Here is a 118215-nt window from a genome sequence, read left to right as displayed (position 1 = left end):
TAAAATAATTTGATAACAAACACACAACTATAATAGTGAAATACAGTACAGCAGCTACTGTTGTGGCTGACAAAGTGCAACTCAAATTGTAGAGGTGAGGCCTCCAGTGTCCCAAGCCAGAACCTCACTGTGCTGGCTATTCTGCCTGCACTGAACAAAAATCACTTCCTCACCCAATAATAACATAGCAAAGATATATGTGAATAAAGACACATAAAACAAAAGTGAAGAGCAGAAGATAAACTTGGAAACAAAATGTGTCCTCTGTGTGTTTTGTGATTTTCCAAACTGGACTTACTATCTAACTAGCACTTGAAATTAACAGTTGGTTTTAAGAAAACTAAAATTTGGTGACTCCAGGCTAAAACAAACAAGCTTAAAGTTGATGCAATATTAATAATCCAATCAGACATTTGTACCTGGGGGAGGAACAGAGATCAAGGTCTTGCAAACTACAAACAAAGAGATGAGATAGTGCTGGAAAGATTTTTTTTTTTCTTTCTAAATACTGCATTTGTTCAAATTCTTAAACACAAAGAACTGTGTCATCACTTCCCAGAATACCTTTAACTTACATTTATGTTCCACACATCCCACAGCACAACCATCCCCCCATCTTCTCTCATTTGTGGTTCAGTAGAATGCAGCAGTATTTCTTTCACATGCTGATAATTTTTGACTGATAATTATTCCCCAAGTATGGAGAAAACGTTCTTTCACTTCTATTGCCCAAACACCCTGCTTTCATCAATCTAAATGGATCAATGCCAGCCGGAACTATAAACTTAGGAGACACGACATATCTTGAACACATTCCACAGTGTTGTCCCAAAGTAGACCTATCCTCTACTAATGCCTTGCAGGCACACATGGCAGGGTGCAGTGCTTTAGTATATAAAGTATATAATTCTTTAGGCTGTTTTTCCCCTCCTGAACACCCCAGTCCTGGTTAGCTGTCAGGTCCAGTGAAGCACAAACCTGGAACCATAAGCTACTCCCGTGCCTCCACGTGGCTCAGCCCGTGTTGCTGTTTACTCCACGGTACAGCTGTCTGGCAAGTGCAAAGGGCTGGTTTAGGACAAACGTTGACAAAAACGTGCTCATCTCATCCTGTTCGGCAATATCATTAACTGATGGGGTGATGGAATAGGTTGTGCTCTCTTAAACTGACAAATGAGAACAGACTGGAAAGTCTAATAGCATGCTGGCAGGTAGGAGCTGGAATTCAGAATTACCTTAACGCACTGAAATTAATAATGTGCAGCTTCTGTGATGCAAAGAGCAGTGCTTTTGAACTTCAGCCATGATAATCAAACTTACAAATAAGAAGTTCTTTAGGGAAAATCTTATACTGGAATTTTTAAATAGCAACTTTCTACACGGCATGGAACCCTTCATTTCTTTCCAGCATCAGAAAGACTTTATCTGTTATATTGTGTCTTGGGCACACTCTTCAAGACAGATGAAGACAATGTGAAAAGTGTTCAGAAGAGGATGGCAAGAACAAAGAATATTTGATGTAGAAAATATGGTCCCTTAAGAAAGATGGAAGGAATTGACCTGTGTAACAAGGAGAAGATTGTGGATGGAAAAGTGAGAAATAATTTCCTTTCAAATGAAAGGGCAATAAGCAACTTCCAGTACACCACAGGATGGGAAAAGGAGTAACCAGTTTAAATTACAACAGGATAACAAAGATATATGAAAAAAAACCCACCAGAAATTCTAGTATCTTTAAGCATTAGAAAACAATGATCAGAGCTCATGATTTATCCAGTCATAGCTGATTCCTCCTCAATGTAAAGAGACTCAATGAGTCCTCAAACTCTCCTTGAGCACCTCCTGCTGCACCCCGTTATGCCCCATTGCTCCTTTCAGCACAAGCTCAAAGGAAGGAGCAAGACAGATGCTTGCATATACTATTTGTTACCAGCACTCCATGAAATGGCGATGACAATACCTTATAACAATCCAGGTAGTGATCACTCCATTGTTTTTTTTTTCCTGTTTTGCCTTTTTCTGCTAATATTTTTGCATTAATTGAGTAAAAGTATTTGAAGTCTGCCAGTGATCACTCCATTGGGTTTTTTTCCTGTTTTGCCTTTTTCTGCTAATATTTTTGCATTAATTGAGTAAAAGTATTTGAAGTCTGCCATATTAGCAAATGCATTACTTCTGTCTTAAAAGTAGATAATATTTGAGATGCTTCTATTAAAAGAGAGAGCTAAGCAAAACATCAGAAGCCTTAATCTCAAAAAAGCACTAATAGAGGGTCATGCAATGTTACAGGCATTGGAAAGAAACACTAATATATTCTAAAAAACACAATATTGTCCAATGAAAGCTAAATATACACCAAATACATACTTGTGTACACATGCATTTTATCTCAGCAACCCATAAGAATTCTCAGAAGACATTTTGCTGTAACTAGGCTATAAAGAATTAACTTTATCAGAAACATGTTATCTATTTGTCTCAGGAAATAACTAAGTAGTTACGCTGGCTGCAGCATTACTTTTTAATTTAGCACCATAACATAAGAACTGAACACTTAAGATTGACTTCAAGTAATTTGATTACAAAATTTGCATTATGTGTGAATGCAAAAAACGGTGACTGCCTCTGTCAACAGTTGGTTTTCCTATCTTTACTGCATTAAGTATTAGGGAATGTGTGGTTTTAATAACCAGATACATATGCTAGGAGTGAGTGGCCAGAGCAAGCTGCCTGTGACCAATTTATAACCTGGAACCTGTTTGTCCAAGCCATTTGGGAAAGATGAACAAACATAAGATGGTTGGTCTTCGCCCCTTAGTGTTTGCTTAAGAATTAATATAAAACAACTATAAAGGAAAGAAATTTTTCAAAATCAATTTCTTATATAAAACACAAGGGGACAACATAAGCCTTGTTCATCTAAAGCATTGCATAAGCATAACAACTCTTTGTAAGGCAGCAACACAATAAAAAAAAAAAGTTGAATCACTTGCTGTATGTAGAGCCAAGTAACTTACAGTTTGTACTTCTTAATTCTACACACGTAACAGTACAAAGATTGACATAATTTGTTTTATGAACTCAAGCAACTCAGGCAAGAGGTGTTGTCTGGGTTCTGTGAATTACAATGGTTTGCATTATTAGGAGTCAATGGATCTGCAGGGCTCAGAACTGCTCAGCAAAGCACCAGCTGGGCTTGAGTTACAAACATCTTAAAAACTGCTTGTGTCAGCACAAGTGCTGTGCAAAACTTGCCCTGGCAGAAAGTCCCACCAGTGAGGCAACAGCGACAAATGGAGCTGGGAATTCCAAGCAGTAGAATACAGAATCTTTCAGCCAGGAATAATTAAATGGAGTTCAGTGCTTTACCTTGTTGCTTGTAGTGTTAACACAGCCAGAAAATAGCAAACAAGCAGGCAGTGAGGCACCAAGAACCCAAGCTGATGCACCCAAGAACTCTGTAGGTGACCAATGGGACAATTACTAACAGAGGGAAAGAAGTAAAGTGATCAGAAAGAGAATGTGAGGGGGCTCTTTTCTTACTTTTTCCTAAAACACCAATCAAGTACATCCCAGGTTTGAATCTTCTAATATTTCTATTCACTTTTATTAGATGTTCAACTCTTTTCTTGAAATAAATTTCCAACTAGATAATTTAGCAAAAAAGCAGCCCCTGCATAAGCCTCTTGCATAAGGCCCTGCATGTATACTCATCCTTGCCTACAGAGTTAAGTCTTAGGAGTAACAGCTCATTTTTGCTGAAATGTCCACAAGAACATGAAATCTGGAGCTGGTAATGAAGACAGCTATTCAAAGTGTGGATAAACTGCATCCTGTTCCTGCTAGGAACCTAGTGAGAAACATTTACTGCTCTCCAGACCAGGAAGGGGCTCCTTATTTATTTAAAGAGAAGCTATTCAGTTCTGAACAGCACAGTGTTTTAGCAAAGATCATAGGCCTTTCTCAAACAAAAGGAAAATATATGAAAGAAATTTGTAAGGTGATGCAATACACAATGCACTTGTACTACTATTAGCATAATAAGTGATTAAAATGTATGTAAATGTGTACATCTGATCCTGTAATCAAAATTATCTCCTTCACTTTGCAGACCATGTTAATAAAAGGCAAAACATAGCAACCCCAGCAGGTAAATTACCCAGTCCCAGGTGATTGAGAATCACCTCCCATTTAGTGTTCTATAAAAGCCATTACCTAGCAGTGATCACAGTGGTAAGGCAGCTTCTTATCCATCCCTTCCCTACTGAAATAAGCACAGCCTCATGGACCAGCTCAGGAGATTCATTCAACTGGATGCCAAAGGTATGTAACTAGGTATATTACTTTACCCAGAGCTTTGTTATTTGTCATCTCATCCAAAAGTAGCAATAATGTACCTTTTCAAGATAGAGCAAAGAAGGGAGAGCTCAAAAAGCTTGTAGAAAAATAATGTGTAGGCTAACTTAAGAAATTTTAAAATCCTTCAGCTATTGACCCTCTCTGTATTCAGAATAAAGCAATACAGTTTTAACTAGGGAATTGCTAAATAGCATTTTCTAAAGAAATCTGGAAGTAGAGTAAGGATTCTTTAAGATATTCACAAAGTAGTGCTAATGAAAACAGCAGCATGCTATTATTAGATAATCTTATACATTAAAACCAAAACTTTTAATGTTTTTCTCAGGTGAAACATCATTTTTACTTACTAGTATTTACTAGCTATGCACAAGAGCTGAAATACAGCTTAGCTTCCTGTTTGCTTAGATACAAAGTTACATCTCTGCTGATTAAAGTAACTAGTGTTTTTTGATGGCACTGGACTTCATTGTAGGGACATGCTATCATTCTCATACCTAGCACAGTGCATACAGGAGAAATGAACACCCACAGCACTATCTTGGAGAAAAGGATCTGACTTGCCTGTGATCTCTTGTTGGAGTCTACAGGCAGCAGATGCAGAGGAACATCTCCCTCTGCTCTTTTTCGGGGAACATGCAAATCCCATTGCCCACATGCTAGTGAGAGAGAAGCCTACAGCAAAACCAGAAATCTTCTCCATTCCAGCACGATGTACAAAACCACACATGGCTGAACAGATTTGCAGTGGGCTCCAACAGTGACTAGAGCTAGGAGAGACACTTTTGAACAGTTTTGTAGCGGAAAATTCTCCGATGATAAAACGAGGTCATAGTAAATTACATAACACTGATCAAAGTACTTACACAGACCTTAAAAGGGCAGCATAAAATAAATTTTTCCCTTCAGAAACATTTTGAAATCCAGCACCATCTGGGATTTTGTTATCACGGTCCAGAGACTGTGGACCAAAGAAATGCCCCAGAGTAGTGATGTGGTCACGATGTGGCTGATGTGGCTCTGGCAGATGACTCTCACATCCCTTTGTTCTTTTGCCCACCTGTAATAGCCTCAAACCCAGTCTTTAAAAGGCTATATTCTCTTCCTACCACATATGCAAACAATTAAACATAATTTTTGGATAAAAACAGAAGGGAAGCATTTAATTGCTGTTAAACGCTTAGCTAAATAATACATTTTCAGATATTAAAAACTGTTTTACAAACTTTCTTTGATTCACTGTTTTTCATGGACTTAATGCCAAAACAAAGTAGTGGATGGCAATCCACAAAAGAACTTTGCAAAAAGCGTGATCCAATTCTGAGAAGATACAAAAAAGGTCTCATGAAGTTTCCCTTATTTGGATATTTTGGGAGAGAAAATAATGTTTAAATCCATGCCCAAAAGATTATTCAGCATTAAGCATAGGAAAGTTACTGCAGTTCGAGGTATTGACTACATTCATTATTGGTATAGCCCTCAAACTTAGCTTTAAAAATTGTTTGGTTTGCTTTATTTTATTATCAGTTTATAGAAAACATGATGCAAATGAAAGCTAAACCCATCCCATTTCAAAGTTATGGAATGAGACAAGTGTGAACCTAAGAAAATGAGATTAGATATTCTTTTGAACCTGCAACCTTCCAATTCTTATCTTGAAAATTTTAATAGTGAAAGAGTGAATTTTCCTTTCATATCATTCCATATCATTAATTTTAAACCTAATTTGTCAGAGCAGGTGTGAAGAACCAGTTCTTTATGGAGTAGTTACTGTAAAAATGAGATGCTTAACTTTTCACATAAGCTCACAGCAATGTATGGTTTTAGAGCCCTGAGGTATGTCAAAATCCAATCTTTCTCCCAGAAGTGGAACTATTCTTTTAAATTAAAGTGCTTGAACACTTGTGGGCTTGAAATACTGCAAGATATACTTTATACTCAGGGCAACATTGAGCCCACCTCTTAGCACACAACTCTTCCATCCTCAGAAGCAAGTTCATTACTTAAAGAGAGAATTTACAATTCAAGGGAAAATTTACAGCAGAATTATATGGATTCCTTTTCTTAAGTCATGGCTAAACACTAATTTTTTTTTTTTTTTAATTTTAACTTTGTTCCACATTCAGGAATATTAGGAAAGATACGATTGTGTTTAATAAAGAAACTGCTGCCAGATTTGGAAGACAGAAGGAAATATCATGAGGAGTTTGCCTCGTCCACTTCATTTCATGGCGTGCATAACATTGTCCACAGGCAGAGCAAGGCCCGCAGGGCACTGTGGCTGCTGATAGTCACAGGCTGCCTTGCCATTGTTGTCTGGCAGATCTGCAGTCGCTTCATCTACTACTTCAGCTGGCCAACCACAACTACAGTGGTGGTTCAGTATGTGGAAAAAGTCAAATTCCCCGCTGTGACCTTCTGCAACTTGAACAGGTAAAAATTACATTTGTTGTTTGCTCTTGAGACACAACACATCTTTATCTGAAAGCAGTCAGGTTCCACAACTCGACTGGACAAATCACATAAACCAAGGAAAATATGGCTATGAGGGGCATGTCTTCCACACCATCACATGATACTTAAAAGAAGATGAAAATATGAGAATCAAGAAAAGAAAGTTGCTTTTATAATCTTCCCCTTCCTTCAGATGACATGGTTTTTAAGTTTCACAACACAAGTTGGAATTGAAAAACTCTGGTAGTAAATGTTCTACATATGAGTGTTGCTTTTCAGTGTAACTAAGGGACAGCCATCAGCCACATTGAAGCTAAAATAAAAGACAAGATTAACAAATTATTTTAAATAGAAGCTTCATGCAAAGGTAAAAATCTTAGGTAAAACAGATTTTTTTACGTGAAACACCTCAGGTAAAATACCTTTTTTCAGAGGTGCTTGGCTTTTACAACTCCAGCTGAAGTCTGGAAGAAAGTGTTTGGTTTGTTTAGAAATCACGTGCCTAAACAAGAACTTCATTATAGATTTTTACATTTGAAGACAGTGGCTAATATTCAGTGCAGCCACTTCAAAAATAATTTAATGAATTTTTGGACTGATTTTTAGAGCAAAAACATAATTTAGGAACAGTTTTCTAAACACAGAAAGTGTATCCGCATTTTTTTCCTCAAAAATTAGTAAGTTTTCTCATTTTCCACCTTTTGCTGGCAGAATCAGCCAGAAGTCCAAGTCTCAAAGACCTAGAGTCATTCTGCCTCCCTCTGCCACCTCCCCATTTCCTGCATAAAGCTACCCTGGGTTATACCACACAACAAGCACTGCAGACAGAAGTCCCTCTGGCTGTTATGAACATGCCTCACCTCTTGTATCTATAGCAGCAGCACCCTGTAAGGAGTCAGCTACTGAGCACGGCATTTTTCCATCTAAGTAACAGTTTGCTGCCATATCCATCTGCCAGTCACGCTGTGCTTATCCTCCCCTCCTGTTTTTATTAACTGGGCTTTTTTCATCAGCAGGATAAAGAGGCACAGCACTTCCTTTGTCTTTATTTTTTGACTCAAATTTAGTGGTGAAGAGCTGTTCCTACTAACCTTCCTTAAACTGGGGCATTAAGATCTATTACACAAATATGTTACATTAATACATTTTTTAAAATAACTTTATAACTTCTGTTACTTTACTTCAATAAAGAACTTCAGTGCTTTACATAAGGAAAGCACCAACATAGTCTCATCAGGTTTTTGAGACTTTTCAAGTAGATTCAAAGAGTAAAGATCACCTTTGATTTTAACTACTGCGCCACCAGCTCATGGAATGTACTCTGTGTACAGTGGGGTGTAGTGCCTTAGTAAAGCAGGTACATGAGACTACTGCAAATGTGCTTAGAAATCAATTTTCTAATTTAAGAAAAACAGCTTGTTTTGTTTTGTTTTCCTGAATGGGCAGATCCTCTCAGATAGTTTCCCACATGTAAATTCAATTGTTCAGTTTGTCATCAGTTCTACTAATCTGGTTGTTGGCTTATGTGAATGGTTCATCTACTCAGGGGATTTAGTTTTTAATGTTCAATTTTCTAATTTAAGGAAAACAGCTTTTTTTTTGTTTGTTTTGTTTTCCTGAATGGGCAGTTCCTCTCAGATAGTTTCCCACATGTAAACTCAATTGTTCAGCTTGTCATCGGTTCTACTAATCTGGTTGCTGGCTTATGTGAATGGTTCATCTACTCAGGGGATTTAGTTTTTAATGCTTAATAAACAACCACACACAACAGCAATGTTTCCTGTATGACTGACCAGAATAGCCATGGGAAGGTGTCTATTTGCTGTTTCCAGATGTGGAAGATACATTCCTAGAGATAGGGACTATATTGTTTATTCATGTTGTAGGGATCAAACTGCAATCTGTTGGACAAGAATCAGTTACAGTTTGTGAGCAGACAGCAAATTGTGTCACAGTTTTGTCAAAAGCAGCCTTGAGATCAGTCCTATAACTACAGAATCCCAAGAAATTCTTTCTCCTTCTCACTGACAGGTTTCAGGCTCATGCTGTGAGTAACCTGAAAGTAATTTTTTTTATTTGGAACATTGTATCTGCAATTCTCCAAAAATTTGCTATGGAAGACAAATATTCCCAGGAGTTAAATGATTTCCTTCTTGGGAACCAGAACTTCAGCATCAAAGATTTTACAAGGAAAAACGGGTTTTATCTGAACAGCAGCACATTGCTAGAATGTGATTTTTTTGGAAAGCCATGTTACCCACAGGTAAATATGTTTATTTTATTAAAACAATAGCACAGAGAAGAAGGGGATATATTTTTATACTCAACTCAAGACATCTAGCTTTGCCAGCTGCTCCCCAGTGCTCTTTTACAGTCAGAAAATAGAGAACAAAAGTCCTGCTCGAAATTACCCTGAGGGTCTCAATTCTTCCACTGACTACAGAGGCAGCCTGCTGGACTCTCTGAGCTGGAAGATGGGATGGATTTCAGTTTAAATTGCTCTCTGTGCCACTTCTGCACAGAGAGCAGCCTTTGAAAGCTGTCGTACCTCCAGGCTGTATCTAACAACCTTTTCCATCAGTGGCCTATAATGAAGGACAGTTTGTGCCAAGTGTTTTTGCATGACATGATTCTGTGGTTTTGTTCTTGAGGTCAAGAATATAGGCAGCCAGGGTAACAGGAATTTTAAATATTGAAAAAAAAAATAGCCCATCTTTGGGAATTTGGGACAACAGCCAAAAAATATGATCATTCCATTTTAATGTCAATTCTTCTGTAAAGGAATTCCCAACTTAGACAGAAAATGTGAACAAAGAAGTCAGGTCTATACCCTTTCAGTTTAATCTAACCTTTAGACATGCTGTATTTTCTAAAATTAGGCATTAGAGACTTCTCTTAACTGGAAGACACTAGTGCTAAGAACTAAAACTAAAGCAATGAGATGCAGTCATGTTAAATTACAAGGTGGTTTCAGGAAAAAATGCAAATATTGTACTTTTATATATAACATGACAGTTTTGAAACAGTTTTTACTAAGCACATTTTTTAATAGAAAAAATGCAGATGTTATCTTTAATATATAATTTCTATATAATGTAACAGGTATAGAAATAACACAGGACCTTATTAAATTATTCTGAGCAGCTCATAAGTATTAATAAACAATGTGAAATTTCTCCTTTAAACTTCATTTTCTATAGAAAGGGCTAAAATACTTGCAAATATTTCATCAAAAACCACTTTTCTGATTGTAATATTGAGCACTTTGGAGGAAAAAATAAAACAAAATAACCCAACAATAACTCCAGTAGCCCCTTTCTTGCATTGTAATTAACTAAGGAAACTGCAAGTGTTCTTTCTTTCATTTCACTCTTCCTTATTTTCCTTTATTGAAGGATTTTGAACATGTTTTCACTGAATATGGAAACTGCTTTACTTTTAATCACAATGATCTTTCAGCAAGAAGAGTGAGTTTGTCTGGAAGAGGCTTACATTTGCTTTTTGATGTCCAGCAGGTACAGTTATCCTAAGGATTATAAGCAACGAATCATGTACTAATTTATAAATTAGTGGAGGGTTTTTTGTTGTTTTTATTTTTTGTTTGATTTGGGATTTTTATTTGATTTGGTTTACACAGGCCTCCAGAATTTCATGCACAAAATTCAAAATCAAGACTATTTCCAACTGAGAGGGTATTTTGAAGGAAAGACCCAAACAGATATTTAAAAAGACAGAATTATTAGTGACTGTCCCCAACTGAAGGGAAGAAGGTTGTGAGTGAGCATGTACACGCACTGTTCACCCAGAACTGAAACATGTCATCAGAAGAGAGATTTAATTGTACACAAGCTGTGCATTTTTATAAAATACCCAGAAGGGAAGGCCACCTGGTGCCAGTTTCTAAGTAGTACCAAATTTTAGTTACAGCAGCTACAGCAGCTCAATGCCAGCCAAGACCTTTGCACTGTAAATTGTTTCTGACATTAGAATTGTCTTTTACCAACAAAAAAGCAGAATACGGGGAATATCACCTTGTAAGAACAGGGAAGAAAACTAACAGATTGATATATTACTTAGACATTGGCTTTTGTTCTCTAGGGTTTATGAGTCAGGAGTGAAAGGTTCTGAAGAGAATAATGGAAAGTTTAGTGAAATGTGATGGGTAGTTGCAAGTAAAAGGAATAAATCTCCAAGTTATGAGTAAATGCTCATCTATGACTTCTTACATTTAAAATTGGGGGATGACAAAAGGAATAGAAAGGTTAAAATCTTATACCAACTGGAAGGAAACCCAGAGAGCTAATGAACAAAGGAAATTCAGGTCAGTTTGCTTTTATACTTTCCTGTAAATTGCCAAAAATATTATTAAACAGCATAGTACCACAATAAATATAGCTAAAATTTCAGATGGTAAGCAAAGCCAAAACTACTTTAAACAATTCTTTTTGTATCAGGACAAATTCACTGATGAACCTACTCTTGGTTATACTGATGCTGGAATAACTTTTGTTATCCATTCACCCCAAGAGCTTCCACGCTTTGATGGTTTAGGTTTACTGACACCAGTGGGGACGCACGCACAGGTCGCGATCCGCCAGCTGAAGGTAAGGGTTTGCCCATGGACTGCAAGTAGTGGTTTTTACTGGCTCCAACTCTCTTCTGAAGCACTAACAATGAATCAGACATTGTGTAATGTAGAATACTTATTATGACTTAGTGACTCCAAAAAATAACATTTCCTCCAAACATAAATGAAATTACTGCTGTTTGGGAGAATATCACTGGTTTTCCTAATTTCTCTATCAAATTGTCTCTATCAATTGTTTCTATCAAAGTCAGCCTTTATCTCCTGTAACTTTACAACCTCATGACAGATAATGTTAAAAAGACACCATAGAATTTCCTTAATACATTCTGCTACTATTAAGGGGGTCTCACATTCCTAGTGGAATTCAAGTGGAGTGGAGTACCATTTTACACTAAACTGTCTAATCAGGCCCTACTTTTGCTTTGAGAGAGGGGAGATGAATTTTTAATCCCAAGAGCATGAACTGTAATTGCCTCTAATTAAATCACAGCTTATGTCTTCAACAGGCTTTCTGCAGCACTTTAAAATGTGGAAAAGCAATACCAACGTTTAAAACAGACCCAAAAAAATTGTATCTTTTGTTGTTATTACCCTACAGTCAATTATCCAAGAATACCCATGGGGAGAGTGCAAGCCTGATATAAAGCTTCAGTACCACAAGATTTATAGTACTAATGGATGTTTGCTGGAATGCAAAGCCCGGTACATACAGGACTGGTGTGGCTGTTTGCCATTCATTCTTCCAGGTATTTCTCAGGAGTATCATCATACCACACAATGATCATCTTCCTGGAAGACCTCACATGTTACTGAATAGCCAAGGAGATAGAGCACATATTTGAGGGACATCTCCAGTTGATATTAATTAAAATTCTGAGGAAACAAGCAAGATATATGGTCAAGCCTAGACCTAGCATCTGGATCACTGTCTATTCTTAGGATACAGTCCAAAAAATAGAAAGAAACAATTAAGCCTCAGGAGTGTCTTCACAGACTTCACAGTCTTCAACCTGGCTTCCTAAGGAACTGGAACTAAATCCATAAGAAGGCATACATTCTCACACATAATCCAGGCAAGTTACTTTGCAGGCAGGTGTTCAGCAACCACAGCAGAAGAGCTTGCTTGAAGAAAGAATCTCAGGACTCCTACATGAGCCATAAAAGGAGCCTGGCAGCAGCAAAGGCTCTATAAAAGCCAAAAATGCTCTATGAAGCCTTCTAATCAGCTTCAAACATTGAGCACCAGGTGCATGCTGTAATACTCCCCTAAAGTATCCAGCCTTCTTAATTACTCTAGAAATGTAAAGCAGTAACACTGAGCTCTACCACCTATTCAGCATTAATGACAATACTGTCACCAAAAGCAACCCTGGAACCCAGATCTCTGCTCTTGCACCTCTTTTCACAATTGGTGGGCAAGAGAGCCACAAGAATGCCTGTACTGACTCATTGTATTTTTTAAATATGCTCAAGCAAGGCAGGACACCCTTACTAAAGTAGACCCATTCATGTGTACTCTCTAGCCTGTTAGTTTGAGAACCCGTGGGAAAGGAGGTTGGCAGTCTTCTGCAAACTCTCATGGAAAAGGGGTTGCCAAGACAGCTAAGTCTGGGTCTCCCATGCCTGGGGTGACAGCTTTATACAACTTTATACAAAGACAGTTAGATAAAGGAGAGCAATACTTTCTGGAACTGTGTGCTAAACTGCCACACAACATTTCGTGTGATGGAAAACAATTTTAAAATGGGGTGAAACTAAGGCCAACTGAAAATTTTGCTCTAGCTCAGCATACTATCTTACCCCCTGGATATCCAAAAAACTCCTGCATGGAGTTCAAATTCAGAAACACATGGGATGTAATCTCATATCTACCTTACTTTGGAGGTTTTTGTTCATTTCCATGAGGAAAAGCAGAAATTCCTGTCTTTAGCATGCTAACACAAAGAGTGTGCCACTCTTAAGCTTAAAGGCAGTTCAGGCTGGTGCACATAAGGAAGGTGTTTGCTCCAACAGCAGCCTCCTGGCTTGGTCTGTTGTGTCTCTTCAGCCTGTACCCCTCCTGGTGTTGGCAACTGCACTGTGCCCAACAGAATTGATTTCTCAGTTGTGTAATCATTAACGTGAAGTGGTGAGCAGGCTTTGATGACGTTATATTTCAGTTTAGTACAAATAGAGGGTTAGATGGTTAATTGAGGCTCCTAAATATTTTTATTTATTTTTAGGAAATGGAACAGAATGTGACTTGCTGAAGTTTTACAAATGTGTTTATCCTGCAGTCTGTAAGTAATAACTTCATATTCATGATTTCCAAGCCAATGCCAAATAGCAGACAATATCTATCAATTAAACTAAAATACTGAAAATAATCTGAAATTGAGTACATCCCAGTTAATTTAATATTCTGAAAACAGAAACCAGACAGGGAATGAAATATATGCCCATTAAAAAACAAACAAACCACACAAAAAATACTCCAAAAAAAGAGTTTGTGTATATATATATATATATATATGAAAACTAATAGAATAATTCATTTTAGCAATCAGAAATGGTTTAAAATGGAAGAACATCCAACTAATCTGTTTTCAGTTACCAGCCTCTGGCTAGCATTTTCACATCCTCATGGTAATCTTCTAGATCCAATGTTTTATTCTTTGTGCAAGAAGAATGAACAGTAGAGTAATAACAGGTTTGTCAATAGGTAAAACATAAATCACTGGCTTTAAGGTTTTATAAATTTAAAAGTAAATTATAAATTTTGAAAATGCTTGAAATGCAATTCTTTTCCAGAAACAAATAATCTATGCACAGTGGGTATGAAATTTGTAAGTCACTGCAACAGACTGGAAAATACTCAAAATGGTAATCTGAGAAGTAACTTTTAATGAACTTCAGAAAGTTTTCTTTTTAAATTGGTTTGGTTTCTATTGTGTAATGTGACTCTCTCTGAGTGATTAGTAGACTCAGAAGTTGGTGGGGGGGACTGTTTTGATAAGGTGTGTGCAACATTCAGGCCAGATCTACTACTGTGAACAATTCCTTTTTTTCCCCCTGTAAGCTATTTTAAAATGGATTCCACTAAATTCACATTCTTATATAACCATGATCCTTAAAAGCCTGTCATGAGGGAAGATGCACATTATTTTACTTAATAGATATTCAGTGACTGAATGTCAAAGAAACCACAGAGCAATAAGCAAAAATGACCCCAAATTCATCTGAAGGATGGACAGGATTCAGAGCTGGATCCCTGAAGGTTTGTAGATATATGGTCCCTGGGATCTCATTTTAGGGGCTCACTCTCCTTTGACAGTGTTGGAGAGGCAAGACATCTGATAACAAAATCTCAAGTGACAGCACACTTATCCAGTATTTGCAGGACCCACTAAGAACACTATTTTATGAGCTTTAAAGGCTGCCTCTCCAGAATAAAATCCACAATGCCAACATCCCTAGAGAGTATTTCAAATAATCAGCTAACAGGCTGAGATATCTCCTTCTCTGCGCTCTGCAGAAGTGAGAAGCCCACAAGCAGAGTGAACAGACACAACCTCTGCCACCCCACAAACAGGACAAAGAGGAGATCACAGTACTCATCTCACAGCGATGGCTTATGATTTAGGAAACATTTATGCCTTAAAATTTTTCATCCACATTGTTTTTCTCTAGCTTTGCCAGATTTCTGTAATGATTATTTTCTGTAATTCTTTCTGTAATTCCTTGTTAAGACTAATGGCTCCCCAGTTTCATGTCAGCCAGACCTGCAGAATTTTATTATTTCTCTTCAGTATTTGAAGAGACAAAGCTTTCCCTAAGCCTTCTTAGCTGTCTTGAGCCCAATTGTCAAAGGGCATGCAGGGGTTAAGGTAAAGTGAACTTAGCTTACCAAGGTTTTTATAGTTATCAGATGATAGCAAACTACAGTTGGAATTGCTCTGGAAGTGTTTCTGTGCACTGAAATGAACTGGGTAGGCACTAAGGCAACAAGAGCAAGGATATACACCTAAGTATTTAATTAAAAAGCTGCACAGAACATGGAAAGTCTTCTGTTGTCTTTTTGTTTAACTGTGGGTGAGAAATAATAAGCACATAAAGCCCCAGTGAAGGCATAAAGACTTAGAGGTGCTGTATTTCTTTGGAAAAAGTGAGAAAAAGATCTCAACCCTTGTTTTTGTGCACCAGTTTCCCAAATGAAATTTGCAAATACTTATTTGATCCTTCAGTACTGACAAGCATCCACTTTTCCTGGGATAATTAATCCACACATTTATCAAAGACAATTAAAAGTAATTTAGTATTTTTTAAAAGTTTTTAAATTGTTTGCTTTTAAAGAAATATTATATAAAATTATTTCTTCTGAAATTTCAGATGATATAGAGATAAAAGGATTATGTACAGTAGGAACACACAATTCCACGTGCCCTGCACCATGTGAAGAAACAGATTATCCTACCACTGTCACCTATTCAAACTTTGGAGGAGAAAAAGCCATAAAATATTTTTCTACAAAACTGAAGAAAAGCTCAGAATACATCAGGTAATCTTGCTTAACACCTTGTCTAACAAAGAAATTATAGATTCCTTTTACCCATGTTAGTGGAGTGTATGATGAAAATATGACCTTAAAAAGATATTCTTACATCTAACATTGCCTGTGAGATAACAGAATCTCTTGGACAAAACTGGTTAAGATTTATACAAATTCATATCTATATTGATGTATGTATTATACACACAGATACATATACATATATGTATATAATGTACTTAGATGCACCTAAGACTGGATAACAAAAAATAGATAATGCAATTACAGAGTAATATTCTCAATTAACTTCTCTCTCACTAATCTCTGATGACAAAGTTTTCTGATCACTGTTTCAATTAGGAATAAAAAAAGTGGGGTTATCAAACCTATTCACAATCAGTTTAGTGGAGAAAACCAATCTTTACACTTCCACAAATTAAGGCAATGAAAAAACACAAATAGATGCTGTATAAAGTTTTTCTCCTTTTAGCTTATTCCCAAAGGAAGTTTTGTAAATACTGAAGACCTGCATTTTACTGTAGCAGCAATGCCAATGATTTAATAATATTTTCTATTGTTAGTAGAATTCCCTAATACTATTTATATTATAAAAGTTTAGAAAATCTTTGGTATCACATCAATCCTCAAGAGGTAGCAGAAGAGAGAAACAGGATGGTTGTGTGTGATTGAAAGCACTACTCAGAAAAAGGAAGTAGCAAATTTGATACAGTTTCATCCACTGAATTGCCTCTTTCTCATAGCCAGAGCTGTCAGCAATACAAATAAGTATTAAGGCAGGTGCTACATGAACTCATAGTATATACAAGATCAAAGTATGTTTATAAACAACTGTAGGAATGTTGGATTCATGAAATATCTATGAGTTTCATTGTCTCAGTGACTTTGGCTTTCTCACTTTTGAAGCCATCAGTCTGAAAATGCTGGCATATGTTTATACATGCACAGGAACTACACAAATCATAAAATGGTTGGGTTGGATGGGACCTTTAAAGTTCAACTAGTCCCATTCCCCTGCAATGAGCAGGGACATCATCATCTACATCAGGTTGCCCAGAGCCCAGTCCAACCTGACCTTGAATGTTTCCAGGCTTGGGCTATTCACCACCTCTCGGGGCAACTGTTCCACTACACTTGTAAAAAATGCCTTCCTTACACCTAGTCTGACTCTACCCTTACTTTACAACCATTACCTCTTGTCCTGTATCTACAGGCCCTATTAAAAAGTCTGTTCCAAATGAACATTATGAAAATTAAACCTGTTATATACAAACAATATTAATCCCTTCAGGACATTTTATCTTTGTTGATTATTTTATTGTCTGCAAACATCATGCACAACTCAGTAATTATTCAATTACACAAGGGAACATACAAGAAATTCCTCTGTTACCAGGCCTTAACCAATAGGAATCCTGCCAACACATTAATGAGTACATATTTCAAACTATAAAACATAGAGATGTAATTATTTCTGAAGATGTTATGAGGAAAAAGTTAAATATTTATTGGATAATTCTGCTAGCAAATACATTACAAGGGAAGACTCTAACAGAATCTAGGAGAATAAGATTATTTTTATACATTAGCGCTACCTGAACTTTAGAATTTTCACCCAAAGAGATAGAAGTGATGATGTTGTATAGAAAATACTTTATTTTCATGAATATTGTTAATGAGTTCATTGTCACTATCAAAGCAAAAACCTGTAGCTGTTAACACTTCCAAGGAATCATAGGAGGGTTTAGATTGGAAGGGACCTTAATGATCATCCAACTCCAGGATGGTTCCAACCCGTGTGGACAGGGATATCACCCTCTACATCAGGTTGCTCAAAGCCCCATCCAGCATGGCCTTGAACACTGCCAGGGATGGGGTATCCACAACTTCTCTGGGCAACCTGTTCTAGCACCTCATCACCCTCACAGTAAAGACTTTTTTCCCAATATCCAAACTAAACCTATCCTGTTTCGGTTTAAAGCCATTGTCCTATCCCTACATGTTCTTGTAAAAAGTCCCATTCTGTGTTTTTTGTGAGCCCCCTTTAGGTACTGGAAGGCTGTTGTAATTTCTCTCCAGAGGGTTCTCTTTTCCAGCCTGAACAGCCACAAGTCTCTCAGCCTGTCCTCATAGGTGAGGTGCTCCAGCCCTCTGATCATCTTCAAGGCCTCCTCTGGACTCTCTTTTTATGATGGGAGCGCTAGGGCTGGACAAAACCCTCCAGCTGTTCCATTCTGCTCCTCTGCTTCACTCTTGTGGACCTTCCCTCCATGTTCTGGTCACTCTTCCTTCCATGGAGTCCAGGCTGACTCTAAGGGCTGCAAGAACACATTTCTGATTTGTGTTGAGCTTCTCCTCAATGAACACCCCAAGTCCCTCCACTTAGGGCTGCTCTCATCCTATTTTCTGTTCAATCTCCACTTGTGCTTGCGCTTGCCCTGACCCAGGTTCAGTACTTAGTACCTGGCCTCGCTCAACTATGTGAGGTTTGCACAGGCTCACCTCTCAAGCCTGTCCAGGTCCCAGGTCCTGGGATGGCATCCTTTCCCTCCCGCATGTAAGTCACACCAGACACATCTTGGTGTCACGACAAACTTGCTGAAGGAACCCTCAGTGCCACTGTCTATATCACTAAAAAGATGTTAAACAGCTCTGGTAAAAATACTTGGATATTGAGCCACTGACATTATCTGTGCAGTCAGTTTTTGTGTTGGCTTTCTTCCAAACCCATTATTTTTATATTCCATTTAAGACTTAGGCAGAGTCTTTCTGTAGACAAGACACCATAAAGAGGAGCTCTTCATTCAGTAATTACACAGGTCTTGCTCCAGCTGAGATTTACCTATTCTTCCACTTTTGCAGCAGGCAAGAATATAATTAGGTAAGTGAAGCTACTAGCAGAGGGTAGAACTGAACATCCAAGTTTTGGACAAGCACTGCTCTGCACAAACATGCCAATTGAAATAAGCACCATTAAATATGCAGTTGCATGTAATCCACTTGCAAGAGTGGTAGGCTACACTTTATTTGACATTTCCATTCGAGTTTTTCTCAGTGATCCTTAAAAAACATGAGTCTACCCCACAGTACAGATCTAGAGCTACCTTTTCAACACAGCAGGAAAATCTAGTCCTGCTAAACTGCTGTTGTTATTTGGATTTAGGGTTTTCTCCTTCTATCAAAATCAACTGATTTTGATAAAACTCATCTAACTTTTCGTTAATGACACCATCCCTCTCCCTGAACTCAGACCATGCTGACAGATGTTGGTAAAAATGAGCAGCACTCCTGACTGTCTCAAGTAAACTCTATGTTTGTCATTAGGCAAAATCTTGTGCGTATTGAGATTAAATATCATGACCTGAGCTACAAAATAACACAGCAGCAGAAGGCTTTGACTATCTCTGAGTTGCTTGGTAAGTGAATGTTTAATATTTATTATTGATTTATAACTAATCTAAAAATAGTAATAGACAGACAAAAATCCCCTACCAGAAAAAAATAAAAATCCTGTTTTTTTAATTCTCTCACCTCCTGAATAAAAAACTATGTGTGGGCTTCTGAACAAGAAGCCATAATTTTTATATATAATAGTAATAATCGTGTCTGTCTGGTGGTAATTTTTGATACTGTCTTCTGTCATTCCATTAAAGAAGCCATGCTATGGACAGCAGCTGAGAGTAAGGACTAAGTTTGGCACTAGTTTATGGCTCTGTCACAGACAGGACTGCAAGAACAGTGACATTTAGGGGATTTTGAGAGGAGAGGGAGAACATGGGAAAGAGAAGTAAGGGAACAGCTACAAAGGCATAGAAGTAGTAAATATTTTAAGTATCTGTTTCACAGTAGCATGTCTTGTGTTGTACTTACTTTACTCAGAATTTTCAAAAACACATTAGTCTTCAGCAAACTTTCTTAAGAATATGAATTCTGTTTTCCTAAAGTGATGGATTATGTATATTGAATTTATGTAACACTTGAGCCTGGCAGGGTTTTGTTTGCTTGCTAGACTAAACCAGATGCTTTGTATGACACATGTTTATTTCCTTCTATTACAGCCGATGTAGGTGGCCAGCTTGGATTGTTTTGTGGTGCCAGTATGATTACAATCATAGAACTGCTAGAGTATATTTTTACTAACTTCTGTTGGATGTGCATCTTTTTTCTTTTGAAAGCTCCTGAAATGCCTCAATGGAACAATCCATCCCAGAACCAACCAACACATAAGGGAGAAAAGAGGGGAATACAAGAATGTTAATGGTTTGTGGAAGGCCAGAACTAATTGGTTTTGCAAATTCCCTTTCTTTTTAAGATACAACAGATACTGTAATATTTTACATTGCTCCCTTCTCTGCTGTCCTTATTCTCCCTATTATTCCCTAAATGATTTAACTGTGCTAAATAACTTTAAAGAATGCATTTCACAAAGTCTCACTTTCCTTCTTATATAAATAAAAATGCAATCTTTAACTTTTATTTTAATAATTTTTTTAAATAGCATAGCAAGTGATGCTGACATATGATAAAATTTAGCATTCATAACCCAGATTTTATCTTCTGTGTTTTGAGTGATGAGAAATAATACACATGCCAAATTATCTCACAGAAATTTCTTGACTATTATAAACATGGAGCATTGCTATTCTTAAAATGCTGGTTCCTTATTAACAACTCTTCTAGTGGGTTTTCATCGTAACATATTCCAGTGAAGAATATGGTGACTTCACCTAGAACAATTAAGAATGTGCCTAATAGCAATAAAATTTACAGCACTATCTGTCTGAAATACATCAAAAAAATCTCATCAGTCTGCCAGCTGCTGTAGAGAACCACAGGGCATGCAAGTGGATGGCAAGTGGGCAAGCATGGGTCAACTTCAGTGTTTAATGTCATGAAAGATGATAATAAAGGCTTAATCTAAATCCTACTAAATATGAGTCAGTGTAAGAGTTTTGTAGCTTTGGTACCAATTCAGGCTTCCTGAACATTATTTCAGTGTTCAGAAAAGCTTCTGTGGTTTCCTACATCTGTTTGGGCTTATAGAGCAGTAGTGGTTTAGTCTTACAGTTTTTTAAGAAGACTGCAGTGATTAAATAAAGTAATAAGTGTATTTACTGAAGAGCCAAGTCCTTAAGGTCAGATATAAAGTAATGAAAATGCTACCATTTGGCCATCATTGGCAACAGCTTCCCTTCAGCATAAGCCCTAGGATTTGCAAGGAAACACAGGAAATGTATTTGCTACCTAGAAAGAGATGCCTTGATTTTTCTCCTCTAACCTTAAGCATAACTCAAAGATCTTTTTTCTAAATTCTCATTTATTGGTCACTCCACTTCTGCTGGGACTTTTCCCCCCACGCCATTATCAAGCCCAGGCACATTTGGCTCAGCAGCCCTACAAAAATGTTGTTCTGCATTAGCCAACACAAAGGAAGAATGTAAAAGAGAGCAAACACACTGCAATATTTCTCCAAAGACTTCTCCCAGCCTCAAACTGTTTCTAACTGTGGAATTCTCAAGCCAAAAGAAATTATAGGTTTGTAAGAAGGAACCAGGTATTATCTGACTTCTGGATAAAAAGAAAAGCAGGGTAAAGTTTAAACATAGTAATCAAGCACACCTTGTATTTCAAAGATCAAAGTGTTTTGTAGCTATCAATCACAATGATTTGTTTTGTTTGCGTCTATTAATAAGAGCTGAATAAAATAACATTATTATTGTAAAGACTAAAGAAAACAAAACTGGTATTGTTTCTGTCCAAAGGTTCACGTGAAATGAAGCACAGAACATGCTAAAAAATCAGCCAAAAAAGCAGCAGTCCCCAGAAAGGGAACGTACTGAAATCTTTGCTTTGTTTAACAAGACTAAAATGACTTTTGCTTACTCCACTGACTTTGTTCAAGGACAGCTGAAATCATGGCTTGGTTACAGATTCTTTTAACACACATGGCAGAAGGAGTTCTGAAGAAAGCACAAAGACTTGTTTTGCCCAAGGTCAAGTGACAGACGTTGATGTTTTTTTTTCAGCAATGGTTTGTGATAAGATTATATAAAGCAATTGATTCCCCAGCACAGCTAAATTTAGCAATTGTGCTGTGCAGCAGAGCAGAAGTAAGGGTGCTTTTGTATTTTGATGTATGACTACTCCTCTATTATGGCAATAGAATTTTAAAAGGTGTTAAGAAAATGTCTGGCTTTACTGACTGGGTGACAATGTCATATCTATAAGGATGGCAGAAGCAAGGTATTTTAAGAGTTTGAACAGATCATCTCCTAGTTTAGCATTACTTTGTCACTTATTTATTCAGTTTTCCTTTTCACAAGCGCACATCCATGCTCCAAGTAAACATACTGGCAAGCTTTTCCCATAGCAGTTGATTCTAAAATGGTAGATCCCTCTTCCTCACCTAAGGGAAAGCTCCCATAAGTTTCTCCCAAGTCTCTGTCTAATGTGCAAAAAGAGATAAAACATAGAATTTTATATTAAAAAAAATTTAAAATACATTTTTAAATGCGTTCTGTAGAAGTCATTAAACTTTAATGCTGTAGAGAATCTCACACTGTTGCATACATTTTCTCAAGAACAGTTATGTGGATAATGACCTGTTTTTGGGAGCTCCGGATTTTATAGAGCAGTGTTGCATTCACTTATGGATTTTATAAGTATTTTTCACAGGGTATTGTTTATACATAGAGTATTATTTAGACATAGTATTAATTTTCAACTGAGCTCCTGGTACAAGGAAGACAGACTCAATACCATCAGAGAACTTGCCATGAGAGAATGGGGTGAGGGAAAGTTGGAGATAGCTAAAGACAAGAATCACACTTTTTGACAAGTTTCTTTAGCTCATTTCCCTTCTTCTAACTGTCTCACAATACTACTATTGCAATGTACAGGGCAGACATCGCTAAAGGAATGCTAGAAAGTAAAGAATTATTCAAGAAGTAATTGCACTTTTTCCCAAAGAGTTCAGGAAACAGGTCTGGCACTTATTTTTTTGGCAAAGCAAAATGTAGAATGTACAGAATGGCCTGTACAGAAGGATTGGAGCAGACTCTCATGGCGTAGATGAATTCACTGCAACATTTCACCAGTAGATGCCCCACTTACCTTAGGCTGCTCTTCACAAGGCTTCTCTTGCACAGTTGATTTCTCAGCACTCCTTAGAGAATTTCTCAGTGTAACTGAAGTCAGATTGTTTCCCCCTGGTTAATGAGGTATCAGCTGGGGAAATATTTCAAAGGAGCTCCTGACAAACCTACCATTATTTAGACTGAACTAAGAGACATCATCTTTGCAGCACTATGTTTAGATAGATTCCTATCTAAACAAACAAACAAAAGTATACAGCCATCCCCGCTCTACATCAAAATAAGCTACCAAAGCATTTCTTAAGGAGCTTATACAAGCCAGCTGATCTAATGCTGCTTAAGGAAGTGTTGGTTGAAGTAAAATAATTATCATCACCAACTATTTAAGCTGAAACTATGAAGTGGGGGGGGGAATACTTCCCTATATAATCACTCAAATTTGAAAGTACTTAGCTGTGCCCACACCCTAGCCCAAATACAAGTGTTTGCACTGTGTGTGAATCTGGTGCTGGCAAAACTTCAGAAATGAACTCTTCCTCACCTGAACAGTACCTCTTGGCAGCACAAAACAGCCAAGTTTCTTACAAATAAACATTGCCTCACAATTGCTCAGTATTTTGGAAATCCAAACATGATCATGCAATTCTAAAAACTCCCAGACCAACATAAACCATATTGTTTCACTCACACTGTCTCTCAAAGTATGAAGTGTTTCCAGAATTTCATACTTCTATACACAGAAGTGAGTATCCCTTATTAGGCTATAAACATTAGTACATCTTGTCATACTAACTGTATCCAGAGTTAAACACATTCTTGTGTTGGCAGTCAGTGTGCTTAATAAACTCAGGATACAGGAAATATTTCCAACTTCACACCATATTAATTACTTAGTGCAACGTTGAAACATGACAGGGTTATAAATGATAAATTCTGTGTGGTGAGGATACTGCTGCAGGGTTAGCATCAGATCTTGTTCATGTTGCTTGTGGCCATCCTGCACTGTTAACCCTCTTGCACTCTGACCCTTTATCCAGCAGGAGATGCTCACCTCTGTTCACTCCTCACTAAAGGCAGTCACCACAAGAAGGAAAGCTTCTTTAGAACACAAAAACTTCCAAATGGCTGCTCCCACTACACATGCAATTGAAGTTTAAACAGGGAATCCCTACATATCTCTTGTCTCAGGACAGAAATGCCCAAGGTAGTGGGGTCTTTGTGTTCTTGGTTTGATTATTTTTTAGTGTCTTTTGGGATCAGGACTACTTCCACAAAACTAGGAGAAAGAGGTTCACACATGTAGCTGTTCTTTCCTGAGTGAAATTCTAAAACTCTTCTATTTCCAAAGAAAAATGTCATTTTGCAACAGGAAAGCTGGTTAAGTGTGCATCTAGTTATGGCTTGCTAATTCTTGGGGGTTACTGTCAAAGAAATAACCCTGAGCCTTAGAAAATTTAGTAAACACTTCAAGGTCCTTAATGGAAAGGATGATAGCCCACATTACAATTGTTAGTGTTTCTGCCTATTTTGTGACACTCAAAGTCACCCTCCCCTTAGCCAGTCATTGAGTTAAAGAGATGAACACTAAATAAACCCAGGCTGTGTCCCTTGTGGGTCTCAGTCTCAGCAGATCATTGGGGTCCCTTATCTACTTCTACCTATTTAAGACTTGGCAATCAGGTGTGCAAGGCAGGATTGATGATTACACACTTGACCATTCCTGATGTACCCCTCACATACTGTGAATCAGCTGAACAAACAGGAACAGTTACAACAAGGAATGCTTTCATGCACAAGCTGCAAAAACGTGGGTTTGTCAGAGAACTTGCCACATATACCACAGAATTTGCAAAAACAGTTCATTAAAAAATGAAAATTTTCTTCTGGTGTTTTTCAACGGAACCCATATGCCTCCCACAACAATGACTCAATTCTTATGCAGTTTCCATAACTGATACTCCCAATAACTTTAGCTAAGAATTTTAATATAACCCATTTTCCCGGGGTAACCAACAGGTCTTTGTGTACAGTAACTACAAAGAAAACATTAAAAGTTAGAAGGCCTACTGTGAATCCTCCCTAACAGGACTAGCCCAGGAATATTTTTCGTTGGGTCACCTGGCCTGCTACATTTTTAATCCTGAATTTCACCTAAATGTTTCTAGCCCCATTGCATAGGACTCATATTACTTGCTATACATTTTGATCCAGAGCTCAGCAGAGAATTTCCAACCTTAAAATGCCAACAACTTCAGACCATGCCCATGTAAATATACAATCCGCTTATAGATTGTGCATGCTCTAGTTTGGAAGTGCTGCATCACATCTTAATCTTCTCCTGCAATCTGAATAAATGGAATTTTCTGGGGTTGCTTTACTCCAAACATCTAAGCAACACATGAATAAAAATGGCAAACAATGTCCCACATGAAACAAACCAGGTATGAAAGCCCTATCTGACTAAAGAAACATCACAAAAGTCTGTTTTAAAACTAATTATAAGAAGCTGCTCACTGTTTAAACACAGAAATCAAGCAAACAGTAACAAGTAGGAGGAAAATTTTTTAAAGGCAATACTGCTACTAAGAGACCTACATAATTCTAAAAAAAAAATACCTGAGGGAAGTGAAGTCATAGAGTGCAGTACAGCACCAGATTTTAGAGAATTCATTTTTCCTGAAGCATTTTTCCTTTTTTTTGCCAGTATTCCAGTTAAGACAAGGGCTCTGCTGTGTGAAGTACCTCACAGATGCTGTTCCAAAGGTTCTTCAGCTTTAGAAAACTGTAAGGCACCTGGATTGCTCCCCAATTCAAAACACCTGTGTGTTTGAGAAGCCACTTTACATGGTCAGATAAGAAAGTGTAGTTAGGTAGGCAATGCCAACAACCTTTTCTCTCATTCTTCTTTCTTGCACAAAAAAGTTTAGATGTCTCAGAACAAATGGCCTTGACAGTAAGCAGAGAACAGCAAGAGCACTGTCTTGTGATAGACATGAATGACCCTTCCTGAGCCTCCCTTGTGAAGGCAAACATGTTTTGCACCTGCTGTATGCAGAACGGTGGAGAAACAATGGTTTTGAGTTATGTGGACAGAACAACTTCCTGCCACCCAGTTGTTTTGATGACATCTTTGGGTTTGCTCCAGCAAACACTCACCCACATAAGCTCTGCAGGTGACACTAGCAAATACTGCATTATGAAGTTTTTATCTATATTTGGAACCAATCTATCTATTCTTTATTGCTGCCACATGGGTGAATTCTCACTGGCTGGCATTGCCAGTTTCTGCAGACTCCACAGGAGGCTTTTAGTACAATAAGCCAATAAGAAACTTCTGCCAGAAAACTCTGTCTGAAAATCAAGAACACTATTAGCAAATTAGTAGTGGTATTCAATTCCAAAGATGCATCCAAGGGTGAAAACCATCTCTTCAGGGGAGAGGAAGGGGTAGGTTCCAATTGAAGAGAGTATTTCTTGTGATGGTACAGTTCATATCTCTGAGGAAAATCAGGAAGGCTGAGGATCCAAACAGTTGGGGGGAAACACTAGAGTTTTGCTTTCTCAATTTCTGTATCTTTCATAATGCCAAACAGGAAATAAACCTTCTAAAGGTATAATCTTCTACCGAGTTTTCACCCAGCAACGGAATTCAGCTCTTCAGCTCCATTAATTAACCCCTACATAAAACACTCATCACATTTTCACAGTGTAAAGTCAACAAATATAGTTCTGAATTCAACTGCATAATTCTGACATTTTGCCTTAATAAAGAATATAAACAAGTCCACAAACTGATCAGTAATTTACATGATATCAAGACCAGACCCAGGATGCTCTGTAAGGAAAATATGCAACAGCTACTTACCCAATATGAATGTCATCAACAACAAACTCTATGCAATTGCTGTTAAAGCTAGCAAAATTCTCCAGGATTACATCAAGGACAAAGTTTGACTACTTTTTTTTCCAGTCTCCCTGTCTTGATTTATAAATACTATGTTACTCAAAAGCTTTCTACCTTCAAATAATCAGCAGAAAGAGGTTGAGGGTTAATTTCTGAGATTGTTCAGCAATCAGCTGAACAGAATGGCTCTCCTGCTGAGAAAGCTACAAGTGGAATGGATTTCTATCATGTATTCTGAATGCATGCATTTGGTTTTGTATTACTAAGAGCAGGTTGATGAAATAAAGCATATACAGGACTTGATAATTAAAATGAACACACAGTTCACATGCACCAATAGATGAGTGTTTGCCCTAAGGAGGTGAAGGACAGCAGAACAGAAAACATATGGCAGGCAGCTCTCAGATCCATAAACCAAAACAATTCTTTTGGCCGTGCTTACAGAATCTGTTAGTGCCCAAATTCTGTCCCTCTTATTCTCATTAAAAGTGGAAAAGCAGCAACGTTGTACTGCTGTTTCTTTGGATGCTGATGGAAGACAAAGTCCTCAGCAAGGACTTCAGCCTCCAGCACCTTGCCCAGGTCCCCTGCACCCAACAGAGCCACTCTGCCTCTGCTCCAGGGCAAGGCAGGCGCATCCCACTTTCTCAAGTGCCCAGACAATGAGAAAAGCCCAAATGAGGCCTGGTGCTCAGGATCTTCACCCTCCTGATCATCTGGTCCACCTGCCCCTGCAGGAAGGAAAGAAGCAGAGCTGGAAAAGACATGGCAGTGCTTAAAGTTATTGCTCAATTAATCTGTGTGCTGGTGGATGGGGACAATTCCTTTCACAGCCTAATTTCCCAGTCAGAATCCTGTTCCACTGATTACTACTGATTTTTTTTGCACCAAGCTGTGCACTGATAGAATTCACCCACTTGCACATCAGCCAGAATAAAGCTGCTTTTTGTTTTTCCACAAGCTGGGAGCACATGTTTTCAGCACATGTTTTTTGTTTAGGAGCAGGAGATGTTCCAACCTGACCTAGTGACTGCAATTAGTAACTCTAATGACCTGTGGATGTTTTCAAGCACTTGACTGAGCAAGTAAAACAGCTCTGATAAATGCAACCCAAAGCTCAAATCTGCATTACTAAGATGCATAGAAGGGAAATTGTTACAGAAACAGATGAGGGAAAGAAGCACAGACTTTTTAACATAAGTCCCTCCATTTTGTTCACATCCTCATAATTAACAGTGGAAGTAGTTTGAAGGCTCCAGAACTGCAGAACAGAATAGAAGCAGATGCAGGGAATTTTGGCATACTCCAGGTATGAGCAACAGCCTGGAAATAATATATTAGTTCTTCCTGACTTGCAAGTAATTTTAGTCCCTGTCTTCAATCCAGAGACACTTTCAGTAGCACTTGTCTCAACAGAATTTTTCCTGTGTATTTACCAGACAGCTGAAGAGAAAATGAACATAAGGTACAGAAAGAGATGTGTAAAATGGACTACTCTGCATCAGGAGTGATACTGTTGGTCAGCAGAAACTCCTGGCAGAAAAGTGAGCGCTCTACAAGAGAAGCAATTCCGAAAGTGCTGATGAGCTCTTTCAAAAAAGTAATTAACAGACCAGATCCTTTTTTTTTGCAGCAGTGTTACACTTGCCATGGGCCTTCACATTCATGGGGGCGATAAAATCAATTTTGCAAGCAGAAATGACCCAAAAATCTTTGTATGAGAAACTACACATGAATGGTGAATTTGAATGAATAGAAAGACCTGTCAATGTAGTATCTTTGCATTGTAATTCTTAAATGGTTAAAACAAACTATCTCTTCAAACATGACCTCCTATGATGGAACAACCTTTAGTTATGTCTAGGATGCTTTCACTGTAAGAGCCTCATGTAAATGTAGCTATAGGAATGCTGGGTGCTGCTTGGGCAAAGTTGAACTTCATTTCTTGAACCGAAGAAACAGCACCGTTGTTACATAATCCTTACCAAAATGTTACCAAATACAAAATACTGACACATCCATCAGAGACAAAAAATCTGATTTGTGTATTCCTGAACTAAAATGTCATTAGCTACATCATGTATGGGTTTTGGATAGCATCAATAGCACCAGTAATAGATGAAACAACCACAAATATTGGACTGACTTCTGAAGTCCAAAGCAGAGTCAGCAGTCAAGAAGTAAAAGGCTTTTGATTTTCTTCAGGGTGCCAGGGGCAGTCAAGGGTAAGGTGAAAATTTAGCACTTCTTAAAAACAATACCAATGAACTAAAAGGATGGACAGTATTCCTTGACAGCTATGCAGCATGGTTTGGAAAATAAGGTTCAAGTGAAAATTGAGATTTAGTCTCTCATAGAGATAGAAATGTTATCATTAACCCAGCACTTTTGCCATAAAACCTCTCATTTAAGACTTATAAAATGAGCAATGGAAAGAAGCAATTGCCTTCAAAACGAAATACTTATCTGTATAAACAAAACTGATCTTTCTTTTCTTCCAGTGATGAAAGCAGAACAGTAGTTATTTCCACGGTCTTCCTCTGGAGAACTGAGAACCTCAGGAAAGCAAGTTCTTCCAATAGCTGCTGAGTTTAGAATTTGCAGTCTGTACACCACTCATGACACTCTATGCAAGAGCATGCAGCACTCAAATGTGTGTGTGTATATACACATGCATCTATAAAGCTGAAGGGTAGGAGGGTGTGGGAAAGGCTGTGTGAAAAGACATGAATCCTTATTTTGTGGTCAAGTTTCTTATCCTCTAAATCATTACAAAATTGCGCAGAAACACATATATAATGTGACAGGAAAGGGAGGCTTGCATTTCTTGTACAGGTAGTTGAAGCTCTGAATGCTTCACTATGCCCTCTGTGGAAAAAGAATACTTACAATTAAACCTCCTTATATGAGGGTTTTTGGTTGGTGGTTTTGTTTTTTTTTCTTTTAAATTAGATTGTTTCTCAACACTTTGTATAGGAAAGCTTACATTTATTGACTTGCACAAAATATCTGAAAATAACAAGGCATAACAAGCTGCCTTTTCTTTCCAGGGACCTTACACCCAGTGTTTAGGACTTGTAAGAAATAGATGTGCATTTCTTCCCTTAATACACTGCGTATTTCAGTGTGATTTATGAAGGTGGTTTATTTTTCATACACTTCATTAGAGCACTATGCTCACACTGACACAGGGGCTGAAGGCAGCAATACTGAACTCAGAGTTTTACTCCTCATCTGAAAACTATGGCCTTGTAGTTTTTGTGGGAGGTTTTGTTTGGTTTTATTTTTAAACAAAGGCTCAAGGACTATTGGCTTAATTGGTCTGCAGTTCAGGATTATGATTAACACCAGCTAGGAACTGTGAACATTTTCAGCCTTTTGTTGGGGCTCAGCTAAGTTCTGTCATTTTAATCACAAGTCACTTTTCAGAGCACTGGACAGGACAGCACATTTATCAAAGTGTAAAATCAGTTTTTAAAGGCTAGAAAGACCCTGACAACCTCCAATATGAAAAGGCACACAGGTTTCCTGCCAGAGCTGCCTAGCATATGAAAAGATAGAACCTCAGCACACAAAACTGCTGCCCTTGAAAGCACATGAGTCCTGTGGTGTTGAATCTGTATTAGGTGCATAATCACCTCTGGAAAACAATGCCAATCTGAATGCTGGATATGGGGAATAGTCTGGGACAAAACCTTTGTAACAGAGATCACACATCTTCGTCCCAGAATAACAATCACAATATTGTTTTCACATTCCAGTCTTGTAATTATCTCCAAAACAGTTATATTGGCAAAAAGCCCCGTTGATTATGATGAAACTGAACATTAGCCTTTTCCTGTTAATAACAAAGAACTAATTGGTAGAGACAGCATGTGTTGTTGCAGTTTTTCCAAAGTGTCACCCAAAGTCAGACAGACATCTAAAGAACAGTAGAAAAAACCTCAGTGCCTTCTACATACAGCTAGAGATCAGGGAATTGAACCTCTTTTTTTGGTTTGTTTTGTTTCTTGGTTTTGGTTTGTTTTTTTTTTTACACTTACATTAGCACAGTTCTGTTTACTGGCTTATTACTTGCTCCCCTGCTCATGGTTAGGTTGGTGCATGAAATAACAAGTTTCAGACTCTCTCCAGAAAAGAAAGGATCTTGTTATAATAAAAAATAAAATAAAACAGGACTACAAGTCCAGTAACTTCCCTTTACTTGGATATGATAAGCCAACACAGTGACTGGCAGGATTAATTTATAATTGCCCAAAAGATTCCATTTGTACCAGTACGCTGACTGCCCGGAGAATATGAATACTAAATTCTCTTCAAGTTCTCATAGTGCTAGAATCTGATGACCTAACTTTTTTTTTTTTTTTAATAATATTTTATGGCTCTATAAATGCATGGAATAACCATTTTACAGTTTGTGACAATACAGTAAAGTGTTGGCCTGTCTACATGGTGAACGAAAAACACATTTTAGAATACAGATGCCTCAGGCCTTGCTCTGGCTCCATGGAGAGAGGCATTGCTGGCAAGGCCATAGAAACTGTAGGGCACAACTGCCTGCAGCACACTCATTGATTAGCTTTAGATTTTACTAGAGGTTTGTTCAAAGCAAAGGTTCTGAGGTCTCCAGCACCACCCAGTTTTTATTCATATCAAATACTAGCACATCCCTTCCTATTTCCTTCTTGTGCCTATGTTTGTCTTTCAAAAGTGAGCTTGGAACCAATCAGATATATTTCCACTACTACCAAATCTCACATAATCTTATTAGTTTTGTCTTCATGTTTCCCTCCTGAAGGAAGTCCTTTACAGAGAACCATGGTTTATAAAACAGCTCTTAAGACCATCGAGTCCAACTGTTAACTCAGCACTGCTTGTGTTCACTGCTAAACCACATTCCCAAGTGCAGCACCTATGTGCCTTTTGAACACTTCCAGGGATGGTGACTCCACCACATCCCTGGGCAGCCTGTTCCAGTGCCTGACTACCCTTTCAGTAAAGATATTTTTGTGATAATCCTGTAAGCAGATATCCAAATGAGCATCTCATCCATTGTTTATCATTCTCTTTAAAAGAAAAAGCAAACATAAAGTTATGTCCCCAGAGGTTGTTCCTTCCAAGGACTGGCCCAGCAGTTTGAAAGCCAACTGCAGTGCCCACTTCAAGGCAGCAGTAGAGACACAGAGTCCCCTGCACAGCCAAAGCACAAACACCACCAAAAATCAATTTCCCTTGCCTGTCTGATTTCAAAGGAATGCATGTGATCCAGGAGATTCCAAACAACTAAGCATTCCATAATTTGCAATTTCATGGCTGATCTCTCCTTTTTTCTCCTTGTTCCAGTTTTTCTTTTTTAAACAAAAAATACCAGAATAAAATACATCCATTTATAAAGATCTTTGAAACAGACTTTGATGATTACTCTGCCTCATGTTTCAGCTAGGGAGCATCTACTGAAAAAGCAAATCGTTACAGTTAAATAAAAGAGGCAGTAGAACACACATAAAAGAACTAAATACCTGCAGAAGTGTTTAACTGTTAGCTGAGAGTAATATTTAACCAAACTATAAATTTAGTAGTTGAATGCAGCATTTAAGTGAAGACCATTTTTAGTAACAGAAGTGGTTAAGTGCCTAAATTGTACTGAGATAAAAAGCTTTTACATGAAAACAATATGAGCTATTATTCTATGCCTTAAGGAACTGGTTATGTTACAAAGTATCTTAATGGGAGCCTTAATATTTTGAAATTGTTAAGAAGACACAATATAAACCTAATGCATTACTTAAGTTTTCTGGCATGCCATCTTCCATCAGCCTGAAGTGGGATACAGAACTTCAGTTTCTTTAGAGCCATTTGCATATGCATTATATCAACACACAATCACAGCTGTCGCAAATTCCATGTCTTCTGAAGGAACCATCAAGTTTTTGCAAGGTTGAACAACTTGATCAATCCAAATTGCTGTTGTGTACTTATCTGAGAGAGGGAAACCACTGATGATGCCTTGGGATGCGTTGCTATCCTGCAGTCAGATTGATGGGGAAGAAATTACGAGGTTTCCTCTCTTCACTTCCCATTGCTAAAGCTTGGGTTGCTAATGTACATCCTGCTCAAAGCGTACAGCTAATAATGTTTGATTGTTAAACATTGGCCAAGGGTTTCAAAGGATGGTTTTATGCATTTTTGTCACCTCATCTACTATTTTTGAAGCATTAACCTCAACATTTTGAACACTACTTTAATTTGAGGATATGATTAATTAACCTGAATATGTGAGACACTTGGACATTCAAAAACATTGGAACAATGCCTCAACAATTTATTTAAATATGAAATGCAAATTATTTAATGGAGAAAATACTTTTTTAGTATCAAACAATGAAATAAAGTTTTCTACCGAAAGAAAATCACAAGATTTCTGGAAGTCCGTGGAAAAAATAATTTATTGCAATTTCTTTTGCACATTAACATGAAACATTTATACATATATATTCTGTGCTAATAAGATATACTAGATATAGACAATTTTTATACACAAAGTAATTGCACTATTCTATTATATAATGCAAATATTCAGAAATGATCAATTAGATAAGAACAGATACTATTCACATAAAAATGCACTATATCTTAAAGTTATGGAAGGTCTATGCATCTGAAAGCTTGTCCACTTTTACTAACTGTATCTGCTGATGAAACACACTATGTCCCTTTACATTCCTTAATTATGTCATGATGCCTAGAATATTACCAGGTCCTCTCAAGGAATAAAATAAGATCATTTCTGAAACCAGAGAGACCAAACCAAAAGGCAACTGTATCAACCACGTCCTAGCAGCATGCCTTCCAACTCCAGGGGCTATATCAGATGAGAATCAATGCACTAAGAGTGGTCTAAAACTGTCCAGCAATCTATTATTAACATGACAATTTAATTTAGTTCATATAAATCAATGAGAAATACATTGCAAGTGAACAGCATTTCAGTAGAAGTACATTGGCACATGCTTCAAATGGCAGTATCAGAAAAACAGCTGCCCCCTTCCAACACAGAAGATGTTTACAGTGTCCACAAAGGGAAAATGCAGGATGATAAGAAATGAGAAACCTTTTTCCTAACCAGGAATTTACAGAGCATCAAGTGTTATTCACAAAATGAATGAGAAGCATGGTAATAGCAGAACTAAACGTGGTATCATATATGCAATAATTTTCATAATGCTACTTTAGTTTTTTTAAATACAGTTCCTTAGGTTCATTGTTCTGCCTATCAACTGAAATACCTATCTTTCAAGAAATGTCATCAATTCACATAACCACAGTACTTCAGAGATGAAGATGAAGATGTGAAGCATCAGACTGAAGTGGCTAGTTGTGGCGTGCATACTACACGGTTTCATTCAATATTATCTGGTGGTAGGAATGGTCACATGACTGACATGCAAAAATGCATATCAAAAAAAGGAAAGCTTGAAATACATGCTCATAGCAGAGATACAACAGTATCAAACAATAAGGACAAAAAATTAGCAAGCAAGCCTGGAGAAAAATGGTAAGTATGACTTCAGGAGTAGGCAAAAGACAATGGTATTGCACATGGCAGAGGGAGATATAATGTGAAAGAACATCCATAACATAACCTTACTGCCTGGTACCCTATTTGGAGACAGTATTGCACCCTATTCAGCGTCCTCTTCCTCTTCCCTCAGCTCAGAAAGCATCTTGCTTTGTTTCCTTGAGAGCATGCAAGGAGAATTTGAGAAGTAAGAAATTTTCTTTGAAGCAACAATATGGTGGGTTAATGCAGTGACAAAATACATTTTACAACTTGCAACCAATATCAGTAAATAGTAAAAACTAAAAAAAACCCCAAAAAAGTATAGGTAGTGTATGTATTTCTTTCATATGTATTGTATGTAGGAATGAAACGATTCCTACATGCCCTGGTGAACTCTACCAGCTCTGGCTGAGATATTTCAATTTGTTCCCACCAGTAATGTGGGAACAGGGCAGAAGAGAAAGATATTAAAAGCTGGAGAGGGAGTAAAATTGCAGTCATACATCTGAGGCTCCTGTCAAGATTTATTTTTTTACAATAAATCTGTTTCTTGAGAGAAAAACTTCAGCTGAACCTCTGTTAAAATAATGAATACAGTAATAATTAATTTTATGGAAACAAGCAGGTGCAAAGTGAATAATCGGTCACAGTTGTTTTGTTCTACGTATATTTCCAATGCAATTCCACTTATTGGTGTCCTGGTATCATGGAAAATATACTAGAGAAAAAAGTGAAGGAGCAGCACTCCAAACCAACACTTATTCTTGCAAATTAGGTCTTTCTCAGAAATAACTGCTGCTCATGGGGACTGATATCAGAGATGTCAACCCAGGAATCAAGTCTGAGGCATGCTGAGCTGCTTCAGCCCTATCATTTTTTACTGTCCTAGTAGAGAAACAGCATATTTTTAGCCTTGGTTTCACATGTCTTATGGCATCTCTAAACATTTTGCCCTTTTTTCTCACCACGTCCTTATTACTGGTCTTCAGAGTAAAATATGCTGATAGATTTGCAAATGCTGAGCTAATAACTCTCCAATGGATATCACGAAAACAAAAATACATCACTAATGTGCACTGATCCTAGATTGAAGTTATCAGAGATAGAAAACTTCACAGTAAAAGCCTAATTAGCAGAAATGTCTTCAGGATGATTTAAGAAATATTTTCATGCTTACTTCTACATGCTACTTCTTGCAATATTCTGCAGTAACCTTTCAGGAGTTTACCATATAGCTTCTGAATATATTTAAATATGCCCTTTTTTATTGTCATGTACAGTCCCCTGTACTTAACAATAAATGCCACTGCACAAAATAAGACATTAGCATTCTGAAAAAAAAAATCTGGAAAGAAAAACAAGACTAGGTGTGCATAAAGCAACGTGATTACTTTAAAGTGATCAGACATAAAAAGTTGGTTATCTGATTTCTGCTTTTGGATTAAAAGAATTATGCAAAGCCTGTAAAGTTTCAGAAAAAACACATGAAGAGTACGCTTACAGGAGAAATAGTTCAGAAAATCTTAAAGGAATAAAATTTTGTGCATTTTTTGTATATGGACAGATTAAATTGTGCAGGCAGTGGAAAAGAATAAAAAACATTACAAGACCATATTCTTTCACTTTTCAAAATCACTTCTGACAAAATGATTATCAGTTCACATCATCACATCAGTGTATTTTTCTATTCTCCTATGCTCCCAAACTTAGCACAATGTAGAAGAGACACCTGTCTTGGGTAAAGTCCTTCTGTCTCTAGGAATTACATTTATATCTGAAGTTCAGAATTAACAAAAACTAACAAAGTTAGAAAGGCTTTTTCAGTGTGCTTAAACTGTGAGTCTTAAATGCTCCTGAAAACCAGGCTCACAATATTTCAGTCAGGTTTATTCCTGTCCCCATGTCTCCCTCTACAAAGCTCAATCAGTGAATAATAGTATCAGCAAGTGTCTCTCAGGACTGCTGTGAAGATTAACAAAACCAGCTGTTGTACAATATCTCTGAAAGTCTTAAACTACCTGAACCTTATATTCATACTAAACATGTGTTAGGCAGAAACAAGGAAAATACCCATCTGACTCAGTACCTCTCTGAAATTTACATTTAAAATTATAATGTGTCTTGAAACAAATGATAGGACATTTATAAGGCAGAAAAAAAGTGAAAGGTGTTTAATTAAAATGTATTTTAAATACAACAATAGATTTGAAACAATGGTAGCCATGTGAAGTCATAGTTATCTTACTGCAGAATAAGAACAGAAAAGTATTCTCAAAAGTGGCACCTAGGATATAATTGTAAGCAATATATATTCAAATACAGAATTAAAATGCAGAGCTAAAGTACAGAGGGTTAATACTGTGAGTTACCATTAAAAAGTCAATACTACTTGGGTACCAGTGGTAATAAATCTAGATTAGATCTCCTAAAAAGCCTAAACAGCCTAAATTACACTTTCAGAAATACATGAGCATTCAGACACATAATGATGACTTTCATTATTTTAGTCAAGGGTGTTTTTAAGATTAAATACATAGCAGAAAAGTAATTTTTTATATTGCTTAGGGGCAAAATTCAACTGTGTAAATTACTTTTGTCTTTTTTTTCTTGTTGACATGTTGGATGGAACTTATGCACCTGCTCAGCTATGGCAAAGCATCTGTTATACTGTAGCCTCATTGTCTAAGTTTGTGGCACGCTTTGAGTCTACATCTCATTGGCTTTTACTGAAATTCTGGATAATACATGCCCAGAATTCTGAAACTGAGGCAAAGCCTAAAGGTCCCTCAGTGCTTGAAGAGCTTTACCCCACCTCATCTTGAGAAGACAACTTAGGCTGATGTGTCATTTACAATAAGTTAAAACTACTTCTTGTAGTTTTAACCCTGTGTATTTCTAAAGCAGCACCTCTGCCATGCAACAGCCTCTGAACAAGCAGGTGCCACCTGGGGTTAAGAGACCACCTACACATCACGTGTGAACCTGCTTGCAAATAGTTGCTTGACTGCTGCCTAAATATTTGAAAGCACATTTTTTCACTCACTGCAAGAAAGCAAATGGCAAATTTTGAAGTGCTGATAACCAGACATGTCAGCTAAACAGAAACTGACATTATATTGCAAAATCTAGTACAGTGTAGAAATCTGTAAGAGGGAGATATAAATATTTAAACACTTGGCATTCCCTCAAGGACTTTATGAAATCAAAAGTACTCTTTCAGGAACTGCACAAACTGCAAAGACAAATAATCAAGGATTTTCAAGCACTGTCAAGATAATAAATGTGTTAATGAAAGAGTGTTGCACAAAACTCGTCCTTTTTTTCTATGGAACATTTAGTTTTGCAAATGTAAATGAATCTCCATGGTTTAGATTAAATTTTCAATGTTTATGTTTGGAAAAAAAACCAAAATTGCACTCTAGTTACTCATACCTCTGTCTCTGTACTCTTTCTGGACAAAAACCAAACCTGCATTGGCTCTTTTTTGCCCTTCATAGAAACTGGACCTCTGTACTCCAGGTGGAACTGAGGATCTGAATTTTCTGGTGTCATAAGACACCTGAAATTGAAAGAGAAAACAGGTAAATGAATGGACTTTGCATGCATGCCACACACTATGTAAGATATTAAACATGTTACATGTACATAAGCAGACTATCACAAGATTCAAATCTATCTCTACATCATTACTATATGTGCAGACCAATAACAGTATCATAATGCAGTTTGCCACACAGTTTCATGAGAACTCACATAATGGTTGCAGGAGGACTGTCACTTTAAACTCCAAAAAAACCTCTATGGTATGCTGACAAAGTGATATATTTTAAGATGCCAATACCAATAAAAATAACACATCACTCACCTGTAAGTATATTCAGAGACATTGATCTTTCCCTTTTCTCCAGTAGTTTCTGTTCTGCTTGTAAGATTGACTGTATTTCCAAAGAGACAGTACCGTGGCATCCTCTGACCTATGACACCTGTGACTACCTCACCAGTATGGATTCCTATGGTTATCTTTAAAGAGAAAAAAATAAGTTTGAAAACTTATAAAAAATAGTTACATTCAAAAGTAATGTAACTAATCTGATGCCTCTGACTAAACACACACAACATGCCACTTATACCTACTAGAGTTTATTTTTCCAAAGTGCTACTCTTGCTTCTTCAAAGCCTGCATTTTGTGGGTTTTGTGACTTGTTTTTTAACTTTAGTACAGTGTCATGCCTCTGTCCTCCACATGAACAATCAAACTCTGTAATTTTCCAGCATGCACCCTACTGTCATTATGTACTGTGAAAATAAAAAAAGAGGTGGGCAGAGAGGCATACTCTGCAGGTCTGTGTTTAATGAGTGCTCAGAAGGTGCAGAAAAGGATGGCTTAGCTCAAGAAAAAAGATGATTCTTAAAGGAAAAATCATGGTATTTTGTATTCAGAAGGTCAAGAGACAGGACAGAGGTTTGGAGAAGCTCATTCTTGTAGCACGTTACAGTTACTGTAAAGCCCCAAATCAAACCTTCTCACTGCTTTGCGCCTTGATAAAGTGAAGTACACAGCTCTAAGCTAGGTGATAGAGTAGTAACATTGATGTAAACAGAAATATGCATTGTACTCGTTAATCATTTTCTGCTCACAGCCTTCTGATGAGAACAGTCAATGCCTCTTGCCCAGTTCTGTTTTAGTGCTACAATATCTCCAGAAAGTCCCACAATGAGTGAAATTCCACTCATTGTGGAATATACACTGGTGTCAGTAATCATTGTTGTACATGTCTGTGGAACTGTAATTCTCTTTTTAATGCAATAATGTCTCATTTCGACACAAGGATCTGAGGCATGATCAAAAATACCAGGGAAGGAATAATATTTTTCTGCTTCTTGAGTTGAAGAAGACTTAACAGATTATACTTGATGCACAATAGGAATTCATTTATTATATTGAAATTATCAGAAACAGACATAAATTATGTGGACCTAAATGAGTCCTTTACCTTTAAAAACACAATAAGCATTTTAAGGTCTGGAAACTGCACATGTCACAGCGACATGTGCCTTCTCATATTATTTGTACATATCAGTCTCAAAATCTAACAATAGCAAGGCCCATCCCTTGCATGGACTGGGACTAGAGCATTATCTTATTTCAAAACATTACCATGCTGTCAAAGAATGGGTTTTCATTCAAGCCCACATTTACTAACCTGTACAGGCTCACCATCTACTTGAACCTGGCCTGCTATTTCCATCATATCCAAAGCCAGGTGGCAGATAGATCGTGCATGATGCATGCAAGGCTCTGGCAGACCACTCACTGTCATGTACTTGTCCCCAACTGTTTCCACCTATCAAGATAGATATTTTTCAATTACTTAATTGTTATGGTTTTTAGAGAAGTAGAATTGATGTAGTTCTTCAAGACTGCTTCTCCTTTAAAAGAGTTCCCTTTCCCTTCCATTCAAATCACCCTAATTACTGTCATCTCTGCTTGTTATTGAAAGGAATTTATCATAAACCCACAATGTAGCAACTTACAATGACTGTGATTGTGTAAACCTGAGTGTCTCTTCTGGTGTCTTCTGAATGAAACTGAGCTCTGTGTTTATTCTGACTCACACCCTTAATTCACATGGTACAGGACATAAAATTCAGTTCTAGCAAAACCTAGGAATGAACTTCATAGATATAAACACACAAGATATAAAGAACTTCAAAGATATAAACATACATAGGATGCACATGTACATATCTCTGCACCTTCCTGCTACCAGCCACATTTGCAACTGCACCTCACTCCTGAAGTGAATGAAGGAATGAAACTCACATTGAGTAACTGAATAGTAAGTAACTGAATAGTAAGCCTTCCAGTTGTAAATATAATTTACAACTGGAAGGCCCAGGAATAGAATTGAAAAACTTAAAGCCTAAGAAGTTTTTAAAGCATAAAACTTCTTATCATTTCAGAAGAACCACAAATACCTTGTATGAGTTCACATCTGCCAAATGTGAAAGTACACCTTTCATGCTAAATGTATATGTCCACCCTAACGGGTGACTGCAGAAATCATGAGATGAGAACTTAGCATTTTATGTTCCTTCAAACATTCAGAGGTAACCAATATACTCTTCTGTAGCTATCTAATATCAGGTAACAGTTCAGACTAAGAACATAAGTTGGTTTTTTTTGGAAAAGAACAACACCATAGTAAATTACAGAAAAGTAACAAATTAGATACTTTAAAAATCTTATGCTTACCTTATAAACAAATGGATTCCTTCGTGAATCAGTCAGAATATCAAATCTTGTGTAAAGATCATTTAAAAGATTGACAATTTTCATGGCTCCCTCTCCAGAGGCATGTTTGCTGCAAAAGGCATTGAATCCCACAATGCCACTGAAAAGAATGGTGACGTTGTCGTAGCGCTTGGCTGGAACAGGACGCTTGTGTCTCAGCTCATTTGCCACTGATGGTGGCAGAACAGAGTACAGCAACCTACACAGGTAAGGAAAGAAAGGCAAAAGCAAAACAGACAATCTGGAGAAAGGTGTTTACAGCAGCACTGTTCACATACTAACTTCCTACCCCCCACAGGGTTTATAACATACTCCCACCATCAACAAGCAATAGAAAAGGTGTTTACTGAAAAATATTTGGAAAACAGGAACTGATCTACATCAGCATACCATTTCGAACACATTAATACATCTAAATTATCAACAAAATGAGACATGTATTATTAATGCTTCTGACATGATTTGTTAATAGTGTCTTGGATCATTTTTACTTCTTTCTGCCACAGCCTCAGCTCATATAATACGGTTTCACTCACAGGACCATAAAACTGCAAAGAAGGCCATGAAGAGATCAAACAGTTTTCCATCTCTGATCAATTCACGCATTTCCAAATGCTTCCTCTCTGTTGAGCATGCTGCTTTCAGGGTCTAGAGTGCCTTTTTTTAATTAATAGTCTATATGATGTATTAACACTTGTTCATATCATAAATTATGCACATAAAATCCAATCACACACACAGAAATTCACCCTATTCTCATGTGCCTTCCTTCAACTTTCTAACTGCTATCTTAAAGTCCATTTCGCTCCTGAAGATCTCTGACTGCTTCACAAATCCTGAACATCATTTTGAACATAGCCTCCTGCACAAACCCTCATTAGTTGCATTTTTGGCAAGTTCACTACTTGAGTTATAATTAGTGAATACTTTTGGCACATCACACAGTAACTGACACTATCTGTTCCAGCAGCTGCCATGAAGGCTAGAATTCCTGAAGATAAAATGACTTTATAAAGTAAGCCAACAGGAATGAAGAGAAAAAATACTTCTTAGGCTTTATTTTCTCTGGTTCTCCTGTCCAACCCTTTCAAGTATTTTTAAAATAATTTCCATTACTCCATTACAGAAAAAAACTTATCTGTCAATAGAATTAATACAGAGATGGGACTGTGTTTTATAAATGAGTCAATCGTACTCCATGCTACTTTTCACACAAGCTTTTGTTCAAGTTGCCATTGTTGAGCTGAAATGTCACAGACTAATGACATTTGAATTTGACTTTATAGTTATCTGTAGTACTGGATTTGGGGCCCAATGCACACTTACTGTTATGTGTTATTTTTATGTACTTATATCTAGATAAACCCCAATCCATTTCTACAAGTAACTATTATATCACATTCATAGCATTAAGTTATTGCAAAGTTTCAGCTTTACACAAACTGTTTTCAAGGTTTATAAGATCTGTTCTATTATCCTGTGCCAGAAAGACAAAAGTTGGTTTACTGAACTCTGTCAAATAACAGCACTTGGGCATTCATCAAATTCACCTTCGCTACAGCAAGTGCATGTAAGTTTCCAAAATTTTAGGTAATTCACAAGTAAAAATGAATTGTCAGCTCATTTTTTGTAACTTTTCTTGTCAGGCAGAGAGCCATCAAAACATCGAGGCGTATAATGGCCTAGACTGTGGGTGACATTTGACAATCTAAATAAAGAAATACCCTATTAAATGTTCTTTCTCAACTCCAAAATTACCAGTCCTGATGATCTCTGATATTCCTTACAAGATTCTGTTATTCTTTAAAGAAGGCAGCTATAAATAATATATTGCTTTGAGTGTTTCAGCCCAAAATTGGGATTTGGTTCTTACGTGTCTGTCTTTTTCTTTTCATCTTCCAGAGCACGCAGTGTGTGCTGCAGTCTGTCAGTGAGGATCTCAAGCTCCTGGGTCAGTTTATATTCCTCTCGGAACTGCTCTCCCAGAAGAACCAGATCACGGGTAGCATCATGCAATGGGATATCACTCAGATATAATCCTCTCCTGGTTAAATCATCCAAGTTCATCACACTGCAAAGCAGAGAAATATACAATAATATGGGTAGAATTAAACTGGCCAAAGGAGAATTTAAAACTCAAATAAACAGCAGTCTGCTGAATAACAGCAGAAAGATGAAACTTCTGAACTTGTGATGAGCTGTACAACATATCCCTTCTAGGAAACACCTAACTTGTGATCATTCATTTTAACCCACAGCTCTTGATTCTTGCATTTAAATACAGAATTCTCATGAAGAGTTCCAGGAGCATATCAAATGTATGTACTTCAGCACACAAAGTGAGATTACATAAAGAATCTTTCGATTCCATCCTCCATTCCAACCACCTCCTTATTGCTAATCTATTACATTAAAACTACTGCAAAAATACATGAATCCACATAGAAAACCAAATCACTGTCACATTTTTAGTACTCTGAGTAAAAAGCAAAAGATAAAACTTGCTAAAAAAATGGAATATTTGGAATATCCATTTGTACAAACTGAGCCAGAGCAAGCCAATGTTTATATTGAGTATTTAATACTAAGTCAAGTTCCAATGTTTAAATGCTCCTACCTCTTTTAGTATAAACACATCAAAACCAATTAAATCAATACTCAAACCAATTAGTCTCTGTAGTACTACTCTCATAAGTGTTCTTAAAATTAGTAATTGTAAAATGAAAATCAATATTATAGAAGTCTCTAGGTTTGAAGTACCTTGGTGAACAAAGAAAGAGAATGCTGTCTGCTTCAGGCAAGTAGATCATTTGCCCTTTCAGGCGTAAGCAGCTGATTTCTGTGCCAGTCAGTTCATCTTCACACTCCAACTTTTCCACATCCAACAGCCCCTCCTGGTGATGAAAAGCCACCACTGTGTAAGGGCAATGGTGTGTTATGCACCAGGCCTAGTCTGTAAGTGCATTCACTACCAAGGCAGTCAGAATATTTGGAATAGACTTACTGCTTACATTAAACCCTGATTAATATATCGTTGAACACCATGCACTGTCTGTATTTTAGTACTACCTTTGAATTTGCTACTTTGAAGACACAAAGCATGGTATCTTTCTTTATATTCATGTCTGTAACTTCTTGTTTTCTTCCACCTTGCTCCTTAACAATAGTTTTGACAATAGTATTGCCCTTCTGTGAAGCTCTACCTGCACCTGGGATCATATCTAAGAAATAAATCTCTAAGATAAGTTTTTAAATAAGGCTCCTTGATGTAGTAGGTGTTACTCTACACACTGCATCTGTTCGTATCTCCTGCCTTGTCTCCTGCCCTCTTTAGAGAACAGGACACAGACCTTTGTATGAATATATGAGTCCAAGCAAGAACACATTCCATATTGGTCTCCCACACTCTTATGAAGTAAGGTAAACGTAATTACATCTCTACATTTGCTTTGAAACAACACCATAAGCTAAACTGGCCCCTTGCAGAGAAAGCATCAGACAGGAATGAAGTTTACTTCATCATTTCTATAAAACATTCTGCTTAACAGCTACTCACAAATTCACACCTGTGACTCTCTCTTGGCTCAAAAAGGTCTGAGCATACTACAGAGAATTTTCTCTGAAGATTTCTGAGCTTTCTGCACTTCTTATCTCTCCAAAGCACACTTCCTTAAAGAAAAACTGGGAAAATATTCTCTAGTTACCTTAGTCCTCAGTACGAAGACTGTATTGATATGGGAGAGGATCCCATGGAAGCTAATATCAATATGGGGCCGGACCAAGGAGAAAACTGACAACAGACTGCAATTTCCTGGCTGCAGCTAGAATATTAAAAAAACAAAAAAGAAAAAAAACACCCAACTGTTATGCTTTACAATAAAAATATACATAGAGCAATTATATTCCATTTTCTTAGATGAAAATAGTGAATAGAAGAGAATATATACTTTATGCATCTCTCCATTGAATCACAAGGTTTTTAAATTATTCCCTTACTGCATATGGACATGACCATAAGGAACAAAGCTCTTATAGAATTAGGTTATTTTCAAGTGCTTTTTCTAACAAGAGAAGCACAATTTAGTAAATATTATACACTTACATTGGAATGCTGTTTAGACAGAGAATCCTAAATCTGTTTTATTCATCTTCATAATTAACCTGTGAAGCATCTATCATTATGAATTTTCTATGGCTATCCATGCATAAGAGTCATCTAACCTGTGGAAGGACTCTGTATATAGCATTGCCACATTGTGTGACCACCAGATCTCTGTCAAATATGATGTGGAAAGGAAATGCCTTGCAGAAAGTGTAGGGACTGATGCGAGACTCTTGGGTACCATTTTCTTCAAATCTGTCAAGGTCCTCATAGTAGTCCTCTTCTTTAGATTCTTTTTCTTCAATTAAAAATTGAATGTGGTCACACTCCTCATTTCTCTGTTGAATAACCTAGAGAAATGAAGAAAAAACGAAAAACTGAAAACTCTGCTACTCATTAGTAACTGGAGTGCTACTATGGAGACAGGAATGTATTTAGAAGAGAAAGATAAATTCAAGAATTATATTCACATCTTGAAAAATACAGTATTCTAATAAGAATTCCTGATTTCATAGCCTTTGTAATTACAAGTGAATAATTATGCCTTTTCTTAGCCACAGTTGCTCTCTGCAAGAGCAATATATTGAAGATCACCCAAGTACAATTTATTAAGCCTGAATGAAATGCAAATCCTGAAATGAGGGGTCAAGGCTGAGGTTGTGCTTGCTATTTTTTCTTGCCAGAAGATAGGGTAGCCCCTTCCCCTGAAATGAACCTGTGTGAGCCTTGAATCCACAGAACCCTTTAATCCTTATTTTGATCAAAGCTGTTTGCAAGCTCTATAACACAACAGCAAATCGTGCCGACTGTTTAGTGATGACTAAACAGTGCTGAAAGGGTGGGCATTCACTGACAGCAAGAAGGAAAGTGCATGGAGCACATGTCAGGATATACAGTCCTTATACATTCCAGCAGACTGCAAGATCAGAGCCAACAGACAAACCTAAAAGCAATCTTCTCTGGGCTGTAATCCATATTAAAGGAAATTACAGCAAAACCAGAATTATCTACATCAGGGGAATATCAAAAAGGTGTCCTTAATACACCATTACACTCTTCAGTAATTTTACTCAAAGTTAGTAAAAAATATGAAATTAACAGGGATTATTTTGTTTGCAGCGAGAGTCGTGTATGGCAATATAATTTAAGCTAATAACTAGCAGAACAACATCCTTTACTATGAGAAGCCAAATTCAGTTCTTTTCAAATTTAATTAGACTTAATGATTGGGAAAGAACAATTCTATTTACATGGTATTGTTTAGCAGTCATTTTCTGGAACATGTTCCACCTGATTCTACTTTCATGTTGACTCTGATCCTAAAGTCACTGAAGCAAAAAAAAAAAGACTTCTTAAAATTTCAAAAGCATCCTGATTTTGCCCTTTACACATAGTCTTAACAGAGATTAACAAATGCAATTTGAAAACAGAACAGATATGCACAAACACTGCAACTGATCCCTAAAATCTTAAGTTTATTATATTTGATCTCCAAAACTGCCAAAAATAGCACTTGATGGGCTAGGGAGTGCTGATGCCTTTATGTGCTCCTAAACAAATGAAGGAGTGTAAAGCAACAAAACAGTATTTTATTGTTAAATGTTTAATTTAAGGTGGCATTGTTCTTTGATCTACAGATTGCACATTTGAAGGAAAGAGAGGCTTTTCTGGAGGACAGTTTAGAGGAAGAGCCCAATTTAGGTGCTCTATAGCTGTGTTCTGCATTATTCTCCTCTTTCTATTGCTTATGTAACTTAGAGAAAGATCAGCCTACTAAATTTACCAGCTAATGTAGGTACCCAAAGCTGGATGTACAAATAAATTCAAATGTTGATGATGAGATAAGATAACTGCCTCAAAAACAGTCCTGGTAATCCACATGCCAGTGTATGACCAAGATAAGTGGGAAATTATGATCTAATAAGGGGTAAGCCTCAGAAAAAATAAATGGTGGTCATCTGAGGGAAACACATTAAATGGGTTTGTCTAGGAGAATAGAACCTAGTAGATGAACACCTAGTTTTCCTCTGAATTCAGAATTTAAACGTTTTCCACATCTTCCTTTAAACCATTATCCTTGAAATTGTGAGAGACTGTGGCAATACTGAAGATTATCAGAAGATAGTCAAGAGTCTTAGTTCTTCCTTTCCATCACTCATGCACACTCCCACAGGTTTTATTTTAACAGTACCATTACTGTGGCCAGAGACAGCTGAGATTATGCACAGAAACATTTTTCAAATTGTGAAGATTTATCTCTAGAACTGATATATGCTTCCAGATTATTTCCAGTCTTGGATCTTACTTTAAAGTGTTGCTCTTGCTAAAAATGGAAAAAAACCCTGCATATTTTGGATGAAAACCTTCTTAATTCAGCAAAGCAGATTTTAAAGAAGCTAATAATTTTTAAGAAAATGTTCATATTAACAACACATCACCTTCCAGATACATTATCTCCTTATAGCCATCTTACTCACTGCACATTAGTATTCTGTTACCAACTTACAGACTTTTTCCTGCTACAATGCAGCATTTAACAGGTTGCTTTTTTAAAAATTTCATTTATTATAAATGAATGATGCATCAGTAAACAAAACTCAGGCTTAGATTAAGAAAACTATCTATAAAAATAGAACTGCTACATACTTCAAGACTCTTAACTAGTTTGAGCCATTATCCTCTGCAGATCCTACAAGCTCACACAGTGACAAAGTCAGTCCTCACACATGCTGTGCTATTTTCCAAACCTTTACAGATTAGAACTGTGCCAGTAACAGTGAAAAGCTCCAAATTTCCCAAGCATCTTCAAGTTCATTTAAAACACTATTTTTGACCAGACTCCAGGGCATCTAGGAATGCTTGCTGTATTAGTGCAACACGCCAGTGCAGCAAATGAACACCAGGCCAAACACTTGGACATGTGTCAGACCTACAAGACAGACACAGCGCCAGCAGCACATTCCTGGTAAACATGATATGCTGTGGACATGGCTGGTTTATGCAATTTTATTCTGATCATCCATGCACAGACACTTATTAACAGATGCTTTAATCATACCCCTCTCCAGGCTACAAAATCTACTGATGCATCCCTAATTAACTTCCCAATGGATATGCAATTTCATGATGTCTTTTCTGCTCACACAACTTATGAACTATCTAATCTTCCTATCTCATTACGTCATCCGCCTTGTCAGCAAATTTAAAATAAGCACTTTTGACTGTTAACATAAGATGTTAAATTCTGTTCCTTCACCCTTGCACCTACAGATCCAACCTAACTGGCCACATATTTGTCTGGCATAAGGACCTGCCCTAGATACTCTGCTAAGCTTAAGTAGAATAGAACTTATCTACTTCTGCAAGCAAAGTTTGCAAGCCACACAATTTCAGTATCATTTAAATATTGTTGAAGAAGCCTCTGATAAATGCTTGACAAATCAAAGTTCAGTCACAAAGCAACAAAGCCAGCAATCAAGTCTAATTCTTCCTCCCCCTGCAGTCTTAGCTGGTGAAGTGACATCAGTTCACAATGTCTAAGAGCTCAATCACCATAGTAACTGCAGTTAAAACTGAAGGGAGAAATCACTCTCTTGGTTTCAAAGAGAATATACAACATCTAACTGCTAACCTGCCTGTGCCTTCCAGGAGATGTAGTTTCAGAGTTTGTCCTTGCTTAATCAAATGAAAAGTCACACCAATATTTCAGGGAATGATAATTCAGAGAAAAGTTATTTTAAAATGAGTGTGGTTTAATGTATTTGGTGAGCTTCACACAAGACATTAAATCAAGAAGTATTTCTGTGATACAGAATATATAATGAGCACATGCTATCTGTTAAGCTGTCACTATGTGTCTACAAGACTCAATTCTGTAGATCTGAGCATATCCCCAGGACACATTTGTACTTCAGCATGGCAGGACAGAATGTCCTTGGACAGGGCTCTTTTTTGATGAGATTGTGAAAATTAATACAAAAACAGGGGGGTTTTGCCCTTTAAAGGCCAATACAGCATGAAATTTTTGATCTCTTCTGATCAAAACTGACTGGGCAATGCTGCTTAACAAAGCTCACTGTAGCTGTTTCAGAATGATCCCAAGACAAAGGATTTCACTGCGGAAATGGCAGTGGAAGACTTTCAGTTTTGTATACCCAAAGATAGAACCTTGGGGATATCTGTCCCTGGCAGCTGGCTTCAGAGCAGACTGTGTCACTTCACCAAACCACTGTGCCTGGAGATAATGAAGTTTACAGCTGCCCCAGTGCCAAAATTAGAGACTGATCATGCTCCATGATCGACTTATCTTCACACACAGTTAGCACTGTAATGTGTGGACCAGTATTGCTTGTCTTCCATGACAAGTACCCAAGCAGTTTTTAGATCAGCTCTCCAGCTGGTCACATCTTCACTTTGTTTTTTCATACTGCCATTAGTAAGCCTGAAATTACCATCTTGTCAAGGACTTCCCCTGTTCTTTTCTCATTTTATATTGTAAAACATCTTCCCTATGTAAAAGATTTTGATAGTCTGCTCTCAAATAACAGAACTGCAGAAGTCTGCTCTCCCAACAGATTTTTGGGCTTTGCTGGATTATGTACAACTCGCTTTGTTGACCCATACCATTAGTAGCCTCGAGGGAATCCCTGTCTTGACTTCACCTTCACAGGTCACCCTCATCTATATACAAACAACCTCTGACAAGTGAAGCAAGAGAAGGCATAGCCAGTAGGCTGCTAACAGAGATCTCATGACAAAGTTTGTCACCAGCATTGTGATGATTTTTTAGTTATCATACTGAGACTAGCAGAACATGAACATTCTTAATGCATACGAAAAGTCAGCAACAATTTTTGAGACAATACCTACTGCAAAAATGATTTAGTCCTAGCTCTAGTTGCTAAAAATGGATTACCATATCAGAGAAGATAACACAAATTTGATTTGAATTAATTAATCAGTTAATGTCAGCTTGGGCTTTCTGAACTATTCAACCGGAATTTTTAATCCAAGTTCAAAACAAATTGGTTTCCTTTCATTGCTAACAACATCTAACAGAACCAAAAATATACACTGGCCCCCCCAACCCCGTCCCCCCTTTCCTTTTGCACACACATACTCTGGGTGTTAAAAGAGGATGAACACTTCCCAAAGGAAAGTGTTCTGGAAAAAAGGAAGCCCTACTTTATTTAAGAAGAAGATGTATGGTTTTAGACACAGACACAGACACACACACACATATATATATGCACACAAAATTGTTCTGAGACTGAAGAAAGGTGACAAAATTAAAAAATTTTTTCTATTCAGCTATTTCTCCACCAAAAGAAACAATGTGAGACAAAACAAGAACAATAGTTCTTTAATATTTAGTTTCCTCTTGTGATCATTAGCTGGTTTTCTCTGCAGGTTGAGGAAGGTGATCCTTCCCCTCTCCTCAGAACCGGAAAACCACACCTAGAGTGCTGTATCCAGCTGTGGGCTCCTCAGTACAAGACAGATACAGAGCTTCGAGACAGAGTCCACACCCTCTAGGGAGAGCTGCTAGGATGGTCAAGGCACTGGAGCATCTCTCAGAAGAGGAAAGGCTGAGACAGCCAGCACTGCTCAGCTTGGAGAACACATGGCTCAGCAGGATCTCATCCATGCACACAAATACCTGAAGGGAGGGTGAAGAGAGGATGCAGCCAGGGTCTCTTCAGTGGTGCCCAGTGCCCAGACAAGAGGCAATGGGCACAAACTGAAACACATGTTGTCTGGACATCAAGAAATACTTTTCTACTATGAGAGAGATGTAGCACTGGCACCTGTTCAAAGAATTTTCAGAGTCTCCATCCCTAGAGATAGCTAAAACATGTCTGAGTATGGCCCAGAACAACTGGTCCTAGGCAGCCAGGCATGAGCAGGTGAGGTTGAACAAAATGACCTCCAGAAGTTCCTTCCAACCTTAGCCATTCTGTAAGCCATGAAACAAAATCTAACCACTTAATGAAACAAAACCAGCATTATCAAAACAATCTCTTCTAGCACCTATACAGAGACTTGTAATATATCAGACAAATTCAACCAAAGTTTCATGAAAATACAAAATTAGAAGTATGTATTCTCTCAAGCATTTGTTCAAAACAGATGGAGAAAAGTGGATAATGAAGTATTAGACATCAAATTTCAGATATAAACATTATACTAATATAAAGAGAACTGCAGGACTTACTAAGTCAGTCCTGTGTTGAACTGTCATGTAAGTGCTTAGGATAAAGATATTTGAAAGACAACACAGAATCTCATTTTGCAAGTCAGAAGACAACTCCATAATAACACTGGAAACTTTGAACTAGGCACTGAGGTTTTTATAATATTTTAAAAAAATCCAAAACATTCTTCCTTAAGCAAAAATCTAACTGAGGTTCAAACCAAAAATTTTACAGTAGAGGCACTGATTGGTCCACAAAACCTGAAAGAATTAAAAGCAATTCCACCGTTTTTCTGCGCTGCGCTGTTTCAAACAATGCATTGCGAACAGAACAGAACACAAAAGCACTGATTCACTAAATTACGAGGCAAAGAATGGAGATGAAAGAAGTTGGTCTATTTTTTCTTCTATTTACAATATTTTGAACAGCAAAGCTACCTAGTTATCACAATGCCAGACTTTAAAACCTTCACTCCATACCATTCGTGATTAATATCTGACCTGTGGAGTAATGGAGAAAACTTTCAGTGTCTGTGGATAAGCTGCGAATTTCAGCTTTTTCTTCATTTTTAGAGAATAAATTCTCTCCTTATCTACCACTGAAGTTTCTGAGTACCTATAGAGTACAGCAGTGTGTAATGTTTTAGAGATGTCAAGACATAGGCTTTATTAATTATGAGAGACATGAAAAACTTCAGGGTTAAGGGTACATGACTTTCTAACAGGGAAAAGGTTAAAACTGGGGTAACAGACAAAATAAGACAATATACACTTTCTTCAGTTTAGAGGTTTAGTATTATTTTTTAGGCACCTATGTGCTTCTACCTCAGACAGTCTAGAAGAATAGTGTAGATTTAAATTAGACTTTGCATTCGTTTAGGTTTGACTAATGCTATTAAATGTCTACTTATATACAGCAGAACTGTAAAATTTCCTGAAAAGCCTAAAATAGTCAAATTAAAATAAGAAGTAAATACATGATAAATATTTAAACCTCTTTAGAACATATATTATTTGTGCAAAGTTCTAGATGGATATTAATACAATTTTCTCAGCAACGTAACCTTCAGATTGAGAGGGCAGTTTATCAAAAGTTTGTGCTGCTAGCTGCTTTGGACAACCCAGATTTCTCCTCTTCCCTACGGAACACTTTTGCCTCTGTGTGGACCTCTGAGAGACAGAACACTAAACCATGTAAAGGAACACATGAAAATAAAAAAAATAATAAAAAACCCTGTTGTTTTGAACCCAGTTCACTTCCTCAGTATAGTTTATTTCATAACTTGACACCACCTGGAAGGCAGAGCTGAAGAAGCTGCAGAAGGACAAACCTGAGCACTGAGAGAACAGGGACTGCTTAAGCTGCTACCAAAAGAAATGCTTGTCAAGCAACAACTTCAGCACTTTTGCAGCCAACTTTCCAACATGGTCCTCCTTGTCTGTCTCAACACTCCACATAAACAGGGATCTAAAGAGAGGATTGTTTTGATTCTGTTGTATCCTTCTGTATCTGATTACTAACACCTGCTGCAAAAGTTTGACCTGTGGTTTTCTACAAAATAGAATCTAAACAAGGACACAAGTATATCACCACACTATACACAACTAGACATCTACTGTAAACCTGAGCTAGCTTAGAACAGGAAACCTAAAAGGCAAATACTCCAATTCAGCAGTAAAAATATCTTTGTCATTGGATTGCTTGCAAATCTCTTGCCTGAGCAAGATCATGTTTGTGTGATAAAATAATGAAAGCATTTTCTCAGCAAGCACACAATGAAACTGTGCTAGAAATGTTGTATGACTACGGAATATTTAAAAAACCCAAAGAATGATTGGTGTATCTGCTTAGATTCTTTTCTACTTGATGAAAAAAATTTATATTAGTTGCAATATTTCTAATAGAAAAAAGCTTTCATTTTTTGTTTCTCCCCCCGCCACCTTAGACCAAACTCTGATTTTATACTATTACATATACAAGACCTGATCAATTACATCTTTCTGTCAATCTGTATGGGCAAACAAGAAGTTTCTTTCCCATTTCACAAGTGACAGAGCAATGTCATTACATAAACTCTGTCACTGAGGAACATTCTTGTTCACATTCATTCACTCACTGAGGAACTTCTGGGGCTCCAGGTGCGAGCCACACTTCCATGCAATGACAGCAAGAAACCCACAAACAGATCTTATTCTGGGAAGAACCTGGCATGCTGGCTGGAAGGAAAACAGTGCTTGCTACCCAGGCCTCATCAATGCACATCAATCCTCCTCACAGTCTGCACAGAGATGAAGAATACAGGACAAAGAGGAAATGTCTGTGTTCTCAGAAAACACAGAAGACAGTAAGAAATATATGCCAAACATAAAGGGGGGGAAAAAGCACCCCAAATGAGCCAGTATAAATTTCTTTACATGTGCTCTTTACAATCCTTTTCTGAATAAGGGGATATTGTTCTGTACTGTTCCCAGTCAGGTCTGCTACCAATTAGAGCTGGCCTTCTCAGCACATGGCTGTGTCCTTCAAGCAACACAAATGATCATGGCTCTCAGTACTGATGCCACTTCTTCACAGAAGACAGCAACAGCGAAAATTACTTTTTGCCATCACTTCACTTTTGATTTTCTTGGTTTTTTCCTACTGACATAAATTTTCAATGAGTATATCACTTCAGACATTACCTTCATGTCTATTTCTGTACCATGGATCTGTTGAGCTACTGTTTTGATGATGCCAATGACAATATCCTGCAGACCTTCTCTTTCTGAATAGTAATGCAGAATGAGTCCCTTTCCCTTCTCTGCATCAGTGCATCTGAAGGAAGGGGCTCGCATACCCGGGTAAATAGTAGCGAGGTGGTCATGCAAAGCATCCAGGTTCTGGAAGAAGAAATTAAAAACATGATTATAAGGCATTCACTTACTATTTATGAAGAAAATAAGCACATATTTTGTCCAATCTGGACATTCCCTTTCTCTTACTGCTCATACACTTCTACACATTTGCCTTATTCTCTGTAGAACTGCCATGACAGCAGGCTTTTCAGGTAGCCAAAATATTCTGTCTACCATGGCAACATTTGAACAATGAATGGCATACAAATAAGGACTATTATAAATTACTCCAGATAGTAAGAAGTCGTGCTTGATTATGCTCTATTTTGAAACATTCAGATGATTAAAGACCTTCTGCGTGTTTCTCAGTCTGGTACCACATCCAGTTTCATTCCTTCCAATTACAGTCTCTATAATCTCCTCTTCAAATATTAATTCAGGAGCCAAATACAAATAAGCATGTCTGAATAAACATAAATCTTTGTCCTTACTATCAGTGAAAAAGCCTAGTCCTGACACCATAAGTTTACAGGGCCTGACAAAGTTCAAATTTTAAAGTAAAGATTTAAATGCTTGAATATATCTTTTCTTTTGACAATAACTGAAAAACCCCACGAAATAAACAGAAGTAGCACAGCTGCTGTAATAATTTATCAGAAAAAGCTGTTCAAGAAAGGGAAGAGATCTTTTTTAACTTTAAATTTTAACTACACAAATTGTGATCTGGACAGGTAAGCTAAATTATAAACTGAAAGGTAATTAAAGAGAACAGTGAGATCAAAATCACACTTAAAACAAAACACTAGATTCAACTTTGATTGTGAAGCAATTATCAGGGATCCAAGTTGCTATTTACTGAAAATTAAACATAGAAGGAGAAACCTAGTTTGCAGGATAGAGTTGCAACCCACAATTTTTTATTTATGCTGTAAAATTCATATAACGCCTTACATCTTAAGTCCAGAACATTACTGCATATTTTAAATGTTGTTCTCTCACTGCCCTGCAAGTGACTGCTACCACCAGGCTTTGCATATTGTTTACTGCCAACACAGGAAGTGAAGTGAAAATATTTTCAGTGTGCTGTCTGGGAAATTCTCCACCTTTCATGAGCATCTGTCGATCACCAAATTTGTGGAGGCATAGTGAACTTGATTTCATGTGAGCTGTGAAGTGCTTGAACAGCTGCCTTTTCTCTTGGAGACCTCCAGACAAAATGACACTCTTAGCAATGAATTCCGTGGGATGCACTTAGCCTGGAATTTCCTCCTTCAGTTTTTCAGCTTGTTTCCAATTCATGTTTTTGTTGCTATATCAACATCTCCAAATTAGAACATGAAGAGGCAACAATCTGGGTGTCAATTCATTCCAGCTGTTAGTGGGCATTGACAAAAAAACATCATGCTTGAAGGCAAATTCTGTAAGAACTTTGCAGGGTTCAAGACAATGAAATTGGAGGAGACTACTTTGAAAGAGTGTGGATGAGAAAAGAGCAAGAGAGATGACTGTCTCTGAAAGATTGCCCCACCATCTCCTTCAATGGATGCAGAACTGCAGTTTCAGTAGATATGCCTCAGAAACAGCCGGGATATATTAACCTTTTGGAGAAAAACTCTCAGGGAGATACATGGGAAAAGATGATCATCTTTCAGTCACACAGTCACCAGCTGAAGAATTTCAAACAGGGAACAGCCAATGTCAAGGAAAGAATTTTTGTAAAATGGTTGTCTAAGTATTAACATTTAAGTCTGGCACAATGGTGACTACCAATTGGCAGTAGACCCATTCTGCAAAACCATCTGCCACCCTTCCACTCCTTTATAGCCAACTCTGTCAAAGCAGTGCCACAGGTGAAGTCCATGTGATAGGTCCTTCAGCTTTTACTCCCTAATCTTCCAGAGTGGGGGACTTACAGCTTACTGTATTCAAAACCTCACTCTGACACATAGCCAAGGAGTAAACATGTTTTTTCCAGATCATGGAGCTGAAATCACTCCTGGGCCTAGACACTGTCATTGTCCTACTCCTATTTCTTTGTTGCGTTCAATCCATTCTAAGTTGATATTGCAGATTCTAAAAGAACAATGTCTTTTTTCTGGTATGTTCACCTGCTGTAAGCCAGAGGTGAGGTCAGGCCTGTCATTGTTACTCCTACTCCTATTTCTTTGCTGCATTCAATCCATTCTAAGTTGATATTGTAGATTCTAAAAGAACGAATGTCTTTTTTCTGGTATGTTCACCTGCTGTAAGCCAGAGGTGAGGTCAGGTACAGTTTATAATAGGCTAAGCTCTCTCCCTGAATTCTTGGCTCCTAGACTGCTCAGATGTATGCCAGAGCTTGTGCTGGGACCAAAGAACAATTCCAGAGCTATGAGGAACAGTGATCAGCTCCTTGGAGAAACACAAGGGAATCTCCTTGAAATAACAAGCAGTCAAAGTCTGTCCTTAAATAGGGCTGATCCTGGTCTGTCTAAAAGTGAGAGTTGTGGTTGGCACCTGAACTACAAACCTATGTACCACAAACAGCGCTATGTGGTACACAGCACCTGGAGATTTATCTAAAAGAAGAGTTACTCCCCTGAATTTTAACGCACTGCAAGTATGAAGTCTAAATAGCAATGTGAACAATTCCTTAAATGAGAAAACTAACCACTTTGATTTTCATTCAATAGAAAGCTACTAAACTGAACATAAAATCACACTTTGAGTTCTTAGGAGGTACCTCTTTTCACATTGCTTCTCTTTGGTACAGTGTCTTTAAACATGATTTGAAAATTTTCCATGCTTGAGTTTTTCACATAAAGTATAAATATTTGATTTAGTTGCCCTTTTTATTTTCCTCTTTATGAAGCTTGAAGTACCTGTGTTTCAACTACGAATAAACTAAATTTTCTTGAGATGTCAAAGGAAATGGAATATAAATGTGAGATTTATTTTTATATATTTAAAAAAGCTGCAGTTCTCAATTATTTTGTATATATCCTGGACTCAGTATACATCTCAAGAAACACTTTTTGGAACTCTATTATGTTAAGAACCTGAGAGAAATTTGGGACATTAAACCCAATCTGCACCTATTTTTGTAACAGGTATATAGTTTCCTGACCTAATATAACTGCTGCAAGATGCAAAACTAATAAATCACAGGTAATGTTGATTTTCCATTGCAATAAAAAGCTAAATAGTACTCTTCTGGCACAGCTACTAATATGTTAGCCCTGTTAACATTTAGAGAAGTATATAATAGCCAGTGTCATCTGTTAACACTGAAATTCAAACAAAGCAACTTAAAATACTGCCCTTAGAAGAATATAAATGTAAGCTGTTTCCACTTTTATAATGTTTGGTGTGTATAACAAACATGTCCAGTCCTTCCACCAGCACATGTGGTAAGAAATGAAAAGAGAAGTATATTATATGGAAAAGGGGATGAGGGAAAGGAAATAGCATCTGTATTTCTGGTCTGTACATGAGTACCCAAAGTTACTCCTGAATAAAACCAAAGTATCTGAAGGCTTGCTTTGAGCGCAGGCTGTGAATGAAGCTATGAAATATAAAGGGTGGCACATCCCATAGTGGTTTACAGATTGCTCATGATATGCACATGTTGGAACATCCACATACCCTGTTCTGCCCAGCAACTACAGTCTGTGGGATTTGTACAAGAAGTCTGGGTTGACTGTATCTAGGATGCTCTGGAATGATGCAGGTTTTGGTGCAGCAAGACACACAAGTAAATATTCAAGAAATCAGCAAACAATGATTCTGCTTTTTCCCTTAGTGCTGGAGAAATTTTAAGGGTATAGGTGACGAGAGGCTGCTATATATTCAGAGAAAATCAAAAGTTTTCATAGTCAACTTTTGAGCACTCTCCAGTTCAATTCTTTTAACCTCATTACAGTGCACAGTTTTCCCAAGAGTGATGTAGATCACAAACCTTAAATACAAAGTGCTTACAGAAGTGAGCAAGTTTCAGGTGATAAAAAAGGCCATTTTTCTACACCTAGAAATAACACTCTAGAGAAGACATTTTTTCCATGCTATTAAAGAATCGTTTTCATTTTGTTTGTGTTTACAGTGCAGCATCATGCTGTTCTGCAGCATCCCACCCTCAGTTCATGGATGAAGGATAGCATCTTAAGAGGTAAGCTGTTATGAGTCCTAGCTCTGCACACAAATGTTAGAAATATCCAGTATCTATAATTAGTCAGAGATAATAGAAGAAATATAAAACATGAATATCACATTTTCTATTATGATAAATAAGGTAAGTCCACTTAACACAGACCACCCCTGCAATCTGTTGCATATGAATACTCCTGTTCCAAATTTCTCTTTGGAATTTCATATTAAATTAAATTTCTATTGACTAGGCCACAGTTCTGTCTGATATCTGGAACAATTCTGCACAAAATTCTTACCTGCAAAAACTCTCTGACATTTGAGCCCAAGACACGTAGAATTGTATCATAACCAGATTCTTGACAAAACACAAAAAACATCTTCCCAAACATTTGAAGAATTTCCCCAGCATTTAAATCTAGTTAAAACAGGAAAATATGATTCAGTCCAAACACTGTATTTCATGCACTTACTTATTTCTTTTTACTCTTGTACTCACAAACAAGAAAGACAGTACTTAAATTCTACCCAGATCCAGTAGGTCAAGAACAAAGCAAGATTCAGGGCTCATATGGCAAATAGAGAGTATCCAATACAGGAATTTCATTAAGAGTTACCAATTACTACAATTATTTCACCACATTGTGCATTTCACACATGTACAGCATTTAGATTTTGATACAGAAAAATGAATCACTTCTTGAAAATAGAGGAACTTGGTTGTTAGTAATGCTCGCCTCAGCAAAGTTAATTCCAATTTACAATAGCACGAAACCACATCAGCTGCTCCAATTCAACATTACTACAGTCATCAGTCTTATAGATTTCTGGCTAATTACTGATGCAGAACAATTTCATACCGCACTTGGGTCTGCAGATAAAATAATGCTGATGGGCATAATTCTACCTTTTCAATTCCAGACCAGAGCTGCAATGATTGAAAATGAATGCAACCCAAATCAATGGCTGATATGCAATTAAATGAAATGTGTCCATGCCACAAGCATTTCTGTGACTCAGCACTGTTCTTCAGCAGAGATCAAGGATTCATTCATTCATTCATTCATTTATTCATTCACTGCTCTTGCAGCAGTGGTTGAAACTTGCAGTTGCAGCAGGATGTTGTTACTTCACGACTGCTCATTACACTGCCCATGTTGTGTGGATGAGGTATATTTCTTCAGTTTAAGATGGAATACTTTGGAAATAATAAAAATAATTTCAAGCAATAAAATAAGTAATTTTTTCTTAGAGAAATAAAGAAAGGCAATTCTCTCTCTTAAGATTTAAAAAAATTCTCTAACCAATACTCCGTTTTCACTTCCCCTGTGCTAAATCCTGTTCCTCTCTGCTGCACACATTTGGGGGGCAGGAGAACATTACCTTTTTTGTGATGAATGGGTAAAGAAGATATCTGCATTACTTACTAAGGACCTTGCTTGCAGCTGCAACAAGGTCATAGGTTTTGGAATCATCGTAAATTATTCTGACCAGAAACTGTCCCTCTTCATCCAGCTGAGCCTCCTTCCTAAAAAGAAAATAGAAAAAAATCTTTTTGCTTGAGGGAAAAGCACCATATGTATAAAAGCATTTTAAAACAAATAAGTTTGTATAGTTATTTAAGACAGAAAATTAGAAATAAATTCGTTCCATATCCCAGTCATTAGTGTACAATACAAATATTTCAGACCACAAATGTTCTGAAAACAATAATTAGCGACAAGAAAATAAACATGATTTTTCAGTACAGAGCCTCAAAAAGAAGTTGCTATACTTATAAAGACACAATTTGCATGTTAAAATAAGAAAGTATCCAATAATGCAGCCCATGATGGGCTCTTTAAACCCTTTTGTTTTTTCATTCCATCACATTTTAATTACACTTTATTTCAAAAAGGCATGGGATGTTTCTAACAACCATTTGCACATACATCCAAAGAGGAATTTAAAGTACAGATGCAGGCACCAAATCAAATATCTTTTTTCAGAATTGTGCACATGCCAAGCAGACAGGAAGAAAAAGGATGCTAGGATTTTGAAAGGCCTTGTTCTCACATTGCACATTGATTCTCACATGTAAAGTGTCACCACTTAGCTAAAATACAACAAAAATATACATTTCTTCACTAAAGAAAACAACTCTCTACCCCAGGTTTAAGACAAGACTCATATATATGTCTTGTGCACGCTGACACTAAGTAAGAAACCAAAATGACTGCTTTTTTTTGGGGTCCTTTACTATTCTCTTCAACTTGAACATCAAGTCAGCAGCTTGTCCAAAAGGCAGCACAAATCTCTAGGCTCTATTTTTTTACTGAGGAAAACAAGTTGATCCCCCAGACAATGAAGGAACTGTCGTGCCTTCCAAGCTTTGCCATCTGGCACAAGTGAGTTACTAGGGAGGACACACAACTGCTTTCCTGCCTGTTTTACCCTGTCTGCACAGCACAGGAGGCAGGAGGGTGCAGCACTGGTGAGTCCCAGCTCTTGGGAGGGGACAGGGAGCACCTCCATGGGCAGGCAGAGCCCAGGACACTGAAGAGGCAGCTGCCCATGGGGTTGGTCCTGCTGTGCACAGAGCATGCCAATGGACATGGCCCTGTCTCTGCCCAGTTTCATGTAAAGCAGTATTCTGTATTTGCTTATTTCCCTTGCAAATTTTCCTTCAGCAAATGAGGATGTGCAGAGGGGCCTGCTGTGCTCTCTGATGAAGTCCTCATCTGGAAAATGAGCACAGCCTCCTTTCTCAGTATGTTTTTTAAAATAGGTGTTCACCTTTTGTGGTGTTGCCTACTATGACTCTCTATAGAGACGGTGTGCTTTGCAGAAATAATGATGGAAGAGGAGACATTTGTAAGTACTCATGCTCTAATTGATGTACTTAGAATATATTTTGGCTCAGCAAAGCTAATATGATTATGGCATCATTAGTATATTTGCAGGTGGAGGGTCACAGCTACCTCATTAAAAAGAAATTATACCCTTTCATCTAAATGTATCTCCATGCTGCAGTTCATTTCAGGAAGCCAAAAGAAAGGCAAAGAGACAGGAAAGCCTTGAAATGAATTACTGAATCACATCTTGCATCACACCAAAAAAAAAAAAGGTATACAATGTTGCTCTTCAGAAAAACACCCTTAGATTTAGAAAAAAACTATTAAAAAGGCAGATTATGAGGCAGGCTCTTAAAAAAAATTCTAAGGGCAAGGGATACAAATCAAGACAGTCCTCAACTTGGTAGAAGTATAATTATTTTTCTAATTTACAAACTGAAGAGGACAGTGAGTAAACAATTATTTACTAGTACCATGGTAATGAAGAGCTTTTATCAGAGTATGACTGGTAAATTGAGTAAATACAAGCAAATGCTCTTTGAGATATGGCTCAAGCCTACAGAGCCAATATTTCTAACTTCTGAAGTTTTCTTGGTCACCAGAAGAATGACAAAGATCTACAAAAAGAAAAATTCTAAATCTATTATGTAAAACACTGCATCCCCTTTTACGTCAAACACTTTCCATTATCATAACATAATCCCCCATACATTAAAACCAAATTATTTGACTGTAACTCAGGTTTTAATTTCCTAAAGTGGTGTCATTAATTTTAAAAGTTAATTAATACAAAATAATAATGCCTGCAGAACAATTCAAGCATTTACAGATGCAGTGGAATTATCCATTCATGGAAACAGAAACATTTCCTGAGGTACTCAAAGGGGAGAGGTCTGAGAATTAAGTATTCTCGTTGATCTTAAAACTGCTGGATGGCAAATGGTACTGCTGGGAAGGACTGGTTCCCTTCTCATATGGCAGTATTTTATTGACCTAAGTGAAATGACTTGTCATCTAACCCTCCAGTTTGTAATCATCAGTCTCTGGTAATCTGTTCACTTAATGGATGTCTGGAACCCATTATTTTCTTTTTCCTCTTCATCTTCTTTTAATCTTGCTCCTCACATTCTTCCCACTGTCCAAAAATTACACAACACTGTTTTTATATTTCAAAAATATATTATTTATTAATACCAGAAGTATTGTAACTGTTACTTGACATAAACATCTTTATACTCACTCTAAGCATGATGAACTGAACACAAGCAGTGCAATTTTCCTAAGGAAATGTGACAAGGCTACAGGGGAGATGTGACTAAATATGTCTCAGAACTCCACCTAAAAGAAACATCACTCTCTATCCAATGACTTGAAAAATATTGTAATAACCTTAATTAAGCAGAGTCTTAAGCAGGAAGAGAGGTGGGAAATGATGCCTTGAAACATAAGAGATCAGTCAGGGACAAGAAGGTAAAGTTTACATCTCCTAAGAACAGAACTGAAATGCATATGAGGAAAGAAAACCATCTCGATTCTTTGGTTCTCATAACATGGTATGTAACAACAAGCCAGCGACAGTTTGGAGGGATGTTTGCAAAGGGTGAACAAACTTTCCCACATCTCAAATACATGCTGTGCTTTCTTTTAGTCTCTCTGATCTGAGCCAAACCACAAAGGATAATACACACATCTGGAAAAGCAATGAACATCCTCAAAAATACTGCATACTTACATAGTCCAGTAGACACAGCTTTTCTGTGTGAGAATTTTCCCTATGAAAAACTGACCCAGTTTGATGATGTTGGTATCTCTTTCAAAACTTCTTGCATTTCTTTCCAACTACATTGACTGGAACTTTTCCTGTTTACTTCTCTATGCCAAGCCATGCTTCTTTTTTTCTTATTTTATTTGTCTTTAGTTTACTTTGTCAAAGTTTTTCCTCAATATCTGTAATTTCCCTGAGCTACCACTTTTTAAAATCACCACTGGTTATTTCAGTTATTTCATCCTATTCCATATAATTATTTTAACTGTTTTTTCCTAGTTTACTCTAGATGCTTTGGATCACTCAGCAGCCATCTTCTCTGTATCCTTATTGATATATTTCCCATTACAAATATTTTTAAGGTGAGCAAAATTTTCTAGAAAATTTGTCAAAGTAAATATTTACTCCTGCAGGGGATTACACTTCTCAGTTAAAACCATGCAGGCAAAAATGTCTTTGCTTGTTCTACAAATACGGCAAATACCACGACAATGGCTAATCTAAGTCTGTTTCAAAAGATAAACTGCTTTTTTAAGATGCATGCTTGAAAATTATTAAATTTCAGAACTTCCTTCTTCCAAGTCCATTCCTTCATACTACTGAGATCTGTTGTGCTGGTGCATCCCAGCAATTTAGATAGGTGTTGAGCTGAAATAAAATTCAGTTAGATAGCTGTTTTTCTGTATTATTTTTCTGCTTGATGAATTTCCCTGTCTGCTCCACCACCTGTTCACAGAACTTGCTCTGCATACAGACAACACATAGGCAGAGTGATTGTGGACAGACTTCTGAAGCCCTTCTGCCTCCCTCAGTAATCTAACAGTAGTGAGAGCTTCCAAAAGTCCTTCTCTCTGAAATACTACTCTTCAGACTATATGCACTGGGAAAATCTGCTGCGAGCTTATCCAAAATGGCCACTGCAAAGTGACTGCAATCCCATTTTTTCAGAGGCATTGGTCCTTCAGCAAGTCTACAAAAGAACAAGGACTCTGAAGACTTGACTGAGAGAGCATCACAGCTATCAGCACCACAACTGACCTCCAGCAGCCCAGGAAATAGGGCAGTGTCCTTCAGGTGAATACCTAAAATTGTTTCTCCATAGCAGCAGTTTTCCCACCTAATTACCTGACCCTACCTTATTTCTCAAAGCTGTCTGCACTTACACTAAGGAAATGCTTTTATAACAAGGGTGATAGGAAGAAATATACGATAATGTCATAATCAGAATTAAATGTTAAGAGTGAGGCTGCTTTGTCAGAGCTGCTGTGGTTAGCTGTCCATCAACTGTAATTCCTTACATTTGTATTCGGCTGACCACATTTTAAAGAAAACTTCATAATCCACAGCTTTATAAAAAAACTGTGGCATTTCCCTTGAAATGTTTTGCTGGAATCTTACGTTACAGTTTTTGACCAGATAAAATTGTAGAAGGAAATTAGCATAGTTCTAATGTTTTCTGCAGACTGTGGTGTTTGATCACAAAGACATTAACAGCAATAACATGTTGGTAGCTTTCTTAAGAACTTGACTGGAAATGAGCCAAAAGCAACAAACTCTGGCAAATTCCCAAGCCCTGCTTATTTCTTTAGTGAAGAAGCAGTATTACAGTAGCAAACTTCTAACTTTTATATGGCTGTTCTTTCAAAGTAAGTTTCAAGTCAAACAGAACAGAATTTACAATTAATGTCTCATTTACATTTATAGAGACAAAATAAGTGTGGGTTTTGCTCCCCTATAAATTTATGTTCAAAATGTTAAAACACCCCAGGATTTTAATGCTCTTCCCAAACTGATTCCTGTCACATGAGATGTGATATTTCATGGTACAGAACTTACATCCTATGACATGCCTGCTCTAACTTCTACAGTCTGGCAGCCCTTTTTATTTACTCTAGACTAATTCTGAATGATTACACAGAGCTATTTCAATTGTGGGAAACAAAGATTCCAGCACAGACTTTTCTAAAATGCTTTTGTTTTCCTCCAGAATGTTTCTATTATCCAGGTTAATGTGAGGCAGTTTACTTGGGCAAGAGAAGAACTCAAACCATTGCACCATGGAAAATAACAGCTATACAGAGGATATTTTTCACATAAAGATTTGGCCTTGAAATCAGTGGAAAAATTCCTATTGAATAGATCAAAGCAGGATCAAGTCTTAAAGCAGCCTTTCCTCTATCAGTCATGCTAACACCCCCAAAACTGCTGTTGATTTAGCAGCACAGAACAGCATTACAGGTGATACATCTGTGTACAATGGTCCCTTTGAAAATCTTTCCCATTGTGCAACTAGTTTAGTATTTGTAAACACACTACTAATGCTCAAAGGTGATGTTAATAATTCACAGAAATGGCTGAAATGCTATATATGAACAAGCATTCTGAGAAAAACTTCAAATCAGAAAATTCTTAAAATCAGAACACATCTTGTACTTCAGATTTTTGAACCATAGGATGCACACATTTTTATTTCTCATAGAGGTTTGATGTAGGAAGAATTTCTTTTGCCGTTTTTGGAGATTTTACAGACAACACAGCTGGACAAGACATCACATCAGGCTGGTCCTACTTATATACAGCCCATTCTGCACGAGGTGAGTTTTAATGTAGTTTTGCAGTCAGACTCTAGTTCTTAAAGGGAATTTGCATAAATCATACGCAAGAAGATTGCTGCTGACAAATCTTTTTTTTCCTATGAAGTTGTACTTGCTATCCTGCCTCTGTAGCCAGTCAAAAAGCTGGAATCTTAAGAAATTCTTACAGAAGAACCCTTCCCATTTGCATGCAGCAAATATTGACAAAGAATATGGTAGAAGACTGCATGGAACAATTACTTTGCATCCTGAAGATGCACTGGCTTTTATGTGATATATAACATTATTACTTAGAAGCTGCTGGTGTCACTTTAAGAGATCATCCAGTGTCCCAAAAGCACAACTGGATCTCTTCCTACCAAAACTCAGCCCAAAGTGTGCACATTGGGTGTGTCACCTTGAACACACCAAAAACAGCAGCTAGTTCCAAGACCACCTCCAGGACTTCTTCCATGGTATGTATTGTTTCTGTTGGGACTTTTGCCACCATTGTGCTTCAGTATTCTTGGTGTACCAAGGATAGAAAAGTGCTCGTTAAATTGAAGAGATCGGTCAAAACAATCTTAATGACAAAATAACTCTACTGTACTTAGAAACACAGCATGGCTCTGATCTTACTGATAAGAGCAAGTCAAGTTTAATTCCGTTCCAAGAGTAGCACTCTTAAACAGGATTACACGGGTCAGACCTAAAGATGGTATCTGTGAACCCCGAATCATTGCCTTTGCATCTCATTTACATGAAAATGACAAACCCACTGTTCATACTACTTCACAGACAGTTGTTTTTTTCAAAATGTTTCCTTTTTTTCATGTATTTCATAAAGACGCTTTACTAAAAGTTATTAAAAAATATTAAGCCAGTATACTGAAAAGGAAAAAAAGAAATTAGGCTTGTGCATGTTTTGGATGGTCCAAGGATATTTTAAAATACCCAGCTGGGAAGAACATAAATTATATTAAGTTACAAGATTAAATAAAAATGGGAATCTGTCCAGGAAAATGATGTTCTGGGTAAAATAAATAGGTGTATTTATAGACTTAACAGTTCTGAGCTATTTCCCAGTTTTACAGGCTGGATACGGGAGTGTTTAATGTAGGTTTTCAAAACAAGATAATACTAGAAGATACAGTTAACAAAAGTACAAGTTCCTTGCTGCTACTACAAACACTAAAAATATTTTTAAAAATATAAAGCTAGTATTATTTTGCTTCCTTTTACGTAAGTGGAAGAAAAATAATGGTATTTACAAAATACTCTTTCATGCATTTTATTAACAAAAGTGAATGATGTGTTTCTAACACCTGTTATGCTGGCACACTTAAAAGCTCTTAATTCTGGGAAAACTGCAAAGTACCTGAGAGATACTGCAAAAACACTCACACCAAGTTTCATAACATGCCAGTATTTCCTTTTAGCCAACCCTTTCCCAGAGGAATTAAATAATTTGGCATCCACTCAGTTTAACTCCTGACCTTCAAGCAGGTCCTTCCGCTGTGAGGAACTGAAATAGCAGGAATTATCGTGCTCTGACCCTATGAAGCTTGTAAATATTAACCTCCCTACCCACAAAGAATCATTTAGTCAGCACTGCTTTAAAAAAAAAATTAAAATATTGATTAGAACTTTGGAATAGTATGAAATAAGGACTTTAAAACAGAAACAAAACTTTCTGACTTTCTGGATAAAAACTCAACAATGTTAAAAGGAGTATGTATAAAAAGAAATCATCTATTGTCATTTCACCACTAATGGCTTTCCAAAGTGTCTTTCTCATATCTATTTGTAGACAATCTGCATTTTTTTCAAAATTGTTGAGATTGGTTGAACACAACATTGCCTTCAGCATTGGGTAAACCCACAAGATACTGAAAGAGGCAGAAAAACCTCAATTTTCTTGCTTTTTAACAGATCACTGATCTATTTACAACTGAGAACAGCATGATCCAAAATAAGAATGGATTCACAATCTAAACTCTAGTGAAATCCTCAGTTTTTTTCACCAGTGTTCATTATGACAAGACAGTTAAAATAATTAACACAGTATGTCTGCAACACTTTTGAGCATGCAAGATTCAGTAAGTTCAAGAAAACTGTAGAGCAGTAATTCTTTACAACAATTAATTGTGGGCTGGGAAAGGGAAATACTGAGCAAACTCCCAGCAGTTCAACAAAGAAGGAAAGGATTCACAGGGAGTGACTGCCACCACTGCAGCACACAGGGATGTACGTGTGTCTACATGGTGAACTCCATAGCTCACCTGTTCAACAGCCAGAATTCTACAGCTCCTGGGGGGAGAAGTACAGAAGAAAGGAACAGAAATCCAGCATTTTGATGGGAGAAATCCCAAAGGTTTTAATAGGATAAATAAAAAGGCTTTAATAGGATAAAATAAAATTTTAGAAGTCTGAGACACACCAAAACCTACACTTAGAAATTTACAAGGAGGTTGGCACCAAGGTTCTCCTCCAAATCAACCCCTTAACAAGAAATACCAAAGAGAACTGGAAGGCTTTTCACTCGCTTCCACTACAGATGATTATTAACTGAAGTGCCCCACCTCACAATTTGTACAGATATTTGATTCTTATTTCGTGTTCAGTTTGCATTTTTATTGCCCAGGCCATATGGTGATTATGTAAACATAATATGCACATACACATAGGCATGCACATCAACATTTATTTGCATATGTACCTACACAGACAAATAGATTTTCTCCAAAAACTACATTCCAAGCTGATGATTATCCAGCTTCCCTCCTACCAGCAGTGATGCTGCTATCATTGCAGATAGGCTGTTACAGACTATGGCACTGTTTTACATGCTTTCCAAAGGGCTGCCCTATATATAGAAACTACGGTCAGCTGAAAACTTGAAAAACACTTTCCAGGACAATTACAAAGAAATAAAATATCTCTCATAAAGAGCCATAAGCGTCTGGTGATTTTTTTTTTTTTTTGGTAGTTTAGTGAAAGCAGGAGAGATGGACTCTGGTCCACTCACCACATTAGAGCCGTTTGCTCCAAGCAACATTTCCCTGTCTGCTCCCAAGCCCGTAGGACACAACATCCCAGCCACACCCATGAGCCCACAAAACTGTTCCTTTGCCTCCAGGCTTTCAGCTCCCTCAGTACTGAGGCCAGATCCTACTCCACTAATGCACAACTATTTCGTGTTTTATTTTATCCCATTCCTCAATATACAACCTTAGGCTTGATTTACAGCAGTTTTCAAACCCATTTCTGAAGAGAGAATTATTCCTTTCTAATAATTTTTCCTGTGCAATTGATCTCCACTAATTGCATGCAGAAGCATTAATTAGGTCTCCAACAATCTCATGAGGTCAATTATACCATTTCCTTTAAAATAGGCAAGAACACCACAGATCAAAAAGGTTTCATTCATTTAGGGTGCCCAGTATGTGACCAGCAGTTCTGGTTTTTTAAGATATTAAGCACTTTTTATGCTCATAACACAACTTTCATGAATTTTATAGCCTACCAGCATCAGACCTACAAAGTATCTAAATTCCCACTAATCTTAAGAACTTACAATTGCAACTTAAAAGCCTTTCACTAGAGCTGTTGTGCATACTTTCCTAGGTTTCTGAAAAGGCAAACTACACTACAGTAGGAGCTATTACTACATCTAAACACTGTGCTAAGCAATAGCAGTAGGCCAAAATTTTGATTCTCACAGGATTTGTCAAGAAATATGTTGTCTTTTGCTATATTAATAAAAAGAAAAAAACCATCTCTGACAAAGCGACATTTTCAACCCAGCATACAGACATAGAAAGCCAAGCTAGGGCCTTCATTCTGCAGATAAATAAGCTTCTTATTCTTTGCTTTGCTTAAATAGCATAAAAATAGACAATTTTTGCTGTGAGAAGTTTCCAGGAAACAATGCAATCCATCTCCTGTAGAAAAAAATTAGAAAATATTTTCTCAAAGGCATTTAATATTTATATTATTTATTTATAAAACTTACTATTTTAGAATAGTAAATTCTAGGTATATTACAAATATAATTAATCAGAACAGCACATCCTGTCATTGAGTTCCTAATTATATAAATGTTAGGGAAATCAGCAGAGTACCATTTTTAGATAGGTAAATGAATAAAAGCATCTACCTGTCCTGACTTAAGCAGGCAACATACAACACTACTAATAAACCTAACTGCTAGGAATGCCTTTGAAAATTTACCCCATAATATGTACTATTAAATCACCTACATTTCACTGCAAAAGCCACACCAAGTCACTACAGTCTGACATCATGTTCACCTTCACCAACAGGATGCAGAAGTTTCTGTCTGTTTAGTTTACTTTTCATTTTCAGTCCCTGCAGTTTCTTTCACATCCCCAAATGGTACAGTCTTCTCCCACTTCACCTGAACCCATTTCAAACTGAGCAGAGCTTCCTACTCTCCTTTTCCACATTGCACCAGGCCAGTTTCTCAATCCTCAATTTCACCATTTTAACCATAACAGGAGATTTACAGGGAAGAAAAAAAAAAAAAGCTTTTAAGAGCCTGTGATAATCTGTGAAACTTGGGGAATGAAAGTTCCTTCCTCCTAGGACAAGCAATTGACTTCTGCTCTTGCATAGTGTGCACTTCCAGACCACTGGGTCCCTGTAGGCTGTGCTGGCCAGAAGGCTCCCCAGACCTGGAGTCTTAGCATTTAAAAGTGTGGAGAGCACATGCCATCCTAACCTCTCCAAAGGACAAAATAGGGCAAAGGCAGGAGAAGATTACTTTATTCTACATTAAGCACTGAGCACCAGGGACATAAGGCTATTACTTGATCAATATATCCCCATGCTAAGGCACAGACAGCAAAGGGCAAAAAATGCCTATTTTTCTACTGTGCAAGTTTGAACACTTGGCCAGAATCAAATAAAAAGTGTTTTCACCTCTGTGTAGCTGCTTTTAGCAAACACTGAGTTTCAACTTCCTCTCTAGTTTTCCATGCTACATGTCTTTGTGGGGACTCCTACAATAAAAACAGAAGGAAGATGAAGATCGTGGCTGACTGGCAGTGCCATTTCATTTCCCAAATCCAGTCATTTCATATACCTGTGTGGGAAAAATACTAGTTAACTATATGGGCTTGTGATGAAGCATTTTAATGCATTTATTAGTTTTTTGAGTTCTCATTCATTTTCTTGGCAGTATGTTTGAAAGTGTCAATTTCAGCATGTAACCTGGCCTCAATTCAGATTTAGGAGCCCGTGGGAAAATCCTGTATTCATTTAATCAAACACAGAGGAATAGTGTTGGGAAACCCAGGAAAAAAACTCTGTACATATTCCCTGCTGACAACATTGCTCTAGCTCCCACATATTGACCTGGAGCTGTTTCAAGAAGACATCCTTGTCAATGCTTGTAACACAATTAAACCCTGAAAACTGCTGAATGATCAGAATTTCACATACATTGGCTGTTCAGCTGAGCCAAAAGTGATACCTGTTGCAGAAGAGCTCAGATTTTACGGTAGAGGCCTCTTTTAAAAATGTACTATCACACACCATAAAAATATGCCCACCATAGAAACATACAATTTCTTATGCCCTGGAAATTTTTATTTATTTGGACAATATGAATAATGTCTCTGCATAGTTTTGGACAGGTACATGGACAGTAATTCCATGTGCACTACTTACAATCATGTGCACACGCTACTGTAACACCCAGCAGTACAAATTTGGCCTTAAACAGACACGAGCACAGAACTGCATGTAAGTGGGAATGGCCAGGCCTGACAACTTTGAGTTTATGTTGGCTGCAGAGGACTTGAAGATATCTAATGCCAAAGGAATCTTGAGAACCACCCCTGAGAACCAGCCATTGCAACTGTGGCCACACAGTCTAAACCAGCCTCTGGATGCAACGAGTACAAAATAAGGATGCAGAAGAGGTTTTCTCTTAAGTATGGAACAACAAATGAAAAGTGTTTTCCCAGTAACAGTGTGCTTAGCAGGTCTAGGTTAACTGTTTCTTTACTAGTAACTCTTTGCAGTTACTAGTGAAGTGCTGATCAAAGGAATCTGTCTCCATTGCACTGCAGGTCCTAAGTCTCCCCTTCCAAGGATGAAATAGGGAATGACAATGAGCAGTGCACATGCAGCTTACAACTGCCAGCAAGCAAAAGAAAGGACTATGGTCAATCATCATCACCTTCCACTAAGAAAAATCTGCTACTACAGAATTCAGAGACTACAGAAGGACTTTCCTCTCACTCCCTGTTGCTCATCCAGCTTTGCTAAATTCCTCTAATTATTTTAGGGCTTCATCACAAAAACCCTGTTCATTAGTTCAAATTCTCATTCTGCAAGTGCAATCAGAGAAAACCTTAAGGAGAAGCAAATTTTTGAGACTTTTGAGCTGTTGAGAAAATGAGTAAAGCCTTCATAAATCAAGATTAACTTTCATTACTTATGGGCCAGCTTTCTTAGACTCGTTTTAAATTCAACCAATTTGGGATCCAGAATGCTGGTTCAGAAATAGAAGGCTTTGAACCATTTTGTGTGTCAAGCATTTTTAACTCTAGTTCTTCAGGAAAGCCAAGCCCTATATCAAAGTATATACTGTCATTTTTCCATGAACTTAGTGCCTTATTATATGATGTGTAAAAGAGTCTGTTGTTCAGTTATGCTTTTTTTTTAACATGAGTGAAAATAACATGGATGCTAACTTTCCCAAGAATTTTACTGTGGGCCATTAAAAACAGTGTGAGTCTTTTTCTGATAAATCATGGTTTTACAATAATGCTGAAAAATGAAAAAAACAGCAGGCACAGAGACTTGAAATCATCATGCTAACTCAGGTAACAGTAAGTGATGGCACTGAAAACACCACTCTTGTAACAGCATCAAATTCAACTATTTGGGTACCCAAATTCTCTGTGTAAGAACTTCACTCAACACTATTTTTGACTGAACAAACTACAAAAGAGTTTCCATGTTTCATATGAAGAATACCCTTTCAATTCAGCATTTAACTTTTTAAAATGCACTTTATTTGAAGAATGGCCATATTTCATTACTTCAGTTTATTTAGTTCCATGTTTTCTTTCCCCTTCTATCAACACTAAGTACAAATTCACCTGCTGGCATTTGAGAATCACTCAGCAATCATAACCCACCACTCTGCAATGCTGATTCATATCTTCTGTGGTGACTTCAGAGAGAACAAAATAGCAGTATGTGATCAGCTCAACATTAAAAAAAAACAAAATCAAAAAAGTTTAGATAAGAAATTTTCTACTGAATTACTCAGAGGCCTCTCCATTTCATAAAAATGCTGAAGTTCTATTGCAAATTCAACCTTACTAACAGTGGAAAGTTCCTCATGGGTTTTTTTTGAAACAGACAAGGACTGTTGACTTCAATAATTATTTCTCCAGTCATCTGTGATTCAACTGATTCAATTCAGCATGCCACAACACTGTTCTGTACTTTCTTGCTGTTTCCTAAACAATTACCAGTTCTAACAAAAAAAGCCTTTGTAAGAAGTTTGTATCTGCTTATAAAAGATAAAACATCCAAGCTTTTCTTCACCATCACTTGGCTCGCAGTTGACACTACCATTCCCTAAATCAGCACCACTACAATGTGTTCCACTGAGGGTTGGTTTACTGGTTTCTGAACTCTAGGATACACAACTGAGAAATCCTGCTGAATAAACACCCCATGGTGACCAATTCCACATAAGGAGCTATGGCAGCTGTTGCAAACACACTGGCTCCTTCTTGGAGATCCCATTCCAGTCTTCTGCTGGGTGGTGTCGTGCTGGTTTCCTTCCAGAGAGCAATCTTCTTGTGAGCTAACAGCAGAGCCCACCTGCTGGGCTGCTACAAGACATAAATGTTTCGCATTTGAAAAGCAGAAACAGGAGGTACCAGCTTCCTGAATTTTCACAGCTGACCTTAGAAAAGAATTTTGTATATTTCTATTAAATTTCTCCAAAATGTTATATGAGTAGTATTCCTCATGGGCTTTAGTAATCTACAGTATTCTATTAGGTGTTTCCAAAATCTAAAGAGACAGGATGCATCAGGAACTATGGCTGTGTTCTGACAGTCTGCAGCATGGTCTTACCCTAGAAGATGAAACTCTGTATCTTCTCTGATGGATTGGTCTTAAATACAAATACATATTCAGTGAGTAATCTGGACAAAAAGTGGTCCATGATACTTAAAGGCATCTTGGTAAGGGATGCCATGGCAAGAAAGAGTGAACATCGTATTTATACATATTTTTATTTTATTTATTTATTTTAATTTTCATGGAAAATGATGCATGTATCACTATTTTATCACCTCTTAATTAACATATGTCATTAAAAAAATCAAAACTAATTCAAAATAGATCACTGTGTTTAGAAATGTTTAGTATATAAGGAAAATAAATGCCTCACTTATAGCACAAAACTCTGTGGTGTACACTAAAAGTTCATCTGCGGTATGCACAGAAATGTATTTGCAAACAGTAATTTACAGAGTCAGGGATCAACAGAACAACGAATGCCTGCTGAACCACAACTGTGGACTCACCTTTGGTCATTTTCAAGACTCAGCCAGACAAAAGTCATAGCTGAGCCCTGATCCAGGGCCAGTAGCAATCCAGGCTGGAACAGAAACTGGACTAGACGACCTCCAGAGGCCCCGACCAGAGAACATTTCTATGATTCTCTGATTTCATGGTACTGTGCAAGGTTTCCACATTCTTAACAAATGATTTTATGGAAAAAATAGGTCATGGTAAAAAAAAATCTCACAATCAAAATTGGCCTTTTGAATTGTAGTAAGACAACAGTAATATATTATAAAATCAACATCAACACTAACATATTAAAATAAATACAACAGAGGCATACAGAAGGCATCCAGTTGAAAGAGGATCACTTTCTCCAAGCTGGGTAATCGACTTCTGCCTTATCAAGAGATCATATTAAACCATGTAACTCTGTAAGCTTTTATGTCCTTTTAAAAATTTTTGTTGTAGTTTTGCCCAGTGATTCATACTACTATTTTTAAGTAGTTTGCCCACTCATTTAAAACTTTTAGTGCAATCTCACAAGTGATCAAAGGCTTAAAGTGAAGGCAGTCAGCTCCTTAGAAAAACATTATACCATCAGGTTCAAGAAATGAAGCCAAAACTCATTCTTCTACTTACATTCTTATATATATTTCTCTTTAATAATCAGTGACTGTTTTGATTTCGAGCTGAGGATATTACCAAAATCTGGCACTATTTTTAGACAGTGTTTATTCAACAAACACTGCATCACAGTTCCTTCAGGGATGCCAAGGGATGCAACTGTTGCACGGTTCACCTGCTGGCCTGATGCAAGGACATTACTCCTGCCACACACGCCCCGTAACCCAGGGAACCGCGGGGATCCACGCCATCCCCGCTGCGGCTCCGGGACACCGGGAAAGGTGGAGCGAGGCGCGGCCGGGGCCGCTGCTCTTGCCACGGCCGGAGCCGCGTCCCGGTGCCCGTGCCGGCCCGCGGAGCCGCGCTGCCGCTGCCGCTGCCAGCCCCTGCCGGCCGCAGGCCCCCCGGCACCGGCAAACGGAGCTCTGGCAGCGGTACCGGCCGGGCCCGGCCCTGCGCGGCCCCGCGGACAGGCGCGCACACAGAGACGCATCCGCAGACAGACAGACGGACGGACGCGCACAGACACTTACTTGATGTCCTCCCAGACGGCCGGGCCGTAGTTGCGGATGACGAGCAGCTCCAGGGCGTGATTGACGAAGCCGTACTGCGGGGCAGGACGAGGCGGTGGCACGGTCAGGCACGGGCGGCAGGGGAGCCCCTTCCCTCGCCCCAGCATCCCACCCCACCCTTCCCATCACCCCGCCGGGAAGCGACCCCACCGAAACATCACCCATCTCCCCGCGGAACAAAGGGCTGGGGCCCGGCTTCCCGCTTCCCATGGGGATTCAGCCCCCTCCCTCCCACCGCGGGCCGGTGCCGGGCAGGGCAGGCGCGCCCCGGCCGCGGGCAGGGCGGGCGGCCCGGCGGAGCTCACCATGGTGCCGCCNCGGTCCGGCTCGTTCCTTCTCGTTCCTGCTCGTTCTCATCCTGCACGCAGTGCTTGGCTGGGAACCTGCAGCTCAGTTCCCTGTGCAGCGGTTCCTTCGCAGGAATGCTTCAGCTGTTTCTTGTACCTATGCAACCACTTAGTTTTTAGGAAGAAAAATGTCCCCGAAAAAGGGAAGAATCTGAGCGACAAAGTGATCCCAGACATTTCTGCTCCTGTACATTCATTTCTCAAAGAAGTTAAAAGCATACTGCTGAGTGCTTTCAGTAATGGGGTTTCTGTGTGTTTTTGAATCCTTCCAGGTGTCAGTGTGAATAAATGCAGCAGTGTCATTAACCTACTGAACATGGATTTTAGACGGTTCTCTAGGCAAGATGTGACCCTTGCAACAGGAGGTTTTGAGCAGAGACAATATGCCAAGGCCAGTTTGGAAATAACACACACTATCATATGTTATCATATACAAGGAATAAAAAAGATAATATAGCTTAAAGCTCTTTGTACAATCAAAAGACTTGGCCCCAGTGTATGAAATTAAAAAATCTAAGGAGACCACTAACCTTTTTTAAGTTGCTTAAGAAGAAGCAAAACATATTAAAAATATAATTGGTTTATCTAGGAGGACAAGGGGATGAGTACCTAGTGGACTGCCAGTGTAGTAGCTCTTGGGCAGATACCTTGCTACACTAGTCAGACCAGATGGATTCTAAATGTAGGTAAAATTACAGTTCAGACCTTAGTAAAATAGTGCAGAAAAAATTTAACATTTGAACTGTTCACACAGTTCTTGAAAAAAATATGAAGCATTGATGTTGGATATTCCATGTAAATAAGTTTTAAAATGGCGGCATGTAAAATCTTTTGAAATTTCACCTACTGCCTGGTGAACTTTTAAATCTGTTTTAAGATCTTTTAAAAATTCTAGTAAGTGTGAACACAAATGGATGGGCATTAAAAATTTGGCAAAGTCATCTCAGTAGACATTCCAAGAACAGCAGAAGCAAACTCTAGTTCTAGGTCATGTAAGCATAGTCATAAATTCTACTTAACACAGCCCAAATCTACTGGGAAAACCAATTTTAGGTTTTTTTAAAAGAATGACCAAGAACAAAAGCTTCAGTATAATCAGTTAAAATCATACAAGTAATATGCTAATTTTGAAGGGAGAAAGAAAATATTTAGATAAATTAACCAAACTATTCCAATCTACTGGTTGAATATCTCTGTGTAGAAAACCAAACAAAAAGTGAAGAGATGCAAATCTCTAAAAATCTCCTCAATTTCCAGGAAAGTGGCGACAGAGATAAAGTAATAAATCATACTGCTGGAACCAGACCAAGGGCTGTGCTTTGCTGCAGCTAAAGAGGGGTTGTCACCAATTAACTAAGATTTGAACACGTCAGGTCACTATCTACTTTTTAGTTTTTGGTAGGAAGTAAATTTTGGGAAAATGGAAAACTGATCCTACCACACAAATGTTGTAGTTACATCTTTGTGTGCTTACTGCTGGTAATGAAAAGACAACATCTGGGACTTTTGGCCTCCAGTGTGGTTAGTCTTCTCCCTCAAGCACTTATAAAACAGTTTGGAGGACACAAATGTCAAGGAATTCCTGACAGAATGTCCCAGGCAGGAAACAAGTTGACTTGTATGGAGAATAGGTGTAAAAAAAACCAATTCTTATTCTTCACAGATGTCAAGGGAATCCACTTTGTATATGGGGTAAGCCATCATGGCCATGAAGTATTAGAGAGATTATATTAAAATATTTTTGGTTATGGTTTTCAGAAGGTAGATTATCTGGTGATTTTGTGTACCTGAGTGACGCTTGAAAGTGCTGACAAGGGTCAAAATTGCCTTAGATAAATATGAAATTGCCTTTCTTCTGATTTGGTTCAGCCTTGGTAGGTTGCGTTTGCAGGCTGTTCCTGTGATTAGACCATTATAGTACAAATGGAAGTTCTAGCCAAGGTGAGATTTGTAAAATGTAAAGTGAAAATGGCACAGTCAGAGTAAAAGCAGGCAGTGATTGATTTTGTTTTCTAAAACAGGGGTCTCCTTTTGAAAGTTTGGAAGATGCTGAATTAAAGAATTCACCCAACTGATTTGCTGAGAAGGACAAACCTCTATTCCAGATACCTGCTCAGTCAAGACTGTCTGGAAGTGTTAGGCAAGAAGATTTGCTTTCATCTGAAGAAGGAGCTTGAAGTCAATAAGATAAATGTCAAACTAAGCTGTTAATACTGAGCTGTGTTTCCAAGGCCAAACCATGTCAGGACCAGGACTCTTGTGCCACATGCATTATGCACATCACACAAACATTTGAACTGTATCTGAGGCACTTCCATAAAGCCTTCAGCTTATTCCGCTATAGCACACAATCATATTCCCATTTGGTCACCCTTGTGCACTAGGTACATGTTATACAGGTTTTAACAAGTTTCTTCCTGATTTGAGATGCTGACTTCATCTGGCAATTCTTGGTGAGATTCATGAAAGTAAGAGGTAGCAGAGGATCCTTTTATGCTGTGTGAAAGGGCAGCTGCTGAGACAGTAACTTCAGGAAAACTGCTAGCTGGCCAAGAACATCTGCATTCAGCTCAATATGGTTTGTGTTAATGCACAAGCACAATAAAATAAAGGAAGTATTTTAATAAGTTGCATTTTTTACTTGGACTTTGCTTTTCCAGTTTATATTGTTACTGAAGTCCTGAATAAAAAGACTGCCTTATATGGTATTGCTGGATCCCGCTTACTGGAGATGCTTTACTGACATGGACTGAACTATAGGTATTTTCTAGTTATGGTCTGAGATTTGACATTTGGAATTGTCATAACAATACTTCTCAGGTGCAGAAATGCCCTTGTAAGTTCACTTCAGCAAGATTCATTATTTCTACTATACCACTATGCAGTGTTCTCCTATACCATTATGTTAATTTTTCAGTCCTGGTATTGACAAGCTATGATTTGTCAGCCCTAAATGTTCCCATGCAGTTCTGTAATGCACTAATGTGTACATTTGAGAAACAGAGAGCTTCATTGCATCCTCCTGTTAGAGGAATGTAATCTTAGCCATGCAGAGTGAACTAATAATATGTTCAAAGTTTCCCCAACGTCATCTGCAATCAGTGGAAAGACTTCTTCTCGTTTTCACGTGCTTGTAGTCCAAAGCCCCTGGGAATGCCTTTTTCCTTGATACTTCTTTGGCAGGTTTTGTTTGGGCTGAAAAATCAGAAGAGTGGAAATGTTTCCATGTCTGAATCCAGCTCTTTTCACGACCTTGGGATGCTTCTGCATGCATTCTTTTGGTTATTTCCCAATAATTACTATGTGCTGCTGTGTGTGCAGGATATGCATTTGCTGTAGTGGCACAAAAAATTGTAATTTTGTACTGCTAAAAAAATAGAAGCAATTTTAGCCCAGATCTTCAAAGGCCATCTTATAACAAGGCTGAAAAGCAATGTGCTCATTTACATTTATATTAGGAAACCACTGGCTTGACTTTGCTTTCAGCATCAAAAGTCTGTTGAAGCAGATGAGACACACAACTTTATAAGGCTGTTTACTTCATTTCAGATTCTTTCACAGTTTATTATTTCTTTGACTGGCTTTCCAGATTATGTTCCACCCTAACTGCATATTTAACATTCAGATCCTACTGCTTGTGCTCTGGAGAGTATGTATCTTTAAACTGCTGCATCTGGACATAGCAAAGGTTCCAGAATCATTGATTGTCTCTCTTCTTTTATTTGTGTTTCAGTATCAGACCAATGGTCAGTAACCTAAGACAGTGGCTTTTACTCTCCCTCCATGCTCTGCAGAAAAGGACTGCCAGTGAACATAAGCAAATAGGATAGGAAAATTTAAAATAAAGCCAAAACCAAACAAACCTTACAACTGATTATTTTCTTCCTATGCAGTTGTAAGCAGCCACACCAACAGAGGTGGCTTTAGAAGTCTTTAAAGACTTATGGCACACACCTTGCAGACTTTAGAGACAGAAAAGCAAGTCCTAGCTCTCATTTCAGAAAGTTTTTTAGTTCCTGCCAAGCTAACTTTAGATAAACTGAAGCAGACCTTTGAAAGCAACTCAGTACCTCGTACACTCTATGGCAAACAGCCACAAAAGTCATTGCTGTTGCAGGAAGCAAATCTCCCACCACTTTTGCAGAACAATGGGCAGGCATTAAAAAAAATGTTAGCAGATGGAGTGCCCTGCTAGGTTGTAGGATGGGTGGGGTTTGAAAAAGGGCCCCCTTGCCAAGATTCAAGAGCAATTCCCTTAATTCTGATAGCCTTTAGTTGGAAATACTGATTTTGCCCCCTGTACTATTAATTGCAGCTGTTTCTGGAAAGATTGCAAAAGAAAATGTTAGGAGAAATAAACTAGGTTTGGGGGAGGTCTGAATTCTGCCTTCACAAGTTTTCCCAGGAAGAAGTAGATCTGTCCCAGGGGCTCAACTATCTGTGCACTTCACCGTTCTGTCAGTTCCCGTGACTCCCTTTGCTCTGGTTTTGCACAGTAGTTCAGAGAGAAAGAAAGCATCAGCTCTGCACTAATTGCACTTCCTCTGACACCAGCAATGCAAATTTTTTTTGACATCTTCCTGCAATCTTATCAGGTCATGCCTGAATGAAATAAAATTAATTAAATTCTTTTGGTATAGCTTTCACTTTAGCTATGTCAGTGTCAAGATTCAAAGGACCCACTTTTTATTTCAAGGGCCATTTAGACTTCTTTGGCAAAGAAATTGCAGTGATGAAAATGTATCTTCCATCACATAGTGTAAATGTGAACAGGAATCAGCCATACAGAATCTTCATGAACTGATAAAATAAAATTTCATACATTACAAAACTGTTTCTGGACATAATACTAAGGTATTTTTATATTAATGTAAATAGCATTGCATAGTCTCTGAAAATTTTCACAGTATCATACACTATACTACAGAGGAGATCACCTTAAAAACAACTCTTATTATTTTCTTCCAAAATGTCCCAGTATTGCATCAGTTAAATTGCCTTCCTTCTGTTTATCTCAACAATTTGTTTATTAGCTTTCTGATTCCATTTTTTTTTCAATTTAAATGAAATTATTAGTTAAAAGGTGAAAGGAATATTTTAGATCTAAGTGAAAAGATCAATTAAAATACTTGTCCCTTATGAAATACATATTTATTCAGCAAAAGAATTTAAACAGAGGAACATTTTCAGTGAGACCTAAATTCTTAAATTATGTTTGAAGCTAAACGGACTTGTAAGGAATTTATGGTAGAACAGATCTGAAGACAAGTACATTTTAAAGCACTTTCATGAATCTTTGTCTTAAATATGTGCCTGAATCCTATTTCCTTCCCTTAGACTCAAGCACGTTGCTTTCTGTGTACAGTAAAGCACCTCATCAGAATTCTTCCCAGAAGGCTGTTACCTAAGGAAGGTTATCAAGAACTGCCATGATGAACATCCTATCTAATGGCAGATTTATATGGAATTTGGCTTTGAGCATGGTCCTCATCCAGTCAGCAACAGTTGTCTTCTAGGGACAAACAGAAATTCCCTCCTAAATGTACTTCCCATTTAGTAGATCTGAGAAATAAATCCTTTTTATTTAAATGTCTATTTATTTCTTAACAGGGATGGTTAGATTCATACTGACTTCAGTAATTTCTGGTTTAATAACATAAGCCTACTGAACTGTCAGGAGTCAAACACTCCCCCATTTTCTGTATCATGGGGTACCCATGTAGGACTGCTAGTAACCTCTGGGTATTTCTCTCAATAGAATAGAATAGAATTGTCTGACCAATATAATATTGGAAAGATCAGTCTCCAAGATTTGTATAATTCTTGTTTCCTTGAAACACTGCAGTCTAAAGTGTTACAAATATATGTGCCTGTATATATATGTATGTGTATATATATGTATCTGATCTGTACAAGAAAGATGTGTTTATTTATAATACATAGATTTTCTGGTTCCATTTTTGTGCCACAGAACTATTTCTAAGCATCTTGGATGGATGTAGTAGACCTGAAGAAGGATTCAATGGTTCAAGTTTTGTTGAAATGCTCCTTACAGGAAATCTGAATTGAAATATGGCTTTAAAACATTCTTAATTCTAGTCTCATCTAAGGTCTTTTCTCAAGATTCTGATGCTACATGCATGAGTTTCTACCAAATTAGTAGGATAAAATGGTTTATTGAGCTTCATAATGTAGCAGTCAAGATCAGAAAATTAACAAAATAGCACCTTAATCTAATGTAATTGCTCCCTGTAAATATTAAGAGACCAAAATCTGGTTTAGTGGTGAATGATTTGAAGAGACATTTATGGTTTGATATGCCAAACCGCAGGAGCTGAAGAGGTCAGAATAATAATACCTGATACAAATGGGAGTAGTGGTGGTATGTGTATAGGCAGTGCAGTTCTCCAGCCTGCCGTTGGGATCAACAGAGGAATTTCTGGGCAGATGGATCTGCTAGTTAGAGAGGCGGAATCCTAAACTCAGAACTCCAAACTGACTCTATTCTGCCAGTTCCACAGGCAAAGCCTTTAGAATTGTCCACTCATATTCCATCAGCCACAACAGAAAAGTTTGTACTGTAGTAGTATTAATCTTTGTAAATGTGTTCAGATGTTTAAAAGCATCTCTTTTTCACCTGAAAATTCCCCTGGCAACTACAGAGCGAGCATGTGATGGGCATTTCCGTAGCACCTCACACCCACATTGCATCCTCAAATAAGGATCAGAGCTTTAAGCTGCTGTGCTTCCATTCCATACAGTCTGACTGGAATTCCATTTCTAAGCAAACATTCCAAAGCATATTTTATTACACTTCCGTTAAAACATTTCAAATTTAAATGACAACAAAAAGAAAACATTTATTGCTGTAATACATAATAACAAGTGGATATTATTAATTTTAAGTACTTTAAAAACCCTAAGAACTAAAATAGTTTGATGATTACAGAGATGTTAGTATGTGATTATACAGTGTTTTCATCTATATTCATTTTATACACAAAATAAAGTTCATGAAACAGTAAGCAGCAACTCTGCTATGCATGTGTATTAGCTACAATTAGCAGCCTGATCCAGAAAATGCTGAGCACCCTCATACTTTGACTAGTCAGTGTGAGAAGATGGTCAGCAGCCTTCTAGGATGGGGCCCAAATGATGCACTGGAAGGAGTATGTGATGGCAATGACAATATTTTAATGGGCATTTTCTTATGGAATCTCTAAGAAAATACATTTTCATAGTCATTGATAAGCACCAGCTCACAACACTGCATGTGGCTGCATCACTTGCACGTTACATTTCCTGACAAACTGCATATACAATACATCTAGAATTCTCAGTATAGAGAGAATTGTAGCACTTACAAATCACCACAGGGAAAATACAGTTTATAGTAGCATTTCCAACAGTGACGTTGCAACATTACTTTAGCGATTATGTTCCTTATGCAAAGGAGAAATAAAAAGTAGTCAGTGACATACTTCCTGAAATTTTAATACTGGCTTTCAGGTGTTAACAATCTAAAGTGCTTTCATGTTTCATACAGTTTTAAAAATTTTCAATTTATACCAAAAAAAAATCCAAATATTTATAAATTTATTCTGTACATTTGTGAATGTACAACTTAGTCTATTCCTGTTTCCTCACCGAAAAAATTGGCATTGCCATCTCCCAAATCTCTCTTTTGAAACCAAGTCTGTGAGTTTGTTCCTTGAATATAAGCATCCAGAAAATAGCAAATTCCAGGGATATCACTTGGAAAATTTGGTGGGAGCTCCTCTCTTGAGCGTGGTGTGAACACAAAACCTGGGTATTCCTTTAACAACCTAAAACAAAAATTAAACATATCAATTAAAAATCAATCAGTCACTAAGAACTGCAGATATTCAATAATTCTTCATGTGTGGCAGGGAGAATCCAACTTAATTTTTATAGTTATTTACTGGAAATATAAAAAATAATGTTTACGTAGTAACCTTGACAACCTATTAACTTGTGCATCAATGCAATAACTGTATCTCTTCTTTTTTTTTATCTTGTCAATATTTTGCATGTAGGTGCTATGTTTGTTGTAAATATTTTCAAAAAGCATTTAATGCTGAAAGGTAGCTCACATCGATCCACACATCAAATGCATCATAATTAGTATTTCAAAGAAGGGAATACTGTGAACATTATTAATTAAACTATTCAGACCCTCTTATCAATTCTAATATTATCTGCTTTTTCACAGGTTGAAACTGAGACTACTAATCTGTAGGGATAAATGTTGATAACTCTTGCCAAAGCTTTCAAACAATGACTGCAATACACAGGAGTTGTGCAATATGGCAAAACATTATCAATGTGTGTTTAGAATTGGTGAATTAATCAAAATTTAAAAAAAAAACACCAAAGAAAAAGGAGGTTAACACCTCATACACTCAGAAAAAAAACCACAAAAACAACTCCACAACAACTATAGTTTACCTATTAATCAAATTGCCTATTTTCTAGGGGTATGATTCAAAATGATTTTCCGTATGAGTGTAATGGAAAAACAATCACTGTTGGCCAGCACTGCTTATGTTGACATACATAAGCACTGGTGATGCAATGCTCTCTCTGTGTTTTAAGAGTGCATGATCAAAAGGGTTACTTTCTCTGTGCTCTAATACCTGTGCTACTTTTTCTAAATCACCTACCCAAGATCATCCATCTAAAGCTTGGCACCATCTATGTCACATAACACATGCTGCAGGGGATGTCAGGAACCATCCTGTGCCAAATGCTCTGTCTGATGCTGGATGCAGAACCTTGCCACAAGGCATTATCAGATATGTGGCAGTGGGTACAAACTGAGTAGGAACAACAGACTACAGTCCAGGCTACAGTGAGGGTAGCAGAACTCCCTTAAAAAGTAATAATAATTTATAATTTTCCTTATTTTACCCAACCAAAAAAAAACTCCAAAAAACAGGAAGATAACAGACTACTACAGTAACTACTGCAGGTGGACATTTTACAGACTGCACTGTACCTGTAAGTTGTTGGGCTGACATTTATTTTTCTAGGTATACTGCAAGATTCGAACTTATTGGCAAGGGTCACATTATTTCCAAAAAGGCAATAACGAGGCATTTTAACCCCAACAACTCCAGCAAAGACGGATCCAGAATGAAGGCCAATACGCATCTTTAAACAAAAGAAAGAAAACAGCACTATTAGGTAAAATAGAATTGGTGAAGTCAATTTTAAAAATTATTCTTCATTTAAAAAAAAGAAAGAAAGAATGAGCTACTAAAGTAAACAGGGTTAGCAGAGTCTCCTTGAAATAGCTGTATTCTGGTCATTTCTGCTCATGGAGAGGGAACTAGTGGATGTTTATCTTGTGCTGCATTTTTAGTCAATAATTCTATCATATCAAAATATGACTTTGAACTACTGTAAACATAGCTTATACTCAGATTTCCAACTCTTACTTAGCTGCTGCTGCTTTCCATGGTTCTTTTTGGTGGGGTGTTTTTTTGAGCTGTGTTCTTTTTCTCATGAGCATTATACATATGTAGAGGTGTTTTCTTCAGAACAGCATTTTGACTAAATAATGGCATGGTGTCAGAAAGCTTGTATGTCTACTCTGCATACTACTCTTTACATATCAAGAGAGTATCATACCATTATGAAGAAGTTGCAGTTTCTAACTTTGAGTGTGAAAGCATAAAAACTTGCAACAAAACCAAAATCCAGAAACATGTTAATCAAAATGCAAGTCTGATTCAAAGTATGCCTTTTGCAGTCACACCTTTTTTTCTTGGCAATTGATATGTAAAATGACAGTAGATTGTGTGACAAATTTATTGCTTTCCACAATAGCCAATGTTTTCATGAAGCATTTAATTAAAATATATGCATGCTTTCATTAAAAACAGACAGTTTCCTTGTAAGAAGCTTCTGTTAGGTACTTACACAATATTACATTTTATCCTTATTTTAAAATAGTTTTAAAAATGCAGTAGTAGTAGTAGTATTTGCATGTAAATTATACACCTGTTATAATATTGCCAGGATGTTTCCAGATTTTTTAAGTGTAACTTAATTTGATACTGTAAAATACTAAAAACAACATTTATTTATAATACAATACTGTTGTTCTGTGTGATAAATGTGGAGCATATAATCCTCTTAATAGCCATTTTCTTTTTCTTGGAATACAAGTATTCCTCAATCTAAAATTAAAAAACCCAAAACCACTAAGCTTTCTGGAGGAACAAATGAACAGATAAATGTTAAAAATTAGCAAATGAAAGACATAATGAACTGGGACACCTCTATTAGAAATAATGGGATATCATTCCAGTCCATTTGAACTACACTGAAGGTCTACATTATTTTTCATGCACACAAGCATTTCTTTTTCTTTCTCAGTAAGAGATTATCCTATACGAAAATTTCAGTACATGTGTAAGTTCTCACTGAAAGAAAGCCATAAATATAATTACCACTGAATGTAACAGTTGCTTTGACAGCATTAACACCATTATCTTATGGTGGTTCAGTATCTGACTGTGAAACAAGAACAGCAATGGAATCCTCTAAAGATGTGTGGATTACTACAATCAGAACGTCTTTGGGCATTCATATTCATAGCTCCTGCGTCAAAGGACTTGGAAGTCTAATTTGGAAAGAAGATTAGTCATTTCCTTAGAAAAGAGAATATTCCATGCCACTGACAGTTTTATTGCTACTGAGACAAAAACTGCCGCACGTCAGATTGCATCTATGAACTTCACTGCATTTGTCTTTTGGGTTGATTTTCAGATCTCTATTTCATCTTTTCCACTCCACGAAACTCTCACCATCAGATCTAAATAGGTCAGCTTCTCCAGCCACAGTCACTTGATTCCCCAAATTCTCTATGTTAATGCAATGATGTGAAATTTCCTTGAGACAAAATCCCAGAAAGCAACTAAACAAACAAAAAAGCTCAGTTTGACCAAATAAAATACAATAAAATATTTGACCTTGATAGGCTCTCCATGGGGAGACACCACCTCATCTGACAGTTCCATCATCTTCAGGGCCATCAGTGCTATTTGAACAGCATGTGTTTCGCTTTCTTTGTGTAAGCCTCCAGCAACACAGTAGGCATCTCCAATAGTCTCAACCTAAAACAAGCATATTTGTTCCTTACTCTTAGACTTTGATAAATACAAAAAACTGCCTAACTTCAGTGAGAATTGTAGCTACATTCAATTCTTGACTAAGTTTTAGTTTTCCTTCAAAATTAAGTACCAGATAAATCCTGCAGTATCATACAAAAGGAAAAATTGCACAGCTTTTATTTATTGCTGGGCATAATTCTAAAATAGTTTTCCTTTTTCATTTACAGTCAGGCATCCCCAGCTACATTAAACACCTGTTTACTCCAGAGTCACAGCAGTGTCATTGAAATTAATTTTTAAAATTAACTGTTAAGTTTTGATGGGTTTCTTTCTTGGCTGAATGAACAGCTGTTTGTGTTCACTTTTTTTTTTTTGTGTTTGTTTTGTGATTTAGTTTGTCTTTCATTTAAAAAAAGGTTTCTGGCAAAAAAAATTTGGGCCTCTATTATCTTCTGTCCCACTTAGTCTTAATTTCCTTTTCTGCCCCAGAATCCCAAAGAAAAGCAATGAATTGTGTACCTTGTAGACATCTAGCTCTCCACATTGGTAATCAAAGCGAGTATAAAGCTCATTAAGCATGGTGATAACCTGCATAGGTGAGCATTGGGAACAGATGGCAGTGAATCCAACAATGTCAGAAAAAAGCATTGTGACATTATTAAATTTCTTGGCTTTCACAACTTGTCCCTGCCACAGCTGCTGAGCAACCTCTCCAGGAAAAATTGAAAACAGAAGATCTACAGTCTTCTTCTTCTCTTCTTCAAGTGCTTGATGGGCCTGCTCAAGGGTTGCTTTTAGCTTTCCTAACCTCTTCTTCAGTCCATCCTGGGCTCTGGCCTGCTCTCCTATCAGAACAACATCTCTTAAAGCATTGTGAATGGGAATATCAGAGAGGTACAATCCACGTCCTGTAAAATCTTCTAGTCTGTCCACACAGGGAGATCCCAAGAAGAGAATGGCACTGGATTCAAAAATATAGATCATTTGGCCTTTAAGATCCATTACCTGAAACAGTTAAAGAAACAAGAATTCATGCAAAACATGCATGGCAATAGTCTAGAAGCAAGAAATTTTAGAGAAAATACATTTTGCTAAAATGTAAGAAAACCAAGACTGGTCCATAGCCCTTACAATTTCATTTAGTTGCTTAGAGAAAACATGGGGTGCTGAAACACAGAGCCATCAAGAAAGTTCATTTTTATTCTGGTACAAGAGGACTCCAACTTAAGGATAAACACCTAATTATGTCTGAGTATCAGTTTATCTTAGGAAGAAAAGAAAAGCAAAAAGAATAATTTTGTGTATTATCAGCAGTTGATAAAATGTGTTACTACAGTAGCCTCTGAATTTCTATTAATAACTAGTTCATGCACCACTTTCTCCGTAAGATAAAGTGAGAAAATGTGCTTCAGTTTTATCATGGGATTAATTTTATCAGTTTCAGTGATTTTATCACTGAAATTTAAAATTAAAGGCAGAAATGGCAGGAATATCCAATTTTTATAGTCTATAAAAGAAAAATATTTTCTGTGAAGTGTTTTTACATCCCTTTTGTAGTCAGTTGTGTAATGTGAAAGATGCTGCAGAGCTTAGCTTAACATGGCTCTGAAAGACCACTTTTTAAATAAAATCTATTCCTTACTAATAGAAATTTGCATATGCAAGTACATGCAAAATCAAATCTGACTCTACTACCCTTGTAACCATTGTAGTGCAGAAACAGATCTGAGATGAAGTAGCTACAGCTTTTAATAGTAGCTACATTAGCAACTGGGTAAAACTTCTTAACTGTTCCTCATTGAAGTTTTGGTCTGTTGAGTCTGAGCTGGTGATTCATCCTGGAGTGCCTCAGGTGCATATAAACTGGAATGTATATAAACTGGGACCAGGAATGAATAAAAACAGCCATTGCATCCTCAATGTTTTTTGCTGTCCCAGGTCATTTCAGCAAAGATAGTTGTAATCCCATCAGATGAAACTAAGTGGAACCTCTGGTGATTGTATCTGATGAAAACATCAGAGTATCAAAGATACCAAAACACCAAAGGCTGAATGAGCACACACCTGTTTATTTTCCCCAAACCTAGAGCTATTCCCAAATAACTCAGGGCCACTTTGTTAAAGCTTTTCCTACCACTGTCTTTGTGCTGAAGATACCCTTACTCTCAGCAGCATGGCATATCACTGGCTTTATGTCAGTATTTCAAATTATTGAAATAAATCAAATTTGCAATCAGATTTTACTTCTATGTAAGTCCTACAGCAGTTTTGACTGAACATTGGCTTCAGAATCTGAATTACATTTGACTACCCTAATTAAATCATTATTATACAGTTGTATCAGATGTAGAAAATGCAAGATGCACCATGTTTTGTGGCTATTTTAAGTCCATCTGACGAAAACAAATTCTTTGTAGAAGTAATGGTGATAAAAATTCTCTTACCATGGATGGCTTCATATCAGTATTATCCCATCTTCTAACTCGTACAGTAAACTGCATATTTAGCATGGTCATTATTGCACTAAAAGTGCAGCTTACTTTGGGGGTAAGAATTTCGAAATACTCTTCAAAATTTGGCTTAGCTTGAAATTCTCTCCTGGTCAAAAGTCTTCTTATCCCATTTCCAATTTGAAGAACTGACATATCCTTGTCAAACATAAAATGAAATGGGAAAGTCTTACAGAACACAGAGGCAGGAATCACAAGTGAAGACTGTGGTTTACATGGAGATAAGGAAGGTTTTGCACTTTTGACTTGTATAGAATACAGCAAATAAGGCTGATTAGCAAACTCAGTGCAGTCATTATGGAAACAAGGAGGCATGAGCATCACTTCCACCTCAGTTTCATACAAAATATGAGCTGCTGCTTTAATGATACCAGGTAGAATAAGACTTGTGATTTTCTTAGGAAAGAAATAATAAACATTTAAGAAGTCCTGATCTTTCTCCAGGCATAATATGGAGGCATCTTCAAGTCTGTCCTTTTTTCCTGCTTCTTGGCTGTGGCTACTCTGCTTCAGCAGAGTAGTGAAACTATTCAAGAAGTCCTTAAGGGTGCCTCCAATAACCCCTAATATGTGTTCATCCTCTTCATAGCATATTTTGAATAGCTCTTCACCAAGAGATTCCCGTAGAGACTCCACGGGAACACCTGCACAGAACCACATTTTAGTCAGAACTGCACCCATCATCCTGAATCACAGGCTAACCTCCACATTTTTTTCTAAAACAAACAATCAATATCCTGCCCTGATACAGCATTGACACCTGAAGGGATTCTCATTTGGGAGTCCTGGAAACAAAGCTTGGAAATGGGGGGACAATTGGCTGTGGTTTAGAAAGATCCAAGATTCAGCGTTCTTTGTAGAGATGTAGACAAAATGGATGCAAGTTTTGGCACAAGATTTAACTCAACTCCCTTAGTTCGATCTAAAGGAGTAAAATAAGAAGTTTAAAAACTAACATACAAATACAATGGGATCTGCAGATATAAGTACTATGTGTGATCCAGTACATTATATGACCCTGGGAATATTCTGGAGCACTGAGGCCAGTTGGCACTGAATGGCTCAAATCATTGCTAGTAAATTTGTTTTACCCAGATAGCTGCATGCAAACTGACTGTTGGAAATGTTCCATTTCTCCAACTGTTACTGGGAATCCTTTGAAAAAGTATCGTCTCTCAGAGACCAACTGTGTGCCTGGACCAGTTTAACAGTTTAAGTGTACAGAAGACCATATTTTTGCTTCAGGAAATGTTAGTTTACTATTACAGATGTAGCCAGAGTAACATATTACAAATTACAGAGTTCTCTTCTGACACACAGTCCTCAGAATATGAAGTAACATATTAGTAACAAGACTAATTTATAAAAAAATGTTATTATATCTACATATAGAATAGATACTTTATTTATTTATATATATTATTAAACAAGCTTAAATTACCTGCTGCATTAGCATGATCACTGATTATTTTTTCAAAATCTTCTCTATCACCAGTTTTTCTGCAAAGATCATAAAAATATAATAAAACCCTAAATTATCAAGATAAATGTGGCAAAGACAGTAAGTACAGAAGTTACCTTGTCTTTAAAGTGTATAGACCCAGTTCTGCTGATCAAATAGGAAGATCTTAATTAATTCTAAAGAGGATCTTGGTAGGATCTTAGATTATCCCATGCATTTCTGGTAGATTAAAAGTTTTGGTGGTCTGAGCTCAAATTATGGATTTCAGTCAAATGCTATTGCCTATCATTGTAACAGTCGTGGGTTTTTGTTTGGTTTGTGTTTTTTTCTTGAAGCCAAAACTACATTTCCTAACATATTGTAAAATATAATTGGAATTTGCATTCAAGCATTTTTTGGAATTACAGTACATTTAATTCAAAAGAGGTCAGAACGTATTTCTGCTTTGAGAGGAAAAACAAAAAACAACTATTAACTACAAAATTACTTGTTCATTGGTAGTAATGTAGATATTTGACACAAAACTGCAGCCCTCTGAGTTCTCTGAGGACAATAAATGTCAAACTGAATGTTTGACTCCAAGTTATGAGAAAGACATATAGTTTAGATTAATCTTCATATAAGCAATAAAATCCTGATACATGCCTTCTGAATTACTTCACTTGGAATATCATAGGTATATTTATAGGCAAAAGCAACACAGACATTTAGATTTGTTTTACATTGGCATTATTGCCTCCTTCAGAATATCACAGTAATTTTTTCTTTTCAACTGATACTCCAGGGAAGCAACACATAATTAAAGAATGGGAAAACATTCATAGCAATAAGCCAGTCAGCAACTGCAAAGCACATCTGACCCGCTATCTTTGGTTCAGTCAATGCATGTAAAGTGCTTTAAAAATGTCAAGTATAATTTAAAAGATACACAGCAATTATCTATTCTTAACATGGTGAGCAACAGTGTAGCTTCCAACTTGATTATTTTTCTTCACTTCAGAAAGCAGATTTAAACTGATGGGCTTATTTTTTCAGATGCATTCAATAAACTGAATCCTCAGTGTATCATGAGATGCGAAGAAATTCTAACTCCCTACAAGGCTCAATGATTAATATTGGTTTAGTACTAAGAAGTGCTGAAAATTGAGATGAGTTCCTCAGAAACAGAAACCAGAAGCCAAATGAGCTCAGGAAAACATCCAAGCCAGTATCTGTAGTGTATGAGCATTCACTGTATCAGAAACCAAATTCTTTTGTATACCACTGATTGTATTTCAGACTCTTTCCCCAAGATCTTAGAAACACTGGGCTAGATCCATACACAACCATATCTATTGTTTCATCTATGCCAAGAAGTCTCCAAGCTCCTCCACAGTCCTTGCTTGCTTTGATTCTCCATACAATTCACCCATTAAGTCAACTTTGTGAGTGATGTAAATATTTGTGAATATTTTCAAATAAAGTAAATCATTACTAGCTTACATTACATGAAATGTTACACACCAATTTGACAAGATAATTGAATATAAATTCCAGAAATCTTGATTCCTGGTCACCACCCCATTTCTGTATGAAAAACATTATTGCAGTGAAGTTAGTTACAAACCTATTAGTTACAAACACTTACATACCTGGTTTCTTTTATTCTGTGTTTTGCAAGTGTTCTCTGCAGTGCAAGATTCAGCCTTTCAAACTGGGGAAAAAGATATGTCATATGTATCTATCTCATTGATGAAAATTTAATCATGAGGTAACATTTCTATACACAGAATTTCTTTGCCATCCTAGGGATTAACAACTTTTTTCCAAGACAATATTGTTGTTAGAAACAGCATGTCACTTCTGTGGTTATGGGGTTTACATTATGTTCATCTCTTCAGCTCCAGTACCACTGAAATTAATACTCTAGTCCATGTGCACCAGTGGTAGTGTATTTTAAAAACAGTGATGTTCTTCAGCTCCAAGTTTTCAGATGGCAATAAAGACAGTGCTGCTAAGAAATAAGCATAACTAACACAGCTCTCTATCATTACAAATCCCACCCCCCAAAAAACCACAAAGTACCATGAATACAAAATTATTTTAAAGAAAATAATTTCTCTGCATATGCCAGATGAAAATCTAGTCATTGTAGACTAGATTTTAAGAAAGGATTTAAGAAAGGATTCAAGAAAGGATTCTCTAATAAAAGAAACTTTAGAGCATAACGAATATTTGCCTTAAAATACTTCAATCCCATGATTCCATATCCCTTCTGCAGTTCCTAATTGGAACAGATGGAATATTTTCCAAATATGTGTATTTCAAATTGTGAGGGCCAGTAAAGCTGTCATATGTATGTAGTCTCTGATATTCAAAGCCCAAACTTCCCACACAGACAGGGTCATAGAATAGTACTATACTGCCATGACAGAATTCAGCTGTGAAGCTTCCTGTGGCCTGGCATTTCTTTGGTCCTCATTCCCTGAAGAAAGCAGGGAATGAGGCAGCTTTTACTGCATCTTTTACTTTTTGTATTTCCAGAAGGATAGTCTGTACAACCAAAGAAAATATTACGTGAAAGAAAGGCATATTCTGGAAATGTTTTCCAAGAAAAAAATCTAAAGTGAATTAGATACATATATACCATATATCATGTATATGAACACAACATAAATTACATCTGTGTAGAAATGGATACAGTAAGTGGATTGCCATTCAATCCATTACTTATAAATGAGCAATATTCTCCATATTTCTGTAAAGAAAGAAATAAATTAAACAACAACATGCACTACATTATATCCCAAATTTAATCAAAAAGTGGTCTGGATGCACTTTGTCCTGGACTTCCAAGCATGGCTTGCTGTCTCCATGAGAAGTTCATGGTTCCATAGGGGTCATGATGCAGCCCTGTTTTGGAGCTTCCAGTTGGAAGGAAGATGATGTTACTCAATGACATTTAAGTAAGGAAATTTTCTAAGCAATGAAAAATATGTTTCTAAACAAGCAAAGCCCTTTTATGGAAAAATAGGATTAGGAAAATGCTTAGGGCTTGACCCCAAATCATCATGAGAACAGACCTGAACAAAGTTCTGATGCATATGACTTGAATAATTGTAAATAGTAACAATGATAACCTTGAATTTCAGTGGTTCCTAGGGTACATGGTCATAATATCTTCTCTTTACTAAGCTTTGTCCCAGATGATGAACTAGCCTATCATAATTATGTAATAGGCAACTGCATACATTTATAGCACTCTTTAAAGGGGGAAAAAAATACCAGTTATTAAAAATCCCACAAACAACTGTATACTAGAAAAGCAATACAGCAATCCTGACATCCTGGAAAGGGTGCTTTGCCAGTTCATTTTTGAGTTGCAAGTCTTTTCCTTTATAAATTTAGAGATCATTTTCAAGGGAAGCATTCCATCTGTATAAATGCAGCAGAGGTAAAAAGATCGGTATAATCAGATCTGCAAATAGATTTAACAAAACTCCAGCACTTTAAGTAAGGTACACTGAATGTCCAAGTAATGGAATTGTAATTAAATGAGTGTACAAAATTGTCCATTTGCTATTTGTAGTCTCGATATGTCAGTCAGTTCTTCCAAGCCTCCCACTGAATTTGTGACAAGGCCAAGAGCTGGATATTAGAGAGCTGCATTTTTCATGTTCCTTTTACAGAGATAAACCATGGTATTCGTCTCCACTCAAGCAAGACTGGGCCAGTTTTCAGTTAAGTTGAGCAGAGACATAAGAATATCATTGTGGCAAATACAAACAGTAATGGTTTTAAAAATAGTATGACAGGAGGTTAGTATCACAGCAGATGGAAACATCTATTTTAATTTTTTTGTGATAATGATTAATGCACTTAGCAGTTTGGATTCAGTTAGGTGAACTGATGAGATGGCCACATAATTTACATAATTAGGTAACAAGGCAGAATTTCTATTACTGTATATCTATGTTAAAAATGGTACAAAAAAAGATGGATTTAAAAAGAGCAATTAAAAAGATCAGTGGAAGGTTGCAAATACAAGGCAAAAGTAAAGGAAATACAGTGGAAGGAATGGTGTGTACAACACAGATTGTGGCAAAATTATGTCCAGAAGGAATGGAAGTGGATTTAAACTAGGGAAAACTACATAAGAACACAAACTTTTAAGTCAAAGCAATTTTGTAAGGGTTTATATCTAAAGGCAGGCATAGAATGCTTTTTTAACATTTATAGTTAAATGCTATTAAAGTTTTACTTAATATTTACTTACCTCAGGAAAGATTAGTTTGCAGATGCTTTCAGTTAGTGTGTGCAGGTACACTCTACTTCTGCTCGTTTTCCTTTGTGGAAGGTTTCCTTGACCATCTTTTTCATGGACTTCTTTGCAGATGGGCAAAGCTGCTCTAGAGCTGTTTTCTGTGCAGTCCTTGTCATGTTCCTCAGTAATATGACCTTGAGTCAGTAAGGAGAAAGGACATTCTCCTGTGATCTTCAAGTCTTTCAGTTTTGTACAGAACATACTGTACGAAGTCTCTCTCTTGAGATTAGGAGTACTTCGCTCTATGTTTACTAACAAGAGCAGAAGATGCCAGAATAATAAGGTGATAAGGCAACCACTGTGGAAGGTTATTAGTAGCTATAAATCACCACAGAAAAAATTTCTGCCCCTACAAAACAAGAAAGAAAAAAAGAATTACAAACATTTATTTTTCTCTTTTAAATTCCCATGATGTGTTGGTTTTATCTTAAGTACATTATAATAATGGCTTTTTGAGGACTTAGCTCACGAAAGCATTTACTCTCGCCCCCATTTTAAGCATGTAATATCTACTGACTTCAGTGCTTCAGGTAACTCAAGCTGCATGCATGGTTAAGTTTTATACGAGCTGGGACTCAAGTGATTAAGGCAGAGGACTTGTCTTACCCAAAACATATTTGTTCACATTGATGGATAAGTTTTCTGAAAGAGTGGAATTCCAATGAGGAAATCTTTTTGATTCTTTATAAGTAGCTATTAAAAACTATCTCATATGGCACAATGAAACAGATTAGTTAAGAATACTTCAATCTAAATTTGCTTATGTCCAATATATGTAACAGAGAAACATATGACTTAACTTAGTGTGTGTACTTCTTAAACAGTGAACCATCCAAGACCAAAGGTTAGAGTCTCTTGTAAAAACAACTGGTGACAACTCACATCTTGGGAATTTGACCACACAACTGCAGTTGCTTGGAAACACTAAGGGATTTTTATGCTTTTGAAGGTGGTGTTTTCCAAACAACACATTAAACTTTTAATTTTAATAATGGTTCCATTTGTTACAGGGCCAAAGCCCAGCTGGAACTTAACCTGACTATTGCTGTAAAACACAAAAATGTTTTTACAAATATGTCAGCAACACAAGGAGGGCTAAGGAGACTCTCCAACCTTTACTGGATGCAGGAGGAAACATAGTGGCAAAGGATGAGGAAAAGGCTGAGGTACTCAGTGCCTTCTTTGCCTCAGTCTTTAATAGTGAGAACAGTTGCTCTCAGGACACCAAGACCCTATGCTGGGTGAGAGAGAGAGAAGAATGATGCTCCTATATACCAGGAGAAAATGGTCAGTGATCAGCTACACAATTTACAATACACAGACCATGGGGCCGGATGGGATTCACCCAAGGGTCTAAAGGCAACTGGCAGAAGAGCTCCACAAATCATCTTCCATTATTTACCAGCAGTCTTGGCTAATTGGGCAGTCCCAGCTGACAGGAGGTCACTTAAGATAACATCCAGCCACAAGAAGTCAGAGGGAGGATACCACCTGACAGCCTGACTTCAGTCAGGCTCAGTCAGCCAGGGAAGGTCATGGAGCAGATCATCCTGAATACCATCACACATGCAGGACAACCAGGGGATCAGGCACAGCCAGCACGGGTTTAGGCACTGCCCAACAAGTCTGGTCTCCTTCTATGACAAGGTGATCTGCTCAGTGAATGAAGGAAAAAGATAAAGTCTACCCACACTCAATTAAAGCCTTTGATACTATTTCCCACAACATTCTGGAGAAATAGGCTGCTCATGGCTTTCACAAACATACCCTTTGCCAAGCAAAGAACTGGCTGGATGACCAAGCCCAGAGATTATTGGTGAATGGAGTTACATCTAGTTGGCAGCAAGTCACTAGTGGGGCTCCCCAGGGCTCAGTACCGGGACCAGACCTGGTTAATACCTTTATCAATGACCTGGACAAGGGGATTGAGTGAACCCTCAGTCTGCAGGCAGCACAAAGATGAGTGGGGATGTTGATCTGCTGCAGATGGATCTGGACAGGATGGATCTATGTACTGAGGCAAATCATATGAGGTTCAACAAGCAAAGTGATTGTTCCTGCCCTGGGGTCACAACAGCCCCATGCAGTGCTTCAGTCTGAGGGAGAGTGTCTGGAAAATTGCCTGGCAGAAAAGGATCAGGTGCTGGGGGTGCTGGTCAGCAGCAGCTGAACATGAGCCAGCACATGCCCAGGTTGCCAAGAAGGCCAATGGCATCCTGGCCTGGATCAGCAAGAGTGTGGCCAGCAGGAGCAGGGCAGTGACTGTCCCTCTGTACTCGGCACTGGCGACATCACACCTTGAACCCTGTGTCCAGTTCCGAGCCCCAGAAGAAGGACAGTGAGGTGCTGGAGCATGTCCAGAGAAGGGCAATGGAGCTGGGGAAGGATCTGGGGTACAAGTTTTATGAGGAGTGCCCGGGGAAACTGAGAGTGTTTATCCTGAAGAAAAGGATGCTCAGCCAAAACCTTACTGCTTCTCAAAGGAGGCTGTAGCAAGTTGTCAGGTAGCAAGTGTCAAAATGAGAAGAACCAGCCTCCAGTTTTAACAAGGGAGGTTTAGACTAGATATTAAGAAACATTTCTTCAAAGAAAGGGTGCTCAAAAATTGGAACAGGCTGCACAGGGAATCAGTGGAATCATCATCCTTGGAGATATTTAAAAGATGGGTAGATGTGGCACTTAGGGACACGGTATAGTAAAGACGATTTATTTCAGTTAGTCTGAAAAAGGCTCTTTCTTTCATTTTCTATTGACTGTATCTCATTGAATCAGATCCTCTCATCCTCATATAATACTCTTTAAAAATAATCCTCGAGAGCTTTTGGCGACTCTGGAAGCAGCTAAGTATTACATTTTTCTCTCTGGAGATACAACAACTACTTCTCTCAAAGGCACTACAGCTTTAATAAGCCTGTGCTCTACATCATTTGTTTCTGCCCCTGAGACACCCTAAGGGCATTTGGGGTCACACTGCAACTGTATCAGGGTTAAAAATAACTAATTCCCTGATACAGGTTATCAGCTGCTGCTTTTGAAACAGCTGGAATGAATGGCACAGCGGAGGAATGCTGCAGACACAGCACAAATGGCACGGATAAAAGGAGAAATAGGCAGGAGCTACTTTGATTGGACCTGCTGCTGAGAAAAATATTTGGCAGAAAAGCATGCTGTAATACTGATGCTGTCAGGCCAGGCTCTAGGGGACATCTATCAAAATTAATGACTTATTTTAAGAATCAATAAACACAATGCTAAGAACAAGAGGCTGAAGAATGTTTACATAGCATTTTATATTTCTGATTTCAGTTTTTACACAGAAACTCATTTGTTTCTGCTGCATGGACATCAGCAATACTTCATTTTTTATTGCTGAATAACACTGGGTAACAAATAAGGCAGTGAAAAATTTAAAGCAAGAACTATACTCCAAATACATAAATATACACAATACTTTATACTGTAAGCATTGTTATAGATACATAGATAGACATTTTTATTCAGAAGCCATTACATAACCACTATTACTACACTAAAAAAGAAAAGCAGAAAAGAACCATATTTTCTGCAGTTGGACTGATGTGTGTACTGAAGTTAAACACACATATATACATGCACAATTGTCAAACCCAAAAAAAAATTATGGCTTTGATGGATCTTACATTTATATTCACATGCTTTGCTGAATTTGTGCCTTAAATTTCAAGATAAATTTTGAATTAATAAAATAACTACTAAAATTTCTTAAGTCAAGTATATCAGCAGTTTGAAAGGGAAAAAAGACTCTTAAATATATTTTTGTAAATAATGTAGAATTAAACATTTTAAACATCTCCCAGGGAATGCAACGCTGCAAATGCTTACACTGCTATTTAAACAGACTTAAGAAAAAGTTTCTCAGTGAAGAATGTAAATGTGAATTAACGGCTAAATTAGACAGAAAAAATATGTACTGCATTTGCACTAACCTAAGAACAAAGAATGTGAATGACCTTCATCAATTACCAATGAGTTTTCAGTCTTTTTGGATTTTTTTTCCTGCTGATTATTTCTCCATTTTTAGAAAACAATTATCTGGAAGTATTTGGGGTTCACTTCCATGCTAGCATATTGTATTTTAACTAAATCATGTTTATTGTCATAGGAAAAATATTCAGGCAGGTAGAATCAGTTCAGAAAAGGAAGTGATGCCATTGTTTTACACCTGAAAAGTCTCCAGAAGCTGCCAAGTGGGAAAAAGAGGTCCCAGAAGATGGTGATGGGACAAGACTTTTTCAGGGGCAAAATGGGCCCTAATGTGAAGATCCCTGAGTTGACAAAGCTGCTGGACATGCAGCTACTGTGTCTGCTGCTTCTTTTTGTGATGCCACCCTGTGTGCTGCAGGACACCTACATTCAGCCTCATCCTGCCCTGATGGGGACTGGAATCCTGGAGTCTTTGCCCTTGATCTGAACACTACTTTGGCTCCTGCCAGTTGCTATTTATGAACATATCATAATAGATTTGGAAGAATGTGGATATCCATGATGTTTCTAGCAATAATACTGTTGTACAAAACCAGTATCAGATCTTTAAAATCCAAATAATGAAGACACAGTTCCTAAAGAAGTTTTCTTAAGAACCATTTTCTAAGCATCCTTAAGTTCTTGTTTTCCCAGAAACAAAGTGTATGGTTCTTTGATAACAGAGATCCCAGTTCAGAACCATTATCAATTTAACAGGCATAACAATTTTCAAGCAGTGGTCAGTTCAAAACTCTTCCTGACCTCTGCAATGACAAAACCCCCTAAATCACATATTTAAATAAACAAAGTGGAAAACCTGATTCCATAATACTTTAAAGGATTCAAATACTGAAAAAAACCCTCTGTGTCTTCTTTAAGTAAAACATCAAGTTTGCATCTCATATCCTAAGTGCATCTTGCACGTAATTTAAGTAATGTTCAGGAAAAAAGTTTATTGTATTACAGGAAAATCTGTCTCACTCATATGATAATTAGTGATATTAAAGGTCTGACAGGAGAAAGATAATGAATCCCCAATGTAGAGATAACAGAAGGAATTTCAGCAGTATGATGGACCTCAAAATGGTATCAGAAAGATGATACCACACATCACAGGTTAAGTCAAACATCTGCAGATGTGCTTCAGGAATGAGGAACACCAGCCCTCCCACTGTTCACTATGTCTTTAGACATTTTCTGACCATAACAAAAAAAACCAAAAACAAAACAAAAAAAAAAAAACCCACACAAAAAAAACCACAAAAAAAAACCCACCCAAAAAACCAAACAAACAAAAAAAAAACCCAACCAAAAAAACAGAAAACCCCCATGAAAATAGTTTCTGTTTTTGATTCCTCTCCAAACATGGTTTGAGAGAGCTCATCCCAGGGGAGCAGCAGTGTCTAATGTGAATTCTCCATCTCTGCCATAGTAATTGATGTTGTAGTTACCTTGGGAAACAAATTGAAAATTAAAATTAAATAATCTGCCGTGAGATCAAACTACAAGCAACCAATTTATTTAGTGTCTGACTGAGTAAAACATGGCACTGTGCCACTCAGAAAAAAGAAGATTACTTTAGTATAGTCATAGCTGCAGAATAACTTAACAGTGCTCAAAATGCTCTGTACAAACATTTCTTTCTAAGGTTACATCTATACATGTCTCATAGTCAAAAAAGCATTCCTCCATGTTTATTTCTATCTGCTTCTGAATATTTCCTTTATTACAACATTTCTTGACATTGTCATGCAATCAAGATCAATGAATCAATCATACAGCAAAATCCCTAATATTAACATGGCCATTTATAAAAATTAAGCAATACTACTTGTCAACAGTAGCTAAAGGTAGTTTATAATCTTAATTTATGGACATGGCACAAAAATTAAAAGCAACATTAAATACTTTTATCTTATGATAAGCAGAGTCCTTCACTCAGAGTAAGACAGAATATGGTATGACGGTATGTCATTTTTTAATTCTAAATCATACCTATCACTTTGTTAGGTGAACTGCTACATGTTGAGCAATAATTTAAAAAAATTAGTCTGTTTTGCAGGAGTCAAAATATATCACTGATTGAATCTAAATTTCTCTAGTATGAGAGTGATTGCAGCACTTGCAGGAGTGGTGTGCAAGCCTTTGCCTCTACAGAAGCAGCTGTTAACTTCTGCCTTTATATAAGAAAGGGGTTTGCTATTCCACTCAGCTCTAATCTCTGTGGGGTTCAGAAATCATTGCCTTTTGCCCCTTGCCAATCAGTGCCTCTGAAGAGAGCAAGGCAGGAACTGTTCTTTTAATGCATGAGCAAAACACAACCAGCTTCTAGTGGGACAGGTTAGGAGCCAGCACCCTCCCTATCAGTAGCAGTTCATTTCTGTTTCAGCTGCTGTGTCTATCAGCTGACACAGCTAAAATGACTAAATCTTATAATTGTGTCGTAGTAATATTAAGTAAAATATCGGCATATTATTTTTTCTACTTCAAGTTGCTGAGGGTAGCAACAAAATCCTGGAGATTGGTCCATTTCCAAGGATCTTGTTTCTAAAATACTAAGAAAACACCTCGAGTCCACATCAATATATAAGCTCATATTTTAAGAAGTCAAAGCAAGTATTTATTAGTCTTATTAAATCCTGTACAAATAAGTTAACCTTTTATTGTTTGCTTCACTGTTAGTTTAAACATGTCCTGGGTACACACACCTTCAAAGCATTAATTTGTTTGGATATTGCAAAGCCAAGGAGTTGACATCTAGAAACCCCATAATACATGTGACCATTCAATCCTAAATCGTTACAGAATCACAGAATATTGAGGCTGGAAGAGACCTCTAAGATCATAAAGTCCAAACTATACCCTAACACCTCAACTAGACTGTAGCACCAAGTGCCATGTCCAGTCTTTTTTTAAACACATCCAGAGATGGTGACTCTACCACCTCCCTGGGAAGACAATTCCAGTACATTACCACTTTGTACAGACACGGGCTTTACTTAATTTACAAAGTAGTACTTTTCTTTCCTGAAAGATTCTAGGCTTTTCACAGTACATATTTCTGCTACCTGAGCAAAGGCAGTAACTGATGAAAAGGTTATTATCCTCTCTACAGGTCAGGATCAGACATGATATGGAACAGTGAACTCCACAACAATTTACTGGTGCCCAAGAAATTACTAGAATCAGCAATCTCAAATTCCACTCCAGCTCCCAAAATTAATATGCCTTGCCAGGCATTAACTTTCCTGCTTGTTCAGCCAAAATTTCCACCCTCCTTTCTCTCCAGTCAATCCTTGTTCCAATCTGTCTTTACCTCAGAGCCCTTTAAGAGTAGTCTTTTACCAATTTTTCTTCAAAGCACTAAAACTGCCATTGTGTGCTCTGCAAGCCCAGTTCCAGTGTTCTCCCCCTCTGTTTAGGACTATTCTACTACAAGTAGAGCCAAAATTTATGTAAGTCACAGGATAGCTTTGGTAATAAGGAAATACCACAGCACACCACAGAACTTAATGAATTAATGAACTTACAGTGATTACCAAACGAAGAAAAAGATAGTAAAGCAGCTATGATAAAATAACACAAATCACTCCAATCAATCATTGTTTTAACAGTCCAAATATTTTAGTAAATCCAAGTTCAGTATTGTAACTTATCCCGCCTACTGTCCTATATGACTATATGACTGCTTAGGGCAAGTTAAAAATCTAGACCTTGCTTACTAGAAATCTTTCTCCCCAGATATAGTGGAATTGCCTCACCTTTCTACTTTTCTTTTTCTGTATAAATTGTTTTAAGAGGCAGAGAAACACAATCAAGTGTTTCCTCTGTGCTCCAAGTTGAATAGATTGCGATTTGCAACATTAGACAGCTACCAAGCAAGAAGATTAAGAAAATAATTACCTTTGTTTTCTGAGAAAAAAACTAAACTATCTACTTTTCTATCTTGTCATCTATCTTGAAAACAAGTTTCACAGAATACATGTCAACTTCAAAACTACTAATATGTCTTATTTTAAGGTCATGAGACAGATATTTCTGCTGCTTAAAAATATTAGCATTTGTGTAATAACACCAAACACTACATCTTAGTATTGAAACTAATGTTCTTGAACATACGGAAAAAACCCTAATTTTAAAGTATCACTGAATTTCTTATACTGGCTTTGTGGCTGACTCATTTCCCTGTAATGGTCTGAAGCAAGTCCCTGGATCCAACTATACCCCTGGGAGAAGCCCAGACTCCAGATGTGAAAGTTATATTGCAGCCACATCTCTGGTTTCAATTAAAAGCACAGGGGGAACCTTAATTAATACATCCATGTTTTGGCATGTAGCTAAAGGAAGGACTGATTCCCAAATGCTGCTGATAAAATACATATTTGCCATTTTAAGTATCACATTAAGTACTTTCGTAGGGTAAATATTTTCCTATGCTAGGACCAAATAACAGGCAGGCATGCTGAGAAGGCAGCGTGGGAAAAATATTATTTTCCTGTGAGTCAAAACCTCTGTGAAAACACTCCCCAGCAGGCCCAGCAGGCAGGCTCACAGCACCTGATCCTCTGCTCCCTCCACCACACGCTGAGGATGAGAAGGCAGCCCTGGACCGCGGCACATCCGCACCCCAGGCCCGCAGAACCCCAGCTGAGCAACCCCGGATGGAGACAGCCCCGAGAGCCCCGGCCCCGCTGCACTGCAGGAGCGCTGGAGCTGCACTGCTCACGGCCATTTCCACTGAGGCAGAGATAAAGATACCTCAACAAAAACCAGAGACCTGCTGTATGTAACCGTGGTGCATTATGCAGGTTTTGGGCTTGCATTTTAGTTTTGCTTTTTTGAGAAATCCCGATACTGAACTGACATAACTGATGAGACCTCGAGTGATCTGGGTGCCCAGATGAGGAAGCATTTGAAGGAGAGGAGCTGCTGCAGTGAGGGCAAGCAATCCAAAGCATCTGGAAATTATTCTCACACTTTAAAGGAATGTATTTTTAAATATAGCATAATCTACATTTGCAGTCTCTCAAAGTACAATACCTCCATAAAACTTGTAAGAGAAAAGCTATGAAAAATAAATTTATGTCTTCTTTTCAAGAATTAAACCTCATCCTGAGGACATGCAGTGGTCGTGACAGCCTGCAGTAGTTAAATGTAAAGATCAAAGTGTTGCCCACAGCCAATGGAATTTAATTAGAATCCACAGAAGGAGAAGCACTGATGGTCTAGAACATGAAGTCATTGTTAATTGTTGTGCTTACTGATTCCTTCCAAATAGCTACTTACAGCTCAATCTCTCAAATTTAGTAATGCATGGCACTTTACTATTTAACTAAACCTTTAACTTTACATGTCTGAAAAATCTGACTTTTGTTTATTTCATAGACCAAAAATGCTTTTAAGGAGCAAATAAACTAAAAAATAATAGTAATTATTTTGTGATAAAAGTGAAATCTAGTAACCTTTTATCCCATACTATTAGTGAAATCTTTAGCTAGTAGTCACGACTTAGCCTGCATCTCTTTTTTTAATAAATAAAACAACAAACTGCTTAACAACTCCAAATTTCTAAAGCATGAAGTAACTTCTCATTTGAGTACCGTGGTCTGGATTAACTGTGAAGCACCTTTCAGAGATGACAAAAAATTTCCCCTACTTCTTGAAAGATACTTATCTTCCTGAGATTTGTACCTGCACATATTCTTGCTGCAGCTGATGTAACAGTTTACGCAACTGACATACAGGTTTGCATAAATATTATTTTCCCAAATACACTGGAGCATGGTAGAGCAATATAAAACATTGATTGTAGTGTCTAAAGGCAGTGCATGTAGTTAAATATTCCCTTTGTGTTCACAGCTTTAAATTATAATGAACAGCAAGTTTTATAAATAAAAGTACTAAAATTATTATAAATAAAAGTACTAAAAGTTTCCATGGACTCCAGAGATCTTAGAGAGGTGTCTGAAAACTAGGTCTGAAAAAGAAAAGTGTTTCATTAGCAGATTTCAGTTGCAGAGTTTTCTGACTGGGTATTTGCCACCTGTCACTTCTGTTTATAATGTCTACAGAATCATTTTCATGCTGGAAATCACTAACAACTACCTTTCATATTTATTCATAGCTAAAAACTCATGCCAACTCCTGTTGAAGTCAACAGCAGGTTTCTGGATACAGCAGGAATAGGATTAAACCTAAAAGGTCTGTCACTGCTGTCACTGAAATACTGATTTGCATGTTTTCTTATTTTTGAACCAAAATATGACCTTGGCTTTTTAATGTTGGGTTTTTGCAGCTAAGTGTGCAGATGCAATAATCACAGAACTGAGGTCATTTGAGATTACAGAAAGGTTAAAAACTATGCATGGGAAGGTAATAACAGGAACTTCTAATTAGCAAAAATGGTTTGTCCTACAGCATTGAGGTTATGTCCTTGTACTTTTCATAAAAAAATATTGATTTAAGATGTCTAATAAACCCAAATAGATGGCTGAAAGGATGTTTTCATAGCCATCATACAGATACTGATTCTGCTTTCGGTAGGTCCCTGCAAAAAAAAACCCCAGCTCTGAAGAAGCAGAGAAATCAGCTACTTTCCCAATTGTTCTCCTCCATAGTATTTGCAGAGCAGGACCAAGATGCACCTTTCTTTTTGATTAAATGCCTACAGATAGTTTCTGCTACAAAACATGTTTAAAAATAATTGGAATTGCTGATTTAGCCCATGTGCACTGTAAATTAGCACCTTCCTTTTTTATTTCACTGATTGGCCTGTCATTTTGCACACAATGGTACAGGCACATATAGTTATTCATAGCCCACCTCTTTCAAAATCTGCTCTTCTAAGAAAGATTTGAGTACACAAAAGCAGATCATCTTACCTTTGAAAAGATTATCAGCACATCCAGAGAGACTGTATGCTCTAAAATACATTACAATACCACTTTGAGTATCTTGTTTAGGTGTTTTCTAATACTCTTCTGTAAAATACAGCAGATATGCATTTAAAGCAGAGAAAGCTAGGTAAGTATATGGATTTATATGGTACTTAAAAGCACAGGCTTCCTTTTTCACTAAAATGATGAAGCTAAGTGAAGATGAGAGCTTCTGTAAAATACTGAGCTTGCACATGTGGTATTAAGAGAAATTAATCTTGTTAATCACAACAAATAAGCACTTAATGACTAACATTAGCCTGTTGTTAGTGTATACCATGTGTGTAACAAAACTAAAGATTAAATAAATCCAGAAGCAGATTTTGGCTTCCTGTTGAATGTTCAATCTGAGATGCTTGTTATTGTCTCCAGTGCAATTGCTGAAGTTATCACAGCTATTGCTCTTTCAAATCCTTCCGTTTCATTTATTCAACACTTCTTTTAAGCATGTGAATGAAATCAAATTGCACAGAGTGTTTTTCAGATTACTTTTGCACAGGAAAAGTCAGCACATGTAAATGAGAGCAGCAGGGAGAAAGAATGCAAGATTAACTCAGAGAGAACTGCCATGTTCACCACGTATTCTGTAATATCTTCCCCTTGGCCCTGGCGGCAGTTTGAAGGGAAGAGTGAGGAAAAAATGTGGCCCTATGGAAAAGTAAGCTGAAAACATTTATGGGAGATTCAGCTTTGACAAATCTAAACCATAGCAAGGCTACTGAGATGTAGAAATGTGAGCTCCTTTACAAAGAAACTTCTCAAGTCATTAAAATGTAGCTTCTGGTTTTAATAATAGACACAGAGAAAATCAGAGGATCATTGAAGTATTGATCATGACACCAAGGAAAAGAAAATATTTATAATTCTACATTCCAAATCCTCACTAGTGATAAACAATAAAAAAAAGACACATCCTTATAGCTAAAACATATCAAACAGTAGAAGCCTTGGTCAGTGCTGCTGCTCCAGTTAGTACAGATACATTTAGAAAGATTTAGCATGTTTCAAGCTATCCATTATACAGATTCAAGTACATTAGCTGTTGAATTGCAGCCTCTTGTAACAATACCAAAGTTGAATATTCAAATAGAAAAAAAATAATACCATCCAGTATTTTGAAACTCTATTTCAGTTTATGATATTTTTGTGCCAAAGTGCTGGTTACAGACTGGCACAGAAATAGATGCTTAGCTTGCAACGCTTGCAAATTCCACTGAAATTCACTAATTTCTGTGGCAGGTGTTTCAGACGAACAGAGATTCGACAGATTAAGAGATACTGGAGAATGGAAATCAAATAAAAGGTTAACAAAGAACAATTCAGAAACTCTGATCAGATGTATCAATCGCCAGCCTCTAATTCAAGGTTCAAATTCAGGGTTTCATTACTGGTAAATTAAATGTATTTTAACCGTAATTCTTCTTCTGCTTTTTCATGACTTTTTGTGCAAGGTCCTCAGGTCTTTCTCTCATTGGGTAAATACATATATTGTGCATTGCATGAACCACAGGATAATCTTCCTGGAGTTATTCCAGGCAGGGCACCTAGAATTACCCACATTTCTTCACTTCACAACCTGTATAACTGCACTGGCTGCAATGATGTTAACATCACAGTAATCTTACTGAACTCTGAAAGATCAGAGCTTGTCTCCATTTCTCCAACTGAGTTTACCTATTTTTTCTAATTTATTTTGCTGTTCTTTGTGACATGAAAGATAAAGGAAGATACAGACAGAATAAAGGATTAAGGAGGAAAGAACAGAAAAAACCTATAGAAGAACATGAGGATCCAAAAATATATAAGAAATAAGGAAAACATGGCCAATAGAGCAAAACTATTTGTAATGGGAATGGACAGTTCGCTTACTGATAAAGTGCTTCCTCCCTCTCCTACAAATCCACTGAAGTTTGGCAGTTTCTTATGCAAATAATTTTCTGTAATCTGTCAGTATAGGCTATAGAATATTTTGACATGCTAATTCCATGGAACTTTCCAGCAGTGTTTTAGATTTTAGGAGAATTTTTCTGTTTGTTGTTTCTGTGTTTCAACCAACTCTCCTGGCTATGTATTACTCTCTGATGCACAATTCAGGAAGGATACGTGTTTATTACCTTGATTTGGCTGCCAAGATTCAATTTCTAGTTTCACTGGTTTGCTGCACTAACACCTATTGATGGGCTGGGAATGACACACCCTGTTTTGCAGCATTGTTCAATGAGGCTGCCCTGTGTTAATAAAGAAGTAAAAATCCTGTGTTATTTTGTAGTATTTTGTTTCAAATGGCATTGATTTGGAACATAAAGGCTAGATGTCCACTGTTACAAATTTAAGGTTTCACTTCATAATTTTACATTTTCTTTTTTTAAGGATACTTCACTTGTGTTTTATAATATGCCTATAAGGAACCTCTTTTCTCTCTCCATTAGGCCTTCTGAAACACCAGTCAGTGCTGCACATGTATGTGAGATCCCAGAATGGAAGCATTACTTACCCAGCTAATGCCCTTAATTACTTACCCACTGGAATGCCCTGCCCTGCATTCCAGTGTGGCAGGATGGAAGTGCACTGGTGTCAGCAATCACCCATAAACACAAGCAGACCTTCCTCCCGCTGCCACCACAGAAGGTAAGGAACTGTTCTGGCATCCAGCTCTTAGTTCAAAGTGTGGCAATTTACGATTCAGTGCTGGGAGGCTTTGGGCTTCAGTCCTCAGGCAAAATGAGCACACAACATAGCTGAGCGTCCTGGTCAGAAAGAGCTCCCAAACAGGAGCAACAGCCAAAGAAAAGTAGCAACAGAGTCATCTCAGATTACTTTGTTGAGAACTCAAATCAAATGTTTTTGATAAACATCTTTGTCTTAACACTTCAGCTACCCAGAGATCTGAGGCTCACTTGAAGTGTAGGGGCTGTACCACACCAGAAGTCCTTCAAGCACAATTTCCCATCAAAATGTTAACAAATAACACACAAATTCTGTACGTGCTGTTTTTTAAATCTGTAAGATGGAAATCCACCACTGAACACCTGCTTTCTTTGATTGTATTAAGAAACTACATTAATTTCAAAAATGGAGCCATATAACAGGATGTCTCCAACTTGCTGTGTTGCATACTAGTGAATATGTGAATAACAGCTCCAAGCAGAAAAGAACACAGTTCAGCTGTTTCAGAAGTGAAAGAGCAGAGCAACTGGCTAGTGAACTGTGGCAGAAAAGCTAAAAATGAACCAAAATCAAATTCCGGACATATCAAGTGCATACGTACTCAGAGGAGTACTTCAAATAGGTTTTGAATGTTATTTGATTATCTGGAAGAAGTATGCTCCTTTGCCTGGTCTGTGAATAACAGCTCCAAGCAGAAAAGAACACAGTTCAGCTGTTTCAGAGGTGAAAGAGCAGAGCAACTGGCTAGTGAACTGTGGCAGAAAAGCTAAAAATGAACCAAAATCAAATTCCGGACATATCAAGTGCATATGTACTCAGAGGAGTACTTCAAATAGGTTTTGAATGTTATTTGAATATTATCTGGAAGAAGTATGCTCCTTTGCCTGGACAGCTAAAATTATCGCTCACTGGACCCTTGGAAAAAGAAACCATGTAACAAATAATGGGTATTTATTCACCTCTGTACTTGTTTATGTGCACAGAAAGAGGGTGCTACATTGCAAGTCCCCCCTTTTCTGAGGGACTAAAGGCTGAGAAGCCATGAGAATAGCTGGGGCAGAGGGAGGGAATGTGATGCACCAGTTCCTGGAGGATGTAAACCAGAAACTTAAGTTTAAGGATAAAGAAAGACAGTATCTCCTTCACAAGGAATTTCCTGCCAAGATGAAGACAACATTTTTTAAGTATCTTGGCATTATAGAGCATTTTGAAGCACCACGAATCTTGCACAGTGCACTCTCAACAGGTAAAAATAACACAGGGAGGAAAGAAAGGCTGCTTCACTGTGTATAGTCTTCCTTTATATGGGGTCAGAAACATTTGACATTTCTGCTTACACTTTAGGTGATGTGGAAAATACAAATCATTTATTTTAAATACTTGTACCTGACAAGCTTTAACGAGGCACAAGCACTAACTTTACAAGTTGTTGTGACAATGGAGAAATTAAAATTCTCACAGTATCACAAGTATCATTACAGCATATTCATGTTGTAAACCCTTGCTCTGGGTTTTCAATTCTGTTTATAACAGGCATCTAAATCCCATGATGTCCATACTATGTTAAACTGACATTAGGATTGAATTCCTAAGTAATGCAGCTTCTTTGCTAAAAGACAGAGTGCCAAACCTAAGTTTAAAGATTGGAATGGATTTATTAATATTTTACTAAAGATCATGAGTGTTTTCCATTACTGTAGTGTAACAGCTGGGAAAGAAAACACTGAGTATTTGTCATGCAAACTCATATAACTACTGTTTTGGGCATATTTATTCCAACATGAAACAGGTCAGCCATTTACAATATAATAGCTTAGAACAATGGCAATAAAATCTAACTATTTTTAGGTGCTTTTCTGCCACTACCACTCTCTTATTTATCACCTTATTTTTCCATATACCAATTTCCTGCTAACAAAATTCTGCCCACAACACAGGCAGGGATAGATGTTCTGTTTTCGTTTTTGCTATGGGTAAATCATACCCCTGTATGCTATCAGTAGTCCTGTTTTTCACTGTTTCAAAGCCTATTTGAAAAGATACTTTTTCCTTTTAATTCCTCTCTCTATTATTTGAACCCTCTTCTGCTTAGAACTTATGATTACTTAGAACTGCAAATAATTTTCAAAGAGAAACTCAAAGGAAGATATCATGAAACTGCATTTCATATATTAAGCAGCCATCAAAGCCAGTTTTTACTGGCATTTCTGAGTGCCTGTCTCTAATCTGCTACGAGAATAGTCAGAATAGTCAGTGACATGATGCCCACCCACCTCTATCTCATGCATGGTAGAGCTGCACACTTCAGACTCTGACTAGCCATGCCTCTGTTGGTTCTAAAATTTACTCTTGTTATAGTCAGTGACTTTTCCCACATATAATTGATAATCATGCTGCCTCTCCTGCAGATCAGGAGCATGTGACATACAGGGCTAAGTCCGAACCTGATCGAAGCTGATACTAATTTTCAGACCAGCAACAGATTTTCAGTGTCACACTACGAATGTGGTCTCTGTCTCATGAGCACATCAAAAGGTTTTGCAAACTGTGCCTAACTTGAGATGAATACTAGTCTCCTCTGTGTTATTTCATTGCCACCACACAACCAAATGTTTTTGTCTGCAAAGGGAAATATTTCATTACCTTCCAATATTCATGAAGGTCTCACTATTTAGTCAGCAAGATCACAACTTGTGAAAATTCTTACAGAACTTTTTTTTACACTTAAATACTGGTATTTAACCTTCTGTGAGGTCATCCTTGGGCAGGCTGCTTAGCAGACAAATAGTGCCACTGATACCCTGCATTCTGCTCTCTCTCTCTCTCTGTTGCTGCTGGTAGGCCAACTACTTGCTTATTTTAACCCAGAAGGATCCAATTAAGAGCAGGGCCATACAGAAATATACAGCAAAAGATGATGTCTCACCTGAAGGTTTGCCCTCTGAATGGCAAAGACAGAAAAATGGGATATGAAAGGAGCATAACAATACTTCCTTTATAAGTGGGGAAATAAGGCATGCTGGAGATCACAAAAGGAAGACAGCAGCCGAGCTAACAAGTGAATCCAGACCTCTTAGCACAAGTTAAGAGATTGCACAAGTTTGTTGGGAAGTTTAGTAGATCTGAGTGACTTAGAAAAGTCATGTTTGACCTTATAAAAACTGACAGCCAGATTTTAAAAGCACCAGTGGGATTAAAACACTTCACACAGTAAAATTCTAATAGATTTTACAGATAGGATTCATAAAAGGATGCAGGTGCTAAATACACATGCAGAACAAGGAAGGTATCCTTACACTAAATCTTCATGACTAACACACAGCAGGTTTAATGTCATTCTGTTACTTCTGAAGGCTTCATAATTCCTTAAAGGAAATGCATTTCCCCTTGGATGGTTTTTAATATCATGCAACTTGTTTGGGAACTTTAACTGTATCAAAAGAAGAATTTCATTCAAGGTATAATTAATTGTAATTCTTTCTGTCACAATTTTTGAGGAAAAAAATCACTTCCCCACTGACCAAAAGCCTTGTTTAGTTACTTAAGCCACAAGACTCTTTCCCTTCATAACATTCTTCCCATGGGGAAATTCTAAAATCCTACCTCTAAATATGCTTTGTAAGCTCTGTGGACTAATCACTAAAACTTCAGCAATGTATCAGTCCACCAAAGATTTTTCTCATCATGAAGGCGAACAGTTTTGCACTTTCAGCTTGCTAGTGCAAAGAGACAAGAGACAACTATGAAGACAATTTTGGCAAAAAACAACAAAAAAGGAGATTTAAAGTTAGATTGATACATGTTTTCTCTGAAGACATGGAAATTTTGCCATTTTTAGCAGTTCTATTTAAAACAGGAACGGCAATGAGTATTTTAGGGTCCTGGATGCCAGCAGTCAGGGCTAGGGAGAAACACAGCTATTCGTGCAAGCAGATGCCCCTCCCTATCAACCAGAAGGCAGCACCTGAGCATATTGTCTTCTGTTTTCAAATCATAGAAATCATTTTGAGTAAACATAAAATCCCAATTCTTCCCAATAACAAACTAGAAATATTGCTGAGGTGTTCCTCTGTATTCAGGCTTTTACTAATGCTCTTTTGTGTGTGAAGTTTCTGTATTTGCCGAGGAGGACAATCAGCCTTCCCTGAACAATTTCTGCCAGTCTGCATCTGTATCAAGTGCCAAGTGAAATGCAAGGTTAAAATGAAATTAAACACACATTTACTTTGGTCAGCATTAGAAAGGCAGTCATCACTGCACAACACACTTCTGTCTGATATACTATCGAAAAACTTGGTTTTGTGCTATTATTTATTAGAAGTGGAGAGTTTAGCAGCAACTATTGTGCATAGCATCACAGAAACCACAAGTTTTACTGCACTCTCTGGAATCAGCGACATTCAAGAATTACACCAGCAGGATTCCCACAAAATACATTTTCCCCAAAAGCATGATATATTTTTGTTCTGAATAACTCAGAACTGGGCTGAGGAACAGATTCACTTCATAAATGTATGTTTCTTTCAATTTCCATTTGTGGAGGGGAAAATAATCAAAGAATTTTAGCATGTGGTCCTTTAACAAGAAATTTTAACTTTATTCACAGGGAGGCAATTGGATGGCTTGCATGGGATATTCCCTGCAGCTTTCTAATACAAATAGATTTCCAAGGGCTAGATTCCACGATGTTTGACAACATCTTTGGAAGTGGTTCCAGTCTCCTCCAAGATGATACAGATGTCCTGTTTCTAGATTACAACTACACAACTGAAGCTGTCTTCCTGAGCCACTGCATGGCTGACCTATTTTCTATATGGACTTAGCTGAAACAATCAATGGGCATAGCCATGCGTGAAGTGCAAGGCATAGACAAACCATCCCAAGGGAGGGCTCCAGACAGCTCTGTTCCCCACAGCCCCTCACAGGAGCGCAGGTCTCCAGGCATTTCTCCCCTTGGCTGAGGACAGAGAAAAAGTGGCCTTGTCACTCAAGCAGGAACAGCAGAGCACTCTGTTCACAGGCAGATACATATGTATGGGAAGTAGAGACAGGGGCTCTCATGAAGGAAATGCCCTCTAAGAAATAACACAAGGTCACAGCTTGGTTATCATCTGGGCTTAGTGCTCTCCCTTAAGGAATTACCCTTCTGGGCCTGACTTGCACAAGGGGGCTCATTTGAATGCTTCTGCTAGCAGGACACCGCTCTCTTGGAACAGCTACTTTGAGTGTGAATAGTGAATATGCAAGAAGAAAATCAATTCACAAATTGACTTTAAGTAATACAAAGGAACTAATTTAAAGAGTCAGAGCAGTAAAATCAAGAATAATGTCTACCACAATACTGCCAAGTTCAAGCAGCTGGGAGAGTGCTTAAAAGTAGCAGTAAAGGCCTGAACCATGGAAGGGGGCATTTGAGAATGTCAGTTAAAATACCATTAATCTCTATTAAATCTGAAAGCAGTAATATTCTTAGCAAGGGCATCAATTCCACTTAACAAAACTATCATATAACAGGAAACATTAATAAAAACCAACTGGAAGTGAGTATCACAAAATGCTCTGGTAGGGTGGAATTCTCCTAAAGCCTGAAGGTCTGTGGAGGCCCTGAAGCTCACAGAGGAGCCTGGGGCTGCATCAATGAACAGGACGTGGTGAGGCCTCTCTGTGGTGAAGTAAAATTAATCTGTAGGGATCGTATTCGTGCTGGCTTAGGTCATGAAGCAGCAGAACAGTGAAACGTGCACTCCTACAAAAAGAGAGTTGATATCAGCTTGCTCTCAACACCACATCTACAAAAATAAATATCCTGTGTGGTGAGCCACTTCCTAGCACTGACCTACAACTGCCATCACCCGATTAGGACAACCAAAAAAATGGAAGAACAGCATAGCACCAAATGAGCTGCAGTCAGTACCTATGGCACAAGTGAAAGGCTTAACTATAGATATTAATTTATTTTTTCAGTTGTCTCAAAGCATGTGAATCTATAAACAAAACCCTTACACAAAATCTGCTTTTTCTAGCAAATTTTGTTGCCTTTATTAGTAAAAATTAATTTGTTGTTTACACCATAGCTAGAAGCCCTAGCCAATTTAAGCACATGCTCAAATCCTATTGTAATTTTAAAATTAAATAGATACTAACATTCTGCCCTGAACAGGGTTGCTTTGTTGAACAAAAACCGATGCCTTGAACTGACTTAAAAATATAATATGTTTAATAATAAACTTGAATCTCTACTTGTCATACAACTATTCATGGAAGACACACTGAATATACATCATACATACAGCCATACAATATACAAACTTCATACATCCATATCTCAAATGGTGAAGACATGCTAGAAAGAATATTCAAAGTAATGTCAAATATGAGACTTGGCCCTAATTTAATTTCAAATGCTAAAAATCTTAATTGCAATGGCAAACATCTACATAAATACAGTAAATTTTAAGACACATAGACAATAAAGGTCTTTAAAAAGTAAATAGTACAAAAAGTGCAAGGAATCCCAGCAAAGAAACTCTAATGGCAGCTCTCCTATGGCCCAAATTTCATTTGTTAACAAAATGTGCCATCTGAAGTGTAATGATTTCTAAACAACATTACAATAAAATACTTTAAATCACGTTCTGTAGTTCCTAAGAATTTTTTAAAATAAGATTTCTTTTTACCTATACAGAACTTTTCTAAAATGCTTAAGCTTTTATAAAGAAAAAATATATTTTTTTCTTTATAAAAACCTGTTGCTATACAAAATAGATACAAAATACAGCCAGTACCTCCTTACACATATTTCATTGTGGATAATTTAGAACGTAGCATATGATTAATTAGATTACTGAGGTGCTTGATTTTAGTTTTTGGGGATTTTTTAAAGTACAATACGATTTACAGGATTTTTTGTTAACAGCTCGTGTCAGTTAAGAGGAAAATAGTTGTGTTTGCTACAAATTCTATCTTGGACTACTTATTTTCAGTCTTGGTATTTTATTTTTCTTTTAGAATTTTAAACAGATGGCATTTATACACATAATAGCACTGATATTTTATCTTTTCTAGCATGACATAATCAGGTTTTGACTGCTACTGATATTTGGCATATTAGATTTTATTATAAACTCTTACTTATGTTTTGATTTCACTATGGGATCTGTTTTGAAACAGACTGTCATAGAAGGCTAAGGACAGATTTTTTTAAAGAAAGCATTAATCCCAGCAAAACAAATATACTTAACTTGAGTACTTACTTTTATGGACTCTGACTTCTCATTTTTAGTGTTTTATTAAAAATTTGATTGATTTGAGTACTGAGCAAGTGAACCAGTGGAAGAGAGGGCAGCAAGACCTAGGTGAGCCATTTTATTGATGTCAAAAAGGGAAAAAAAACCACTGCAGAACTAAATTCCTTACCTTCTCCTCAATGTTTGCCTCATGATCTTGCATTGTCATGACTCATAATCGCTGCAAGCTATATATTTCCACAAAAAAAGGAAGTACAACCAGGAAATCTGAAAATGTGCTTTCCTTCTCTCTCCTTCCATACTTTTCCTGCCTGCTTTGGATCAGCATGATTTCAGAAAAGGCTTTTTTTATTATTTTTTTGAGAATGGGAGCACAAAGTTTTTGTATCTTTGCTACATACTCTTCGTGCTTCCTTACAATCACCTGGTTCATTTAAGGTTCTTGCTACTGGCAAAGCAAAGAAAACAGTCATCAGAACGTATGGCCATATGTAGCACTGCAGAGCAACACAATCCAAGCAAAAAACTTCTCTACAATTCTCTTCCCTACAAAGAGAACATTTGTAACACATTTGTACACATTCTCTGGATGCCTGAATTGCTTATCTTCTCTGATTAGTTATGTAAAATGGTCTGTTACAGGAATCTCTTCCCAGTACACCCTGTCACCACCTTTTGTTCCTGACCCTATAAAAGTAGTAGACCCATTTATATGATTTAAAGTGTATGTTTCCTTACACCTACATTTTGTAGTTTGGAAACAAATCATCTTAATTCTAACTACAAGAAAAGGGAGTGGCTCCATTGGGAGTTTTGTCTTAGGAAAAATTCTAAGATTAGACCACTTCCAAATAAGTAAAACACTTTGTTCTATTCATACAAATATAATTAAACTCTTACACTTGTTATGAAAAAAAAAATCCTCTGTTACATTATTCTGTAGCTCTGTATTCTCAGACTTAAAAATGGAAAATCCAAGTGAATAAAAATGTTGGTTTTCCTCCTAGTATTCCAAACAGCAAATGTCTTCACATCTCTCTTCAGAGCAACCCACATGCAGCACAGGGTAGCCTGTAGTCCAGTGGAAGTGAAAAGCCCAAATACAGCATTACAGACACACTGCATCCTTGCTTATGACTTTTTCCTGTTAAATCATCCTTTGAACTTAGAAAGCCATCTTACTACATCCCCAGAATAAGTGACCAGCTCTGAAAATAGAGCCATTTTACAAGCAGCATTAGATCAAGCTTGAGACATGACATAAGATGTTTAAAAGATGTATAAAATCACTCCTTTCTACATGAGAGAAAAAGTTTTCAAGTGTCTCATGATCATAGATAGTGATGATTTTATAAAGGGAATACTAAACGTAGGCTAGTAATGCCCACTGAGCTTTAGCCACAGAAATAAACCTATTCACTCAGAAAACGGATTGTCAGCCTGAAGTCTTGAAGAAATGGAAGGAGGGAGAAAATTGCCTGAAAAACTGCTAATTGTCATGAATGCAACACAGTTTGGGGGTTCATTTATTCTTCCTACGATAAAGAAATCTTTGGAATAGCAGATGCAGAGATGAACTTATTGTTAGAGCATCAAGTATGCGATGAAATATCAGGCTGGTGCCTAATTCATGAGGTGGGGTGACAGAAATTGCTCTGAAAACCGGGTAAGAAACCTTACCTAAGCATAACGCAGTAACACCAGCCTGGATGGCTTTAATTAGCTTGACGAGCATCAGCAATTCGCGAATTCTTAGAAAGCCTCACAAGGCACAAAGGCCGCCGAGCACCGCTGGTGTCTGGAGCCCTCAGCGGGCTCCCCGAGCGCTCCCAGCCCCGAATCGATCCCTGTTCCGCTCACGCCCATGTCTGGCTCGGAGCACGGCGCACAGGGGCTCGGGGCGCTGAGGGCAGAGCGCTTCCCGCGCTCCGCTCCCGCTGCCGGGGCTCAGCACCGATCACCGCCCGGCCGGGAGAGCCCCGGCCCCGGCCGCGCCCCGCGCTCCCGGCCGGGCGCCCCGTCCCAGCGCTGTCCAGGGTCCCCGCCGCCCCTCTCCGCGCCCCGGGCGCCGCTCTCTCTCTCGCTCGCTCCCTCCCTGCCTGCCTCCGTCACTCACCATGGCGCGGGGTGCCCGCGGCCGCAGCCCCGCCGAGGGGCTCTGGGCAGGCGCCGCTGCCGCTCCCGGCGCCGCCAAGGTGTATTTGGGGAGCGGGCGCGGCGCGGCGGCGGCGGGGCGCCCCTGCGCGGGCACCGCCGGAGGCTGCGAGCGGGGCGCCGGGGCTGCGAGCGGGGCGCGGGCTCCCCGGTACCCCCGCCCCGCCGGTGCCCCCTCGCCTCGCGGCCCCCACGGGTTAAGGCTTCGAGAAATATCAGTCTGCGCAGCCGGGAGCTCCTGTCTGCGGCTTCCGCGCCAGTAGGAACCCGTGTCACTGGGGGCAAGGCGCTGTGGTTACTGACGTCTTTTCCACACCGCTATCCTTTCATATACCCTTCTGTTCGAAAACGTGTGCTGCCATTTTTGTTTTATTCGCATTTTCTCTACCACGGCTTCTGTTTACTTGTTGCTAGTGATATTCCGTGCAATATGTGATACATACCTTTTTTACTGTAGCCTT

The 118215-nt window shown here is 37.6% G+C and overlaps 3 protein-coding genes across 3 annotated transcripts; 1 reads left to right on the top strand and 2 right to left on the bottom strand.

Annotated features, from left to right (window-relative positions):
* The first annotated feature begins 4283 nt into the window (after positions 1–4283).
* Positions 4284–21461, top strand: ASIC5 (acid sensing ion channel subunit family member 5). Its single transcript, XM_039700198.1, has 10 exons — positions 4284–4323; positions 6483–6789; positions 8842–9073; positions 10206–10325; positions 11265–11414; positions 11997–12144; positions 13621–13677; positions 15767–15935; positions 19269–19360; positions 20003–21461. Exons 1-10 carry the CDS (start codon positions 4284–4286, stop codon positions 20200–20202), a joined length of 1515 nt encoding a protein of 504 aa, XP_039556132.1. The 3' UTR covers positions 20203–21461.
* Positions 21462–33369: 11908 nt separating this feature from the next.
* On the bottom strand, positions 33370–75297 carry GUCY1B1 (guanylate cyclase 1 soluble subunit beta 1). Its single transcript, XM_039700103.1, has 14 exons — positions 75292–75297; positions 74948–75021; positions 59478–59578; positions 58350–58468; positions 53776–53973; positions 45020–45250; positions 44503–44619; positions 43559–43692; positions 42672–42869; positions 40760–40997; positions 39708–39848; positions 38369–38523; positions 37936–38062; positions 33370–34679 (listed from the first exon to the last, which is right to left on the bottom strand). Exons 1-14 carry the CDS (start codon positions 75292–75294, stop codon positions 34656–34658), a joined length of 1860 nt encoding a protein of 619 aa, XP_039556037.1. The 5' UTR covers positions 75295–75297; the 3' UTR covers positions 33370–34655.
* Positions 75298–82110: 6813 nt separating this feature from the next.
* Positions 82111–117831, bottom strand: GUCY1A1 (guanylate cyclase 1 soluble subunit alpha 1). The gene is made up of 9 exons (XM_039700127.1): positions 117717–117831; positions 94702–95098; positions 92078–92139; positions 90426–90484; positions 88919–89628; positions 86994–87479; positions 86334–86477; positions 84353–84507; positions 82111–83159 (listed from the first exon to the last, which is right to left on the bottom strand). Exons 2-9 carry the CDS (start codon positions 94948–94950, stop codon positions 82958–82960), a joined length of 2067 nt encoding a protein of 688 aa, XP_039556061.1. The 5' UTR covers positions 94951–95098; positions 117717–117831; the 3' UTR covers positions 82111–82957.
* Between the last annotated feature and the right edge of the window lie 384 nt (positions 117832–118215).

Source organism: Passer montanus, unplaced genomic scaffold (assembly GCF_014805655.1).
Source record: "Passer montanus isolate IOZ18808 unplaced genomic scaffold, ASM1480565v1 scaffold14, whole genome shotgun sequence".
NCBI classification, from domain to species: Eukaryota; Metazoa; Chordata; class Aves; order Passeriformes; family Passeridae; genus Passer; species Passer montanus.
This window is presented reverse-complemented; position numbering and strand designations above follow the sequence as displayed.

Bases quoted from the DNA above. Each gene is read 5' to 3' on its own strand.
- ASIC5 (XM_039700198.1), top strand. From the start codon at position 4,284: ATGGACCAGCTCAGGAGATTCATTCAACTGGATGCCAAAG. The intron at 10,326-11,264 runs GTACAGTTATCC...TTTTTGTATCAG, and splicing joins TGCTTTTTGATGTCCAGCAG to GACAAATTCACTGATGAACC. The intron at 12,145-13,620 runs GTATTTCTCAGG...ATTTATTTTTAG, and splicing joins TTTGCCATTCATTCTTCCAG to GAAATGGAACAGAATGTGAC.
- GUCY1B1 (XM_039700103.1), bottom strand. The intron at 38,063-38,368 runs GTGAGTGATGTG...TTTCAATTTCAG, and splicing joins GTCTCTGAATATACTTACAG to GTGTCTTATGACACCAGAAA. The intron at 34,680-37,935 runs GTATGAGTAACT...CATGCTCTCAAG, and splicing joins GAAAGAGTACAGAGACAGAG to GAAACAAAGCAAGATGCTTT.
- GUCY1A1 (XM_039700127.1), bottom strand. From the start codon at position 94,950: ATGTTCTGTACAAAACTGAAAGACTTGAAGATCACAGGAGAATGTCCT. The intron at 84,508-86,333 runs GTCAAATATTTT...TTTTGTTTAAAG, and splicing joins CCCATGGAGAGCCTATCAAG to ATGCGTATTGGCCTTCATTC. The intron at 83,160-84,352 runs GTACAGTGCAGT...TTTTTGTTTTAG, and splicing joins GTCAGCCCAACAACTTACAG to GTTGTTAAAGGAATACCCAG.